General features: G+C 40.5%; 3 protein-coding genes across 8 annotated transcripts; all 3 read right to left on the bottom strand.

The window, feature by feature from the left end:
- Positions 1-33,390: 33,390 nt before the first annotated feature.
- phactr4a (phosphatase and actin regulator 4a) lies at positions 33,391-72,799 on the bottom strand. Of its 6 annotated transcripts, XM_083925538.1 has the most exons (16): positions 72,482-72,799; positions 67,981-68,104; positions 63,897-63,941; positions 55,648-55,818; positions 55,478-55,558; positions 54,288-55,370; positions 50,114-50,485; positions 44,466-44,597; positions 43,365-43,938; positions 41,352-41,587; positions 39,165-39,327; positions 38,219-38,274; positions 36,150-36,211; positions 35,905-36,042; positions 34,748-34,824; positions 33,391-34,569 (listed from the first exon to the last, which is right to left on the bottom strand). In XM_083925538.1, the coding sequence occupies exons 3-16, from the start codon at positions 63,907-63,909 to the stop codon at positions 34,554-34,556; spliced, it is 3,174 nt and encodes a 1,057-aa protein (XP_083781664.1). In that variant the 5' UTR covers positions 63,910-63,941; positions 67,981-68,104; positions 72,482-72,799; the 3' UTR covers positions 33,391-34,553. The 6 variants fall into 6 exon arrangements, with proteins under 6 accessions (XP_083781664.1, XP_083781663.1, XP_083781665.1 ...); XM_083925537.1 differs by lacking the exon at positions 67,981-68,104; XM_083925539.1 differs by lacking the exons at positions 67,981-68,104; positions 72,482-72,799 and adding an exon at positions 71,554-71,703.
- edn2 (endothelin 2) lies at positions 68,848-103,413 on the bottom strand (the record flags this gene model as incomplete). The annotated part of the gene is made up of 6 exons (XM_083925999.1): positions 68,848-68,941; positions 101,297-101,371; positions 101,482-101,562; positions 102,205-102,324; positions 102,502-102,655; positions 103,347-103,413. 6 exons carry the CDS (start codon positions 103,411-103,413, stop codon positions 68,848-68,850), a joined length of 591 nt encoding a protein of 196 aa, XP_083782125.1.
- A 12,017-nt stretch (positions 103,414-115,430) lies between these two features.
- Positions 115,431-130,357, bottom strand: hivep3a (HIVEP zinc finger 3a; the record flags this gene model as incomplete). The annotated part of the gene is made up of 6 exons (XM_083925998.1): positions 115,431-115,730; positions 117,331-117,953; positions 121,076-121,150; positions 121,247-121,410; positions 124,755-124,936; positions 126,509-130,357. 6 exons carry the CDS (start codon positions 130,355-130,357, stop codon positions 115,431-115,433), a joined length of 5,193 nt encoding a protein of 1,730 aa, XP_083782124.1.
- Between the last annotated feature and the right edge of the window lie 13,822 nt (positions 130,358-144,179).

Genomic DNA, 144,179 nt, shown 5'->3' with positions numbered 1-144,179 from the left:
TATAACTCACAAACCCGTGAATTAAAACAAATATCGCGAAAGTTGGAAAGTAAATGGCGCTCCACTAAACTGGAGGAATCTCACTTAGTTTGGCAAGAAAGTCTTAAAACCTATAGGAAGGACCTCCGTAATGCCAGAGCAGCCTATTACTCATCTTTAATAGAGGAGAATAAGAACAATCCTAGATTTCTTTTTAGCACTGTAGCCAGGCTGACAGAGAGCCACAGCTCTATTGAGCCATGTATTCCTATAACCCTCAGTAGTAACGACTTCATGACCTTCTTTAATGACAAAATTATAACTATTAGAGACAAAATCAACTCGCTTGGCACTATTTGTTCATCAAACCCAGGAACCTTACAAACTGTACGACCTGAAATATTCTTGGACTGCTTTTCTACAGTCGACCTTAACAAATTAAACTCTACTATTTCAGCATCAAAACCTTCTACTTGTCTTCTAGACTCTATTCCAACTAGGTTACTTAAAGAAGTGTTACCTTTAATTAGCACTCCTGTATTAGATATGATTAACATGTCTTTGTCAGCAGGTTATGTACCACAGTCTTTTAAAGTAGCTGTAATTAAACCTCTTCTTAAAAAGCCCAGTCTTGATCCTGAGGTACTAGCCAACTATAGACCTATATCTAACCTTCCTTTTCTCTCTAAGATCCTCGAGAAATTAGTTGCCAATCAGTTGTGCGACTTTTTACATAATAATGAGTTATTTGAGGATTTCCAGTCAGGATTTAGAGCAAATCATAGCACTGAGACAGCACTGGTGAAAATTACTAACGACCTTCTAATAGCTTCAGACAAAGGACTTGTCTCTGTACTTGTCTTACTAGATCTTAGTGCTGCCTTCGACACTATTGACCATCACATCCTGCTACACAGACTAGAGCATCTGATCGGCATTAAAGGAACCGCACTGAGCTGGTTTAAGTCATATCTATCAGATAGATCTCAGTTTGTACATGTTAATGACAAATCCTCCATGCACACTAAAGTTAGTCACGGAGTCCCACAGGGTTCTGTCCTTGGACCGATTCTTTTCACCTTATATATGCTTCCCTTAGGAATTATTATAAGGAAGCACTCCATACATTTTCATTGTTATGCTGATGATACACAATTATATTTGTCGATCAAACCAGAAGAAACCCATCAGTTAGATAAACTTCAAATGTGCATTAAGGAAATAAAAAGCTGGATGACCTGCAATTTCCTGATGTTAAACTCAGACAAAACTGAAATTATTGTACTTGGCCCCAAAGGCCTCCGAAACTCAATAGCTAAAGACATTGTTACTCTGGATGATGTTGTGTTGTCCTCCAGCACCACAGTAAGGAATCTGGGTGTTATTTTTGATCAGGATATGTCCTTCGATTCTCACATAAAACTAACAACAAGGACTGCATATTTTCACCTGCGTAATATTGCAAAAATTAGGAACATTGTGTCTCAGAAAGATGCAGAGAAACTTGTTCATGCATTTGTTACTTCTAGGCTGGACTATTGCAATTCCTTATTATCAGGCTGCTCCAATAAGTCTGTTAAGAGTCTCCAGTTAGTCCAAAATGCTGCAGCTCGTGTACTAACTAAAACAAATAGAAGAGAACATATTTCTCCTGTATTAGCTTCTCTGCACTGGCTACCTGTAAAATCTAGAATAGAATTTAAAATCCTTCTCCTTACGTACAAAGCTCTTATTGGTCAGGCTCCGTCGTATCTTAAAGAGCTCATAGTACCGTATTACCCGACTAGATCACTGCGCTCTGAGAATGCAGGGCTACTCGTCGTTCCTAGAGTCTCCAAAAGTAGAATGGGAGGCAGAGCCTTCAGCTACCAAGCTCCTCTCCTGTGGAACCAACTCCCAAATGTTATTCGGGAGGCAGACACTGTCCCCTTATTTAAGAGTAAACTTAAAACTTTCCTTTTTGATAAAGCTTACAGCTAGGGCTTACGATGAGACTTTATTCTGCTTAATTATGCTGCTATAGGCCTAGTCTGCCGGGGGATAATACTTTTCCTGATACTCTGAGCTTCTCTCCTCTCTGTCTGAATCATTCATGTCCCATCAATGCATGTTACTGATTCAGCTTCTTCCCCGGAGCTGTTTGTGCTTTGTCGTCTCGCAGGTCTCTGCTGATCGTGGTGGTGCTTGCTGCCGTGGTCCTACATGACGCTTCCTGCTGCTATTGTCACTGTTACTCATATATACTATCACTAGTTTAATAAACTATAAAATTTGTAGCTGTATTGTAGCTGCTATTGCCACTACTCATCATTGATCATGTTTGCCACCATAATTATTATCATTTTCATATTCTGTCACTTTAGCTGTGCTTGTTTCTACTATTCTGTTGTATTAACTGCCTTAACATATACGTCATACTCACATTACTATAAATATTATAGTTACTGTTAGGCTTTGCTTGCATCTCTGGAAGTGTGTCTGTCTGTCTCTCCCTGTCCATCTGTGTGTCTTTTCTCTCTTTCTCTCTCCTTTTCTTCCTCCCCAACCGGTCAAGACAGATGGCCGTCCTCCACAGAGCTGGGTCTGTCTGACGTTCCTGCCTGTTATAGGGAAGGTTTTCGTTGCCACTGTACTCTACAGAGGAATTGTTGGGTCTATGTAAATCATAAATAAGTCATTGAGTGTGGTCTTTACCTACTCTGTAAAGTGTCCTGAGATAACTTTTGTTATGATTTGACACTATAAATAAAATTGAATTGAATTGAATTGATGTAGCTGCTGAAGTATATCAGGGTTGGATATGTCATGTTGGGAGATAGTTTCCCTATTGCTTGGTCAGAGGAAACACTGTGATGATACCCTGTGGCAGACAGCTGTTATATCAAAGTGAAAAAACCTAATGATACACTTGCTCTATTAGTGTTTAGTGGTTAAGTCAAACTTTCACTTTGAGATTTTTTGAGCCTTGATGTTTGAAAGGGATTTGCAGGGTTTTGGAAACTGTGTGGATTTGTGTATTTATGTGTATAAATAAATAAATATATGTTTCAGTTGAGATTTGGGTAAAGTTACACCAATTAGCAGATATATCACATTGCACACAGAAACATTCTTGCTGGTCAGTCTTGATGGAAGTGAGGAGAGCCTGCATGTGCCGAGGGAAGCCTGCCTTTTAAACCACATGCTTGGAGGCTGGAAACAGTCAACACCCCCTATCATTCAGTCAGCCAAGCTCCCCTGCAGCCCATCACACAGGCACCACAGCAGAAAGAGGGGAGAGAGAAACATCCATAACACATGATTTGTGAAGGCTAGAGCGCACACAAATACACAGAGAAATGCTCATGCGATGTCATGGGCGTCATCTGCAGGCTCTCCTCTCTTCAAGCCAAACTGACCAGCAAGAATGTTTCTGTGTGCAATGTGAGCAGGCGTCTGTTATACAGAGGCTAAAAAAGTCCTTGATGCAGCAGCTGATCTGCCACCCTTTGCTGCATGTCTCCTCTCTCTCCCATTTTCTAAAGACCTCCTGCTATCCTATCAAAATAAATGCATGAAAAAGCCCCCAAAAAAGAAAACACACAAAAAAACATTGTGACTAAAATGCCTCGCGTAGTGAAAACTCTTCCACATACACAACAGCAGTCTTCCTTTTTGTGGGACAAAGTGGATTAAAGTGAACCAAGATGTGTGCTCACTCACAGCACTAGTGTCGGTGAATACACTACTGATTTAAAAAAAAAATTCAGTCACACAAAATTTTGCAGCCAAGATGACGATTGAGTCCAATTTGGTTTATGAAGACTCACCAAAGTAATCAACTTAATATGGGTTTAACTGCTTTGTTTGTGTTGCAGTCATTTATAAGTTGTACAGGCAATTTATACCCTGTTAATGTCTTACACTCCCTATTCTCTGCATAATAAACACTCATAGTAAATTGAGTTTTCTGACACTTGAACCATCATCATTTTGCATCATCATCTAAGCTGAAAAGCCTCACTGTGGGGTACTTGGTTTGTGGTAGTTTAATTAATTGTAACTATGTTTGGGAATATGGGAATAAGCACTACTAAAGCACAATATCAACCAACTTCACAAGAGCCATGAAGAGGATCCTTATATGTGAAATGTGGGCGTTGTAAACGCCATAAGTCTCAAACTTGTGTCATCAAGTGTGGAGCTGCTCAATAGACAATGAATGGGAGGCTTTTATTTTCTTTTTTGTACCAAGATCAGCTTTATTCTAGTGTTTCCCCATATACTCCAAACATTCCCCTGGGTGCTTACACACACAATTCCATGTCATCTTGAACATCTTTCCCAATTCATTGTTTATGGAGCGGTACCACACTTTGTACTATGGATATGGGAGAGAGCTGTTCGTGTTAACTAATATTTTTGGACTGTCTTATAACCAAAATACTACATGGACACCAAGACATTATATCTGTCCATTATATCAAATTGAAGCTGCTTACATGGGGTTTTACAGGGAAGCTGTGCACACCTGCTGCACAACTCTGTTTCTATTCAGCTTGTCTATTTTTTCCTCTCTGCACGTGGCCAGGCAGCTCTCCATCAGGTAAAAACTACATAGAACTATGTAACAAAAAGGAGTACAACCCCTTTCGAAATTAGAAAGATAAATACCTCATTGTACCAGAAGGCAATTTGAGGCAGCAGTTTTCAAACCTGCATAACTCAACATGCACACAGTAAACATAATCTGTGTAGCAGTTTAAAAAAAACAACCCTACTGCGCCCTAACTGCGGATGCTGTGCATCTGTTCCCCTTGCATTTTGGCTTAGACCACAGGAATAACATTTATGAATTTTGAAAATGGATGCATTTCCCTTTGTTGGGGTTTCCATTGTTCTTTTAGTGTCAATAAATTATACGAAAAGACAAAACTAACAATGTGTTAATCCATTTCTCAATACTTTCCTTTGAGGAAGAAATCAAAACAATAGAGTAAGAAACAATGAGCTCCATCGTACAGAGGATTTGCTTACACACACAATACTTGTTAGTAGATACATTCATTGTTTTTTACTGACAAAGAAAAAAATAATTTCATCAGACTTATCCTTTACATTAAGAGCTTACCACACCGAAAAAACCTGGCGTCATGTAATATTAATGTTATACATATTAGAGTGGGGGAACAGGGTTGTTAATAGGGCACCAGCTACTATTTTGGCCCCAAGGCATCTCAGCAGGTGAGGTTATTGCTGACTGGAGAGGTGTCATATAACTGTTATCTTCACATCCAGCATGCATGGCATTGTGGGATTTTCAGGAGAACGTCATGTACATGCTGCAGTAATGTGGGAATTTATGAGAGAAAATAGTGTCAAGTAAATACTGAAGAACAGTAAGAGGAATTAAACATGACAGTTTTTGCTAATATATACAGGTCTCCCAGAGAACATGCAAATCTGCAGGTTCACTGGGATTCATCATAAGAGCCCCATTTCTGAAATAAAGCCCCAAACACTGCTGCTCTGTACTGGGTCCAATCCTGTCCAGCATGCACATTAATGATCTGGCTTTTGCGCGCGGGAATTCTACTATCTTAATGTACACTGGAGATCAAAACTATAGAAAAAGTATTAATACTTAATTTATTCTGAAATCCCGTACTCTACGGGGGAATTGTTGGGTCTATGTTTATCATAGAGTGTTGTCTTTACTTAGTTTGTAAAGTGTCCCGAGATAACTTCTGTTATGATTTGGCACTATAAATAAAATAAAATTGAATTGAATTGAATTGAATTGAAATATTGTTATTTTTTACCGTTTACCAGTATTTGATGGAATATCCCCTGAGGCTATACCACTGCTGTAATAGCATGTTTCTTTAAATAACCAAGGCACTTCAACAAAAACCTTTATTTGGTGAAAATAAATAGTGATCAAAATTAGAGAACAGTAACCATTGTGTCAGAATGGTTACTGTTTTCTTCTCCAGGATTAAAAAATGAACAGGAAGTGTAGAGGCCACAGCTTTGAATGACTTCAGCACATCTGCGCCCACAGGACATCACTAGTTTCTTACACTGCTCTGATTTGATCTTGGTCCATTCTGACTCAGTCTCTTCCACAGTTCACTAACTGTAGTGGGTTTCTTACACATTACTTTGTTGCCAATGATTTTCCAGAGCTTCCTTATGAGGTTTAGATCTGGACTCCTGGCTGGTCATTTCATTGTTTTAATATTCTTTGCTTCAAGAGCTGCCACGGTACGCCTCATTAGGTGAATTTCATTAGATCTCCGATGTTCCGTTCCACAGGGACTTCTGCCATAAAAACGGACCAAACATGAATGAACACAGTGCTCACATCGCCATGACACAGACCTGGATTGAAACGGGTAAAGTATCTCTTTATATCCCTTGATCAGTGCAGGACTTTTTTTTATGTAGAAGAGTCATTCTACACTGTGGTATTACTAATTTTACTTCAGTAAAACATCAGAATACTTCTAAATCTGTAATATTGCATGCTGAAACTGTGTGCATATTATTTGTTAAGTACAAAAATTAGAAGTTTGTTGAGCTAAAATGTGTGATGTTACTTTTACATCTGATCAGAATCTGAACTCATACGCATACACTTTACACTACATATGTAAAGCTAATGATCGCAGAAAATTAATTTACTCTGTTGTGTTCTTCCTTGTTTATGCTCAATTAACATGATGTAATAGATGCGCTGCTAAAGACTTAATAGATACTGTCTACCTGAGAGCTTCTCATTTGCTCAAATCAATTCAGCCTCGGCTTCCCTGATTATTCTGTTATACTTCCAAAAATACAATTTTAATGGATCCCTTCAAAGAGAATCACAATTCACAAAAGGCTCAGTTAATTAAATGCATAGTCCAATTTGCATTATTGTGATTCTCTTTTGTGATTGCTCCTTTTTCAGCTACTTTATTCCCTCAGCAATTAAGAATGCTGTATTATAACATCAGTGGATTTCACTTTTCATGTGTGCTCGCTTCATGTGGGCTCGCGGATGAGAAAAAAAGATTTTCAATAGAACATGCACACTTCAACTCTTTAAATCCATGTCAAGAAAACAGCCATTCTGTCCATTATGTAACAGTCAGAATAGCATTAAAAAAAAGGTCAGAATACAAAAATCTAGAAAAAAAGAGAACAAAGTCTATAAAAAGTCTTTATAATTATTTCGGACAACCAGGTTTTTTTTTTCTGGTGCCTAGAAAGAGTTTGAAATGTATTAAAAAATACTTATTTGTTTTCTTGCAGAGAGTTACTCTACTCATACAGACATGGACTCTTATCTTCTTCTTTTTGTGCAATAACTTTATCCACCACTGAAGTGCAGTCATTTAATCTTACTGCTCATTTCTGTCATATACAGTCATACATATTTGATCTTATACATTTAACTTATCTGATTTCATTTTCCGTGAATTTTATTTGACCTGGATTCTTACATCTACTTCATATATATTTAAATAAGACTTTATTAATTACTGTTTGTTTTTTTTATATATACTTTCTGTATTTATTTAGAAAAGAGTTTATCGGTTAACCTTTTCTGTGTTTTTTCTACCTCCCTTGTGTTTTTGTAAGCTGCTCGAACCCTCTTCCTTGTGGGAGTCAAGTCTAAGTCTAGTTACCAACACTAACTAATCAAAGGAACAGTTTGACTTTCAGTTTAAAACACTTATTTGCTTTCCTGCAGAGACACAACAACAAACATCGAGGAACTAGTGATGTCAAAGGCCAACTGTCTTTAGCCATTTTAGTGTCAGAATGTTCTGGAATATGTGAACTGTGAAAAATGATTCCAATATTTACTTCAGTGAAGTCTAGGGATCGGAGCTAATGTGTTTACGTTCACTTCCCATTGGAATGAATAGATTCGGGACCTGCTGCTAGTCTCCTAAAGAGGCGGGGCAGGGGAGAAACAGGTAATTACTCAGGTCCACATCTACCTTTGCAGACATTAGCTAGCACACAACCCAATGTTGAAATAACAAATGATATTTAACACAAACAATAAGTACAAACCGTTTCTGCTAAAGAGGTCAGAAATAATCTTTCCTCATACAACAACAATTTCCGAGCCTCTTGACTTCAGCCTTTTGTTTACTTTCCTTACTTCTGTTTGTCTTCTTGTGCACTGAATTGGTAGAAGAAAAAGAAATGGCTGACGAGGGCCAACTAGTGCTAATTAGAGATGCACTGATTTATCAGCTGAAGCAAATGTTTATCTGCTTTTGAAAACCATTATTTCTTTTTAAAGAATCAACATTTTTACATGAAAGAAGGTTACATTAAAATCTATTTTTTATGCTTGAATGTGAGCTCCTTCAAATATAGTGTAATGATGAGCGGGATGCCCTTAAAACAGTTCAGTTACTGTATTTATAATGACAATTCAATTATTTCCCTAGCACAAAAGGGGCCATAAAAAACAACAAAAACAAAGTCAATCTCTTGGGAAAAAAAATGTTTTTTTGGCAGTTGTTATTTTAAAGCCCAGAATTTCACACTCTGTGCATTGGCCACACTGCAATAACTAGGGTGACAGACTAGGGTGACTGATGACTGGCGGGTGGGACCCTTGGGAAGATCAATAGCACTTTCATGCCTGCTTGTTTACCAGGAGAGGGTTATCTTTCCTTAGCAGGAAGACAAAGCAGAGGGAAACAAACAGCATAAATCTCTCCTTTGAGTTCCTTGTCGAATTTTGTTTTTGAGGTTGGAATGGGCTTGCTGTTTCAAGGATGGCTAGATGGATTTCAGAAGAGAGCTGGTGAAAGCTCAGGTTGAGTTAAGTATATAGTACTGAGGTCTCAGCAGCACACAGCTACAGTAAGCTTCCACTGTCTCAGTCACCACCAGCACTGCTTACAGTAAGCCAAACGTACTCAGTACTATTCAAAATTGTATATGCTATAATATTTTTATGGTTTGGTAAAAGCTGTTGTCATGTCAGGCTTCAGAGTGCCAGCATATGGCTATTTCCTGGTAACAGTACTGTATGTACCAGAGCAGACTTGAGGCAAATCGAACTCACCAAAGTACAGAGCATATCTGTCACATAAGCACACCAGCAAATCTAATGCTTGCCGATTGAAGGACATTGTGGGAACTGCTCATATTGGCTTTGTTGTATTTGAGTTTATATGGTAAGCTTCATACAACTCTCACGTCTGCACGTTCATGATACTCCAGTCAGGTAGCTTAGCTTAGCATAAAGACTGGAAAAAGAGGGAATCTGGCGCTGTCCAAAAGTAATAGAAAAATTTCAACTCTAAAGCTCTAAAGGAATGAAGATTTTTTTAAACTAACATTTAATAATAAACCCATTTCTTTAATGCGGGGGTAAAAACAAAGCTTGCTACAACTTATGTTTTTTAACATCTTAACTATTATTAGTGAGCTTTGAAGGGGCTGGTAGGTGTATTTTGTTACCTTTGGAGTAAACGAGAGAAGCTATTTCCTCGGTCTTTCAGTTCATGCTAAGCAACCCACTTTTTTTATAATCGTTTCATTCAACTCGCAGCAAGAACTCTAAAGGATAATTTACAAAATATCCAAAATGTTCCTTTGATATATATGGCAATACATATGTTCAAGTAGGTAGTAAATAAATCAGTTTGTCACTGTTCCCATGAATCTGATCTTCCATGCATTATCTGTGTGACAGCTCAAGGTTTGTCTATTGATAGAATTGTCGAGACCCACGAGTGAACTACTTCTTGGCTTATTCATGACCCAACACAGAGCAGCCCTGACAGTGAAGAGAAGAGAATATAACAGGGAGAATATTACAGGCATGTAAAAACTATGATGGTCAGCAACCTAATTTCAATCTATTTTGTCAGCAGACAGTTATCTCATAAATTAAACACATTCCCTTGTGTCCTCTAAGGCAGGCCTGTTGCACTGAAATATATTTTTGTACTCATATTAACCACACCTGTTATACGTATAAAGATGTTGTTACTAAGCACGAAATGCATTAATTTCAAGAATCAAATCAGATTTCCCTTCAGTTGTTGAACAGCTGCTGGCTGCATAGAACAAATTGTCTCTTGCCAAATCAATGCATCTCTATGAGCCACAGCTAAAAGATACTTACCTAAGCATGTTGAAGTGTGCTGATGGATAGTTCTGTGACAACAAAGATGAAGTGAAGGAGGTCACTTGCCAGGAGCCGTACTTAAATCCCAGCTGGTTGGCTGTTGTGCTTTGGAGAGGAGAGTGTACCTCACACATGCAGGTACTAATTGGGTTTGACAGATATTTGAATTATAAAGATATTTTTTATTTATATTCCCGCTCAGTTGGAGTAGAAGCTCAGTGTTTTATGTGTTTGTTTGTTGTTTGTTTTTCAAGGGTTATGAAGTTTAGCTTGACATTTTGGGGAAGATGATAGTTTGTTTTCTTGACGCAGGAAAACAAAAAGCGTAAATGAGTATATGAAAAGTTGTCTTCCCCATTAAACTTTAGGTGAATATGCTTATTTACTTTTATTATTTACTTTCTTGTCAAAAGTTAAAAGAGAAAGTACAGAGCAGGAACCAAGACATAGCTTACCCATACCCGTCAACAGTGGGATTTGAATATCCACCAGGCCATCCCACCACCCCTACCCCTGTCCACATAGCCACTATATTTAGACAGTGAATTCTTAAACCACCACGAGGCAACCACTTGCTTTAAAATATCAGTGAAACAAAGAATTGGGGGCCTGGGGGGTCGTCCATGCAGGCAGAGCCCCGTTCATTCCTGCAAAAGTGGCTTAGTGGCACATGAAGCCCGAAAAGTTCAACTACCAGGTCTTAAAATACCCTGATGATTTGCACTACTTTCGTCATACTTCCATAGAGCAAGTGGACTAGAGACTTCTCCCAGGCCAGCTACTTCCAGTTTTCACTTCGGCTAACTTGAATGGGAATTCAATTATTGAATCTCTCAACTTCTAGACTTTCAAAACATTATCGGACTGAAGAAATTCTTGCAGTGGATGAGATGATGAAAAAAAATGTAGCCGCGGATTTACAGACGTCTCTTTTACCACCTAAATCAACAGGAACGTTTTTTGGGCCCAATGGCATGATGTGACCGACACAGAAGTTAGAAATCCACCGTTTGGTTACTATGTCAAATTGGCTTTAGAGTTTGATGCACTTGACGTCCACACAAGAGGTGACAACAACAGCGGCTCTTAAAGAGGTTAGCTCAGAAGAAAAACAGGGATGGATTATCTCGCTAGACTCGGCACAACAGCAAAACACAGCCTTTAGCCACTTATAATTTCAGTTGATATTGTATTGTATGTGTGTATTATGTGTGTAGTACTAAAAAGTGAAGAGCTCTTGCACTGAAAGGCTCTATTAAAATGACTAAAGGTTTTTTGGAGGTGCAGACATCATGCTGGAGTTTTCTACTTTTGAGAAACAGTTATGTCCTCCTAATGTTATTAATACTAGCAGAGTATGTCCAACAGAATCAGCCATTTGTTCAAAGGACTAAGGCCATGATCAGACAGACATTAAAAAGTGATGCATTCATTCATTCAAAGAGACAACTCTGTTAGAACACAGCTGCCAATGAAATACATTCAGATCCATTACTTGGCCTGCTTGCCAACATGAGTCGCTGTGTCACACAGCTCATATGTCCTAGTAGGAAAAGCCCAGATGTATAAATTAAATTAATGATGGCTGCATTCCTGTTATTGTGCACCCTGGCTCACTGGAATAGCATACAGGAACGCTCAATAGAACTGTTCTGACTGGTCTTGGTCGTGTTGAAGCCGCAAGCATCACAGCCTGACAATACTAGAGCTAAACCAAAACGCTGAAAACATGATGAATAGTACCTTGAGTTGTTTTCACTTGGCTCCAATGACTCAAAGTCAGTTGTCTCAAATCTGGTCTCTAGATGTCTTTTTTGAAGTCTTGTACTTGTCTTAGTCTCATGCTTTATTGGATTCTGCATTCTCTTGGATTTGGCTATTGAGAACTGGTCATGTTGTCCCTGGCTGCTGATTCTGTATCAGTTGTACACAACATTTCCTAAATTCTAAGCACTGATTAGTTTGATTTTAGAAGACATGGCATCTTTATTTATATAGCGCATTTCATTTGAAAAACAGCATAAAAAAACACAGTTAAAGTTATTAAAAAGAGCTCAGCTCTAAGCATGTGAAAAGAGATATGTTTTTAATCTGGATTTAAAAGTGTTCACAGTTGAGGCTGACTTCAGATCTGATGGTAGTTTGTTCCGGTTGTGTGCGGCATAACAGCTAAATGCTGCTTCACCATGTCTAGATTTAACTCTGGGCTCCACTATCTGACCTATAGAAGATGAATCCAAGCCATTCTTACTCTTCAATCACTATTTTAGCTTTGGAAAGACACTATTCCTGATTATGGCATTGACCAGGAATCACTTTGCTCTGGACTCTGGATTTGGTCTTGACTCAGACTCAACTGGACCTGGTCTTGGACTTGACTTGGACTTGATTAAGTTGGTCTTGGTTTCAGCCCTGCTACGATAGCTTGTAAGTTGCATAACCTTGCAGTGTAACATTGATCAATGCTGCAATAATCTACAATATCAGATGTCCATTAGCAACATGGTGCCGTACTCCTTTAAATTCCAATTTTGGGAGAAACATTGATGACATCATGTAAACCCATAAAAGAGAGACCAGGGACAGCTTCCAAGACAGACTAGGGTCTAGGAGCTGATGAGTGCACAGCAGAGCAGTGACTGATGATCGGGCGCTGATGACACTCTTAGAGAAAAGTAGTAATAACAATCTCCTCTCTGCATCAGTCTCCTCTCCATTCCCACTCATGTCACGCTGCTTCATAATAGTCTGTCTCTGTCTGGATACTTAAGCTGCACAGGCTGCACACTTCAGACACAAGCAGTTGTTGAGGAATTCCCGGTGGAAATAAATGCTACATTAATGAGTAATTAAATAGGAGTTATTTGCTTCATTGCATTTGGTATAGAGAGAGTATATTCCTGGCATCTGTTTTCTATTGTATTTCATTGAGAGTAAATACAAGGATAGTGATTGGATCTAAACTATTGTGGGCAGCCTGATAAGTTATGCACACTGCTTTATAGACTCACTTCAGACTTAAAGTGAAATTCCGGCGCAAAATCATCCCATGGTCTTTTTCCGCAAATACATACATCAAATAAGCCATCCAGACATTTTTTTCGTGTAACAACAATTAACAGAGATATTCTGGGAAGACGGTAACAGTCGCTAGAAGCTGGAAGTCGCTAACACTGATAAGCTCGGGGCAGTACGGTGAAGGCATTAAAACGTCTTTTTTAACCACTAATACTGCTCAAAATAACACCAAACCTCTGCAGTAGCATAAGAAGCCCTACACAGAAAACGAAGCACCAACAACGTAGTTATTCCCAGAGTTTATTAAAAGAGTGTTTTAAAAGACTTACCAACTGGCCCTAGCAGCTCCTCTCGTAGTAAAGTCCATCCAAGTAGTCCATCCAGTTTTCATCTGTCTGTTTTGCTGACATGGTTACTGCTGTTGTATGTCGGTGAATAAATCCACATGGTTTAGTACACCGTACCACCCCCTTATCATTTTCTTTCTACTGTGTCATCCATCTGCTAAATAGGATACTGAACAGTTTCAGTTTACATGGGTTTCCTCTGGTTTACTCCAACAGTCCAAAGAAATTAGGTTAAAGGGGCATTCCTCCAATTTAGTATTGCATTTCCATAAAGTTGGTTGACTTGTGAGAGACAGATTAGGCAAAAAATAAATCCCATAAATCCTGTAAATCCTAATTTGTAGGCCCTGTCATGAGTCAAGTTCTAAAAATGCTCCATCCTACATTTCACATTATACAACTTGGTGAAATATTGCATTAAGCCTTCCACATCTAGTAAATTCAAGGTTCTTCAACCAACACAACAACAAATAAATATATATAAGACAATGACATAGACAAAATAACATCAATATGATCCCACCAAGGTCAAAGCATGTCTGCTTTTGACCCTTGTCACTGATTGTGTATGTCTGAGTTGCAAGCAGGCTGATAGTTAACTATTAGATATGAATTATTAACATAGTTTGTCAAGGCCTGGAAAGGTATATTTATCTTTTCACTTTTGAATAAAAGAGCAAAGATTTTAGAAACATTAGAGAAAATAAACATCATCACATGACCCCTCAGATTTGTCTTGTGACACATAGAACCCCCAGGTTGGGAACCACTGACCTATTATTAATTATGATATTAGGTTATCACAACTGTTGAGCCTTTCATTACTGTATTTTGCCCCTCTTTTATCCTCTTTTCTTCATATGAGGAAAATATTGAATCCTTGCCAGGTTTTAAAACTTCGCAGTTATACAATGACACTGAAAGTCCAAGTCCAGATATCAGATCTAAAATGTTTGACTTCACAGAATCGAAATTGAGTAACTTCTTATGACCTGATTATTTTATGTTGATGTAAACAATAATACTGCACTTTACTCAACCTTAATTATTTGCCTTGATCCAAATCATTTTTTCAAACATTTAAGTTATTGAACTAATCTAATAAATTGAATTGAACCAACCTAATATTTTCACTTTTAACTAAATTAACATGAATTAATGTTTTCATTGACACCCGTTAATTAATTTACATATATCCAAACAATCTTTCACATTTTATTTGACTTTAGTGTTTCCCACCTTATAAACTCCACAAAAAAGACACTTGGCCAACAGATTACGCTAAATGTATTTATTAATCTTTGACATATGAACCAATCATGCCAGCTATCGCCCCCATTGAGATGGCTAGCTCTCCACCACCAAAGCTAGCTAGCCACCGCCAAAGCTAGCTAAGCATTTCCAAAGCTAGCTAGCTAGCTTAAATTGGGCTATTCTTTGCAATTTTGACAACACAAAACATTAAAACTCTAAATATTAGCAACTGTTTTGCTACTCACATTTATTTTGGGGGGAAAAAATCTACCCAGGACACAAATGATATCCACAATGTCAAATGGTGAACTGTGCAGTGTGTAATGGGTATGCGCAATTAACATTTGACTCAAACTAAAACTACTACCTGCAGGTCATGAAGAAAAAAAAAACTGAGATAAATCTAAAACTTTGTGTTGGGTTCTTTGGGCGTATATTTAGTTCAGTTTGAATCCAAGTTGATGTCTCTAAATTCAAAAAGAAAGAGTTTCACAATCAAGTCAATAATTTGATCCTGTTTTAAAGGGCAGTTATTGGTCGGAATGAACTACTTTATGTTAAACTTTGTTCAGTGTACTTATGAAGTCATTGACTGTGTTTTTAATGTTCAAAAGTTTGATTTTGCATATTTCAATAAAGATTATTTAATTAAGTATATATTTAACTTTTACTTTACTTTACTTCCCAAAGGTGTTGGATGGGGTTGAGGTCAGAGCTCTATACACTTCCTGTCTCACAATTACTGTATATGGATTACAAACTAAGTAGTGCGTGACTTTCCTAGGTAGATGATGAAATGTGAATGAGAACAGCCTGGAGGTTCCGATGCTAATCAGAGCCGGAAACGATAAATAACTGTGACTACTGCAAAGTAATTTGCCCCTGAAAAGAATAATGATTTCCCACAAATGACAAAAAGGTTTGGGTCTTTTTTGCCCCGTAGGAAATTGGCTTAAGGGAGTTTGAATTGCAGTCCTGTGAACTGTAGATAGTACTTGAGAAAAATGTAAGACCCACTGTTTCACATATCTGAACACACATACCTAAGAGTCTGACTGTTAATGTATCTAATTTCTAACTGAGTAAAATTCAAGGAAATAGACCAGGACCAAAAGCATTAAAGAAGCAGCTACCAATCTTCTACAAAGAATTACACAAAATATCATAAATGTGGTGCTTTCAGGGCTTTCATATTTATGAGTTAGGTAAAATGACATTAATCAGTGTAGCAAGCCGTGGACATTATTCTTGGAAGTTAATTTTCTAAAAGGTAATTGGTAAATTTGCAAGCCTCTTTCTCTTAATGCCTGAGTGCTCCTAAATGGGGATTTTTTTTTTTTTACTTGTCACAGTTTTACATAAAACACTCATTGCTCACATTTAAGCAGGGAACAAATGCGGCACATGAGCCAAGTAAACACTCAGGATACATGAAGACACACAGAGTAGGTGCAGTTACATGTATTATAAATACAATAGGTTTATTTTCATATAATACTTAGTATGTAGTGTTTATAAGGCAAAGTCATGTCTAATCTAGATCAGTTATCACACAAACAACATGTTGCTTTGTGTTACATTGCGCCATGTCACATCACAGGCTGTCCTCATTCACTGTTCATATAACTACGAAAAGTAATGCACTGTAATATGTGTGTTTTCTATGTATTTATTTTGTATATAAGACCATTCATTTCCACTTAAGCTGGCAGGTTCGGGTGGTGGGCGGGTCCTAAAACACAGGACATTTACCCTGGGGACCAGTGTTCATGTCTCTTTGGTGTTCATGTCCCAGAAGTACTAAGTCATACCACATTTAACACATTTTTCTGATCCTCACCAAGTCGTTTTGATGCCCAACCATTACCGTGACATTTTGTTGCTTAAACTTACCTGGTCACGTAACCGTAGTTTTGCTACCTAAACCAAACCAACATCTTGTGTTTCTTGAACGTAACCACCACATCCACTTACGAAGTCCATTTCATGGCATAGAAATGGAATGTCATATAATGTTGATATGTTACACGTCTTGTTAGTTATTTTATTTTCATCAAATACCAATCCGGTGTTTGGTCCTCAGGCTCAAATATTATCCAGTCATGCTGAAGAGAGATTATGGGGTTTGGACAAGTGATGGTTGTAAAACTACACAGTTATTACCTTCTTCTATGCTCATTTTATGAAGGTCTATGCACCAAGATGTGAAAAAAAAATACACACAGGAATGATGAGATACTATTCAAAACGATAGTATAGACTGAATTGGAGGCATGTGTGGTATATTAAGCGGAGACAAACATGACTAAGGCTGTACTATATGCTTTGAGATGATGGGAATGTTATTCATTTTGCAGATCTTTGGTCATAAACCAAAGTATTGGACAAAGTAAATGTTTGACCTCATGGTGATGCTACAGTAGATGAAAAGTCAGGGGATTGCCGATGTAATTAAGAAACATCCTCTGGGAACCACAGTAGCCTGTAAAAAATATTATGCCAATCCATTAATGAGATTTTGAAATATTTACTTGAATTAGTGAAACATTTGACCTCCTGGAGGTGCTAGAGAAGAAGTCAGAGGATCACTTAAGTCAGTAGGATGCATCTTTTGTCTACTAGTAATATCCGTACCAAATTTTATGACAATCCATCAAATAGTTGTTGAGATATTTTAGACTAACTGACCGACATTGCTATCCCACAATGGCTAAATGCATGGCTAAATGCTCTATAGTACCAAGAGATGTGACAAAATTTACAGAACGTTACAGTATGTTATCATGCAACATCAATCAGTTCATGCATTGTCTTCTAAATGCAACAAGAAGAAAGTGTAAAATTGCCCTCTATTTTCTTCTATTGACTTCTTTGTAAAGGACTCGGACACATTCTCCAGGAAACGCTCACAGACAACAAACTGGCACAGTCCCCACATGCTGTTCTTCCACTATGCATCGCAGCGGCGACTCAAAGAACCTCAATGTTCTGAATGCCAAGTACAGTACCCTTTAAAGACAGTAATCGTCAAGTAATTCCCACAGTTAGGGGGGAGAGAGGGGGGGTTCAGACCCGGCCACCCCCTAGAGCCACCAATGGTATACACTAAGAGCAAATGCTGCAGAAATAGGAGCTACAAAGGAGGTCAAATAAACACAATTATCCCCCAGGAAGTCACAGGTCGTGTCCCGTGTCACTTTGTTTTTGTGTGTTACAAACACACATATTTCAGTCTTTTACAAAACCTATCCACGTAGACTTGTTTGAGTTATTTTGTTGCCTAACATCTGTGTTTTATGTCACATAGTGTTGCAGTGAATCTCCCTTTTGATGCACAGTTTCAGCATCTCTCTCCAGAGGAAACCTCAAGTCTCAGTTAAACGACAGATAGCGAATTAACAATATTTATACATCTGTTTACCCCTCAGTGACTTTAGCATATTTTTGTTTGCTTCATGTGGGGTCCTTGTGGATTGAAAACTCAGCAAAGCTTTGCTAATTAACAGAGATAGCTAGGCATGCAGTGCCTTTCCTCTAATTACACCACAGTTAGCATCCTGCTTGTTGGAGCAGAGCTCTGCTCCTTCCTGCAGCTCCCCTGGCATTTTAAAGTGGGGACGGGGGACGGGGACGGGGGGGGGGGGGGGGGGGGTGAGGCATACGATGCCGTTAACACACACAGGAGCTCATGGGTAAAGATTTTTTTTTAAAAAAGGTAATCAACAAAATATGAGCATAAAACTGGAGGCTGTTAGATGAAAAGCTTGGTTAGAATGAAGAGGATGGAATAAAATTGTTTTTTGTACCTCTGATATGTATTCACCTTGTGCAGCGGGGCAACAAACTGTTTGTGCCAAATAACTGAGCTGATGACAGCCCTGATAGAGAGAGGGTCTATATGAACACTCGATATTTCAGTGCTCCAGCCCACATTTCACTACTTCATTTCTGGCTTTCCCTTATTCCCTCTTTCTGACCCATATTGCTTTTCTCCTTCTCTGTGCAGCTCCTATTACTTTTCAAACATGGTCATTTTTCACAAGGGCTTTCAGTGCACAGAGCCTGATGCAGGGTGGAGGCAAGTTTCCAGCAGCCAGATGAAAGCTGAGGCAAATGGAAGCCTCACAATGGAGATGCAATGCATGATATACCTCTTTCAAATCAAGGACAAGGGTCACACCGGGGTTAGGTGACAATTACCACTTACCTCTGGTGCTAGAAATGGGCACGGGGTTAGGCCTCCTATAAAGTGGACAGCTGAGGTTGCCACTAACTGGTTTGGCCTGTGGTTTTCATTTCTTCAAATCAAACATAACACATCACAACCATCAGAAGGCTTGATTGGTGCGGAGGGTTTGATTCTTCATGCATTAGTCTCCTGAGACCATCCTGATCTCTACAGCTCCACTGTATTATACTTGCAGATCATGGCAGATTCCACGGATGAGATGAACACAGCTATCGAGCAAGCTGCTCGCTAACGCCTTTTCTCTGTGATCCTTCTGTTGGAATATGGACCGGGCACCTGACATTGTGCCTTTTATCTAAAAATTTTAAAAATCTAAAATTTGCGTTACACGAACTGAAAATATCCTTTACCCACATGTTGTTTACTTTCTGAGCTTTGCCTCGACACTGTTAGTACGTCATACACTTCGTTGATCTGATTGGTTGTTTTTGGCCTGTATGTTGGTGATAGACAGATTGTTTATCCAATCAGCAACCAGTATTTTCGCCCCTTCCCAAAAGATCTCCAAACGAGAGTTCCTAGATGGATATGCTGAGTAAATGTGAATCATGCAGATCAATCCATTTGGTGGAGTCAGGTTAGCATGTGTGGCATACAGATACAAACAATGTGCAATTTAAACCTACAAATTGAATGTGACAGTTCTAATGATTGGTGTAAAGTAGTTGACATGTTATTACCACCACATCACGTCCTTTTGTCCTTTCTGCTGGCGATGACGTTTCTTCACTTGTCTGTCTGCTGAAGGAGAGCAGAACATTGTATTATGTGAGCAGTGTGTCCGAGCTGCTGCACAGGTCGTACTGCCAGTCCTATTTGAAACCAATGATCTTTGTCCTGCCCTGGTTTTTAGCAACCCTGGTAGATTGCAATTTATATTTAAATCAATCCTAATCTGACCTGAGTCCAACCCACCTCATGACCCGGGTCGTGAAAGCGAGTCAATTAACCAGGGTTAATCCTTTCTAACTCACGTCCTGGTTCAGCCCTCTATGTGAAAGGGGTAATGGAAGTTTGGTTTCAGACTGGCTGCATAGAAAATAAAAAAAAGGTTTCAGCATTGACAGGCCTGATTTTGAGCCTCGGGTGATTTCATAGTTTATTAAAAGCAAAGGATATTTATTATTGATTGGATTAATGTCCCCAATAATTTGAGTTTAATGTGTAGTGTAAAATGAACCAGAGTCAATGATAGAGATAGAAATCCAAAGGGGAACTTCAATATTCCTGACACATATGACTCACTTGTGTAACTGTCACCACAATTTAGCTAACTGATATTAAGCAGATTCTATGTTTTGATCATGCTAGCAGTGTCACTTTACAGTAGGGTTGGCTGCATCGCTAATTTATCGATTACTACTCAAAACAGACTGCTGCAACAATTTAGTTATCTTCTCTTTTTACAGATATCTGGCACAAAATATTCCATGAGCACAAAAAGGTGCTGTGAACACATCAAGCACACTGGTTTCCCATGTAACAATAACAGAAATCTGTTTCCACTTGTTTCTTTTTTGCATTTTTCTTCTGCATGATCAGTAGTCCGCACTTGCCAGTGTTGTGTCACGTTGGCTGCACATAAGCACGTGAGATCTCCCCTTAAATATGTTTGACACCCCTGCATCAGCTGCTGAGCTTCACCAGCTCGTCTGTAATGTGTCCGTCTGCTGTTTGTCGCTGAGCAGGAAGTGTACAGTGGGACTTTAGAGATTTCCCTGGTAAAACAGCTGCCTGCTCCAGATGTAAATGACACTATGAACAAAAACAGTAAAGTTGTGGTCCTGACAGCTAAACAATGAGCTGGAACTCACTATGAATATTTTTATTTCATACTTACAACAAAACACTTAGCAATGACACTTGGAACAGAGAGGAAAAAGTAAATGGAGCCAAATGTGTGCAGTACAGTACATACAGCTCCCACCTGTCTGAAGTGTACTTTGCACACTAGAATTTTAAAGCCTTGTACTATCTCTACACCAATAGCTGTAGTGAGTGGACGCTATAGGCACTATATGTATGTGAAGGGAATACACACATCACAAAACGGTTGAGAATGTGCTGTATATGTGCATTAAGTCCAGAGAAAGCTGGATTAACCCCCACCCGTTATTCCAAAGAGGACAATTAGGTCAGAGTAATTTGCAGCTTGCTGGTATTGTGTTTCCTGATTTCTGGGTAATGAGGTTATTTGACCTTTCAAAAACACAAACAGAAAGCCTCAGCTGTCACATTACCCTCCAATGTTGATCTTTCCCTGCTGTGTCTCCTTGGTTTGCTCTTGAAGTCAAACATCTCAGCAGCTGATTGAGCGGTTAGGTAAAATAATTGTGGTGAAAACGGATCACCCCCCCCCCCACACACACACACACACACACACACACACACACATACACACACACACACACACACACACACACACACCTCCTGCCCCAGATCAGAGGCCCGTTCCATAAAGCAAGCTTACCAAAAAGGCCAGGTTTATTTCAGTTAGTTGGACTCATTTCCAGTTGATTCACTTCCATAAAGCAAATTAAACATTGTTCAAGTGCAGTTACTATGGCAACGTATCCTGGGAAACCAACCAACTTAACCCGAGTTCCTGTTACACTGACCCAACAGGAAAGAGATGATTTTACTTGACTTTCTGCCATATTATTGACTTTATTAACCACTGTTAATATTAAAAAATCAACTCAAATATATACAAAATTAAACATATGATGCATTAATAAATGATAAGATATGAAGAGCTCTTTTCCAAAACGAGATAAAAGCCAAATTTAAAAAAAATGAGTTTCTCATGCCACTTTGCTGTGTACAGAACCTATTCACATCTTCATCAGTGTTTCTGCCAAATCGCTATATTTCCTTGTTTAAAATGGTCTCAAGATGCAGTTCCTTTCCAAACCGCGACTAGCGCCAAACCTATTTTTAGCCTAAATGCGATACGTCCTCTCGACCAATCAGAATTCAGTGAGCGTTCTATGCGATCCATCATGGCGGCGCTCTGAAGCGGGAGAGTTTTTTGTTTTGTCCGTCCGTTCAACATGTTCAGACTGAGCCATAAACCATTTTGACAAGAGACATTGAATATTAACCAAATGTGTGGGTCTGGGTAAAAAATGTAATTTTCCTGAAAACTATTAAAATGGATTTATAGCGTTTTGGAAAAGAGCTCCTCATATAGACCTGCATATGTGTTACATTATATGGTATGTGATATATATAACGTCTAAGTTATCCTGTCAGAATGATAACACCTACGTTAATAGTTAGATTAAAAAACAGTTGCAAAAAATGTAAATTGAAATGAAGTGAGTTCATCCGGCGTGGAGTGAATGGCAGCAACCCTCGCAGCGGAATGCATGGATGCACGGACTGATGTAAATTAAATGAAAAATGAAGTAGCTGTTGAAAGAGTTACAATTTGCATAGTGATGCATACTTGATTTGATTTGTGTTCGACCTCTTGGCCTGCTTAAGAGCTCTGCGCGCGCAGTGATCTTGAGATGTGCCATCTCATTTTCGAGAGGGTCCTTACAAATAATGACAAATAATACAAACAAAATAAGAGTTAATACTAAATATAATACAAAACATATGAGCACAAGGACACACATACTTGTACATTCACACACACACACACACACACAAACACACACACACACACACACACACACACACACACTCCAACAATGCTCCCCAAAGCTACCGCCCCCCTTTCCCCACCAGCCCTCTGCAAAAATAGAGGTGGGCCTGTGTACACAAAAGCATACATTGACATACCTATATAAATACATTTGCTTGCATGCACAAGTATACAGATTTATACACAAATATACAGTACTGTATGTTAACAAAAGACTGAAGTAGAGTCCTAGAGAGAGAAAACAACAGAAACAAGAGCCGGATGTTTGAAAATGTGTAACTAAAGATGATTTGAAGATTGATGATTGATTTTGGACTTTCAGCCCCGGCATATGGGTCATCATTAATTGCCCTAAAATCTGTGTAGTTCTATCACAGAGGAAGTTGTAATTCTGCGACAAAGGCTTCAGTGTCTTGAGCTTTCTGTAAATTGCATTCCAGCTGTGGAAGATGTTAAGAGAGCTGTGCAGCCTGAATGGGAAACACTGAACCCCTGCTGGGGAAGGCATGTTTAAAACAAGTGTGGTTTAATGTTTTCTGAGTGGTCCATTCCCATTCCCTGTTGTGTCCTGGCATCTACCCTCACCGCAAAGTGCCTCGTCGTCTGTCAGAACACATTCTCCGGATCTGAGGACACACAGCATCCACATCCATGAGCATCACGGACCAGCAAGGCGTCCCCGGCATTGCGACGGAGAGTGGCAGCAGGCTTTGTTATACTGTATAATGTAATTACCGTCTCGCATCAGCAGCCTGCTTCTCCCCCAGCATTCTCCTGGGGAGCAGCTGTTTGGAGACTCCCAGGGCTCTCTAATGATTCAGCGATGACACTAAATCCCCCAGCCTCTTTTACAATCAATCTCATGCTCCTTCACAGCTTTCCTCTGGACTAGTCTTTAAAGCAATGTCTTCATTTGTGCCTTGTCAGCAGCAGAAGGAGGTCAGTGTGGGGCTTTTGGCTTTGCTGTAATAACCTGGAATTTGAATATTATTATAACCCTTAAACTGACGTGGCTATTACATGGAATATAATTAATCTCTTCCATGTTTGAAATCTCAAATTTTGCATTGCATCATGGCTGTCTGATAGTGATCTGATATTGTGGTTAAATTAGGAATTGTTCCTAATGGAGTTTTGTTATCTAAATGCCACCAAAAGTCAATACATTGATCTGTCCACAAAGACAAATTGGACATAAAATTTTCATTGGCCCGATGCAGTCATAAATATTCAACGCTCATACTCGAGATGAAGTCGTGTTCAGCTAACGATTTCTTTTTCTGCGAGAACATAATAACTTACCGATAAACACTCACACAACGTCACTGTCACTGTTTGAAATTCATAGCGTATCGTACATTCATGCAGGGCTGCTTTCCGAGAACACAAGTGTGCTCGGATTTAGTTTTTCTGGCTGTGTAATTACTGAGGATGTTTACTGATGCAGGTACAGTGAAGTAACAAGTCAAATTATTCAGATGTATTTTGTGTCACATTAACTTGATATTTTTGCAAAATGCTTTATAAAGTTGTAAAGTTGACTAGGAAGTACTTATAAACTAGGAAGGACTAATAAAACATATTCACTGTCAAATTGGTGTTAATTTGTGCTGCAAGAGAGAAAAATTCTAATTTTTCTGAGCAAACTTTGATTTTATTCATGTCTGCTTGTCTCATGTCCAAAAGGATTTTTCTACAAAGCCAAAAAGTAACAAAGCAACATAAATCTACAGGCATGCTAGCAGGTATCTGGGGCTATTCTTCTTCTCTATTATTTTCCATTAGCAAAATTTGTGAATTGCTGCAGTTGTTTTTGGCAAAAAAAAAAAAAACAAGGAGTTCTTGAATGTGTCAACACAAACTAATAAGACAAACTACAAATGAATAAGGGCCCCAGGATGCTGCTTAAACCAAAATAGGACTCCTAAACTAAGTTACTAAAAGCTAAAGAAACAAAATAAATATAAAATCTCACTAACGTAAAGAACAAAACCCAACACAGATACAACAGCACCCCTACACCTAGTGTACCTAAAGAGAAAATAACATAATAATAATGATGACTAACGTGTGAAAGGTGCAATGAGTTTATGAAACTATACTGTCCTCGGATAGTTTTCACAAGTACCTCAAAGTCTGACAGACTAGATATAAACAAGTGAGATTGATTGCTCCTCCCTGATTGGATCACAGGGTTGGGTGCCTCTCCGATCACCATCACAGGGCCAGGCCGGAACAATCCCTGGCTGCGAACCACATCCTACTTGGCATTTGCAAAACACAGTCATTCAAAGGGATAAACATGAGAGGGTGTCCGCTGCAGCTGTCACATGGATACTGATACTAGAAGGTGGAGATAAAACTCTTCAGCAGCACGAGTATCTGCACTAAAATTCATGGCATCCAGTTGCTCAACCGGCTGAAAGGAAAAGTCAGGGGATTACCAGAGTCATTCGGATCCATCTACTTGGGGACCATGAATATCCATACTGGCCAACTAATGGCCATGCCTAAAAACATTTCGGTTCTCCTTTCTGGCTGCGTGTAGGCTACTGGCCAGGATGTCAGCAGCTTTAATTAGATCCACATATGTTCCACTGGGCTAACAGTTTGACAGTGTGATAACAGGCTAACCAATTTAGAGAGACAATCTGATGATGAGGACCCACATGCTCAATTAATGTGATTATAGGATTCATTTAAGCCAGGATGTGAAGGGCCGGAGACACCTTATCACACCCACATGGTTTGCTGGTATGAAATGCTTTGAGTCCGGCACACAGAAACACCAAGTCATTAATGATCAAGAACGGATGACTCCATCTTGCCTGATTGCATCCATTATTCGAGCAGCAGCCTTGGAAAATCAAGCAGGGTGATTCAAATGGAGGATGGGTCAGGAATGGAGATGACAGCAGCAGATGGGAAAGAAAATGAAGGAAATGGGGCCTCGTGGATTTGCATTCTATCATCACTGCTGGTATGACATTATTACTAATGATTACTCAGTGAGATTCAATATGTGCTCCAAGATGACCTGATTTATTAAGTCGGCACCTCTCGCATAGTCACTAAAGCACTCAGTTTGTTAAATCAAGTTGGCAATTGCATGTGAAGAGAGCCCTTTAATATGATCGTTATAGACATTATAGTTTAAATACTACATTAAATAGACTGCCTCTTACATTGTGACATTATAGAAGAACGTGGAAATCATTACAGTTATTAGATCAGATCTGACATGATGAGTTCATCCATGACATGATGAAGATCATCAGTCACTCACTCACTCATCTTCACCCTCTTATCCTTTGTCGGGTCGCGGGGGCAGCAGCTTTAGCAGGGGACCCCAAACTTCCCTTTCCCGGGCCACATTAACCAGCTCTAACTGGGGGATCCCGAGGCGTTCCCAGGCCAGTGCGGAGATATATCTCCACTTAGTCCTGGGTCTTCCCCGAGGCCTCCTCCCAGCTGGACATGCCTGGAACACCTCCCTTGGGAGGTGTCCTTACTAGATGCCCGAAACACTTGCGAGACTTACTTCCTGACCTCCTATACCAAACTTAACCCTGCAAGATCAGTGACTTTCCTTAACCATCTAAACTTTACCTTTTGAGGTTAATACCTAAACTTAAAGTGAAAGTGTAAAATCATCCCAGGGTCTTTTTAGGCATATTCGGTCATCAAATAAGCCATCCTGTATGAACTATTAACGTAGATTTTCCAAAGAGAAAACACTGATTAGCTCGGGGCGGCAAGTTGAACGCATGAAAACGTCTTTTTTAACCACCAGTACTGCTCCAAATAACACCAAACCTATGCAGTAACATTATAAGAGTCCCTGCACATCACACATTTTAATACACATTCGAGTTCATTAAAAGAGTTTTAGAGAAGGAGCCCATTGATGTTTTTTTTCAGCAAAACAAGTAAATGTTTTGGTTTGTGGCAGTTTGGTGAAATATAAGTTAATATTAGACGGTAAAAGGTTTGCTCTCCCCGCAGCTGCGAGACATTACGCAGCTCTCAGGGGTCAGGGGGCGTGTTGTTGCCGGAAAACGCACAGCATTTGTGTGCAGGCACAGGTAAAGATGACTCGCCTACAACTTGAAGTGATAGAGACTGAGAATGGTTCGTGTTTGTATCTTTTCCCGGCTGCAAAACAAAAATGAAAGCTTACAACCCAGAAACTTTTCATAGGCTGCCATTGTGGTACGATGACCTTGCTCTGATAAACCAGCGGCTTATTATTTTGAATCTGAATTGAGACGCCGATCGAGTTTACCATCTAGACACCTGTTCCCACTTATTGCGGACTTTGCTGATTGTGTTTGATCATGTGAACACAGCGTCCCTCTTTCACCTTCTTGAAAAGGCAGGCTTTGTGATGTTTGCATATCCAAAAACCTGTTGATGTCCATGTCTTTCATAACGTGTAAAGTATCCTTGGCCTGCATATCTGCTGGCCACACTAAAAAGCCTGAAATATAATAAATTGTTGTCGGACAGATGGGTTCCAAGATTGGTAAAACCCCAACTGAAATGCATGTTTTGAATGTCCAAATAATGCTCCTAAAACCTGAATGATAGCAGCATATCCCACATGTCTTAATCTGAAAATATTTTTCTCTGAAAAAGGTCTAATTCATTTTTTTTTGTTTTGTTATTTTGCTGTCACTGTGACATGATGGGGTTCAGCAGGTTATATTTAGCTGCTGAAGATAACATTCGATTTCTGCGCTCAGTCAGATCTAACGCAGAGGACTACTGCGTACAGCGCACAGCCTGTTGCAGTCAACGCAAGACAGTGACTGATTTCTGATTTTATGTGCGAGAGGGAGGGAGAGATGGCTAACCAGAGAGGAGCGTGTATGTGGACACAGCTAAACAGGGAAGGTAATGAATGAAATGTACTTCCTCCTTCACTGTGAGAAGTACTCCTCAGCAAGAATGTTCCATTTTGGGGAAATAGCAAAGACAATAATAAATAGTGTTAACCCAAGAAGAGCAACTGGCAGTTTTTTTTAAATTGCGCTGATGAAAATGCAATTATGACGTAGTTTGAGAAGGACAGGAAAGACCAATGGCCATGTGTGCTACTTAGTAGGTTTATGTTTCTGTTAAGGAAAGGAAAGGTCCGCACAGACCCCAGCAGCCAGAATGAGACCTGAGAACAGCCTACAGCCTCAGAAACACTGAAATGCACCGACCCGATGTCAAGTGGACAGGCTTGAATCCACTGCAGGTCTGAAACTGTGCAGACTAGAAGACATCACTGCTCTGACGGACGTTTTCTCTCCCGATCGGTGTTTGGGTTTAACCAGTGACCCGTTAACTGGACACTTTCAGCTGAAATAGTCTGCGGTTGCCATAGTGACAGCAGATGCATAGCTGTCCCCGTTAATGCCTTAATGTCTAGTTTTTCATTACAATGTTAAACATAACGTCACCTACCTGTTCAGTCTTTATAGTTTTGTTGAGTAAATGTGTCGGTGGCGTTTTGTACTTTGCTTATTGTTAAGGTGGACATGAAGAGAGACAGTTCTTCCTAATAATGTCTGTCTCTAATTCATTTTCTAAATGAAACATTTGTCTTTGAAACCTGCTTGTGTAAACACCTGTGTGTAGAATTTTATAAACCATTTAAAAAAAATAAAAAACTCTTTTTGGAGATTCGTAGTCAGGCCGTTGTGGGAAAATAAATAAAAGTCAAGAGATTGACTCTGTGTTCCACCAGCCACCAACCTGTCTCCCTGGTGTAGTAAAACATATCTCCGAGTATCTCCTTTTTATACAGTTTATGAGTATCTCTCTAAAAAACATAATCCTGTTTTCATCATCTGCAGTCACTACGGCAACCACAGAGGCACTCAGCTGAAAGTCTCCAGTTAACAGGCTCACTCGTTAAACCGACACACCGACAAGTCAGTCTGCTTTAAGTTTGATTCTGAAGTTATCAAGTCAGTTTGCTTTAAGTTTGATTCTGAAGTTATCAAGTCAGTTTGCTTTAAGTTTGATTCTGAAGTTATCAAGTCAGTCTGATTTAAGTTTGATTCTGAAGTTATCAAGTCAGTCTGCTTTAAGTTTGATTCTGAAGTTATCAAGTCAGTTTGCTTTAAGTTTGATTCTGAAGTTATCAAGTCAGTCTGCTTTAAGTTTGATTCTGAAGTTATCAAGTCAGTCTGCTTTAAGTTTGATTCTGAACTTATCAAGTCTGTCTGCTTTAAGTTTGATTCTGAAGTTATCAAGTCTGTCTGCTTTAAGTTTGATTCTGAACTTATCAAGTCAGTCTGCTTTAAGTTTGATTCTGAAGTTATCAAGTCTGTCTGCTTTAAGTTTGATTCTGAACTTATCAAGTCAGTCTGCTTTATGTTTGATTCTGAAGTTATCAAGTCAGTCTGCTTTAAGTTTAAATATGAAGTTATCAAGTCAGTCTGCTTTAAGTGTGACTCTGAAGTTATCAAGTCAGTCTGCTTTATGTTTGATTCTGAAGTTATCAAGTCAGTCTGCTTTAAGTTTAAATATGAAGTTATCAAGTCAGTCTGCTTTATGTTTGATTCTGAAGTTATCAAGTCAGTCTGCTTTAAGTTTAAATATGAAGTTATCAAGTCAGTCTGCTTTAAGTTTGATTCTGAAGTTATCAAGTCAGTCTGCTTTAAGTTTGATTCTGAAGTTATCAAGTCAGTCTGCTTTAAGTTTGATTCTGAAGTTATCAAGTCAGTCTGCTTTAAGTTTAATTCTGAAGTTATCAAGTCTGTCTGCTTTAAGTTTAATTCTGAAGTTATCAAGTCTGTCTGCTTTAAGTTTAATTCTGAAGTTATCAAGTCAGTCTGCTTTAAGTTTGATTCTGAAGTTATCAAGTCAGTCTGCTTTAAGTTTGATTTTGAAGTTATCAAGTCTGTCTGCTTTAAGTTTGATTCTGAAGTTATCAAGTCAGTCTGCTTTAAGTTTGATTCTGAAGTTATCAAGTCAGTCTGCTCTAAGTTTGATTCTGAAGTTATCAAGTCTGTCTGCTTTAAGTTCGACTCTGAAGTTATCAAGTCAGTCTGCTTTAAGTTTAATTCTGAAGTTATCAAGTCAGTCTGCTTTAAGTTTGATTCTGAAGTTATCAAGTCATTCTGCTTTAAGTTTAATTCTGAAGTTATCAAGTCATTCTGCTTTAAGTTTAATTCTGAAGTTATCAAGTCATTCTGCTTTATGTTTGATTCTGAAGTTATCAAGTCAGTCTGCTTTAAGTTTGATTCTGAAGTTATCAAGTCAGTCTGCTTTAAGTTTGATTCTGAAGTTATCAAGTCAGTCTAAGTTTGATTCTGAAGTTATCAAGTACAATAAAGAATAAAGAACCTACAAATGTGTCACCTGTGTATTTAATACATGTGCTTCGTCTAAACTGCTTTGGCAACATGTTATTTGTTCATGCCAATAAAGCTATTTGAATTGAACTGAAATTGAGAGAAAGGCAGAGATAACATAAATTAGTCTATGTCTGACGATACCGTATAAATGAGTGTTGGTGGATTAATGTTAAGACCATCACCAGAAAAGTTGACAGTGAATGTTATTTTTATCTGTAGCTCAGACCGGCCTGCTTGAGTAATGGATCTCTATGGACTCGATGCATATCAGGGTTGAAAATGTTATAGTTATGTTTTTCTCTCTAGTGTTTGCTTGCATTGCTTTTCATATTTCATTCAAATGTTGTTGGCTTAAGGTGAAAGCATGTTTATTTCTTCTTGGTCATTAATAATGTACTTTTTGTGCCTAAGAAAGGGATTTTGTTTTAGTAGAATTTAGTCGTGTTCTTCCTTTCATCTGTGGATGCTAAACCAGTGCGTCAGACTGAAGGCGCATTCCTCTAATCAGCTCACTGTGGTAATGGTTTGACATTCAGCTGCTGTCTGAACACTAAGTGGAGGAGAGCTGTGTTCCTGTTGACTGACTCCATGTCTATTTACTGTTAATTAGCATCACGGGGGAAGTTAAAGGGACACATACAAATGGAAGTCAGTTGCATTCATCGCACAGGTAAGAGGGAAGAACTCGTTCTGATGAGGTTTCTTTGTCCTGTCGTACATTATTGGATTTTCGCACTGTGCCGGTGACTGGTCTGGGAATCAATGTGCACATTTTTATAGAACACTGCCCTCCTCTGGTCATTTTAAGAGGCCATATATTTACAGTCACTTACATTGAGATTATGGGCTAATTTGCTTCCTTAATGGGTCTTCTTTCAGGCTGGTGGGGGAAAATAAATACACATTCAGGTGTTTAATTTACTACACTTCACTAAAAATTAGCATTAGATAATACCTTAATTGCTTATTTAAACAAATATACAATTTAAGAAAACATGATATACAAAAAAAATATCTTAATGTAAGCAATCTACTAAATTGTAGAAATCTTTACCCCGTTTGAAAAAAGAATCTTTAAAGCTTTTTTTCCCCAGCTGTGACCAGACTCTCCTTCTCTTACCTTCATTCCCATTGATATGCTGAAGGTTCTTACAGAGGGGGTTGCTCATAAATCATTCACAGCCTGATTTCTAAAACATTTTATTTATAAGAATAGAGAGAATTTCTTTTTAAGGCTGTTCACAATATTCTCAGTTTTATGGCATTATAAAACTAGATATCCTCAGTCCCCTCAGTAAAAACCTTTGACTAATACTGTATGTCTCTAAAATGAAGCAGAATTTAGAACCCAGCTTTATCCCATGTTCACATTTCAGATCTGGAAATGTATGCAAATTAGCTCATATTTCATAAAACAATGCATAATTTGCATATTAAAACATACAATAAAAATAATTGCAATACAATACAAATTACACGATATATACTGTATATATACAGTGGGTACGGAAAGTATTCAGACCCCCTTAAATTTTTTACTCTTTGTTAAATTGCAGCCATGTGCTAAAATCATTTAAGTTCATTTTTTTCCTCATTAATGTACACACAGCACCCCATATTGACAGAAAAACACAGAATTGTAGACATTTTTACAGATTTATTAAAAAAGAAAAACTGAAATATCACATGGACATAAGTATTCAGACCCTTTGCTCAGTATTGAGTGGAAGCACCCTTTTGAGCTAATACAGCCGTGAGTCTTCTTGGGAATGATGCAACTAGTTTTTCACACCTGGATTTGGGGATCCTCTGCCATTCCTCCTTGCAGATCCTCTCCAGTTCTGTCAGGTTGGATGGTGAACGTTGGTGGACAGCCATTTTGAGGTCTCTCCAGAGATGCTCAATTGGGTTCAAGTCAGGACTCTGGCTGGGCCATTCAAGAACAGTCACAGAGTTGTTCCGAAGCCACTCTTTCGTCATTTTAGCTGTGTGCTTAGGGTCATTGTCTTGTTGGAAGGTGAACCGTCGGCCCAGTCTGAGGTCCATAGCACTCTGGAAAAGGTTTTCGTCCAGGATATCTCTGTACTTGGCCGCATTCATCTTTCCTTCAATTGCAACCAGTCGTCCTGTCCCTGCAACTGCAAAACACCCCCACAGCATGATGCTCCCACCACCACACTTGACTGTAGGGATGGTGTTGGGCAGGTGATGAGCGGTGCCTGGTTTTCTCCACACATACCGCTTAGAATTAAGGCCAAAAAGTTCTATCTTTGTCTCATCAGACCAGAGAATCTTATTTATCATAGTCTGGGAGTCCTTCATGTGTTTTTTGGCAAATTCTATGCGGGCTTTCATGTGTCTTACTCTGAGGAGAGGCTTCCGTCGGGCCACTCTGCCATAAAGCCCTGACTGGTGGAGGGCTGCAGTGATGGTTGACTTTCTTGAACTTTCTCCCATCTCCTCACTGCATCTCTAGAGTTCAGCCACTGTGATCTTTGGGTTCTTCTTTACCTCTCTCACCAAGGCTCTTCTCCCCCGATTGCTCAGTTTGGTTGGACGGCCAGCTCTTGGAAGAGTTCTTGTCATCCCATACGTCTTCCATTTAAGGATTATGGAGGCCACTGTGCTCTTGGGAACTTTAAGTGCAGCAGAAATTTTTTTGTATCCATGGCCAGATCTGTGCCTTGCCACAATTCTGTCTCTGAGCTCTTCAGGCAGTTCCTTCGACCTCATGATTCTCATCTGCTCTGACATGCACTGTGAGCTGTAAGGTCTTATATAGACAGGTGTGTGGCTTCCTTAATCAAGTCCAATCATTAGAATTAAACACAGCTGGACTCCAATGAAGGTGTAGAACCATCTCATGGATGATCAGAAGAAATGGACAGTACCTGAGGTAAATATACAAGTGTCACAGCAAAGGGTCTGAATACTTATGTCCATGTGATATTTCAGTTTTTCTTTTTTAATAAATCTGTAAAAATGTCTACAATTCTGTGTTTTTCTGTCAATATGGGGTGCTGTGTGTACATTAAAAGGAAAAAAAATGAACTTAAATGATTTTAGCACATGGCTGCAATTTAACAAAGAGTAAAAAATTTAAGGGGGTCTGAATACTTTCCGTACCCACTGTATATATAGATATATATATATATATCTATATATATATCTATAGATATATATATATATATATACATCTATAGATATATCTATCTATAGATATATATATATATATATATCTATAGATATATATCTATAGATATATATATATATCTATAGATAGATAGATAGATATATATCTATAGATATAGATATATAGATATATATAGATATATATATATATATATATATATATATAAGTTAACCATAGATTACAATGATGAGGAATAATCACACCATACTGAACATCACAGGTTATTTTAATTTCTGAGTGGATTGTTCATTTATACAGTGTGCTTTGCAAAAACATTAAAGATTTCTGTATCAAAAAAAGAAAAAAAAAAAGAAAAGAAACATGTACCATTGCTTTCTTGGAAATATCATTGGAGAAATACGTTACAATTAAAACATGTCAGCATTACTGTGCATGTACAAATATAAAGTCAATCACATCTACATAATTGATCTATACAATCGCAGCCAGCTATGGACTTGCATATATAGAGTACCATAAAACAGCCAGGAAAATAAAAATATGTACATTTTCCTGCTGGAATAATTCAATTATAAACATAGAATTATAGGCTCCAAACTTTTTAATTTTCTACACACCCAATTAAAGGACCATAAAGTGCCTTATTAGAAAATAATCTAGTGATATGTGCACCATGATAACTGTTTAAATGATCAACAAAATACAGTAAAATGCACACTTTCAGATATTAGGTTGGAATCAGCGCTCTGACGGTTTACACACAGAGCTCAAACTGTTGATTGAAATCGAGCTACAGCTGTTTTAAATAAGAAAATTGCTGCTGTACAGAGGTCGGGACCACCAAGACGTGAGTGTGAGATCATGTGAGGAATAAGGCTGGTGCTGTGTGGCACCTCATAGTAGACATTAGCAGTACCTAACACATACATATACACAAGAGTTTAAACAGTTTGGAGGTACCGTCGACTACAAAGATGTCATTGTGTGCATAGTCTTCCTGTGAACACAGAATATGAAGGCAGGTAAAGGCATGGGGAGAGTGGTTTCCCCAGAGGGAGACAGTGTGATGTGAGAACCCTCCAACAGATATCCTTTCAGGGGGTCTCTCACTCTTTCAGTGTTGGCACCGGGTACCTCCGTCACAGATGCACCAGCAAACTCCTCCTGTCCTGAATTCCGCAGTGGAAGAACTGGAGTACGTCTGAACCGTCTGTGGGTTCATCCGACTTGTGGCGTCTTTCACTTTGACTCCAGTTATCAGCGACAGTAGTGTTTTCAGCTGAAGCAGGTTAGCAGGCAGTCAGTAAAAACACACCAAATGGGCCACATGTTGGGTTCACAGTGAGGAGAGGGACTTGGAACTCCTCACTAACCCCCCAGTCTAAGTGCTCTACTGGTCAACATGGACAGCTAAGGCCGATGGAACCTGGTAGAAAAGAGAGTTCAAAGACAGAGAAAGAGTTTGAGTTATTCTAGACCCTTTATGGCTGCAAATGTCTTCAGATATCGTCAACAGAGAAAACAGAACTAAAAAGGTATTAATGATATTAAAGATAAACTTGAAGAGTTGAAAAGTTGCGGTGAATTATAGATAAGAGCCTGACCGGGTATAGATCCTGCTTTCTTCGTGAACCTCCATCTCGGAGCTCTTGAATTCATTCAGCTCCTTGCGGATGGCAGCCTGTGGAGACGTGAAAGAAACAGCACTTCAGGGGAGAAGCTTTCATCCATTTAAGGCAAGGCACAGCAGAAGAAAGGACGAGTGTGATCAAAGCTACTTACGTACATTTGGATTATACATGTCTGCTGAAGGAATACTCTACCCTCGAAACCTTTTGTATAGCAAATACTCAAATTTTGCCTCAAATTGGTGAAGAAAACGCATGGCGAGTCTTGATGTATGCATTAAAGTAATAGCGGGCCGCATTTACAGCAAAACCTCATCGAAAAATGACACTCACACAACCTGTACAGTATGATCCAAATCCCATTTATCCAGTCGCATGCTTAGTACTTCTCAAACATGGCTCTGGCACACGGCCCGTTTCTTTTCAGAACATCCAGACAATCAAGTTCTAGCTTATCATTGTCAATTACATGGTTCACGGCAAAAAGAGTCAGTGAATGGTGTTGTGACAGTCATACTGACATCAAAGCAGCAGTTTCACAAAGTGGCCATCAAGCATTTCTCATACGGCGTTGTGGTGTCTCCCACTTGGACTTGCGCGGACGAGTAGTGCTACTGAGCTAGCTTCTTGAATGTTTAGCGGAGTAGCTAAGGTTTTAGCAAAAACCTTGTGTTGGAGAGTATATGACCAGATACATCAGACTTGGATCATTTGGATTCTCCATTTACTGTGGGGGCAATGAGTAACTGATATACAAGTGGTCAATTTCTTCTAGTCCCGGACAAACCAAAATATTTCTACAAATAAACATGCACTTAAAATGATGTCACTTCCAACATACATATAAATCCTGTTCATACATATTTTTGAGCTTCACCAGACCAGGTTATTCACCTGGTACAGCTCAGCCCAGCCATTAAGCAGGGCCTGTAGTGTGTTCCTGGGATTCCTCCTCAATACTGGATCTGCTTGGAATGCAAATCCTCTCGGAGTGGACTTCAGTGAAATACATTTCTGTTCAAAAAAGGCACAGGGCTTAGGCTCTGTCTTGCTAGGATGCTCTAAGCCACAAGAGCCTGTTAGTGTGAAGAGAGGTGTTGAGTGCATGTCGGAGAGGAGGTATAGAGCCTCACCTTGTCAGCAGGAGTGAGCTTGGTCCACGGTTTATCGGCTCGCCGGTCGTAGTCGTGTGCGTGGGTGCTCTCTACGTACTCGTGGAAACGTAGGATCTTCCTTGCCTGGAGCTCAGCCACTGTGGGTCTCTGGGACAGCTGATGGCGGAGTCAACAGAGGCATGTTCATGGCAATCTGTTTTTAGTTTCTAGTTCATAGCAATAACTGGCAAGTGAATGATACAGTTAATTCTCTGCATCCTGACCTTTCTCGTGAGCCTCCGTTTGATCTCGCATCTCTCTAATCGCCGATCATCTTCATTTTTGGCTGCAGGGAGAAAAGACATTCCATGAGAGAGGGAAACACTGCAGCCAGTCAGGTAGATTTCACCCGAGCTGCCGCCAGCACTGCACGGAAACAGGAATCTTTAATCACCGCTGTGCTCTGCACAAGGCCTTGCATTGTTTTAGCGCGTGTTCGAAGCAGCGTCTTGGCCGAGTCATTTGAGGACAAGCGGGCCACAGTGTGGTGGTATGAGTCCTGGATCAAAACGTGTTGACAGATTCAGAGAGGCATTTTGTTAATACTTGCTTCTGGGATCCAACTTGGCATCACAGTGATGCTGTATTGATTTTTCAACACAAACTGAATTTTACTGTAGTCTGCTGGTGCACTCTGCTCAGTATGTGATTACCTTGTTTTAACGATTCATTTTGTACACCTGGAGCCAGGTGCCTAAAACAGTGTGTGGATTCAGACTAGAACTGATGAAAAAAGGGCATTTATCAATATTTCTGCAAGTGCGTGCTGTTTTTTAAAGCCAAGCATAAACCTGTAATGCCTGACTTCCATTTCCACAATTTTTCACAGATGAAAGAAGATGCTCTCTTATCCAGCTGTTTGCATATGAATTAAGCTGCAGCAATCTGATTTTGTAAGTACCTTTGCAGAGTCATAATGGTCAATTTCCATTCCAGCTCAGAAATTCACTATCAGTAATCAGTGATTTTTTCCCCTGTAAGTTAAAGCTGCAGTCGGCAAGTCTGGCAGATCGAGTCGACTGGGTCAAATTTTGAATATTTACAACTCTCGCGCCCCTCCCCCTCTACCACCAAGCTCCTCAGCCCCCTCGAATTGAGCTCTCATCAGTGCGCGTGCACCAGATTCCTGTGAACATGTCTTCTCTCAGCAATAAACGGCATAGAGTACACACTACACAGAGGTAGGCTGGCTGTGTCTGACAGTCAGCTCTGCGCTGGTGCACAAAACAAACAACAAGCACTAGGTGCCCATTAACTAAATTTGACCAGTAAAGGCTTTCTACTGTCTTCACGTTAAAAAGCAAGCATCTGTGTATCGTTAGCTCACCATAGCAAATGAAGGGAGCCCAACAGAAAAAAAAACTACACTTAATGTGAATCTGTCACATCACATGGCTGCTAACCTGCTTTATTGGATCATTATCAGTGCTAATGAACAGGCACACTGATGCACTGTCTACAGCGCACGCAGTTAGTCTCATAAATCTTTCATCATCATTGTTGGTACTTTATCTCAACCTTCATCATGAAATGTCAGGACTGTAACCAGTAATTATTTAGTTTACAACATCAATATCAAACAGACTTTACAAAGGGCTTCACAATAAAGGATCAAATAAAAAAAGATCACAAACACAGGGAAGTGATGCAATGAGGGAAACACAACAATACAAGAGTCATTACAATGTGTAACCATAATCTTAAGGCCTCTGTGTGTAGAGTGTTTACACACTGACTGAGTTTCTCGCGTTATTTTTCCCTCTCTGTATCACCATATCACATTAAGAAACAGGTTTAAGTGTGGTCTGAAGTATGCATGAGAAAATCCATTTCGTAGATTTTTATAAAGGGGTTTTTATTCACTCATAATTTGTCTAAAATCTTGTTTTGTAAAAGAAAAAAATTGTGAGAAAATCAGATTGTGAACCCATGTCTGTGTATCGTTACATCCCTACCCCACCGTCTTTTTTCACACATGCCCCTTGATGTATGCGGGTTTCGGTGCGTTTGCATGATTTATACGTTTGGTCCCTGGAGCACTATTATCCAAACCAGAGACAATATCCTAATGAAGTGAAATCACCACCAATAGTGTACAAACTGCTGTGTGCTTAGTGACCATCTTTATGCCTGAGGCAGGAAGGAGAAGGCAAGAGCCAGAGGACGAAAGACTAATGAGGACTGTTGATTTCAGCAAAGAAAGAGAAAAACGAAACGTGTGCATTTCAGCTGAGAGGAGTGAATGCAAAGAGCAATCTGAATTAAGTACTGCGGGATGAAGGGAGAGTCTTACCTTGAAGGATGTTCCTCTGCTCCAGCTCATCTGCTGAGGGTCTCTGACTCAGCCGCCTGAAGACACAAAACACTGTTGTCTAACTTGTTTTTAAAGGCTGATACGGATGGTGATGTTGTGAAATCTCTAAGTACCGCCTGTTTATTTAGTGTTAGTGACTGTGTTACGTCAGTTATTTGCTTAGCGTAGTAGCTTACGTAACTAGCGTAAATGTCCGGACCACCAGTTCTGCTCATTCTCCGGTGATGTTGGAAGTCATTGACTATGTGAGTTATTAATCCGATGTTTATCTCTTAATATGCACTACTTTGGATAGCTGTATGTTAAAACTGACTTGTTGGTTTGTTATGTTGTTGTGTGTGTTAACTGTGATAAGCTAATTGAATCAGCATGATGTTTATGAGGCTAATGTATACTGTGTGTAACTAGCTAACTGTGTTCATGTGGTAACACTAGCAACTATGTTTGCTTGCTTAGTGTGTTAATACCTGCATGTGTATTTTATTTGCATGTGGAGAGTCATGTACCTCTTTTCCCTTTCTTTATTTAATTACAGAAACGTCCACCATTGTACACTACAACTTGTGTTCAATGCAATACAGTCCGATTGAATGAGTAAAATCAGTCAACTCTCACTGGTGACTCTGTCCTTCCTGACCAAAGCCCTGAAGCGGCGTAAATATTACTCTGCCAGCTCATCTCAATCAAAGTCATTCTTAACAGAGAGGAGCAGATTTTGTCTGGAGAAAGGAGTTCCATGACAAACTACTGTCACGAGTGTGCAGAGCCTCAAACAATATTAATTACACGATAAATAATGCATGAAAGCTGTCACCAGACATAATATCGAAGATGGATGACATTCACTTGCCACATCTAATTTTACAATAGGGATATACATCATCCTCAAGTGCATCAGTTAGCTGCTATGATGGGAGTTCTTTACCGTGTCAGTGCCGTGCCAATCTTGTTCCTCACTGCCATCCACTGCTCCCTGTTTTGCCAACTCAGGCTGTCGGGGTTCTCCTGAGCGTCCCTTTCCTCTCTCTCTTGTCTCTCCAGCCTCAGGGCTAAGGTGTCCTTCCTCTTCACACGACTCGCCAGCCCACCTGTTATGTTGCATACATACATGTGTTCTAATTAAAACATTATCTTTCATTTTGAATCAAACCTCACATCTCAAAGAACGTCAGTGTACATGATAAAAAAATTAAGACTTCAGATTAAACAAAAAGACATTAAATAAATTAAAAACTTAAAACCGTTTTTGGTTCCTTCAGCAGGTTCTGGAGCTTTAAAGTAGTTCTTGGACTCTGACAATTGTAAAAGAGGCCCTCATCAATCTACCATCATTTCTAAGTGTTGCTTTTGGACACAATGACTAGTATGATTGGGAAGATGGATTCAATGATTTTATCGACTATAAGCACATAAACACGGGGTTGATTCCCAATAAAAAGGATGAATAATTATATTTATTTACATTTTACAACATGAGTGGAGAGGAGTGTGCTGTGGCTGGAGCCAGAGAGCAGCTCACTGCTGCCTCTCTCTTCGCTTTCCCCCAGTAGCTGCCTGGGAGGCAAGGAGCTGCAGTGTTTATTCACTCACAAACTAACCTACACAGTACATTTACTGACTGTATCACTGTGTCATTGTCTGCCCTGCAGCTGGAGACTTTGAAATTCACGGACCAGTCGGAACCGGTCTTGACAGACGCTTCAGGGCGTACTCACACTGTCCTTCCGCACCGCGACCCGGGCTTTGGGGTACTTGTCCCCCCTCCCTCTCCCCCCGCGCCCCAGCCCCGTTTGTACTCACACTGCCAGGGCCGGCCAATGCTTCTTGCTGTCCATACGCCATCACGCCGTAACACGTTACACGCATTGATCGCGTGTGTGTGGCTTTGTTTACAAATCTTTCCATAGACCTCGGAGTTTTTGTGCGTCTTGTCGACTGTTTTTGAATATTTTAATCCGACCAAATCTGCAGTAAACACTCCACCTCCGCATCACATCAACGTGAACCTTTCACCGCCATTGTTGTTGTTGTTAAATGTCCGCACATGGTCCGTCCTTCTATTTTCTATGTCCGAACAGGCGGACATAACGCTACTGCCGTAGGGCTCGTGCTCGTGCTCATGCTCGTACATGTGCAAACGGCTCCGCTAAAGCCCACCTCTTTCAAGCGGGCCGTGGACGGCCCGCTGGCCGCGGACGGCCCGCTGGCCGCAGTTATGCGCGGAACGGGTGCACTCACACTGCTTAAAGGTACTAGGCTTTAGCTGAAAAAACGGTTTTGGTCCCGGCCAGAAGGACAGTGTGAGTGCGCCCTCAGTGTCAGACATAAACTGTCAGCTGCAATGGGACGCTGACGTGATGTCCCAGTCAAGACACAGATTTATCCTTAAGGGTGTTTTCACAAATTTAGTTCAGTCGACTTGTGTAGAATCAATGTTGCATTTTTCATTGGCTTTGTTGGCATTTACACTTTGTCAAGCACACAAAACATTGTAAACAATTGTCATGCAGTAGAAACTCGCCGACACATTCTGGTTTCAGTAATAATGGAGCAACACCAGATTTATCCTAAAGTCTAGTGCTGTTGGAAGCAAACTGAGAACATTTTCAGGGGGACCAGAGTTCGGATGAGCTTTCACACTATCCCAAAGCACCCGGACTATCTGATGAAATGCTCCAGGATTCAGTTAAAACGGACCAAACAGTTCAGGTGCGAAAGTAATCTAAGATGCTTAGGGAAATTGGGCCCAGAGCAGTTTGATAGGTCTTCTATTATAAATTTCTAAAACAAGAGTCCAATAGCTTATTTTGTCTGATCAGCAGTCCAAAACCTCAAATACTTCATGTGCTGTCAAAATGACGAAGAACATAAAAGGAGGATTTATGACCATGTTACGTAGAAAAGAAAGTGTACAATGATTATTCCTGTTCCACAGCTCCACAGAACATTTATTTTCTTACATAACATACTCGTAGAAAACAAAAAGACACTCAAGCAGTCTGTAAATATTCTGTATCTTTTATCTCCTGTTAACTGCTTGAATTACTTTCAAAACACTCACACTGCAAAGTTAAGTGCATTTTTAACCAGGGCACATGAAAGAAACACTTACTTGGAGGGCCTTCCTCCTCCTCGTCATCATCGTCATCGTCGTCTCTGTACAGGATGGGGCCGTCAGAGTCAGACTCCTCCTCACTGTCCCCGTCGCCTCCACCCTCAGGGATAACACTCACTCTGAGGTCAACCAAACCCCTCCTGCTGCGTGGCTCAAGCTCAGGCTGGCGAGGAAGCCTGTGAGGATGAAGCTTCCGCATCTCCTCCTCCATGTCAAAGTCGTCATCTTCTGGCCTGTAAACAAGTACAGCTGTGAGAGAGCTCAAGAGGCTGAGGCGCTCACATTCAGTCATTTTTTCTGTTATGTAGCTCTTTTAGGCTTCTTGTAACCACAAAGTTCTCACTGTTCTAATCTTGTAAGCGGTCGAGTAACATTGGGTACAGCGGCTCAACCCTTTCACCAAGTGAGGGGAATAAAGTAATCAATTGTTCGCTAAAGAGATTAACGAGGCAAAGTTCTTCATGATTCCTCCTTGGCTGTCTGAGGAGTGTTGCTCTCCCGCTGGTAGCTTTGGAGCAACAGATTACCTTCAGGTAAATAGCTAAAGAAAACGTATGTCTTTTTTAATTAGGAATATTCACTTGAAATGGGGCGAAGTAAATCTAAGTGTATAACAAATCCAACAGAGATATTCAATGTCAAATGGTATCTTTGACTCTTGCAAATTAAATTCAAATAATTTATTGAACATCTAATGCATGATTTAAAGAGAGCAATCCAAATGCAGCTGCCGCTGGGGTCAGCCAATTTTCATGTAATAACTCCTGCCTGAGTTGATTTGAGTTTCCATTGAGGGCCCATGTTACTTAGGGAGTACAAGGGCCTCACTAAGTAAGTTGTTTGAAGAGAAAACTCAATGATGTATCATCTTTGCATGATATAATTTATATTTAAGTACACTTTCAAGTGAACTGCAATAAAGTTCAATAGGTGTGAGAATGTAGTGCAAATAACAGGAACGAAGTAGTAGTACAGGCAAAAGTGAAATCATGAAAAAACAAATTAATAGGAACCATATTACTCACTCAGACGAAACCAAAGTGCTTGGTTGAGCGGCTACAACTAACAATCTTTGAATTTTCTATAAATGTATGTATTTGTTTCTTATGTAGTCCAAAACACAAAAAAACATTGTCAAAATGTCCTCTATGTCAAACGGCGCTTATTATATTCAGTTTACTATTATAGGAAGCAAACAAAACCGTGAACTAATGTTTTTGTCAGTTTTGCTTTAAGGAATGACTTCAGTTGAGTAAGTGACTAATTCAGTTTCAAGGACGAGAGTATAGATCTGTTTCCACTTTCACATCCTGAGAAAAAAAGACAAGGTTGAAACCGGTCAAGTCTCGCAAGATGGTTAAGAGTAGACAGTTAAGGAAATGCAATGAACTCCAATTGTGGTCGGTGGGCAAGTCTCGCAAGAGTGTTTGCGAGTTATGGCAAATCTAGGATTACCATCTATGCCAAGACCATTGAAAGTATATGGCTGGACCGTGTCTTAAATAAAATATTAAGTAAAGAAAAGTAATATTCTGCATGACATTGTTAAGCCACTTTTGAGACAAATAATTCAGGAATGTTTTAATTTTCTAAATGTAACGGTATAAGGCTGATGCTATTTTCAACAATTTGTCCGGTATAATTCATCCGAGTACTCTGCCCGTGCTGCTAAAAGCCTGCGCATCACAGTCAAAACGGTGCTGGCAACAACAAACATGTTTTAAGAAAATGAATCAGTTCACTATCACACCAATTTTCAAAGAGCAACGGCCTATGAGGAAGCTCCTACTCCACAGATGAATGGACATCATCACTCAGTTCCACCAATGGTGTAACTATCACTCATTCATTCACATTTATACGGCTGGTTAAGACAAATGTGTGTGAATTGAACCAATTAACATACAAAGTGAACTTTTCGGCGATGGATTCAACTAAAGCTCATCCTCAGCTTTCAAAGCAATAACATTTTGTTATACAAGAATGTAATGTACAGTATGGGACACTTACAGCCTGAGAGGTTCAATGGTGACAGGGAGAGAGTGCCGTGAGTTACCCTCCATCTCAGTGAGGAAATCTGGAGGAGACTCAAACAGTAGTGAGTGGGCCCTGTGGGAGCCGTCTGGGTTTGGCTGAGCTGGTCCGGGGCTGGCCAGGGCTCTCTGGATGAGGATGTGTAGGGGGATGGCTGGAAGCTGGCTGGGAGGCTCAGTGGTGGGACTGGGTGGATCCGTTTGCACAACAGGCACAGGTCCAGAGGAGGAGGTGCCGGGTTGCTGGATTGACTGAACTCTGGGAGGAGATGGAGGTATGTGTGATGGTGGTGCAGGCAGAGGCTCAGTGGAGGTCGGAGGAGCTGCTGCATTCGTCCTGTCCTCGTTATCTCCTTTAAGGACAGCAGGGGGCGTCGGTGCAGGGGCAGAACCAGGGTCAGTAGTGGGAGACTCTGGGTCCTGACTGGGAGGAGAGGGGTCCGCAGAATGGCGCTTGGTGACAGGGGTCATCCTCTTTGGCGGGGTAGGAGGCGAGCGCTTAGCTGGTGCTGGCACTATGACGACACCACTGCCTGGCTGCGAAAGCTCAGCTGTTAAAAAAAAAAAAAAACAGTCAACAGCAGAAGTCAATAAAAGCTCAAATAACGATACTCAAAAATCTGCAGTCAAAATATGAAGATGCACATTTAGTCTGTCGCAGGGTGAAATTAGTTTTAATAACAAAAACAAGCAAAAAGCAAACATGTCAACTGCTTTAGTTGGGGAGAAAAGATGTTTCCTGTTACTGCTGAGATGTTGCTGAGTCAGCGGAGGGTAGTACACACACACACACACACACACATATTAACACACAAATGCATCAACAGTCTGCAATGAACATCCAGCGGGATCAACAAACACATTCGATGCGCTCCAGCACACTAGATGTCCATCTAATATCCATGCAGCATTTAGAGTTAAGTTAGTTGAGCTGAAAACAGCTCCAATGGTACACATGCAATGCAGTACTGGTGTTAAAACTGAGGTGAAGTATTCCACGTGCTATGAGGGGCGAATTGATGTGACCAGTCTGCAGGCTCTGTTAAGTTGGACTGAGATCTGGCACCCTGCTGGTTACCTGGGCAGGTCTGGACAGCTCTGTGTCGAACGTAAACAGGGAGAGAAAGGTACAGGCCAAGCTCACTCTGGCGTCTCCAGCTGGTCCAGTAACAGGGCTGCCTGACTTTAGAGCCCCTGTTCAACGAGGAAGCTGGCAAAAATGAGGGACAGGGCTGGGTTTACATTCCAAGCTGGGAGAGAAATACAAGAGGGTGGTTTCGGATCATGTTTGTCTTGGTTTGACACGGTCCAGAAGCAGAGGTTACACAACCTCTGTGGAGGAATAACTCAGTTTCTGAGCACAAGATAAGAAAAACTAATGTTGATTACCCTGGTTACATAGAGAAACACTGCAGGGTGATATTTCCCACTGACACAGAGTTTTGTTTTAATGGTTTTCTGACATTCCTGCTCATTTTTTTTAGTAAAGCTGTTTCATGACACCCATGGAAACCCCATTTTCCCTTGTTTGAGCTTCTTTCTCCCTATTACAGATGGACAGGTAACTCGGCCAATATCGACTTTTTGCAGACATTCGTAGGTGTGGTCTGATCCATCGGAATCATATGCCTCCGAGCTTATCAATTCTTTTAATCAATGGAGATATCTTTTTCTGACAGTTGGGCATTGCAAAAAATGACATTGAACTCGTGTCTACACTGCTGGAAACTTGAAACAATAAGAAACTGTGGCTTCATTTCACAAAGGAAGATGACAAAAGTGCAGGTTGTAATCTCTTTAAAATGAACATTTCCAATACGGGTGGGGAAATTTTTCTACGTGACGTGCTTTAATTCCAGGAATGCCATATATGTGCCACTGCTTCCCAACTGAGCAGCACGTCTGTTACCCAGTATAATATCATGTTATATCATTAGCGACGCCACGCAGGCAGGCTGAGCAGATTTTTGTACTTTGACTAAGTATGTAAACAAATGCTGTACAACTATTCTCTAGTTATATATTATTATTATTATTGTAAATAATAAAATCATAATAAAAAGCTTGTGCTGAAGCTGTACACTGTGAGTTTCCTTTTTTTTCCATGCAGAAAATTGACGAGATTGTAATAAACAATCGGACCCATAAGCAGAATTGATAATGTCATTAGCATCAAGAAAACTGCATCAATTCCCATGCCTGGATATTTGTATATTTGTTTTTTCAAAAACATTGCCATTCTAACGTCACTTCTCCACCAGTAAGCATTGACAAGTAGATTTTTCAACTGCAAATTGTCCTGCTCAGTCTGTCAGTAACAAACCCAAGGGATCCATATTAAGACCGTTACTATTAGAAGAAATATAATCATTGGAGATGTCAAACTCCGAAATATCAATATCAGCATCGGCTTCAGAAATCAAGTATCACTCAGTCTATAATCCTATAATGTATTCAACATGAAAACCTTTCTTGTTAAAACACAAACCTGACAATATGCGATATAAAGATTGTATTTAACACACATAGAAAGTAAGGGGATTAAAAGTCGCTCCGGAGTTTAGGTCTCACCAGCCGAAAATGCATAATAAAGAAGGAAAAAAACATATATAAGTCGCACTAGAGTATAAGTCGCATTTTTTTGTGAAATGTGTTTGATAAAATCCAACACCAAGAATAGACATTTCATCTTGAAAGGCAATTTAAAATAAAAATAGAATAGAGAACAACAGGCTGAATAAGTGTACGTTATATGACGCATAAACAATGAACTGAGAACGTGCCTGGTATGTTAACGTAACATATTACGGTAAGAGTCATTCAAATAACTATAACATATAGAACATGCTCTACGTTTACCAAACACTCCGTCACTCCTAATCACTAAATCCACTGAACTCTTCTTCCTCGCTGTCACTTCTGAACAACTCCGCCAACTCCAAAGGTAGACAATGCGCCGCTTAGCTCAAGCATTAGCAGGTAGCATCTTTTATTTCACAATGCACTTCTGCCATGACCCGTGTGCCATGTGTGTGTGACGATTGCTGATATACGCCTAGTCTCTTACGTGACTGAGATAAATAATAGCCCGGCCTATTATTTGATATTTTACGGTAATGTGTTAATAATGCCACACATAAGTCGCTCCAGAGTATAAGTTGCACCCCCGGCCAAACTATGAAAAAAACTGCGACTTATAATCCGAAAAATACGGTAGATGTATTCTACAGGGATAGCCTGCATGAGGCACACAGTCCAACACACTGAAAACACTCTCCAATGACAAATTCTATAACTATGCAATCTCACACAGCCAATAAAGCAAGCTACACTGTACCAACTGTGAATGGAAGAGTGCGGTATGAAATGTGGTAGCATATGTATAGAGACCTCGCCTTCCACTACAAATGGTAGTGGAATGTGTCACTGCCACAGATACTGTTTCAAAGAGACAGTAGTGGGATGGGCTGTAAACAAGAGCAGCTGTGGCATGCTGGTACAAAGGCTATGAGACACTAAAAGCCAATCCGTTTCTATCCAACCTCCAGGGAAGTGCTGGCGCTGCATAAACGGTGCAAAGACAAGCCGCTGCGTGTCCTCTTGTCAGAGACTGGTGGACGTACACACACACACGCACACAGAAACTGCACACTGGCAACACATTGGAAAAACAGCTCGACAGCAACAAGTCAAACCACAACTCCAAGACAAAAATATAGCGGTCAATAACACTCTGTAGGTGTTTGTGCCCAAGGTTTAACTGTCGCAGCTAGTTAAATAGCCAATGCAGAAAATATTCAATGTCTTCCTCCCTTTTTTAATTCACAAAGATGATAGATCTATGAAAAAACAGCCACAACACAACACACAAAAAGGAACATCTGCACCTTTGAAACAGGTGTGGACACAAACCTTGCAAACCCAACATACCACGTCAATCCCAACTTTGACTGACTCGGTTATTATATTCGAACGAAAGAACCTTTGATCAAGAACAAGAATACGTCAGGCTGAAAAAGTGACTTCCCTAATCAGAAGTGAGGTCAGTAATGCGCTGCTGTTAGGCACCTGCAAATGTTTGATCTTATGTTGTGTGAAGTCAAGGCTACGTTGTAACAAGTTAGTTTCAAATTGAATTAATCACTTTGTTCAGTTGCACCATCTCTACTAAAAACATTATGGGAGATAATGTTATTAAAAAGAAGCAAGAAAACCGAGAGATTAAAAAAAAATATGAGAAAAACTAACACAAGAAGGGAACTAACTTTATTTAATAATATGATGAATTCATGAATATTTATTGAATTAATTAATTAATTAAATAAATAATTATTAGTTTAAAAAAAGGAATGAATAACAGATGTGGACTAATAGTGTGGGTAATTGGAATGTAATCTTGGTACATAACAACAAAACTGGAGAATATACAGTGGGTACGGAAAGTATTCAGACCCCCTTACATTTTTTACTCTTTGTTAAATTGCAGCCATGTGCTAAAATCATTTAAGTTCATTTTTTTCCTCATTAATGTACACACAGCACCCCATATTGACAGAAAAACACAGAATTGTAGACATTTTTACAGATTTATTAAAAAAGAAAAACTGAAATATCACATGGACATAAGTATTCAGACCCTTTGCTCAGTATTGAGTGGAAGCACCCTTTTGAGCTAATACAGCCGTGAGTCTTCTTGGGAATGATGCAACTAGTTTTTCACACCTGGATTTGGGGATCCTCTGCCATTCCTCCTTGCAGATCCTCTCCAGTTCTGTCAGGTTGGATGGTGAACGTTGGTGGACAGCCATTTTGAGGTCTCTCCAGAGATGCTCAATTGGGTTCAAGTCAGGGCTCTGGCTGGGCCATTCAAGAACAGTCACAGAGTTGTTCCGAAGCCACTCCTTCGTCATTTTAGCTGTGTGCTTAGGGTCATTGTCTTGTTGGAAGGTGAACCGTCGGCCCAGTCTGAGGTCCATAGCACTCTGGAAAAGGTTTTCGTCCAGGATATCTCTGTACTTGGCCGCATTCATCTTTCCTTCAATTGCAACCAGTCGTCCTGTCCCTGCAGCTGCAAAACACCCCCACAGCATGATGCTCCCACCACCACACTTGACTGTAGGGATGGTGTTGGGCAGGTGATGAGCGGTGCCTGGTTTTCTCCACACATACCGCTTAGAATTAAGGCCAAAAAGTTCTATCTTTGTCTCATCAGACCAGAGAATCTTATTTATCATAGTCTGGGAGTCCTTCATGTGTTTTTTGGCAAATTCTATGCGGGCTTTCATGTGTCTTACTCTGAGGAGAGGCTTCCGTCGGGCCACTCTGCCATAAAGCCCTGACTGGTGGAGGGCTGCAGTGATGGTTGACTTTCTTGAACTTTCTCCCATCTCCTCACTGCATCTCTGGAGTTCAGCCACTGTGATCTTTGGGTTCTTCTTTACCTCTCTCACCAAGGCTCTTCTCCCCCGATTGCTCAGTTTGGTTGGACGGCCAGCTCTTGGAAGAGTTCTTGTCATCCCATACGTCTTCCATTTAAGGATTATGGAGGCCACTGTGCTCTTGGGAACTTTAAGTGCAGCAGAATTTTTTTTGTATCCATGGCCAGATCTGTGCCTTGCCACAATTCTGTCTCTGAGCTCTTCAGGCAGTTCCTTCGACCTCATGATTCTCATCTGCTCTGACATGCACTGTGAGCTGTAAGGTCTTACTGTATATAGACAGGTGTGTGGCTTCCTTAATCAAGTCCAATCATTAGAATTAAACACAGCTGGACTCCAATGAAGGTGTAGAACCATCTCATGGATGATCAGAAGAAATGGACAGTACCTGAGGTAAATATACAAGTGTCACAGCAAAGGGTCTGAATACTTATGTCCATGTGATATTTCAGTTTTTCTTTTTTAATAAATCTGTAAAAATGTCTACAATTCTGTGTTTTTCTGTCAATATGGGGTGCTGTGTGTACATTAAAAGGAAAAAAAATGAACTTAAATGATTTTAGCACATGGCTGCAATTTAACAAAGAGTAAAAAATTTAAGGGGGTCTGAATACTTTCCGTACCCACTGTATATCGATGCACAATGCTTATGTTTTTCAAGAAAGAACATAATGAAATGTTATTGCTTATTTTTCAGGAATAGCTTGATCTGTCTAACTTCACATGGGCGTCATTTTATGTAAGAATGCATGTCAGTGTCATCATGTTATGTTAAGAGATATATCCAAATTATTTCGCAGGAAAAAAAATAAAAAATTTAGACCGACAAACTGATAGCCTAACAAAGTGAGCTAGCGAAAACCTGAGACCAAATGGAAACATTTAGGTTAATTTCGACCTCCTGGGTGGCCTATGGAGGAGTGGATTGAGCAGTGCTATCTCCTAAAAAAAGTGTTCACAATAGTTATTAGGTATTCATCGCTTTACTAGCCGTCAGACAGCTGAAATAACTCTTTGCCTTTAAGCTAAAGAAATAGGAGTGAGGGTTGGTGTTAGAATACTTAAGTGGTCTTTGGGCCCTCTCTGGAGGAGATTTAGTTTGCCACCATTGTTTCTCGAAGACTGAAAGCACAGTTTCCCTGGGACTTATTGATATCCCATACATTTTGCAGGTTGCTTGACTTAACCAATAAAGACAGGTACATGAAGACCATCTGTGTAAAGACATAGGCTAATTGTTTGTGCCCTATGAAAAATGCAAGAAGCAGATGCCAAAAAAAAAACTCACCAAAGAGTGCAGGGTTGCTGTTGCGATTGGTGGGTTTGGGTGGAGGGACAGGAGGCTGCTTGGCGTGGGGCGGGACGGGCGGCGGCGTGGCAGAGTCAGCTGACGAGGGAGCAGTGAGGGAGGGTCGAGGGTGGTCGTCAGCTATTAGGGAGACAGTCCTCGGCGGCCTGGCCACGGCTATTGGAGCGGAGGAGGAGGATGACGAGGATGAAGAAGAAGAAGAGGAGGAGGAGGGGGGTGGACTCCTGCCAGACTCAATGGACGAGGCAGTGAGAAATTTCGGGGGAAGCAGAGCCTGTTTATGTGCTGGAGGTTCCTGCTGAGAGTCTTGTGCTGGTCGTGGATCAGGGGCGAAGCGGACACCGGCGGAATCTACAGAGGGAGGTATACACAAACACAGACATTAAAGGGAAGATCAAAGCAACAAGGTTTCTGATGGTAAATAAACACAATTGAAACACAAAAGGGTCATCGACAAGTAAAACACTGAATGAAGAGCTGAGGTGTTGGAACATTGTAAAATAAGATGTTTCAGGGCTCACCCAGAGGAAAACTCTGATCAAAGTTCTACAGTTGTTAGAGTTGTCAGATGATCTAAAATCTCACACACAGCGGACGTGGAGGGAGATCAAAGACGCACACACACACACAACTAAATCCATGCATCAAAGCTGAAAGGCCTACGCGATGTTAGAAAATGATGAAAAAAATCTATGGAAAACAAATACAAAAAAGCCTTGAGGAATTAGGAATACTTTGAGAGAAAATAAGGGGCTAGATTTATGTAGAGCGTTGTGCTCTTGTTAGCGATTGAGGTGCAATTATCCATGATGGACATATCTGTATAAGAGAAAGGATTCAAAACACTGTTTGACTATTATACTTTATGTTTGTCTTGTTCTCATCTTGTTTCACTTTTATTTATCACTCAGTTCCTTTTTCTCCTTTGCATTTTTGAATCTTGAGCTGCTGCAACAAGTGTATTTCCCTGGCTTGGGATCAATACACTTCTTATATCATAAGAATGGTGATGATGAGATGGCAAAAGTCACACGGGCAAAGAATGTTAAAAGAGATGGGGTCTGTGGATCAAGACCGGCTGGGTGGGTTGCCAACATCAATGCGGACCCGTGACGCACTGGGGGCAGTTTTCCCTGGTCGACAGTCACTCCACGCAGGGAGAGTGATTGCGCAGACCGGAGAAGAGGCGGGGGGTGCTCTCGGCCGGATTCGCGAGCCATGGAGGATATTCGTCAGGTGAGGAGACGAGGGTATTATCCCACAGCAAGCAGCCATGAGTCAAGTTTCCCTGGCAGATTGCGCAGAGTACACACACATGTTGAGAAGTGTACAAATAATACAAAACCTAACTAGACTGTAGGTAAATAATGGGAAGCGCTGGATTAGTTGTGGAAAATGAGAACTGTTTGAGTTTTTCTCTTGTATCAAGCAGCAAAAAAGTCACATAGCATGGCGTGTTTGAGTTAATTTGCCTTACATGACATTGCATGTCCTGCGCATTGAACATGCAATGCCAATGCTGAAACAATAAATGGAGCAGCCCTACTTAACAGCAGGGCTCAACACTTACCTTAAAGAGTGGTTGACAGACAGTTTTTGGTTGTAGGAAGTGAAAATATGACTGCTTAAGATACTTACACGGCAGCTTAATAATAATAATAATAATAATAATAATAATAATACAAACGAGTAAAAGCTATATTACAGTAACTTGCACAAAATTTAAAATTATTTCCACAGTCAAACATCTTAATTTCACCTGTAAAACAGATGCCTGTGTGCATGCTAGTAAACACACAATGCATGTGTTGCGCTGTGTGGTTTCAGTTTGGACTATAACAGCAGTATTTAAAATATGGTTCATTTGGGGCTGCATGTTTTGCAGTTTGCTGTCCCTTTTTTTATATGTTAAAAAGTGGTTGCCACTGATCGCAACGTAAAGCAAAGAATTAGTTTCCAGTTTCTCAAAATGGTTGCCAATGGCAACCTGGCAACTGTTACTGTCAAGCCCTGGATAGTTACTGTTTGACTTTGTCGAGGCTTTCAGATTGAGCTTGTTGCTTCATAAACCCTGTGAGAATAACAATTCAATCATTTACCCAAAATGCCTTTACAGAACCATGAGTCTTTGGTTCATGCACGTTGGTATTTCATCATAGCAAAACATCCACTACCCAAGCAGTACCCTACAAACAGGACGTAACTTGACATAATAAAAACAAGCTCAAACATGTTTCATCTACTAATACTGGTTTTATAATGCAGCGTACAATAAAAGACAAGGAAATCTCAACCTCCAGGCTGAAGGTATTTTATTTTAACAAGTACGGAGTAAAGTTGGTGGAGCCGCTGCTTATCATCTTGATAAAACTACACTACTCACTGCCACAGTGAGAAAGGATTTGCATGTACACAGTTCACATGTGATTCACTTTGAGACTGAGATTGCCTCGGCACAATCGCTACAATAAATGTTTGACTGACACTAGTATGCCAGGTTGTACATTTATTATATAACTGAAATCACTATTAAATTATGAGTTTCAGTTTTTAAGTCTTAAAACAATCCTCACATGTATTACAACATGAATCCCTCCTCCTGTTTATACAGAGGAAATACATTCCAAAGAAGGAATTTTGAAGCAAGACATTAACATTGGAAGATAGCAACTGGATTTGATTCACTTTAACAGCTGGAGTCTCACATAAGCATCAGATAAACTTCCTGTTATAATTTTGCACAGAGCAAGAGTATGATGGGAAGGTTTGCACGAGAAATGTCTTTGCTACCTCAATTACCACCCACCGGTCTACCTCCTGGAAAGATAACCATTGCTATGCAATTAACATTGACAAATTGATTATTTTATTAGAGAGAGAGAGCAGGTCACTAAATATAAATTTTTGTAAAGTCACCGTAAAACAAAGAGGATTACAGAGCCTTTCCTCATCTTAGTCTAAGCTGTTTTCACCATCAACAACCTCTACTGTCATCGGAAACGTGAGAGAAAACACATTCATACTTCTTGTAGTCTCTTATTGATTTCTCTAACCAACACGTATAAATATGTTGATTAGATGCTCCAGCTACAGAGCTCAATCTTACCAACCAAATAGGGATGTCGGAATTAACACATATTGCCAGACATCATAACATCACAAAGCTACGATAGCTATGGGGTCCTCATTCCTAAATTGTTGCCCTGTGAGATTTCTTCTCACAAGTCATGTAATAAGTGTCTGAGGGAACTGACATTCTAGCCTTATAGCCCTCAAAAAAGCACCTTGAATTGTCAGCGTGGGAGCAGTTACGTTATCTACAAAATTATAGGTGTTGCACAAAGTGAGCGTCTAAAAGTGACTGCAAAGGGTCCAACACTTCTAATGTGCTCCAACATCTTTAGGATAGTCATCAACCCCTTTATGCTCAAGTCAAGGTAAAAATAAATAAATAAAAAACCTAACTACTGAATTAGTAAGCTGGATCAAAACAGTTTAAACCATGCTGGGAGGAGTTCACAACATGCTCTGCTTTCTTTAGGACTCTTGCAGGGTTATGTAGTAGTTACCTGGATGTAACTACAGTTCTACGAGTATGTGCTAAATCCTCTATTTTCTTAACCTAGGCGGACATGTTTTATGTGCAGGACCAAAAGATTGCTGTTGTGTCTTTTTCATTCTCTAGTGTCAAATAATTAATTCCCTGGTTAAAAATTTTGCCAAATTGGGGGATTTACTCTCAATAAACGTGATATCAAAAACTTAGAGACATCCCTATAACCAAGAAGTCCTATATGGTCCAATTTTGAAATAGTAACTATAACCTCTGAAAAGTATATTTCACACATCTTAAAACTACGTATAGATTTAAAAACACTTCAGACATTACCAACGCAGACAGATATTTCGGAGAGCAAGAAAAAAGCAGAGTTCCATCTGCATGATAAGAAGAGGGTCAAGTTTGTGTGCTTGATGTTTATCGACTTCCTTTGGTAACACAATGACTGAGGGGTTCTGAGAAATGACATCAGAACAATCAACATTCTTACTAGTATTTTCTTTATGGTCATTGTGCCGTAAGGAATTTCAAAAACGGGCAGGTTGAAAACTAGAAAAGCAAAGACAAGGTTAGCTAATATGATTCGGGTCTTACCGCAGCGTTCTCTGAACTCTGTAGCTGGGCTGTATCTGGGCAGGGTAGTCCTCCTGTCGGCCTCTGAGGCTGAGCGAGGCTTCTTGCTGTCCTCAGAGGAGCTCTTCTGTAGAAGAGGTCGCAAGTCCATGTCAGAGACGGGCCTGACGACAGGCCGCGGGTCGTCCCTCTTTTCCCGCTCATCTCGTCGCTCTCTTTCATTCTTCTTGACCCAGTCATCCCGTCTGTCCCTATCCTCTCTCCTCTCTCTGTCCTCTCGCCTGTCTCGGTCATCTCTCCTATCCCTATCGTCTCTTTCTCCTCGCACGTCTTTCCTCTCCTTGTCTTCTCGTTCTCTGTCATCTTTTCGGTCTTCTCTGTTCTCCCTCCTTTCCCTCTCGAGCCGCCGATCCCTATCTTTGTCCCTGTCGTCCTTTTTTTCTCTGTCATCGCGCTCCCTGCGTTCCTTCTCGTCCCTGTCTCTCCTCTCTCTGTCATCCTGAGCTCGTCGTTCTTTCTCGTCGCGATCCCTGCGCTCCCTCTCATCGCGATCTCTGCGCTCCCTCTCATCCCGGTCCTTCTTTTCCCACTCCTCACGATCTCTCCTTTCCCTGTTGTCTCTCTCTGATCTTTCATCTTTCCTCTCTCTGTCATCTCTCCATTCTCGCCTATCCCTCCGGTCGCCTCCCCCGTCCTTTTCCTTGTCCCTTCTTTCTACGTCTTCCCTGTTTTTCCTTCCTCTATCATCCCTGTCATCTTTGCCATCTCTTCTGTCTTCTCTGCGGTATCTATCATCTTGCGGAGGTCCTCTGGGTAATGATCCTCTCTTATCAACATCTGATGGCAGACGGTTTCGTTTGTCTATGTCCACTGAAAGCCGTGCGTGAGAGTCCACATCCAGAGGTGCCCGGTTACTTCGGGAGGCATCAGATGGCGCTCTGCTTCGACGTTCATCTACTGGGGGCAGCCTGAGGGCATTCACCTTGATGTCAGATTCCCCTCGAGACACTCGCACCCCTGGTTCCGACATCCTGTCCACGTCCATTGGCACAGGGTGCCCATTTTTCACTGGTGGAGCTTTGGAGTGGTTAACATCATTGCTCTCTGTCCAATGAAGACACAAGCAGTAAAATACAGTTAATGTCATCAAAAATGGAGCCATTTCATCCATAGAATATTCTTTAACAAAAACAACTTAAAGCTCAACCTACCATTCTCTGGGATATCCTTTAAAACCCCTCTGGCAATCAGCTCCTGGCGACTTTTTCTAACAGAAATCCTTCTTTCCAAGACTGAGAAAAGAAACAAAATATATGAAGAAAACAGCACCAAGTAATTTCACACAACAGGTGAAAATAATAAGGTTTTGCACCCAGCATACCTATTGATGTTTCAGTGAACTTATCACTTGGCTTCTTCTTTCTCCATTTCCAGGGTTTGAAGATCCTTCCCATTTTGGAGAACTTGCCTTTGCGTTTGGTTTGAGGTGATCCCCCAGCCGAGTTTCCTTCTTCACCCCCTGTTGTGCTGTGTTGCAGGTCGACCTCATCATCTGCATGAACATGACAGTGGCAAATAACAGATAAGTTTGACTCACTGATATTTTTGATGGATTTTACTCATTGTAAGCCTTAGGATATTAGTCTGTGTTCCCAGAAGGCCAAAGCAAACAATGTTGCATGTCAGTAACACATTTAAAATGTGGCTGAACAACATTTGAATAATAATGCATTTCAGTATTTATTGCTGATTACACATTTGATATACGCATATTTTCTTTTACAGAACAGAACAGTTTGTGTTCATGTAAACCTAACTGTGAATTCCCCACTGTGTTGTATTGACAATCCCAGATATTATTTTGGCTCATCAGTGGCCTGTGATTATAGCCAACACTTATGCTCAGAAATCTTCTCTTTAAGTGCAGAGTGAGTGACAGATTAGTTACTACAGGATATAAACGGACATCAGTATATCCATCAACAGTCAGATATGATGCCATCATGACTGGCTGATATAAAGGAAAACCTGGTGTAATAGAAATTGTAAAAGAAAGAAGGTGTCATCCCTAATGTTGTGCATCCATAGACAATCTAAAATATATAGAAAAAATCCTTCTCTGGCATCAACAGACCAAGCCTCAATACCAGGCTATTCCAGTTTCCAATCTCTCTGCCTGCCTCAGCTGTCATGAGAGCCAGACAGTAAAATATGGGCAAAGCTTCTTCTGGTATGAATTGCGGGGTGGTGTGAATTAATTTGATTTTTGCCATAGTAGTGATGGGTATAGGATCAAAGAACATCCTCTGCATTTGTCTGGTTCACCGTCAATATCAAAAGTGTTGAGATTTTTTTGTATAAATGTATAAAAAGTAATTACGATGCAAATGAGCACACAGCTGTGACAGAAACCATGACTCAAAGTTCCCAAGTTGGTGTTCTGCTACTCAAAATCCTAAGACAGACAGCAATAAATGGGTGTGAAACTCACTGTTAGAATTCTTAGGTGATGAGTTGCATGGCAGCCGTTACACAACACTGTGCAGCATGGCAGCAAGCATAGAGCCATGAAGCAGGCAGGCTGTTTAAATGCGCACAAGGGAAAGGGGGACTCTACTAGGGCTGGACTTGACCCAGAATGATCTAATGAGTCCATCCTTGAGTCTAAGTGGACATTAGTGAGAAAATCCATCGAGGGGTTTCTAAGATATCACGTTCACAAGAATGGGACGGACAACATGAAAACATAATGCAAAATAACCAGCAAAATTTAAAAAAAAAAAGACTACTTTGACCTGAAGAATCTCAGTCGACCAAGGGGTCTATGACATATGATTCAAATCTTCCACTTTCAGGGGGCAGGCCTAGACTTGACCACACTTCACAATTTGTACCGGAAGACAGCAAGTTAATTTTCTCGTTATATGACAGTGTGAAGGTGGCATAACACTTGTTGTAAGGTCTGTATGTGTTTGCAGCTCAAATAAACATCTCTTTTAATTTATCTTCTAATTGGCACAGTCATTTAAAAGACTGAATATAGCTTTTCAACTTGCAGCCCTTTCCCTGGTAGATCTGTCAACCAAACTATTCTTGGTGGTAAACACTATAAAAAGGACACAGACCCAGCAAACACTTTTTAGAAACACTGCACTATCACCACTGTAGTTTTAGTTGAAGTGGAAATGCAAGCTGCCGTTAATTAAGGTACATCTAAATTGCTTCTTTTAGAATACAAACAATATAAATTCATTATTAAATATCAGCTATTTGCACTTTTACGCAACAAAATTAAAGCATCAAACCAGTCATCCGTCAATTCATTATTCTTGCATTACTACATGGATCACAGTCAGGCAGTGCGTTGCAATGACTAGGATCCTAAAAAAAAATAATAAATGGAATGAAATGAATGGGGACAACCAGAGACAGTGGAGGCAAAATGGGCTGGGGGAGGCAAGACATGAGAAACGATGTAAAACCAGGTGAAATGATGGCACCCCGGATTTCTTTCAAGCAACACCATAACTGACTGATATTGTATGCTACAGGTTTGTCCCACACATGTTACATTGAGGGATTAAAAGTGGATTGTTACTATAAAACCCATACCTTAAGGATGAGTTTTTCAATCTCGGAGATAGGAAGGGGAAAGGAAAGGGAAGCTCTGGACATCAGGCTCCTTTGGATACTGAATGGGGGTGTTAATGATTAACGCACGAATCATGAATCCCTTACTAGAATTTCATCAATAAGGAATATAAGAGCTGACAGTGCTGATCTCCAAAAATTCTATTTTCAGTAGCTGTCAGTTTCCATACTGTTAAGATAAACAAGTTGAATATTCAGTGGGCCACCACCATGTTCAGGTGCTGCCACCAGTTGAATGCACTCGCATTTGACCAGTGGTGGATAATAATTTCCAAAATTGCAGTCTTAACTCTCGTTTTCATTATAAATTAAACAAAAGCGGTTGTGGTGTTTTTTTTCCATTCCCTGCAGTTGGCTTGTATTGCAATATTGTGGCTTATTTTGACCACCACAACAGGAAAGCATGGATTTATCCTGCCTTGTATCAACAGTTCAGATTAGTGGTGGTGTTGCAGTTGGTACCAACTGAGCATCGTTTAAACACTACAGCCTACTTGATATTGTTGCTGACCATGTCCATCCCTTTATGACTACTGTGTAACCCCCTATTAATTGCTACTTCCATCAGGATAACACACATTGTTACAACGCTCAAATCATCTTAAACTGGTTTCTTGAACATGGAAATGTGTACAGCATAGTCAAATGGCCTCCAGTCACCAGATCTCAATCCAATAGAGCACCTTTGGGATGTGGTGGAACGGGAGATTCCCATTGTGGATGTGCAGCCGGCAAATCTGTAGCAACTGATGCAAGATGCTATCATATCAATATATGCCACAAAGAAGCAGAAGGCAGTGCTGAAGGAAAGAAGGGGTTCATCCCGGTGCCTAATAAAGTGGCTAGTGAGTGTAAACACTTTAGTGCTCTCTAATGGCCACATCATTTCCAAAATACCTCAAACCTACAGCAGTTTGGCAGGTCTGTGCTGCAATATTTTGTTACTTATTGGCTGACATAAAGACCAATACCAAATGATCTTCAATAAACTAACATGGGCCATGAATCCACCAGTGGATTAGTTACAACCTGATGTACAAATTTGACTACTGCAATGCTACACTGTCATGTATCACACGGCAGGCCAGAAAAAAGTGCACTCTTCAGCCTTGACCTCTTTTTAATTTGCCTTTTGTCTTCACACAGTTGGGAACCGATAAAAATGTCAAAGCTTCAGAAAGGCAGGTCAGATTAGGTTGTATATCAAGAAGCTATATTTTTTGACAACTCTTTGAACATCCCTCTTCATTATCCTGCAGCTTATCTGACCGATGCACCCACAGTATAGTCACAGATAATTGGCCAAAACAGATTTAAGTGATGGTTAACTGGCATTCAATCCAATGCCTCATTTCAACTGCATGGTTTGACTTGACTCAATTCACTTTTGGAACCAGGTCCTTTCTCTATTTTGTTTTCCTCCGCAAATAGTACCTCTCAGGTGATCGCCATAGCAACACCATGTGAAACTGTCATGACATCATCTTAAACGCAACACTTGCTGAATCCTTTCATCAGAAACCAAACAGAGGAATACCTGCACTTTGTCAATTATATTTACGTAGTGTATGGCGTAGTTTTTGGGGCTGCCAGGTTTTAAAATCTAGAACGAGTGAATAAAAAAAAATTGTCCCTTTGCTATTTAAGAACAGCAGGTTTGTGCAGGATGTCCCATGTCGCAAGAGTGACAGTTTTCTCTGGCCAATCGGTGGTCTGCAGGGTTTTACTTCCACCTTCTAGTATCGGCTCAGCACTCTAGAACATAACAGAGTTGGTGCCAAACAAAAGTACCAAGTACGAGGGACTATGCACAAGTTTTGCCAATGGAAAACCCAACAAAGAGCAAGCCAAGTTGAACAGAGCCTTGCTGTACCATGCAGCATGAGATGACCCAGTGGTGTTCAATGTTTCATGAAAAACTCATTATTTTGTATCTACCCACTGTATAAATTACAGCAGGCTGTTGAACATGTGTGTGTGCAATGCACGCTGAAAAGCAGGCATACAGAGGTCAGTGAACGCTGTGCCGTGCACTGGCCCTCACAGCTATTCCTGACACATAACCAAGACACCAGTGGGTGTTAAAATGGGAAGGGTGGGGTAGCAACAAACTGGGAGAACGCTTGTGTGCTTGGCTGCAACAGAAGCACACTCTGCTGTGGTGACCTTGTACAGTAGAGCATGACAATCTGAGAAGGCTGCTTTTCACAGAACCACCAGAGAATTAAAAGGCACCGACCCCTAACAGATGAGGTGAAAGATAGTCAAGAGGAGAAAACTTTTACAATGCTCAGACCAGATACCAGGCCTCAGGTATGCATTTTAAGTTACTCGACGCAGAGCTTGTTCATACAAAACGGTAGTAAGAACATAGGCTTCTGTAAATGTTCAGCCATTCAAACAAGACTAATAAAAGCATGAAACCTGCACTATACCCTGCGGTCCTCTGGTCGAGCTGTCCATATGATGCATGCCAATCACATGATATTTTGACACCAACTACACAGAATAGCTCACCAGAGGCAAAAATAAATTTTGCATAGAGAGCCAATATGTAACAAAGAGGATGTTTCATTTAGGAAACAGTGTTGAGACACGTTTGAACAGAAGCCCTGCAGTAAGATAAAAAGCAAATATTGATCTAAGAAATTATAAAGGCAATTATAAGGGTTCCTTTTAACGAACAGCAGGGCATGACAAACAGCTTGAGGGTCAGTAAATTAAAGACTGATATTATGCAGAGGGATCGTAGAGGATACTCCTTTTGACAGCATAAACAGCTTCTGAAGGTTTGAACTGTTATTGGCAGAGACAGCAGCTTCAGTTACTGAAGCCCAGACGACTAGGACTTGAGAATCTAAGGAGGCCAAGAAAAAAAAAAAAAAGAAGATCCACACGGGATGAGCTGGTGTCAGTTGGTGCCTTGTACCACCAAATCTTGTTTTTCAGAAAAGCCTCCACAGGGGGATAGAGCGCTGAGTGCAGACACAGAGAAGTTTGTGTGTTTTTTTTTACATTTCATAATCACCACATTCCATCTGCGTGCATTCTTCTACACCTGTCTGTGCCTGCTGCCTTCCAGTTTCTCTCTGCTTCAACAACACCTGCATACAGTATCCTCTTGTTGGCTTTCCATTCTGGACAAATGCAAACATGTCAGCCAGGTTGTTTGCCCATGTTAAACCAGTCAGCAGCAAACCATTTAGAGCTGAGCCTCTGTTTTCGGACTCACCCGTAGTCTGTTGGGCTGGTTGCTGGGCCACTGTCTCACTGCTAGCATTTTGTCCCATGCTACGGCTCCTGTCCCCGCCGGCCTGCAGGGCCCTGCCTCGCCCGAGGCCTGCGGCGGCAGAGGAAAACCTTAAGCCACCTCGCTCTTATCCAACCAGGCATAGAGCTCCTGTAACTCAAGACTTGTCTTGACTGCTCACTTGCGTCGTTTAGTCTCTCTTGTCTCTATAGTCCTGTACTCCCCCTCCCTTCAGCCTGAGTGATTTGGTATCTGCCTCCCTTCCTCCCTCCTTCTTTTGCTTTAAAACACAAAACACACACACGCTAAGTTCCTAGGTCCCTCCCTTCTTGGAGCTCTGACTTCATAAATAAGGTACGCCAATAAGGTAATTCAGCAGATGCCTTTCTTTCCCCAGAGCACATTTTTCAGGGGCAAAGTTCACAGCAGGCAAGCTTTGAGGTTTACTCATCCAGCCATCAAGCCTTGAGGCATTTGCGATGCAGTGGGCCCCCCGCTAGCACCATTTTACAGACTGACAAAACAGTACTCCCTAAAGGGAGAGGGGCGGCTCTGCAGGGTGAGGTAACTCAAGAAGTGGAAGGTGAGACGAGCCAAGGCGGAGCTCAAAGCCAGAGAAGAGGAAGTGACACACCGGCGGTGTCCAATGACTCTTCAGGGTTTGTTCTTTTAAACTATGAAATGCATGTGCAAAATGATGACACTTTTTATTGGATATTAGCAATTCATTAATAGCAATTGGTTTTAGAACAACAAATGTGTAATTATCCTCAGTCAAATTTAGAAAAATGTTACTGGAAACATCTGCTCTTTACTTTCTCTCCAAATCTCTTTGTAACAGTAAGAATATGTGCCAAACACATAACACCTGAGGCACAAAGCCAAAACTTGTGTCAAGGCCTTAATCTCACATATATCCATCCCCCATCCAGGACAGAAACAGGGCAGCCAGGCAGTCTGTGTCTGAACATTTCTATCAGAGCACTGTGTGATTAGATTATATGTAATCAGTGTAGGAGGAGGTTCTCCATGTCATGTTTGAGATACAACGCAGAGTAGTTCTACGATCATCAGACAAAACTTGGTTAATAGAAAGGGATCCAGGTCTACTCAAAGGACAGGCCAGTGCAGTGTAATAACCTGTTCATGACATTGTGACAGGTTCCATAAAATGTAGCCTTGTCAAAAAGTATGAAGTAAGATGGAAAGTTTTCAGTTTAAAAAGGTCATAAAAAAGAGGTTTGGTAAGTACAGAGTAAGCTATGACTGTGTTTTCAGGACATTCAATTCACCATATGAAGCTGACTTCATAACATTCTGCATAACTGTTGCTCCCTCTGCAGCCCAATTAAAGCGACGCCATGAGAGCACAGCTCTGACACACAGGAATGTGTGGAATGCAGGACCACAAGCCAGCCTTTTAGTAACAGGATGGTAATTAGGACAATAATCCAGGAAATCATTGGTAAACAGAGGGGGATAACAACCTATGAATTTTTCCAACTTATGACTCATCATGGCATTGAAATTCTTGTTCACTCTCTCTAAAGAGCAGCAGCAGATGGAGACAAACACATTTTTTTCCAGGCTTGTCAACAATCCACTCCTAACAAGAGAACATGAAGCCCAGCTGAACAAAAAGATGACTCACACAAATTCTACCATACTGTGTCATGTTGACAACTCCAAAACACTCAAACACTAATATGATGCAAACACGACCCAACATGCTAGATTGTCAAAGGGTTCTAGTTGCCCAGCAGCCATGTCTTTTTGTCCGAAACGCATCACTTTAAAAAAAAAAAAAAAAAAAAAAAAAAAAAGGCCAATGAGGAAGTCCGGTTTATTTTTACTGCTTGGCGACAGGGCCAGGCAGGGATGAGTAGATCAAGCTTCCTTAATCTGTTCCTGCCATGGCCCAGTTGCCTATAAGGTGATCTTGGGGCTGTGCCCTGTGCTGTCTTAGCATTTCAATACTGTCTCAATCACTGTATAACTATTTTGGTCAGTAAAAAAAAAGAACACTGTAATTTAATATTACTGAAATATAAATCCTCAACATTTAACATCCGAAAAAAAGCAGGTTTACTCACGAATGTATTCAGACTGAACAGCCATTTCTGGTATTTTCCCACAGATGTCGCAAATACACTACAACAGTTGAACCTAGGAACAAAGATTCTCTGAGCTAAAGGAGTGTATGTGCGGTATGTCGAGGTCTGTCAACGATCGAGGACAGTGGTGAAATAGACACGAGGCCACGAGTGACAGAGAGAGAAACTGGCAGCTCTGCTCACCTACAGGTGTGTCCTCTGGGTTAGCGCCAATCAGACAGCTGCAGTGTCAACAGCACAATGCGTCACAGGGCCAGCCCCTTCATGGACAGCTTCATAACCCTACACTGGTTTGTTGACTCACCACTTTCTGTCATCATGATACTATGACTTAGATACACACACATACACATACACTAAATTATAACCCTTAAAATCAGGTGGTATCCACCTCAAATAATATAGAGTTTTCTCGTTAGTTTTATACTTTTTATGCAAAGGTCGAAAAAAAAACAAAAAAAAAACGATACAAGTGGGTTTCAGATTTATTATATTTGGGTGATTTTTCTAAAATTTGCTGACATATATCGAGCACATTGGAATCGAAAAAGTACCGTATGACAAACTTTAAGTATCAAAACTACAAATTGACATATTGATGGGAGTTTTTCTTACCATTATTTTCCATTACAGTGTCCAAGACTCAGCAGTCGGCAGCTCCTGAAACAAATCAACAAATGGGATCATTAATAAAATGAGAAAATACTCCAGCATATTTCATACAGGGTATACGCAGGAATCCTGAAGTTAAATTGAATAATCTTTAAGACCTTTTTAAAGTTGTACTCGGTAAGAATTCAGATACGTTGTTTCCAGGGGCCTCTTTGCAGGCCAGCCTGTTCTTTCAGAGCCCTCCATGTTGTCACGTTCACGGTCGCTACGTTTTGTTTTATGTGCTCTTTTGTAAACTTTATTGACACACATTCACCTCTCTACTTCCAGTCCACCCCCTACATGTTACACACACTCTCAGTTGGAAGTTCCCGATTTCAGATTCCAAGTGAACGCAGCATAACTGGCGGTGACGAGCTGGGCCGCCAGACCAACCGCTGTCAGCAGCGTCACTAACATGGCGGCTTATTTGCATCTAGCCCGGGGAATGTCTCCACAGACACGGATATTGGAACACTTGGTTAAAAGTGCTTGGCAACAAGTGCTTTCATTAGTGAGCTTTTGATCAATCACCGTCGTTTTAACTCAATCTTTAATAGATAGGAATTTAAAAGACGATTAAATAGATAAAAATCTTGAGTACAACTTTAAGACTCTCTCCAACATTTTAAGCATAGTCCCTTCTAGTTCTAACTGGTTACATCAACTTACATTTACTTTACATTTAATATATAGCACAAGTGAATCGTCTTCGTTTGTCAGAACTCATTGTACCGGTGTATCAATGCAACATGATTGAGATAAGACTGGGTGGGAACTAAGCACAAAAGAATAGTTGATAGTGACTCAACTGTTTATTAAAAATATTGTTATTATGGTCCTCATACTATTTGTCAGACAACCTGAATTTGAGTTTAATATAGGAGCGTAAAGGGACCTTTGCTTAGCACCATCAAGCAGTAGCCAGTCAGTGAACAGTTGTCCTTTTCACATGACGTCAAATCTGGCAAGATTCCATAAATAAACTACACAGACTCATATGTTCCTGTGAATGATTAACTTCGTGGAAACTTTAGCCTACAACCTCTTGCAATATACTGTATATTAAAGAAACAAAATTGAACTCGCTAAATGGATTTTAAGACTTTTTATTACTTTTAAGGGCTTTATTTGTGTGTATATATATATATATATATATATAACTCAAAATAATAGATAATTTAATTAAACCTAAAGGTTGAGTGGCTAAGAGACTATGACATTCCAGGGCAGCCAATAAAAAGTTTGACATTTGCAAATGTTATTCCAATCATTGAAGTCTCATTCAAAACTGTCAATGTCCTATAGTTTTAGTAGACTGTTCCTATTCATCTCAAGCAGCAATGCAGCAATCAAATAGTCTTTGCACAGGTAATTGTCCATGTTGTACAGGAAGCTCGGCCTTAAATCATGTTTTGGGTATATTAGTGATTCACTGTGAACTAGGGCACCTAAAATAGCAGGAAACATCAAATAACTTCTGAAATACAAAATCTGAATTTTCTTAATGACATCCAGATGCTTGGAACGCCGTGTAAATAATGCATATGACCTCTGGATGTCACACAATAGCGGAATACAGCAGTGAATGTACAGAGGAATCCCTTTATGCATCTGTTTGAATGCAGCAGAGAAGACTCCTGTAGCAACTTTCGACCCAAGTCTGCTGCCCGCCTCCTCACCCACAAAGCCCTCCATAACCAGGCCCCTTCCTACCTCACCGACCTGCTCCACCACCACACTCCCCCAAGTAACCTGCGCTCCTCTGACCAAGCACCGTACCTGGGGTGACACAGCCTTTTCCATTGCTGCCCCCTCCCTCTGGAACTCACTACCCACACACATCCGTGACCAGCAGACCTTCAAATCGCTCATCAAAACCCACCTCTTGAGAATCGCCTTCAACCTCCAATAATACACCATTTAATTTAATTTTAACGCTTCACTTGTTTTTAAATGGGCCTGCTTTTTAGCTGTTTTATTGCTTTGAATTGTTTTACCGTAGCTTACTTGTTTTTTAATGCACTTGTTTTTAATCTATTGGTTTTTATTGCATTATTCAATTCAATTCAAAAAACTTTATTTGTCCCCAAGGGGCAATTAGGGGCATGTGAGTAAAAACATGACAAACAATACAACCATTTAAACAGACACATTCTTCCGCACATCACATAACTAACTTTAAAAGCAAGAACATTGTAGATCTGCAGTGAGTGTTATTAAAATAGATATATAAATAGAAATAGTAAATGCCCTGGTGGCTGTGGGCCGAGTTAAGGATCAGTTTATGTGAGTTTTTTTGTTCTTGTTTTAATTTTGGTCTTCACCCGGTGAGTAGCGGTTCAGAGAGGGATAAAGGTTGCTCTTCTCCTCTGCGTCCTGAACAGCGAAGCCGACGGCCCCAGGGGGAGCCACGGCATGCGAGGGGTCATTTGGAGTCCTGCTAGCAGATCTGAGCATCTGCTGTTCAAAGAGAGAGGAGAGGGTTCTGAGGGGCAGTCCAATCATTTTGGAGCAGATTTTGACAGTGCTTTGCAGGCGGTTCCTGTTTTGCTGGCTGAGGAACCAGCAAGTGAAAGAGAATGTAATGACACCCTCGATGAAGGAGTAGTATGTAAAGTATCTTTGAGTACCTTGAAAAGAACTATACAGAACAATTGCAGAGTATTATTATAATTAACGTGCTGAACCCTGAGGAACTATCAACTAAGGGTGTCACAATTCTCCAAATCCAGATTTTAAATTCCCGATTCGTTACTATGTTCAATACAAACATTTTTTCCTTAGCACTGATGATTATAACATTGTTAGAATATCGAGTCTTGATTCATAAAGATCAAGAGATTGTTGGTTTTATGTCCTTACGTCTACAGACTTCTTTAAGAGGTTAAGCTACGTGGCATCAAGTATGGCTACTGTTGAAATGTACCACACTGAAATTGAATAAGTTATTTGAACCGCCTGCTAAAACCGCCTGATAAAAAAAACCTGAAAGCTCATTTCGATCAATTTTTGATTTAATATTGACATTTTGACAACCTTACTATCAACATATCTGAGACATGACACATCTGTCCAGGGCTAAGGAGCAATGCTAATCTCAATGAATTTGGTTAAACACCTGAGTGGTTTTTAATCAGTTATGTAAGGTTAACTCCAGTAAATCAGGCTTATTTTCAGGAATGTCAGTTTCAAAAAGTTGGTTTAAATAGGTATTTTATATGTTACCATGGAAACATATCTGTGCTTAATGTATCCGGTACGTTTTTCAGTCCAGAAAAAAACAACCCACAGGTTGCTTTATGAAACAGCTATAGCCTGGCTTAGTTTATTAAACATAAACATTAATTATATTAATATGTTTGATTCTGTTTTTTTCCCCTTTAAAAAAAAAAATTAACTAGCTGATTAATGGCCTGTCAATCACACATCAAAGCTGAGCACTGAAGAGAGGTTTTGTTAAAACTCATGTCTTTGATGAAATGTTTCACCGCAGTTCAGAACCATGTACTTTCAAATGGGAAACAAAGATGAATGGCAGGCAAGCAATTCAATTACTTTCAAGGAAGTGATGGCAAAGACACTGTTTAGCTTACAAATTCACACTTTCAAATATCCTGTAGCTTTAAGACTAGAGCGTTCAACAACTGACACTCTCCTAGCGAGCTTCAAAGCAACTTTTAAAATGATGGCCCTGGCTGTAATTGGTCAGAATCAGTAGGTGCGGCGACATCATGACGCTGGCAGGGGAAGGTCCAAACAGCAGTATCAGACTGCACTTTGGAATGTCAAAAGACCCTTAGACAACAAACGGGTAAAGCCCAGCCTGTGTGGCTGAATAGGCTGCACAATGTGTACACTCCAGCATAAAAAGAGAGTGTATCCTGGCAGGCACATATTTGACCTTCTTATCAGGTGCACTAGGCCAAGTTCTTACGCACTGATAAGGCACAATTTCTCTGTGAATTCAGCTATAAAATGTAGTCATGATGAAAGAAAAATACAATAAGCCAATTTTAATTACGACAAAATGTTGTCTTCGACTCACTTCTACTGAAGATCATTGATCGTCAATACAACCTTCCCCAGAAACGCAGTTGTAGCAGATTGCCTGGGACTTCTGGTTCCAGTGGGGAAACTGAGCAGCAAAGTGATTACAGCAATCCTGCACACTACACAAACAGACGAGACCATAAAACAAGAGGACACAAAGTCAGCTTCCATCTCGATGCTGGGCTTCTTTTTGATTCCGCTCCAGCCTGAAAACATGCCGTTTTAAGCTCAGTGTATTAGTTAAGGTTTTACTGGGTGCCATTTTCTTGGATTGGAGCTCAGATCCTTGTCGGTCATTAATGAGTTTGTCACCTCGCATGCAAACTGAAGAAGCAACTCTGCCTCGAACATTTAAATCAGCTACTTTTAGCTGTCTAATAACAGACAATCCTCTGCGTGGTCAGCTTTGGTTTAGTCCAACTGGTTTGACAAGTGTTCGGCTATAATGTACACACAGCGCATTCGCAACAGCTGCAGGCAGGACTGCATGTCTGTACTGTTCACCACTTCAAATGATCCATATAAAAGACTAATGTCCACTTCTCTAGTGTGTATGTCCCTGCTACATATCACCCTCAGGATGTCCACCAAATTGAATTACTTAATAACTATTTTTACTTAATTACTTAAATTAAAATGCTTTTACATCTGTAAAATTACTTTAATGTACTAGAACACTAAGCTCATGGCACATTAAAAACGCTTAAATACTATTTTTTATTCACTGGGAACTAATTCGGCCGTTATTCAAAGACATAACGATTTCTTATTTTGCACGGGGCACTCGAAAGCCAACCTGCCCATAACAGAGAAGCTGATACGCACTTGAAGCCACAAATAATTCACTAGATAAAGTTCAGCATCACTGCAACCCAATTCTGTTCTCAAATATCCTCCCGGTGCTCTGGGCCCAGGCAAGCTCCAGCTCTCGAAGGCAACTAGCTGGTGCACGCTGGCTGCAAAACAAACACAGAGGTGAGTTAATGCTCACAGCTTTGTGAGCACACAAGCCAGTAAACTAGAGCAGCTGACACCAGGAGACTCAGTTCACGGCCCTGTACTGCTGAAACCCTCAAGACGCCACGTGAACGTGTACAGACACATAGGTTCACACACAGTCCTGTCATTATTTTACACAGCATCCAAAGGTTAATGAGGAGAGGCCCGCAAGTTACTTTACGTCTGGTTTAAGTCATTGCTTCCATGTTGTCTTTGTGAACCAAGCCCACATACGTATATCTGTCTCAGCATTATACAACACAGAGGACAAATTAAAGAGCAGTAGGCAAAATGGCAGCAAGATTTTCTGGTTTGGTAACAGGATCCAACAGCGGTATTTCAGTATTTTCACACGAGTGCAATTGGACACCTTTTTATAACTTTAATGGAGGTGAGGCCTCGTACCTTTTTACACAATTAGACTGCAATACCTTGACTCACAATACTGCAATACTTTTTGATTGACATAGTGTGAATAAATTCTGCAAAAATGTCAATACAATGCAGTATATGAAATAGGGCTGCACAACAAATCGTTTATCATCATTACACAACTTGTGCAATAAACACGTCGTGAAAGACAAGTTCAATGTTCAATTTGTTCACTAAAAATAATGTCGGAAACAATTATACTTCCTTTCTGAGTATTTTTATTAAACATGCAACTTGTTATCTGTATACTGGAAGCAGTAGAAGGACAGAACTGCATACATTTAAATATCCATTTTATTTATCATAAGTAATATTGTAGATATTAAACATTGTAAGGCTATAGTATATTATTCTCACACCATGCAGCCTTAATGACAAATATACACTCACGGGCAACTCTATTAGGTACACCTGTCCAACTGCTCGTTAACACAAATTTCTAATCAGCCAATCACATGGCAGCAACTCAATGCATTTAGGCATGTAGACATGGTCAAGAGGATGTTCAAAGCAGAATCAGAACGGGGAAGAAAGGTGATTGAAGTGACTTTGAATGTGGCATGGTTGTTGGTGCCAGACGGGCTGCTCTGAGTGTTTCACAAACTGCTGATCTACTGGGATTTTCACACACAACCATCTCTAGGGTTTACAGAGAATGGTCCCCAAAAGATCCAGTGAGCGGCAGTTCTTTGGGCGCAAATGCCTTGTTTTAGCCAGAGGTCAGAGGAGAACGGCCAGACTGGTTGGAGCTGATAGAAAGGCAACAGGAACTCAAATATCCACTGGTTCCAACAGAGGAATGCAGGAGAGCATCTGTGAACGCACACCACCACCTACTTTCTAGGGGATAGGGAACAGCAGCAGAAGACCACACTGACACTTTATTAAGCACCAGGTATGCCTAATAAAGTGGCCGGTGAGTGTACATGTATGGCAGAACAAGTTTACTAAATCAGTTTGATCTTGAACAAACACTGTTTTATGAATGAAACTTTTTTTTATACATCAAAAATGAGTACATATTTCTTCAAACGATGCTTTGCTGATCAAATTATGAAACTAACTAAGCCATAGGTCACCAGGGTGCAGGCTAATTCACTCATAAATCAAAGCGCAGTCAGGAAAGCCACAGCAAGGTTTGCAAACTACCAATGTTAACTGGCGTCGTGCTAACTGGAGAACTGCCAGGCTTGCTGCTTTTCATCAAAATAAAAACACACAAATAATGCACCTAATATAAGACCGCAACAGCTCACCACAGCATCTGAATGTACAGTGCTTATTCACATGAATATAAAACCAAGTCCAAGACACTTGCCTTTGTAATAATATTAAGAATCCTGTTGGTTTCCCTCACTTCTAATGGAAACAAATGGCACACAACTAATTATGTTAGTAATAATAACTCCTGAATGATGAATGATACACTTTAAGAAACGTCAGAGGTATTTCATACTCTAGCTGACATGCTTAATAGATACGTTGAGAAATCAATGTTAAAATCAAATGTGCTCCATTTCCACTGCACTGGTAGTTCAGACATTTTACAGAGTCCTGTTTGTTCCCTGTAAGCTCCCAATTAGCTCATTAAGAACTCCTAATTCATCGGATAAAAGGATGCAGCTCTGCAGAGCTGAGGGGAGTACAATCAGTCACAGGGCCAAGTTCATTCTGCAGACTTGGCAATCACTGAATAAAGAACCAAGCTTGAGCTTGTTTGGGAGCGAGCTGCTTGGATCTCAATGAGCTACTGTCAACAGCTAGCTAAGAATGGCCCACACATCTGATTATGCAAGTCCCACACAGAACCACAATATTCAAATGCTCAGACAACTTCACCTGAACATCTACTGATTTCTATTCGACGTACAAACCACAGTTTTAGAGACACTCCTCACAATCGGACAATATGGCTCCAAAGCATTTCTCCTTAGACTAATAGACAATTACCTCCAGCAGAAAATAGTTGGATAGCTGCCACAGAAGGTGTTATCGTAAACAAGATTCCAGTTGCGAGCCATGGTAGATGCCCGTTTCCAACTATTTGAATCCTTTGGAAAAAAACAAAATAAATAATGACAATCCCCTGTAACACACCGCCCTCAATCTCCCAACCTCATTCCAAAATGCTACCCACCTCTACGTAACCAGATGGAGATGACCAACACCTCTTTTGCCCGATGAGCGAGGTGTAATCCCTGTCGGATGCAACAATCCGCTATCTGGATACAAAGCACAATAACATGACTGACCTGATTACAGTGCTGCCTATCTAGAACAGATACAATAAGCTGCAGCTCCCTTTGTCTCCCCTCTTTTTAAGAGTCTGTGATGTCCTATAGGGCGTATTACCGCTCTCAGTACTAAGAGCAGTGTGTGTGCTTGTTAGAACATGTAGACGGGCCTGTGAATGGAATGCAGTGGAATGCTTCACAGAGGAGCGAGTTGCTGCCCAGTTCATACCTGAAGCCTCATTATGAGCCCTACAGCCAAACTGTATATAATGCTACAGCTGCGATGCAAAGGTCTGAGGGCTTCGGTGAAGCCTCAAATGCAAAGAATAATAATGATTTAAAAAAAGTTAAAGTTAAGTTAAGTTAACATTTAAACAGTGGTGAAGTTTCTGGAAAACAACAGCCAGATAACGAACAGCCCTGATAAGTGGTTTGTAAGAATAGGTAAGGTATGAGAGAAAGGGTGGCTAACGTTACCTGTACACCAACCAGCTAACATCAGACAGGTATAGGTAGCGGATAACGGATGCTAATTGGAGATAGTTAAGACATACTGTAAAACAGTGTAAACACCGTGACTTACACTTATTTTCAGTCCCCCTCATTTCCAGTGTGCCAAAACAAAACTAGGTTCGTGAGCTAAACATAGAAGCGCATTACAGAGAGCACTGCCATAATGCTAATCCCTGACTGCTGCTACAGAGAGTTGGAGCAACAGGTAGCTCCTGTCGCTGAACTTTAGCATTAGCTTTGCTAGCTCACGTTAATTAGCACACACTTGTCGTTGTAGTTCAAAAGACCAGTGTTTTACGGTGCACGGAGGATACTCACCGTTTCCTGAAACCGGTTAACTTGTGTTGGATTGAATCCAAAATGCAGGAGACGTGTTTTTGTTGTGTCTCGTTGTGTCTCGTCCCTGATTACTTGTGACACTTGTCGCTGCTGTCCGTCACAGGGAGAGAGTGAGGCGGAACTAGCTTCCTTAACTACGTTTTGACCCACATAAAGTCACAAAAGTTACGTTCTGGAGCTGGAGGGAACGGAAAGTATGAACGCACCGCCCGAACAGTACGCCAAATACCGAGAAAGCCGTTACATGTTGTATTTAAGTGTTTGTTAACACTTTGCTGTCAAAAGGTGTTGCACATAACTCGGTAGAGCGATTAAATACTGTTGCGCATGCGCAATTTTCTCTCAGGAAGGCTGCTCCCCCACCTACAGAGTAAAGCACGTGACCACCCGAGCTCTCCTAGTGCTGTGGCAAATTTGGCAGTGACTGTTGCCTCAGCCAAAATATTATAGTTTAGGTATGGCAGCTAAAACACTTTGGTTAGATGCAGGGAAAACCACTTATAATGATTACAGTCAGGCAAGCTAGGTCCCCTTTGACATCATTCAATTCAATTCAATTTAAGGAGCTTTATTGGCATGAAAAGGCAGTGCTTATTGCCAGAGCAAACAAATATTAAGAATAATTAAAACAATAACCATATAAGCTAATAATCACCAAAAAAAGCATACATAAAAATATATAATAAAAGAACAGCCAGAATTAAACCATGTTCATATTGTCATTGTCATGTGGTGTTGTTTCACCGGATGTCCGTCAGGCTGTGGCAGAACAACAGATATTTAGCTGACAATATGCAGCAATTTTTTTTTCATTCTGTCACTATCTGAAACTTTAAAACAAAGATGTTTGGTTAGACTTGAAGAAAACGTATGGTCTTGAATAGAGGTTTGAACCGTTGATATGTTTTTATGAAGTTCATTTGGCTTAATCAACCCAATAAAATAAAAATAATGCGAAATAATATAAAGTAGACTAACAATTTAAAGTTGTATGTATACATACACTGGATATCAGAATTAAGGGAGACCAATTATAAATACTTGATTTATTGATTGGTTGATTTGCTACTATCAAATGCACTTCGTTTGAACCCAAGAACTTTTTTGAAATTGTATCTCACCCTGGGATAACTGGAAAGTATAGAAAAAGACTTACGTATTTGTAATGTTCATAAAAATGTAGTTCTGTAATAATATTCATGTACAAGGATTCAAGGGTTTTATTTGACACATCTACACACGAAAGCATTATGTTCCTGAAATGCAGTGTGGCATACTCTTACGGCTGTGCTAGTTAAAAAGCTAGCTAAAAAAATTATATATGCAGTGGAGATCAAAATTAGTATTATTATTAATATTAGTATTAGTATTAATTCTTGATTTATTCTGAAATACTGTTTTTTTTTACAATTAAGAATTTGATAGAATATCAGTTGTGGTTATACCACTGCTGCACTAGCATGTTTTTTTTTAATATCCAAGGCACTTGAACAAAAACCTTTGTTTCGTGAAAAAAAAAACAGTAGAGAAACTAGTGATGTCCTGTGGCCCAGATGTATTGAAGAATGACTTCAGCACATCTGCGCCCACAGGACATCAATTTTCATGCAAAACAAAGCCCATAATTGCAGTGAAGTTATTGCATGTTGCCAAAGGAGGTTCACATAAACATTTGCATTCGCTCTGCCATGTAGCTGAACAAGAGGCCCAACTCCTGCTGCAGAAAACATTCCCCAAACCATGACATCCATCCATCCATCCATCCATCTTCAACCTCTTGTCCCTGTCGGGGTCGCAGGGGGCTGGAGCCGATCCAGGCCGACATCAGGCGTGAGGCGGCGTACACCCTGGACAGGACGCCAGACTATCGCGCATAGAGAGACAGACAACCAGCCACACCTACGGGTAATTTAAAGTCATCAATTACCCAAACACATGCATGTCTTTGGACTGCGGGAGGAAGCCGGAGATCCCGGAAAAAACCCACACAGACACGGGGAGAACATGCAAACTCCACACAGAAGGGCCCCAGCTGGGATTCAAACCAGGAACCCTTTTGCTGCGAGGCGACAGTGCTACCCCACCATCTTGACATGACACAGCTAAAGTTCAATATATTTGGGTCCGATGGGAAACATTATGTGCTGCATCGGACTGGGGACGACTGAACCCAAAGTGTGTGAAGAAGTGGAGAAGGAAGTTTCAGAGTCCAGATCTAAACCCCATAGAGAATCTCTGGAAAATCCTGGGCAACAAAGTAATGTCTAAGAAACCCACTACAGTTAGTGAACTGTGGAAGACACAGAGTCAGAATGGACCAAGATCAAACCAGAGCAGTGTGAGAAACTAGTGATGTCCTGTGGGCGCAGATGTGCTGAAGTCATTTAAAGCTGTGGCCTCTACACTTCCTGTTCATTTTTGAATCCTAGAGAAGAAAACATGGTGGAAATCTTCTCTTCTTACACAGTGGTTACTGTTCACTAATTTTCCTCACTGCTTTTTTCACATAATTATGTTTTTTTGTCGAAGTGTCTTGGTTATTTAAAAAAAAACATGGTAGTACAGCAGTGGTATAGCCACAGTGGATATTCTATCAAATTCTGAACAATTAAAACATAACAGTATATCAAAATAAATCAAGTATCAATAATTAGTTTTTTAATTTTGATCTCTGGTGTATATATACAGTATATATATATATATATATATATATTTATACAGTATATATACATATAAATCTCATTTTTTGCACTAGCACAGCCATAAGAGTATGCCATACTGCATTTCACGAACATAATGCCTATTTGCGTATACTGTATGTGACAAATTTAACCCTTTAATCCTTGTACATGAATATTAATACAGATTCAATTTGATGAACATTACATAGAAGCCTGTTTCTATACTTGCCAGTTGACCCAGAGAGCGATACAGTTTCCAAAAAGTTAATGGGTTCAAATGAAGTGCATTTCATAGTAGCAAATCATCAGGCAATGCTGATATTATTAAGGAAAAAAGGTCAGATGTATTTCAAATATCATTGTAACTAAGATTTTGACTGATTAGTAAGAAATATTTAGTGGCAGACAATGACTTAGATTTTATCATGTTGATATTGTCATGTTTGGTGTTCAAATGCACACTGCACAGTGTTAGGGAGGCGTGGAACTATAGTTGAACTACATTTTGCAGTAGTTTGCTGGTGACGACATTCATATTTGCATTATGATTCTAGTCAATTACTTTTTTGTCATTTGTGTAGTTAAACTATAAACAATTTTGAGCCATTAAGGAAAGGAATGATGTTGGGGTGGCTGTGGCTCAGTTGTAGAGTGGGTCATCCTCCATTCTGGAGAATGTCAGTTCGATCCCCAGCTCCCCCGGTCTGCATGTTGAAGTGTCCTTGGGCAAGATGCTAAACGCTAAATTGGTGAATGGGGTGTGAATGGTTAGATTAGATAGTATGTAGATGTCCACTGCCATCAGTGTGAATGGGTAAATATGACAAATAGTGTGAAAGTGCCTTGAGTAGTCAGAAGACTAGAAAGGTGCTATTGAAGTCCATTTACAATGTTGTTTATTCTGCTCTAATTGAACCTTTGACCAGCTCCACCTCTTTGTTTCACCCTGACCACCTGGAGGGCACGCTCATGTTTTGAATCCGTATTTAGTAAAATTAAACTTGAATATTCGGGGAGCCAATTGTTCAGAGAAAGTGCTGCATGTTGTTTAGAAGTTACCTGCTGAGTAATCCTGTTTGGTACTCCCACATGGACTCTAGTTCTGTCTGAATGGTGTACATTAAACTAAAAATTAATTTCTTTATCTAAACAGTGGGCACTTTTTACAGTAAACTCAATTGAGTGGCATTTTTTGCTGACTATTTTGTTTCAAATTTAATTTGGTTTATTTAACTATCAATTTGATCTTTTGTTTTGACAAAGCCATTTTAAAAGGAGCTTTAGTTAGCCAAGCTGGATTTCTCCCATGTTGCTGTAGTCTATATTCCAGTGTGAAGTAATTGGTAGCTTGCAGAGCTTTCAAAGTACACTGCAAATTTTGAGCAGCATTCAACTGAAATTTGTCTCATTCAACTCTGCTGTCTTGAAGTGAGTAGTCATATACTGTATCTTTGTTTGGTTTTCTGCAGAAGGTACAGCAATTAAACGTATGCACACTGTGATCTCTTCTGGTCATTTGTTGAACTACATGGTGTGAGCACAGAGCATGTTTTTGTAGGCTGTGCACCATAGATCAGAGGCAGAGATTTGTCTGCCATCTACTGGGCTGGTAAAGACTCTGCCACTGAGTGGAGACTTGCCGGATGAATCTGAGACACAACCACACTTATGGGTATTTTTTATTTACTGTTAAATTAATCTACCTTCCTTCATATTCAAAAAAAGAAGAAACAAAGAAAAAAAATCACATTTTCCAGACACTCCTCTAACATTTATTATCAAGAACAAGGCGTCAATGTCAGGGCTGATAATGAAGCAGTCCAATTTATGTAACTTGAAGATGTATGTGCCCTTTGTTTGCCTGGTATTAGGTAATAAACACAGCATTCAGCGCTGCCTGCTGTGAGAATAGCTGCCACAGCCATTCCCAGTCGAGATTTGTTTTTTCTGCAGAATATTTTGCTGAACAGCTCTCCATGAAGGAAAAGTCGGACAAAAGCATGCCTGCCACTGACCTTTAGATGGACCCAGTCTTGTCTTATTGCCCCAGACAGGGTTTCCCACCCTTTTACTGTACTTAATTATAGTCACCCTTTTATGACTTGATCCCATGTGTTTTTGCTGGGTCACTGGTCAAGACTTATTGTTAAAGTGCTGGGATATTAACAGTCAAGGGAAAGAGGAGGTTATATAGGTTGTATCCACCCACTGTTGGGTCTGTGTAAATCATAAATAAGTCATAGAGTGTGGTCTTTACCTATTCTGTAAGAGGCCTGAGATAACTTTTGTTATGATTTGGCGCTATAAATAAAATTGAATTGAATTGAATTGATTTATAGTCCTGACAACAACATACTAAACATGTGTATTGGTAGGTTTATACATTGGCAGATGTAATACATTTATCATGCCCCCAATCAGAATCTGAATGAGAATCAGAAATACTTTAACCCCCTGGATGGAGACAGGGGTCACAGGTGTTTTCACCCTCCAAGCAGTGCATTTTGTATCAAATATCACATAATCTTTCTCGCATACTCTGTGCACCTGTTTACAAATGAATGTTACATGTTGTTAATGTCATGTAACTTTCCGTTCAACTATATTTAAATGTACACCTCTTATCCACCCTAAACATCCACTTACAGGTACAGATCATGAACTTCTCAATAAATTCCCTAAGCAGAACACATGCTGTCTACATGCTGAGATGTCTCTGTGGTCTGGTTTGCATTAGACAAACAAAAAGTTTTGAATTGTACACAAAACATGGATTATGATGTAAAAACATGCACATTCTAACCATGGCTCTGCAGCATCATTAAGGTCTGGGGAATTATCTGAGATAACATAATCCACCCACCGCTCTGCAGAGAGGCACGTTCATAGCTGAGCCTTTGTGATGTTTCTTCTACTTGATTGATGCAGCATTTTTACTTTTTGTAGGTTATCTTTTGAACTTATAATAGAATCGGCTATATAAAATGTATCATTGTTCTTATGTTTCTGATGTGATGATGGGCTGGGGCACATGGCTGTAGGAACTCCCACCCTTGGATTCATTGTCCAATTGATTGGAATTTCTGTTCAACAAATTATCTAATGACAATTGTACATCTGTTCTAGGTTGAAGCAAATGTGTTTGCCTCATGTCTTTGTCCATTTTGACTGTGATGAAGACACAGATTTGGTTGAAACATTAGTCTGTTTGCTCTATACAAGGCCTCGGTTTTTTCCTTTTTGGAATGTTTAATCTGGAGATTCCTCATCAATCCTCATCAACAATTAACTCCTTCGTTTAACAAACACTCTAAGTTGACTCTGGTTCACTGAATCCACTCATGCACATTTAAAACAGTCCGGACTGGACCCGGGCTTTAAAGACACACAGATATAATAGTATTTATTCACAGCCCCAATACCTCCTAGTGACTCAGCTTACAATTCCCTGTAGATATGGTAGTCACAAAAACATGTTCTTGAACATGTTGTACATGTCCTCCTCTTTCTTGTAATTTTCCACAAGATCATGGTTATGTTTTCCAATGTTGCCAATCAGTGTAGTGATCTGGGTATTAAACTTAGAAACAGGGAACAAACAGAGGAAACCTGCGTCACTGAACCCTGAAAAGGCTAACTATAAATATGCTAGATAGTCCGACCATTTCATGAATAGAATCAGCACAATACATGTTCTGTTTGATTAGCTACGCCCACGTCTCCAGATCTATAATTAGCAAGCAGAATTATATTTCAGCTTTTGTTGTGTCTCCTTTTTGGCCACTTATTTCCGGTGACAAATCCGATCTGACCATAAATTCTATGGCCAGAAAGTCACAAATCAGACATCATTTCTGTGATCAGCACAGAAAACATTTACTGAGTTTGGGTTTTCTTTTGCCAAGAGGAAAAATAGTCCCCATTCAAAAGCAAACTTTAATGTTCAAAGCCTGTATGTACTGTATGGCTGCATGTGTTTCTACAGTTCAGGTGAGCGTTAATGTGCTGAAATGTGTTAGCCCTGTCATGAATGTATGTAACATATATATTCATATATACTGCAGTGTGGACTGATCATGGCATGTAGAAAACACAGAGCTAAAAACCTAATTTCCTTACTCGCCATTTTGTTTTGAAGGGTTATTACCAGGCCCTCACCACAGCGACATTCTGGTTGATCCAATCAGGAACTGCCAAAAACTGCAGTGTCCACTAGGGGCAGGTTTCATCATAGAGCAGTTTCTCGTTGACCCCCATGTTAAACAGGCCGTTTTCACAGCATCATTAAACCTGTTTAAGGTCTGGTACAAAAAAACATTCTAGTCTGTATGTTTAGGTCATATCTCCACGACAACACTTAGGGGGGTGAATTTTTTTTGTACCAGATTAGTTTTTATTTTATTGGAGGTTAAAGTTTATGAATAATTAGGGGCGTGGTCTCTTGAGTGACAGCTAGCCTCTGGCCCTCACTTCTCCTCGGAGGTAAACGTCAGCCAGTTGGAAGTATCTCTGTAGGCGAGGACGATTAGATCAAGTTGAGAGAACGGACCCCAACAGAGAGGCTACTTCTATTTCTTTTATGAAGTCTATGGTCATTACACATTTATGACTTCACTGACCTGCTGGACTGCAGAATGTTGTGGAGCAAAAAATATGATCCAATGGGAGCACTTTACATTACAGCTCAGCAATAGTGGGGTTATAGTTTGATTATAGAGTAAACAATTAAATAATATCCTATTAATAACCGGGTAATAGCTTAGTATTAACAATAGTTCTATCTGGAAAATATAAGACCCTGGATCCCAAAACAAAGGGTAATAAGATAGTTAAGCATTATTATATGGCCATAACCAAATTTCTCTCCCAAGAATTTCCATGTGATTTTGAAGGTGTTACACTGATAGCAGCCTATAATATTGTGAACACATCATTCTATATTATCTCATTATAATGGGGTTATTAACCCAATAAAGTCACCACATAACCATTTTGAATCCAAATATTGCACTGATATAATAATTTTATGTTAGCGGATTACCATATTGTTACCAAATATAATTATATCATTACTAAATAGTTTGGTCTCGTTGCTGTCTTTAAATGTTTTTTCTTGTAATTAATATTCTTGTTTTTTGGCTCTTTCGGTTTAATACTGTATTACCCAGATATATCCACTGTTAATACAAATTACCTGGTTATTACTTTGGTAATGCTATTAGTGAGCTGTAATGTAAAGTACTGCCAACGGTTCAGTCATGGGAGTATTACCATCCATCCTGCAGAATGATAACAGATGCATACATGCCATAAAAAAAACGAATTCATCATCATATCTGTGTATAATATAATGGATTAGGGTGGAGTTAATTACAGCCCAAATGATGATGATGTGTAATTTACAATCTTGTGTATAATAGTAGAGTGAGGCCGGACATCCTGTCAGTGGCATTCCTAATGGACCTGAGTCGCTTTCTCCACAATAACAACTAATCACTCATAAGCCTATTATGACAGTGGAAAAGGTGAAACAGCAAAAACACAAATGTGGGTTATATTTGGTAGCAAGGGTGAAGCCACTGTCCTGATAATAGAGCCGCCTACACTTTCCCTTTGTCACCCTGCAGGAAACAGACAGGAAAACAATAAGCTCATCACTGTGGACACAGAGGCTGATTACACGCGGCCATATCACGGTTTCACTCAAACAGTAGATAAGCCAATGCCAAACAATCCGGAAAAACACATTTTGGGTGACTCATGATTATAACCCTCATTACTGACGTTTAGAAACATGCACAATATCCATCCATGACAGGCCCTTTCAATCCCCACAGAGGTTCATTACAAGTTGTACCAAATGAACTAATTATGTCATTGTCCAATATAGCAATTTACAAATCTCTTGATTATTTCAGGGCAAGTAAGGTCACAATATACCTCTAATGTCACTGCTTCAATGGGATGTTTGGTGAAATACCTATACCTATAAGTATGTTGTGGCAAGTGAAGTGTAAAATAATATGATCAGAGAAAGCTTGAATTGATCCTACAGCATAATTGGGTTGTTAAACAGAAATACATGTATGATGATGTTAGAAAATACGATACATATCATGGATGACTGTACTGACCGACGATCAACTATAATATTAAAACTCCTCTGTGGGTTCAACACTACGAATCACACCTTTCACATATAGTTATTTGATCCACTGTTGAGATGTAAATGTTGATTATAAGGGCCTGAAGTTACATTTTCAATGTAAGACGTAATGACATGTTTTTAGAAAAATCTGGAATTACCCGCATTTATGCATAAAATATTAATAAAATGTGGTCTTGTCTATAATTGACAAATACACTCTATGTAAACTTATAATACTCAGATAATTTGTGTCTAAATCAGCATATTTATTAAATAAACTCAATATTAAAAATCCAAGTTTGTAAACTTTTAAATAAAAGCTAATATTACATCTCAAACCTTTTATTTGCACGGGTATAGTATAGCACTACCATTTTAAAGAAGTCAGTTCATTTTTACATTTTTTCACAACAACATCAAAAGATCCATCCAATCACTACGTTAACAAAACTTTATGACACTTAAGGCAAATCTGATCTACAGAGGTGGAGCCGTCTACCACCTTCTTTAGCCTGAAGGGTACAGACCATTCAAATAAACCTTTTTACCTAAGTACTTTTTAACAGCATTATAACTTTGTTCATCTGGGCTAATGTTAGAATTGCTCGAACTTTGCTACAGAGGAGCAGGTCAGTGTGGGCTTAGTCTACCCAACCTCCTTGGTTACTACTGGACCACTAACACACATAAGCTTTGATTCACTTCACCTCAGAGTAGTTTGTATCAGATTTAGGTTGATTCATGCTCTGCATCCTCACTTCAGAGGCTCGGGGTCATACACATATAGAAGCAGGTCATTGGCGTATAGTGAGACTATAGTGTTCTGTACCACATCTCTTGATACCCCTAAACCCTCTTTCTGCCTTCAAAACAATTGACAGCAGCACAATGGCAATTGCAAACAGCGGCGACGGTGGGCATCCCTGCCGTATCCCTACCCTTCTTGGACATCATACAGAGAGAAGCCTGCATAAGTGTGGGCAGTGGCAAGCCCCGTTAATTAGACTGATTAAACATATCGAGTGACATTTTATTCAATTCAGCAGGGTACCTGTCAGGGCCTAAAGACTTGCTACTATGCATGTTTTTAATAATTATTGATCTCCAGTAGCGATCTGGGGCATGTCAGGCATTACAATCTTTGAGGGTTCAAAAAAAATATGCAATCTCACCCAAACTGTGACTTCTCATGCAATTTCTTTTTTGTCAGATTTATCGATTGTCTTATTAGAAGGGCGCCGCAGATGTAATATACTGTTTCTTTACATCAAGTGGTAATGTGTTAATTAACAGGATCATTTGAAATCAAAGTGAATGTATGATGGAGCGCTGATATAGTACCACAGAGAATGAACATCATGTTGAGTTCTGGAAAAGTCCAATTTCCAGTCAGTTGAAAAGCTTTTCACAGTCCAATTACAGCAACTGTAAAGCCTTGAACCAGGTTTTTTATTACCTGTCAGCTCAAACAGGAGACACCAAGGAAAGTTACAAGTTACTTTTGAGAAAAGATTCCATAGCGTTTTAAAAGGGATCAGGAAAAGTACAAAAGCCTTATCTGAACAAGTTTAACAGAAAGGTCACATCTCACGGACGACATTCAAACAAGGTCTGTCTGTCTGCGATGACACATCGTCTGTTCATCGACTCACAGACACAAGAGGCAGCAATGTGACTGTTAAGAACAAACAGTTTATTGATGGGTAGACAGGTGCATTACGGCATCACTCACAGAGAGAATTACAGGGACACACTGTCTAGCCATAACATTTATGCTTTGTCCCTCTGTAGATCATGTGGGTGTTATTGTTATGATGCCAAAAAGGTGTACAAGAGACCCCATAACCAATATACTGTAGGTAACACACTGGTGAGAGCAGGCCTCCAACTCCATCACCCTCACATTTCCTTAGCTCTGTCTATACGTATGTACTGTATATTCCCATGTAGTCAATGCTAACAATGCCATTTCATGCATAAAACTGACTCATTCAACCAACCGCACACAGGATGGAAATACAATATTAAAGGTGTAATTTCATGTTCTACCATACATGCTCAAATGATGACCACCAGATCCTTTCCACAGCAAAACACAACAAAAACTGTCGGATAGGTAATAAAACATGCACACAGAGGGGAAAATAAACTCCATAACCGTAAAACACAAACTCTTCTAGATACATGAACATTGGCCTTAATGAGTTTGACATTAGACCCTTTTTGTGATTTAATATTTTTTGTCATGTGTCTTTATGTGTTTGTTGTATGTTTTGTTCTTTATTTCTTTTTTAGGGTTAAAAAGGTTATTCTTGTTTTTTGTTACATTGTTCCCTATAACAATTTATAATAAAACAAGTTACATACATATACAATTTTTGTTAATTCCCATTGTATATTTCTTTTCATTTAGTTTCTTTGTATATATGTAGCCTAAATGTGTGTACATGCTTAACATTGAAATGTTTGGGGTATTTTAACATATAGGGGGTAAATGGTTTGTATATATACAGTACTAGTATTTTCCTTTTTGTACACCATAATCCTCTTTATGCATTTTGTATATACGTAGCCTTGATAAATTATTAGTTCATATGCTTAATATATTATATAGAATTCCTACTATTTAATGTTGACTATCTGCAACAGGTTTGGTATGTCATGTATGCTCAAATCTGCATTATGGGAATTAAAGATTGTGACCCTCTGAGAAAGAGTCTGCTGTTTGAAACCTTACAGAGCATTAAAATCATTCAGGAGCCACAGATCCTTGTTTCAGGGCAATTAAGATGTAGAGAAGCCAGTAACCATATTAAAGCAAAATAACACCAATTAAAAATGGAACATCAAGGGCAGAAAACCCAGATTTATGTCTTTATCACTTTGAAAAAAACAGACAACACACAGCAGGTTGGTATAACCACCATGTGTATTGATGGATTGCTTGATTGATGTCCTTTCTTCTCCTTGTCCCTGTCTAGGTTTATGAGAGGGATAGGGGTCAGGGAGAACTTGTTTCAAGTCCAGCACAAAGCTGACTACAAATTCCTATGAATAATATAACTGTCAAAAAGATTTAGAGCACTGTAAAGGGGAAATAAAAAACTGAATTAAGTTTCATTTTCTGTCCATTACATTTCTGGTTGTCACCTTCATTGCATCCCTAACCCATTCAGAGAGCTCTCAGCTGTCATGTCTGTGGCAGAGAAAACCTCACCTTAAAGCATGGCTTCTGTGGGTATAGCTGAGAATCTGCCAGTGCTGGACTAACCCATCAAATCCAAGAAAAACATTATTTTGTCATTAATTATTTTCTCTGCATGCTACATTGACCTCTGTAATACTGTGGCTTCCTTTTGCCAACAACGTGGCAAAACGAGATGGATTACATCATTGTAATAATGAAGCTTTTAAGACAACCTCTGCAAGTAAAACCCAGTCAGCCAATAGGCTTAAAATATTAAGGGCCTAAATATCCCCAGACATTATTGCATCCCGCTTTTCAGTGCTGTGTTCTGGTTGGGTTGGAAAAGCTTCTAATATCTGATTGAAGGCCAAATTTTGCTTTAAATAGTGTCGGTCTAAAGGTTAACAAGCAGTAGGTGTTGAAATTTTACAACGACCTCAATTTATTCAAATTGAATTGATGCAATTAGTGGATACTTTTGCAGGGACAGTAAATCTGCAAGAACATTTCATGTCAAGTTCAACTTGGTGAGTCTGCTGAGCTGTGAGGTGTCTATCACAGCCTGTTAGCTGCTTTGTCTAACCCTACTCTGTCAGAGTAACTGATCCACAAAAGAGGAACAGTCTGCAGACAGCTATGAGACAGAAGTCGACGGTACAAGTTAGCGACCGAGCTGTATTTCCATATTTCCTGTGGGAGTCACTGTGATAAACCAGCGCTAGCCTGGTCAGCTAGCAAGTTAGCTTTTAGCTCACCAGCTACAGCAGTTCACCAACGAGCCCTGCAAGTACAGTGGATATTATTATAGACTGTATAACAAATGGACGTAGCCTCTCCGTCAAGGTCTTTTCTCTAAACTTGATCCAATCGTACTTACCTCTGGTAGTCGCCATTTTGTAAGATTTTGACTCCGCTTCATTTCCTCTTACCAAAAAAGGGCATTGATGTGTCGTTAGGGGGAGGGAGATACGTCAATGTAAGTGGTGCAAGTTCGACTATTTAATTAGCATAACAGAGCTAACATGGTGTGTTCCCAAACCATCTGTTGGTACAGTTGATTGAAAAGCAAACCATCTTGTCATCGTGATGAAGCATTAGCATGCTAGTCCTGACAGCCAGCCTCCGAGGTGAAGTGAGGGCCAGGGGCTAGCTGTCACTCAAGAGACCACGCCCCTGATTATTCATAAACTTTAACCTCCAATAAAATAATAACTAGCATGTTACAAAAATATTCACCCTTCAGAATCAGAATCAGAATCAGCTTTATTTGCCATGTATGTGGGAAAGAAATTTGACTGGATTTTTTCTCCTCTGTGTACACAATACACAAAAATACAAAAAACACAGTATTTAACACTTACCCCTAAGTGTTGTCATTGAGATATGACCTAAACATACAGACTAGAATGATATTTTGTACCAGGCCGTGCTATGAAAACGGCCTGTTTAACATAGGGGTCAATAAGAAACTGCTCCATTATGCAAACTGCTCCTAGTGGACACTCAGAGAACTAGAGTTTTTTTCACTTCAGTATTGGATCAACCAGGAAGTTGCTGTGGTAGGGGCTTGGATATTATCGCTACACCAAATAATCTGCACAGGATTATTTAACTGTACCACATTTGTTTAACCACAATGTCTGTTGTATTCTGTCACAATTAGTTAATTGTTTGATTTATTTATGCTAGCTTTATTTTTATTTGATTGATGTTAGCTTATGGTTACTCTGACTCTTTCCCATCTTTGTATTGAAACTGTTGCACAATAATTTCCCTTGGGATAAATAAAGCTTCTTGAATTTTGAATCTTTAATGAATCTTGAATTCTTCTGTAAACAGGCACAGTGATTGTTATACACAGCTGGATCCACTGCCACCCCGTCTCCTGTCATCAAAAATAAAGACCATCATCAAAGGCCACCCTCCTGGGCGTCCCTGCTCGATAAAACTAAGGATGGGAGTATACCCAGAATTGTTGGAGCATCACGGAAACTTGATAAAATAGCCTCTGGGGAAAGGGTCTTTGTTTTGAAGGGAGATTCCTCAGACTATAATTAGTTTCCAAAAGATCTGCAGAGTGTCAGATATATTTAGGCTAGAAAATAAAACAAAGGTGTGTCTGAAGTTATGGAATTTGTGAGTACGTAGATTGATAAGATAGAGGTTCGAGACAGTCTCTGTGATGTTTATAAGGGGATAAACATTCCTAGCAGGGCATTAGATCAGTTTTTCCCCCAGATTTACAATAATGACATGTTAGTGTCTAGGGCTGAGATGGAATTTATCCATTGGAATTTACATTCCTTTGTGAACAAGATCATTGTAATGGTTTTACCTCCCACATTGTTGGATCAACATGTTAAAAAAAAATCCACCCAGGAAGGATGCTGAGAATGAAGGTATAATCTTGGACATAATAGTGTAATAGTAATAGTAATGTGTTGAGGATAGTCCTGTTTATGTTTGAATATTAGCTGCCGCATTGTGTTTACTGTGGTTTGAGTAGGCGGTACAAATGAAGGTGTCAATGCTGTGCATATCACACCCATCCTCTGATCTCCAATGCGCCTTAACACGTTGGCTTTTAGGCCTGAGGCTTGGGTAATAGTTTTTGTTAGATGAGTTGCTAAGGGTCAGGTTGTTCTGTGTTCTGCGAAGAAACATAGGTGTGATGACCATACTTAACCTCAGTTGTACAGAGACAGTGTCCATCAAACCCAGACTAAAAATCACTCTTTTCTCTCTTTAGTCTCCACTATAAATGTATCAGGCTATAATGGTTAACATTAAAGAGGAACCGCATATGTGAAAAAAGCCTTTTGTGTGTCCGGAGGAGGTGCATGTGAAGTCTCTCCTCAAGGGAGGTCACTTGAGGTAGCGTTGGCTGAGGTTGAAGATTACACATTTTTGAAAGTGGAAAACATGTAGAGCAAGACATGAAGTTAGCTTCCCATTAATGCGGTACCTCTATAGCAGCGTTCACACACACACTGCAAACCATAAATTATCTAGAAATTACCTGGTGGGGTTGTATGTGAGAATGCAAATGTCACATACAACCAGTTGGACCAGGCATCAAACAGAGTTTATCCTGTCAGCTCCCTTGTAGAGAAAGACATTTTAATCACCAAGTGAGCCCATGTGTTAATACAGACGCTCATTCTCTGGTGTATTCACAGAGAGAGAATGGGCAAACTGTGTGAAAACGTGCAAAGGAGAAACTCCAGACCATGTGACCTGATTCTCTTGACATTCATATGTGAAAACAACTTTAGTTCAAAGGTTGAATATGGAGCATGAGCAGAACACCACCATCTAGTGTCTCAAGATCGTAGTCGCAACAACAAAACATAATTCCACCAGTCTTGTTTCCACGTCTGGAGACAGAGCCGGCCCAGTGGCCTACAGGAGGCGGGGTCTGTTTGAGTCTGTATTGTATTGCAGAGGAGTTTGACTGAAAGTTAGCGTCAGCTGTTACAGCTAAGTTAACATGAAAGTTAGCTTACCCAGCAAGAAGCCATTTGGGCGTGTGTTTTAATGCTGTTGAACCCCTTTATCTCTTTTAATAAAGATCCCACATATTCAACCATTAACAGTTGACTTGACAGTACTGAAAGTAAAACTAGAAACGTGTGTTGAAATTTTCCCATGCCTTGTTGTTTTGTCTCAGCTCTTGTCGCCTTCACAGATGAGTGCCTGACAATGAAACTGTGACAAGAAGTTCCTTGGAAAATTTAAAGTGTATACAGTATTTCATTTATAGTAACAAATGAAGAAGTTATGCTGAGCTTTAGCAAAAAAAACAAACGTAAAATGTTTAGCTGTTGTAATGATCATGAACAAATATAGAGAATATACGCTAGATATCCAAATTAGAGAACAAGTTATTAGTACTTTTATTCTGAAATTGTTATTGTTAATTGTCCATCATTTAATAGAATATCAGCTGTGGCTATACATCTGGTGTCCTAGCTGTTATTTTTTTAAATAACCAAGACACTTCAACAAAAATCTTTATTTTTTGGAAGAAAGAAGTGGGCAAAATTAGAGAACACTTTCAGATCCTTCCCAGTTATTGGTGTTAATCTGGCCCCTGGTGACAATTTACTTCATTGTTGGACACACCCTATTTATCTGCAGCTCTCCTGGTTACTTTGTAAGAGGTTGTCCAGATGAAGTATTTAAAATTTGCTCTCTAATTTTAATCTCCAGTGTATAACAACGAAAAGTAATCTGCACTAATTTGTGTGTATTCCACGTATTTATTGTGTGTATTCAACACATTGAAAGCATGAGATGTACACATGTAGACTTTTTTCTAATCCTATCCAAGTGGTTTTCATGCCTCACCCAGATCCTCACTGTTTGTAGTCTAAAATCGATCATAAAACAATATTTTTGGTGCCTTGTTGTCGCGTTCCACTTCCAGTCCGCCACTGTCTCCCGGCCGACTTTTGTTCACCATTTTGTAAGATATCATACAAATTTGTTTGCAAAACTTTCTGTATGATATCCTATGAACCTGTTCATTGGAATACGTTGAGTTTAGACAACAAAAGATGAAGCTTAAGAGTTTAAAAAAGGTTGTGGTTTGGCTTGGTACTTGGACACAGTTCACCCTGGGGAAAGTCCTGAGCTGACCCTCCTCCCCACAAGGATTTTGGCACTGTTATACAACATCAACTGATTGCCTTCTTTGCTCCAGGTGTAATTTATACAGCTGCAGTACTTTTTGTAGGTATAGGTACTAGGTAGTACGAACAGTGAATGAGGACAGCCTGCTGGGTAACATCCATCCATCTATCAGGGGCTGGAACCGATCCCAGCTGACATTGGGCCTGAGACGGGTTACACCCTGGAAAGGACGCCGGTCTATTGCAGGGCACATAGAGACAACAGAGACACACAACAACTACTCATACCTACGGGCAATTTAGAGTCATCAGTTATGTCATGCATGTCTTTGGACCATAGAAAACCCACACAGACAGGAGGAGATCATGAACTCCACACAGAAGGGCCCCAGCCGGGATTCAAACCAGCAACCCTCTTGCTGTGAGGCGACAGTGCTAAACACCACACCGCCGTGCTGACCAAGGAGAACTATATAGTGTAGCAATAGTGCTAGCCTTTAAATTTTGCTTTTATGAATTCAAGTCAAATGACATAAAACTCCACAGAACCTGCAGTGGCTCACTTTTACCTACATGTCCTAAGCCAGTAGTAAATCATCATGATTAGGATATACTGTAGGACATTCATCTTTAGAGAATGACATCACCCTGACATCCAGGTTCTTCACCCTGTAACCATCATTCCTCACAAATAGTGGTAAAGCTGGTTAAAAAAAAGTTGCTCTGCTGGAATGATGTGAGCTGATATGCAAAACAGTTTACCTGAAGTAAAAACAATTCCCATCAAACCATCCATGACCGTCACTGCTATTTTTGTTCTCTCTGTTTGACCTTCTGAAAAGATGACGCTTTGTACTTTAGTATCAGATGACAAAGAGCGAATCTTCCGGGAAATGGTGAGACGGTTAATCTCTTCCGTGGGCAAACAAACACTGCTTTGTTAGATGAGGTGTGGGGCGAGGTCTATGGAGGTTTAGGTCTACAGGAGTGCAAGCTATTCCAGAAAATCAAACAAGCACTGCACGCCCGTTACCTGTTTCCGTATGATTAATGAACAGAAACAGAGCATTACATCGATCCACAGCTCATTTCCTCACTCTCTCTCTCCCCACTAGGTAAAGGGTGATCTATAGCCCTCATACTTTGTTCAAATAGGTGAGGAAGCAGTTAATTAACAACTGAGTGGATACCCCACGCGGAGAGGAATGAGGGTAGAAATTCTTATCGCATGACTTCCGCGTGTTTGTCTGCATGTGCAGGTGGAAGTGCAACATTTCCTTTTTTGGAGATTGTCTGTTTAGATGACATTACTTATTCATGAGTCAAGCCATGTTCTATTGTTATGAATACTGAACACAGATTGCATGATGTCACTGGTTTGGAGTATTAATTATTAATCCACCCTCTGCAATTTTTAATGTGGCCTCTCCAGTTCTGGTCCCTTCGTAACAGGAAGACGGTGAATAACGCCAAACTCGACTCACCTTTGGTCTATCTAAAAGTGTAAAACAACTTGCAAACAGTCCTGGCCTTGGGTGACTGTGAAAAAATCAATGTCCTCAGAAATCTTCCGAAGAAAGCAGTCACTGTTTCAGAGTTTGTTTCTGGCTGACATGATCATAAAGGCCGTGGAAGCTGCAAATCAGTGTGTGCTGTCACAGCTTTCCAAAGCTAAAACGTCCAGTCATGCTCGAATGAGTTTTCAGCATAGGCGATTGATAGTCATAACACTCAGTCAATTCGGTGTGCTGTTATTCCACCATGGCTGACAATTGTACGCCTTTTTGATATTGCTTTCTGTAATCTTCTACTGTGAACTGCGTGAGAAAAGTAGAAAGGGACTTGTAAAACTTTTTTTTAACAGCTCTGACTTTGCTTAACCTCAGTTGTACAGACAGTGTCCATCAAATCCACACTAAAAATTAATGTGCAATCTAATTCGCTCTTTTCACATCTCCACTACAAATGTATTAGGCTATAATGGTTAACATTAAAGAGGAACCGCATATGTGAAAAAAAGCCTTTTGTGTGTCCAGAGGAGGTGCATGTGAAGCCTCTCCTCAAGGGAGGTCACTTGAGGTAGCGTTGGCTGAGGCTGAAGATAACACAATTTTGAAAGTGGAAAACATGTAGAGCGAGATGTGAAGTTAGAAAGAAGTGAACTCCAGACCAAACAGCCAATCATCTCTGCTGCAGAACGTTCTCAGTACCAGGTCATCAAATTCCAATGCTTTGTCCGAGCCCTTGGTACCTGATATCAACAACAATCGATCCAACGACAATCCAACAGTGTACTCTTTTAAACACTTCTTATATTTTGTGTATCATTTGGGCCAAACAAATGTCTTGAATGCATTTGCCTGTCTACAATCATGTTAGCTAGCAGTCTTCTTCTAACATTTTGCTATAGCAATGCTAAGATTTCCCCCACCTGTAAGAATAGCAGGATACAAATGGATACACCATGTCTGTATATCGCCCTTTTCATGGAGACAAGGGCAATATTTGGTGTACATAGTGTAAATAGCAGCACTTACGATCACATCTGTCATGTTGACGTACGGGCCTAGCTTGTAGCGGGAGCGTACCTATGTTCCATGGGTCCTATGTTGCCCGCTGTGTATGTGACCGGGGAACGTAGTACTGTTTTATTAAAAAAGTGTCTGATGTTCCCTGCTTTTCACAGAATTATCTTCTTTTCATGCAAGGTGTTTAACTGTTTATCAATTTATTGATTTACTTTTTAAATTCAAGTATTTCAATGAATATTATAATTCATTGTATGAACCTTAATAATATAATTTGGAATACATTATCAACTTTAACTTTATCTGTATAAAGTCTCCAAAAAGAAGAGGTAACATATTAATCAACTGTACACCAACTCAGAGATGAGTGCAGAGTGCGCCTGTTCACATCAGGGTCCTGCATCCCCCTGTTGAGGCTTTGTTCAACGTGCACAGACCTTTTGAAGGGCAGGGGCGAAAAGGGAAACAAAGGGCACATATGGCGCATCCTCGCCACTGAAGAGGACACTTTAGTCCACGTTTTGGCCCCCATGAGGGCACTTTAGAACACACTTTGGCTTCCAAGAGGGCACCTTAGTACAAGTTTTGGCCCCCATGAGGGCACTTTAGAACACATTTTGGCTTCCAAGAGGACACTTTAGTACACGTTTTGGCCCCCATGAGGGCACTTTAGCACGCGTTTTGGCCCCCATGAGGGCACTTTAGCACACATTTTGGCTTCCAAGAGGACACTTTAGTACATGTTTTGGCCCCCATGAGGGCACTTTAGCGTGCGTTTTGGCTTCCAAGAGGACACTTTAGTCCACATTTTGGCCCCCATGAGGGCACTTTAGAACACACTTTGGCTTCCAAGAGGGCACTTTAGTACACGTTTTGGCCCCCATGAGGGAACTTTAGCCCGCGTTTTGGCTTCCAAGAGGACACTTTAGTCCACGTTTTGGCCCCCATGAGGGCACTTTAGGATGCGTTTTGGCCCCCATGAGGACACTTTAGCACACATTTTGGCTTCCAAGAGGACACTTTAGTACACGTTTTGGCCCCCATGAGGGCACTTTAGAACACACTTTGGCTTCCAAGAGGGCACTTTAGTACACGTTTTGGCCCCCATGAGGGCACTTTAGGATGCGTTTTGGCCACCATGAGGACACTTTAGCAAACATTTTGGCTTTCAAGAGGGTACTTTAGCATGCGTTTTTCAACAATTGCCCCCGCCCTCCCTCCCCAGAGTCCGCCACTGCACAAATCACAAATTGGTTTCAATAGTAAGCTTGTGTTTGTTTGCCGAGGCTGATGTTAAATTTGCTTCTTTTGATTTGTGGACCTGTCCTCCAGATCAGAGTGTTATCAACAGACAGTGCTCTGTACACAGCTATGATTGCACATACTACAATCAGAATTCATGTACCTCATGAGTATTTTATCAATCTGGTCAAAGTGAACGTGCATATTAACACTGTTCCTTTGCCCTCGTTGACGCCGATCTGCCCGAGCTCATCACGTATTCACCTGCTATATATTTACCTGTCTGATTGCAGATTGACATCACCAGGTGTCTGAATGGCAAATTAAGATGTGGATCTGTAGTGTCACACAGAGGACAGTGGCTGTTTACAGAGTTGTTTATACTGTTGCAATGTGAGCGGCTATCACTACATCTGGTGTACGTGTGCCCGCACACAGAAGAAGATGAAAATCTAGACCACAAAGGGAAGAATGCCCTCCAGTACAGGCATGTCACTGACTTGCATTAAGAAATACAGATGTCTGTTTAAAGCAGGAGAAGGAATGTCTGGCAGTCTGGAGCCATTTCTGCAAGAAAAATGACTGACAGCCCATTTCCTCATACTGTATACCGTTAAACACTTTGAATGATTAGACTGCTGCAGCTTAATGAGGCTCACCGTTGAGCTTGGCGAGGAAGCATCCAGGAATGCCTGCTATTCAAAACAGCTATGTCACTGTTTATTCACCGGACTGTGACTGTGAGGGAGTTCTTTGAAGTTGTGACACTTGCTCTGAAAAGTTACCCATTTATGCAGCGAAACACTGTCTCCTTCGCTGCCTGACCGAGCCTGCTTCCTTCCTGCTGGCCCCGGCTGTTTGTGCATGACTAGACTTCATGTTTTGGTCTCAGCAGGCATGTTCGGACCAGCCGTGTTTATGGGCCAGTCTGTCCCCAAGTCTGTCCCCAAGCCGCTCTGGTCCCTGCGAACAAAACCAGGAAGAGGAAGAATGTGAAGCAATGCCGGCTTTTACTGTAATCGCAGCCAGTTTGGACTGGAAGTGCACAACAGCAAGTGAAAATCCAAATTATTGTGTACAGACAATGTCATGACCAATATCTTAATATACTTTTTGTTTTATTTGCAGTAGCACAAGTTCTAACAATTCATCCAGATGCCAGTGATCTGACCCCCCTTTACTAGTTTTGAATGTCTCACATTCATATTTCAGCATTTCCCTGAAGAATTTAATTAAAAAAATATTTTAAAAAAGTTATTTGGCATTCAAAGTTGGCCTTTATTATAATTCAAGCTCAGCTTTTTGTTTTTCTTTTGTCTGGTGAGCCAGATTTATGATGCTAAGGACAGTGCTTTGCAATTTCCATAATGTTGTATGCAGTGCTGCTCTCCGTCACAAAGTTGGATGTACTTCCTTAAATGAAATAACTTTTAATCCACACAATCCACAAGGTTGGCAGTTGAAATGTATCTTTCGCAAATTTGTCTTTATACACACAGCACATACATGCACTTCAGCGGGGTTGCACAGGGGTCAACCATGTTGAGCACCTCTCCACCTACCAGTCCACACTCCATATTGGGATTTGAGCCAGCAACTCAAAATCAATAAAGCTTAAAGCTGTCAAACTACCTCAAATCTCTGCTCTCATTCAACTTTAGAAATTCACAGAAATGAATGAAAATGAAGAATTAAATGGAATGGACTACAAACTGCACTTTACATAACAGCTTCATTATCTGATGGGTTTAAAAAAAAAAATCATGTTCAATGATTTTACAATTGTTTTTGAGACTACCTGATCAAATATAATTTATAAAATATAAGATTAAACCCCCTCCCCAGTTCAGTATACGCCGCACAAGTAAAGTTATTTCATTGCTTTGCCCTGACCCTAAATGTATACGCAAAAACAGCTAGCAGGAGCCCAGTCAAACTTTCACAAACAATTACAATCATACGATCATGATTTACTATCAGCCGGCATGTCGGGGAGAACAAAAATGTGGTTAACAACGTGGAGTAATGACTAAAACAAAGCAAAACAATGCAACTAGTGTTATGACAACAGCGTGATTAAGGTTGCAATCTCAATCCCCCATCCAGCCCATATCAGTTCCCTGCGCAAACAGCAGACATGCTCCGGTTTTTCCTTTGTTTCTCTTCCTTTCCCCGTTCTCTCCTGTGCTCAAGGAATTCATGAGGAATGCAGAAAAAGCATCCTGTTTTCATTAGTCAGCTATTCACTCTGTAGTGCACACTAGGGGGTCTGAGAGTTCTTAATGACGTCAGGGTAAATAACTAGGATGTCACTACATTAAGTAATGGAGACACAGGTGCATATTATCACCGCATGGACTAGTTGGTTTTGCATCCAATATTTCCACTTCTTGTCCCACACAAAACACAGTTTCACTGCACATGAAATACAAAATCATCGTATTGACCTGTGGTTGACTTTGAATGGTCCTAATGCCCCACTTGTTGTTATCTGTCATTCCTTAAACACTTGAACTGTAACCCGGGATGTCCTGTAGATAATTGGAAGTCTCCAACATCCTCTATAATAAACACTCTGAGCTCACGTCCCTCTTGCAGAACGGCCTATCTAAAGTAAACATCAGTGTATGGAGCGACGAGGGGACAGACTCAACACCGTGGAGAGATAACCAGCGTACGTTACATTACGGACAAAGAAATGCTGTGTGTAGTAACAACACACTTCAATTCAGCAGGTTCACAGTGTGCCTGTTCTGTTCGAGGTAGACACCTGTTAATTTGAGTGTCATGTGTTTTATAGAGAGCAACATGCAAGAGGTGGTTATGACCATTCAATCTTTTTGTATTCAATTTTAATCTAATTCATTTATATTGTCTTATACCTACAACCCCTTGGTTTTGAAGGGGTCATACTCTGCTATTTTGAGATTCATATTTGTATTTTGGTTTGCTACTAGAACATGTTTACATGCTTTTATGTTAAAAAACACATTATTTTCCTTTTACAGTCTGTCTGAATATTCCTGTATTCACCTTTTGTCTGAAACGCTCCGTTTTACCGCCTGTCTCTTTAAGACCCCCTCCTGAAAAAGCCCAGTCTGCTCTGATTGGTCAGTGTTTCCAGGTCTTCAGCAATTGTGCTCTCTGCATCTCTGCACTGTCAGTGCAGCCAGGGAATGACTGTAACATAGCTGTAGCAGCACTTTCTTTTGGCAAGATGCTTTTCATATTTAACCACATGAAAATCCATAAATGTGTCTTTCAACACATTTTATATTTCATACTCTGGTCTTTTCAGCTGCAACATGCATCAGCAATGAGCAATTATAATGTCAACATTAATGTGTTATTGGCAGTTTTGTCTTATAAAGTTTGACCAGTGGCAAGCGAGGCCAAAAGGAGTGGAATAGCAAATGTTTTTGAAAGAAAGGCATTTCGATTTGTAAATGATTTGTCATGTCTATTACTTTGTTATAGCTAACTGTTTACAATAGCTGTGCACCTGCAGTTACTTGAGAATCAAGGAAGAAGTAGGACTGCTTTAATTTGACACATTCAACATTATAATGGTTGGGCTATTTTCAACAATTTATTGTTCTGGATTACCCATCTAAAGAGTTATTGTGTAATTAATGTTATTTTGTTAAACAGACCTGACCTAAGTTTCACCCCATGACATAAACATGCCCACAGCCACAGTTGGTCTTGAGGAACTGCAGCATATTCATGGACAAACTGAAACCTGCACAATACATTTACCACCAAACTATAAAACTGTACTGTTTACTTCTTTTTGCTCCCATCGCTAAATCTTAGACTTAGGTTCTACTGGCATCGTTTGTTTCCACTACTTTCAGATGAATCATCCACTTTAAGATGATTTTTTCCTTTCTACCAGCTGACTGTGGGAGTCGATTCATTTTGAAAGAGCAACCGCCAACGAGGAAGCTGCAACTCCACCACCGTCGTCACTCACTACAACCAACAACTGTAACTCGATCAATCAGTCATTCTCTCAGAGACAGACTTTTGCATTCATAAAACAAGGTTGCACCCTTTGTTGACACACCAGATAAATAGCCTTTAAGGGCACTGTTAAGTCACTTTAAAGGTGTGTTGAGACAGAAAGCAAAGGAAGTTTGAATCTGAACATTTGGGAGGATTTGACCACTGGATCATTTCATTATTTGTCATGATGAGAGACCAGGAGAGCTGACTCATCCGCATAAAGGGGCCTTCACATGATCAGCTTTTTGCGCTGGGCTCTATTCACAAACCTGGTGTGACTGCTTATAAACCTCCAAGCATTATGTTTTCTTCCCAGATCGTGATACGACTTTAATTAAACGTTAAATAGTTTGAGAAACTTGTACACACAAACAATACATTTTTCCTCCATCTTTCTAGCCGGCTTGATGTCGCTCTCTGGTTGCCTAGGACAATGGTTTTCACAGTGGGGGCCGCAGACCTCTTCAGACGTAAAGAAGAGAATTTGGTCAGACGATCTGCTGCATTCACACAGCAAGCTACTGTTCCCCAGCGAGCCCTGAAGGCATCATTTTTTAGCTTCCTACCACATTGCTTGTGTTAAAAAACTTCACACAAACAGAGAGGATTTGCTTTTACCAACAAACAAAAACGTTCTTAAAGTTGATGTGTGATTTATTTTGTAGCATTGTCGGTGGATTTGCAAAGGGGGTCCCCGGCCAGGAGCTAATGCTGTTTGGGGGGCCTTGGCATGGAAAAGTTTGGGAACCCCATAGGAAACGTAGACGTCACTCTCAAAGCTTCTATCTCACTGGTTGCGCTTTTGAAAGGTCAGCAGCAACTTGGTCAAGGTTGAACTGTTTTGAACTTCTACCTCTACCTTGGGTGCTGTCGCTACATTGGGCGTTACCGCCTCCTCCATAGGGAATGAATGGAACGCCCGGCGCATATGTAGGGGCCTTAAAGGAACTGATTGCAATCACAGGCTGACTTCATGTCGTTGTCATAGCAAGAAGAAGAGTGAATCTAAAATGCTCCCCTGTGAGAACCCAAGCTTTGGTGGGTATGATATAGATATATGTCTGATTACATCCACCTCTTGTTCCCTGCCCCCCAGGTAAGACCTGGCTCCCTGTAAAAATGAATTCTTAAAGCCAAGGAGTCTTAGCTTGATCAAAAGAATGCCTTGATTTACAGTGTCAAACGCCTTTTGGAGATCATAACAATGCTGCGATATTCTTCCCCATCCACTTATTTCCTTTAGGAAGTGTTAGACAGAGCAGACTGTGATCTCTCTCTTATTTTCCTCCATTCGCGCCTTCTCCCTCTGCAAAGCAGTTTTCCAAAGCCTCGGGATACACAAACATTTTTCACTCAAGTTGAAACATTTTCAATCACATACAGTAGACATGTCTTTGCGACCATTCACATTCCCCTGGGCTCCCAAAGAAATAACTGATTATTAGTATTATCAGACAAACAAGTAGAGACAGGAGGGGAAAGAGCCGTGTTGTACAGCAGTATTGCAAAGGGATCACAATGGCACGCTCTCTCTAATGGACTGTAACTGCCAAACTACATGGAGTAGGATATTTAAGCTCACAGCAGGCCGTGGTATGTTATGATTATATCACAGCTTATGGTCATCAAGCATGGCAATATAAACATTTTATACATATTGTAATTTTAATAGATTGTTATTAATAATTAATTGATAACAATCAAACAGGGATATTTGACCAAAGCAATACAAATATTCTTAATATAGCATACATTTAAACTGATATTGCTTTTTTCAGTAGATGGGCACTGCTCAATCCACTCCAGTTAAACTGATCATTAGGTGGATGTTAACCTTAATTTCCATTTTGTCTCTGGTTTTAGATCATTCTGATCATTTTTGATAGGCAGTTCGTTAGTCTGACATTTGTTTCTCAGACGTAAAGGAATACTGTTGTACAGAGAAATAGGATGTACATCTATTGTATTTGGTTATTATACCACATGTACAAACTCATCAGATTACTTGAGCAACCCATTTTAAAAAAGTACAACACATTGATCACTTCACATTCTCATTGATCAGCTTTCCTGCGTTTAGGAATAACCAAATGATTTACGTGAATACAGGCTACATCACTTGTACAGATTTATTTTTGGAAAATTGTTTCCTGAACAGTTCACAATCAGCAGATGGGTTTAAAAGCAGTTTAGCTCTAAATTCATGTTAAAATCCCATTCCTACTTTTACAGAACACAAACAAACGGCACCAGAGTCCAAGGTGGACCACGGTCCTACATTTATCCAGGGTTTGTTTTTCACTTGACCAAACAGCTGTGAATCTAATATAGTGGAGGACTTTGTTTTTTTCCACAATATCATATAGATGCATTTAGACTCGCAAAAGTAATCAAACCAGGGAATTAAATGAAACCTAACAACATTTTAAAGAATTTTACGCACAAGCTCCTGAGAAGACAGAAAATAACTTTATTTTTTACATCGCTAGATTATAATAGAAGAGAGGAAGATAATAGAAGACTTAAGATAATATAACAAAATATTTGATTTCAGTATGGTATTCTTGAAACAACTGGTCTCCAATAGACTGTTCAAGAAGCTCCTATCCTTCATTTTCAGTTTCATACAAGATGAAAGAAGAAAAAAGGTTTGGCTATCACAATACATTGACAAAAAAGTTTTGGGCCTTGTAAAGAAATTTGAATCTGTTTTTTCTTTTTTTTGGCAGTTTTTAAGCCTTTTATTACATAGGACAGACAGGAAATGGGGTGAGAGAGAGGGGGGAGCTGATTTCACTGTTAGTATTTACGTCCATAGAAAGTTCAGTAAATCCTCCAAAAAAAAAGAAAAAGAAAAGTGAACCATCTAACACTCATGATGTTAGTGCAAACTGTCATTTCAGTGTTGAATAAGTGTTTTCAAAGTGTTTGCTGGAACATGCAATTTGTAGCTGTTGATCCAGTGAGCAACACAGCAGCTAAATATCAGTCAAATAATGAAATCATCATTCTGCCACAGAATCATTTCTTGCATGTTTATTTTCTCATCCGCAATTCAGTGCATCATTCATACAAATATAAATACATCTCTGAATAAGTTATAGAATAAATAATTGTTCTATATACAATTCATCATTCAACAGTAAACTTCTAAGCTGGTAAACCATCCATTTTATACAGCATTGAGATATTGGAGGATGAACATTTTCTGAGTTACAGTAAAGGTTTATATTTCAATGTGTCTGTGAGTTGACTACAATCAAACAGGACAAATGGAGTAAATGGATTCATGTCACAGAAAAAGTGCAGGCCACATATAAACAGCTTCTGAATTGCATAACACAAGTCGAAAGTCATCTTTTCCTAGTGACTAATTACAGAGGAATTAAGTGAACAGTTGTCGGGGGGAGAAAAACAGTTGTTGCATTTTTTGGCAAGCTCCACGTCATTGAAGCCTTCTGGCTTATCTTCAATCAAAACATTAAACAGGAGCTATGCAATAAACACTTGAACCAATACAATAGACCTTTGTTATGCTAGCAAAAAGTTGACTGTGTGTAGAGGAGCTTACAATGGACCTTGTTTAATGCCAATTGTTTGCGTGATCAATCAAAAAGAGATGACCTTCATTTGGCCATGTGTGCCAAGATCGAACAAGCTGCCATCTTCAAGTACTGCCTGATCATTAGAAAGTAATTTGCTTATTTGCCCGAAATAATAGGCAGGAGAACAGATCCAAGCTCTGATACAGAGGAATATTAAACTGAACCAAAGGTCAGCAATGACAGTATAGTTTGGAGGACTTTAGAGTAAACATTGACAAACAATTCCCAACTAAATACAGAGTTAATATGACTCTGGAATATATATGATCCTATAATCCTCAGCAAAGGTGAATTGTGAATTTAAAACTGTCCATTCAGATGTGTATTCAGAATGCTTGGTCCATATCAAGAACCACTGATCAGTGACCGATTAGCCATTGTAAACTTTCTTGAAGTGGTTTCACAAAAGGCCGGGCACCAGTTTCTACGGTCTTGGCTTTAATGGATCCTTCCTTGGCATCTGTAGAAATTACTCTTAACGTCTCCATCCAGCATAGTTCCTGCTGTAGGCTTCTGTCCCGGGGAGCTGCCAGTCCTCAGACCAAGTTTTGTTGATCACATGCTTGATCCACTGTCTCTTTTGCCTTCCATCCTTCCACCTCCACACCCCCAGAGTTGATAAGACTTGACATGTTTTAAAACCCTGGCGCTGACATTGAAGGTAGCTTGAAGAGCCTCTGGTCCATGGAGGTTGAATCCATGGAGGTAGAACTGCTTCTGGTGTTCGTTCAATCCTCTATCTACTTGTTCTGCTCATCAACCTGTTTACTCCACCGGGGTTCTCGTTTGACGACAGAATCCCATTTGCGATCGCAATGTTGGACTTGACCACAGATCTGCACGAAGAACAAAAGAAAACAGGTAAGCTTTGTATGTCTTTAAAATGACCATCAAACACAGAACCATATGGACACAAAGGTTGATCTCTAAATCTGTATTCATGTACCTGAAAGATGCCAGAAATTTGTTGCTGTTTGTGCTTGCAGATTCTACCACCGGGTCCACATGAGTCCTTGGATTCTCTGAACTGTGGACGGATAAAACAAAAGCATTAAAATAAGGACATAACCCTCGAAATTGCCCCACGGATTAAAACCTCAACAAACTGAGGATTTTGTCTTGCATTGTTACGTTTATTGAATCAAAAGTAGTTCAGGGTCGACTAAGCAATTTCCTTGAAATTCCCAGCTTATATATATTTATATGCCTTATGGGCAGGAATGGAGGGCATGCCTTCCAAAACATCCACTAGGATAACATCTAGAGACGGTGACTCATCCCTACTGGTGGTTTCATGACTGCAATAACTCAAAGATGCAACACAGTTCCTTTAGCAAAAGCAGAAATCTAAACATTCCAAAAATAGTGTCACTGCAAATTAACCCTCAGGAATTCTTTCAAGGCCTACAAGGAAATGCCAGCCATTCTCTGTACTATGACTACAACCCCTGTACTGTAGTAACATTATCAAACACTGAATCATCTTTGCCTTCGCTCCTAATCGTCCTCTACATCAACATACTTCTAGCTTGTCACACATGGCCGACACTGGAAGAGGCTACAGAAGCGTCTTTGATACTATCTAGCATCCAGCGCTGGGTACGTGGTGGGATGGTCTTGCTTTGCTGTAGGTCTAGGTAGATAGAAGGAGGGAGGGAAGGGCGTTTACCTTTTATGGCAGAAGCTGGAGCAGGTTTTATCGGTTGGGTTGATGCATTCGCAACGCCCAGCTGAACGGCGGCGGCGGCGGCGAGACAGGGGATTTCCTAGGCCATAAGGAAGGAGTTTACTGAAAAGAAAAACAAAACATTTTAGGACCGTGTTGGTGAGAGGATGAAGGATCTGGGATTAGTTTTGAAATAGTACTTAAGTGCTATTGTTATATACAGTATTTGAGGTTAAAAGTTGGGGTCTAGTAACAAACGCAGTTCTCTGAATGTATGACTTAAGTGCTCTGCAGCCTCACCTTGGCGTGTTGACCCAGATTATATCTAGGTGGCAGAAGTAGATGCATTCTTTATCATCCCAGCTGTTGCAGGAGCAGCGCTTGGTCCTGACACGGTGTGGATGAGGCGCATGAGCTGGCAACTCTGCCTGGTCAGATAAAGGGAGTCCACAACCTAGAAAAACAAAGAGAATTCCGAGATTAAAAAGTGCCAACTAATCCTTTCCAGTATGACTTTGCACTTCATGACTATCACTTGTAAACACAAAGAAATCCACTTGGCGGGTTAACACCCACTTGTGCGGTTAAACAAATGAGATTGTGATTAATGCTTGAACATATTTATTATATTATAAATCAAGGAACTTAATCCAAGTCAAACAATTCGGCAAGAAGTGGCTGTATCAATGATGCTGCGGTAGCAAAGATTACTTTTCAATAAAAGCTGGGTTACTTATCAAAGTAAAATACTCTCTGGAAGGTTGAACCCAGCTCGTGTTGTACTTTCTGTGGTGACTGGCAGAGAGTCAAAGGCTGCAGTTTTTGTCATAATAGCATCTTTGTCTTTTGCACAACTTGTTCGAATTGTTTGAACTTGTTTGAATTGAATTGAATTGAATTGTTCGTGCTGTTTTAAATATTTTGGGAAAGCTTTTATTTGTAAAACTCTAACTCTACCCCTAAAACCTTTATCTAAACAGTCAAAAAAAGAACTGATAATTCAATGCATGAACAGCCAAAGGGAAGATATTGTGAAATAAAATTATTGTGTTTTTTGTTATTTTTACTGATTTCACCTACACAAATCTACAAAAGTATTTAAAAGACATATGACATATATAAGAATACAAAGTAAGGTTACTCACCCTCTTGCAGAGCCATGCAGATGATGAATAAAGTCAGTGCCTTGCACTTGAAGGAAGCCATCATCATCATCATCCTGTGTCTGATGTTCTGATGTGTAAAAGCAGCAACAGTCAGTTGACACACTCCGGGAGTTGTAGAAAGTCTTTACACTTGTGTGTGTTAAGGCTGGAGAGCAGCAACAGGTGCTTTGTGTTCACGCTCTTGCCAGGACATCTACTTTATACCCCCCTGCGGGTGATATCATGAAGGCCCCTCCTACCTCTGTGTATTCCTCAGAATAGTGTTACACAACACACACATACTCCACCTGCCCTCCTCGCATTCCAGCAGTGACCTTAACATCCAGTACTTTCAGCGCCCCCAACAGGCCGAGAAGGGGTCGACTAATAACATACCATACTTAGTGACTCAGACACCTTTATTATCTACTGGCATTCAGTGTATTTCAGTTGGATTAGAATAAGATTTAGTACTGAGTGATTTTGGCCTTAGAGTTACACTTAGATTATCACAAGACATTAATCCTTTACTAAGAATGTCCTTTACTAAGGGTGACATACCAAACTTGAAGTAATGTGTCAATAAGTCACATTATAAGTAATTTGGACAATTTAGGACTTATTTTCGTGTAAAAATTCTACATAGTGTGTTGTCTGTATGTTTTTAAATTCTACCTGACTATGGATGAAATTATGCAACTATGCAAACTTCCAGCATATTTACATTGATGCCCTTTGATATGTAAATTGATGTGCTGATCAAATAAATACCAATTAAATAAATACAAAAAAATCTAATAAATACAAAGAAAGAAAAGTTGTGGAAGAAGTACTCAGATATTTCTCTTCTGTAGTAGTACCATGCTGTAAAAATACAGTTTCAGAATAGTATATATAATATCACTGAATTATAATCAGTAATCCATTCATGGTTAAGCATCAGTAAAGTTGCAGCTTGTAAAGGTGGATCTAATTTACACTACTTGATATACTGATGGGTGATGGAATCAGTTTGGAAATCATTCATTGTTAGTTGATTTACATTTTGTTTAGTTTTAATAATCTGGTGCAGAATACGGGGAGTAAAAAGTGCAAAACTGGCTTCCAAAATGCAATGAAGTATAAGTATACAGTAGCATAAAACGGAAATCCTCAATACAAGTAAAGAACAAATACCTCAGAATTGTGCAGTACTAGTAGTCAATGTACTAAGTTGCATTCCACCACTGATTTAGACGTACAGGATAAGATGAACAAAACCAATGATCTGAGACAATTAACAGTTGGATCTGCGCGTAGTATCAACAGTGGTTATGTAAGTATGATGTCAAAGTTGTGTTGAATGTGAGCATGTGATTCAATCTTCCAGTGTGTGGATATGTGTGAGGATGAAAAGGGAAAAGAAAAAAGAATGTGAGACAAAATGTACCAAAGAAAACTAACAAATGAGGTGATAGAAAAAAGAGAAACAATAATAAGAAAGACAAAGACTATAGTCCTAGTTACACCAGATGAACAGTTACGGTGATACCCACTACTGTAATTAGTCACTAAATCACCACGCTTCTATCACCACTTATAAAACAACAACAATAACAACAACAACAAACAGTTTTAGTTTCAGGTGATTACACACTAATGTCAATATTTTATAACATTTCCACCAATAGACCTCCACTAAATCCACGCACTGGCCCTTTAAGACTTGGCTAAGACTGCTAATGAGTAATATTCCAACACATAGCAAAGAAATCTCTAACGAAAACAAAACACAAAAGTTGAAATTCCACACCTGTCCGGCAACAAGTCTGTAATGACCAGAGTTATGTATTGCTGTAAAAACTAATTATTAAACACCAGTTAAGACAAATCACTCATAAGCAGTTTAAAAACTGTTCACAAACGTGTTGAGCTTGAATGTTTCTTTCTTGAGTTTTCCGTTGCCTTTCATGGTCTTCATCATCTTTCAATTGCTGTTTGTTCCTTTGTCATAAAAAGTGTTTATTATGAATACACATTATACACTGATATTTCCTATTCTACATGGATAGAAACTATGAAAACAGTGTATATGATTAGAACTGTGCTGTAGTGAATCGTCCATAGTCAATAACTGTTTATAAACCATGTATGGAACCTTAAAGAAATGAATATTGACAAATACATTAGTACATTAACACAGAGGGAGGGGGGGGCAAGTACCCTAAAGGACGGGGCACGGTATGGACGGACATTGTGAGTGCGCCCTAACTGGTGTGAAGATCCAGGTATTTAACCTCTCACAAGGCTGATGATGTCACAGGAACCCTTTGTGCTCCAAGTGCCAATGACCATCGTTAGAATGACAGTCGTTGGTGGAAAGTTTGGTTCGACTTCGTTAGTGCTCTATTGAGTCTGAATGACAGTCGTTGGAGTCACACGGGGCCATTTGTGAACAGTTGTTCTTTGAGGTTAGATTGTTGAATCTCCTGAAGGGATGAAAGGGCAGCATTGTAAATTGGAGATAAGTGGTGTCTCAGACCTCCTCTTCTGTTTAGCGATGGTTTCTCTACTTTTGCATAGATGGCTTCTTTTACTCCTCTTTCAAACCATCTGTCCTCTCTGTCCAGGATGCTCTTATATAACATCATTTGAGTGCCTTCCCTGCTCCGGACGTAATATCTACAGTAATAAATATGTGATTTACATACAAATTATCATGCATTTCTTTAAGTACATGTTGTCACAGTGAATGAGGACAGCCTGAACAGTTTAATCCCAATGCAACACCATTAGATCCAGTATTAGTAATACAGATTCATCAACTGTTCAACAATTTGCTCTCTTGACTTGTACAATTATATATTAAAGCAGCAGGCTGTCATGCAGAATGAGAACAACTCAAATGATAAGCAGTCAGTTGTGACAAAGACACAAGGTTATGTGAGGCCATGGCATGCCTTGTGTGTCTCTCTCTCTTCTCCAGGGGCGTTTGGTGGCATGCAGGATGAGGCTGGAGGCGGCAGAGGAAGAGATGAGCGGTTGTAGAAGAAACAGACGGAGGGCTTGCATGGGCAACGTGGCTGATGTGAGGATGGTGAAGTCGAGGAGAGCTGTCAGCATCTCCCCGCAGGAAGGTGAGGTCAGGGCACGGGCGTTCCACACAACCCTATACTGTCACACAAACAATATCTCACTGTGTAACATGATCTGACCTCTGTAAAGAGATATGCAGCCGCCTGCCACATCAGCTTTCTGTAAACCCCCCCCCCCCCCCCCCACACACACACACACACACACACAAACACAAACACAATCCCACACACCTATGCCGTCTGTCAGTGTTCACTGCATATCTCTTACCAGTGACAATAACAGACAACATGGATTCGACCACAGTCACATTATGTTATGCAGACACTCTTAGGTATGTCACGTCAGAAGAAACTACACTGGAGGTCAAAACAACAAATTATAAATACTTGATTTATTCTGAAATACTGTTATTTTTTATTGTTCATAATTTGATAGAATATCCGCTGTGCCTATACCTCTGCTGTCCTAGCATGTTTTTTTTTTTTTAAATAACCAAGACACTTCGACAAAAACTTTTATTTGGTGAAAAAAACTGTGAGCAAAATGAGAGAACGGTAACCATTGTGTCAGAAGAGAAGGTTTCAACAAAGTTTTCTTCTCTAGGATTCAAAAATGAACAGGAAGTGTAGAGACCACAGCTTTGAATGACTTCTGCACATCTGCTCTGGTTTGATCTTGGTCCATTCTGACTCAGTCAGCTGAACAAGAGGCCCAACTCCTGCTGCAGAAAACATCCCCCAAACCATGACACTCCCTCCTCCAAATATATCTGACTTCTTCACACACTTTGGGTTCAGACTTTCCCCAGTCCTACGCCCAACATAAGGTTTCTATCAGACCCAAATAAACTGAATGTCCTGTCGTCACTGAAGTCACTCTGGAACAGTTCTCCTCTGTCCACACAACATACTCCTCAGCAAAGGCAAGTCTAGCTTTTTGATTCTTTCTGCTGATTTGAGGTTTGGTCACTGCAGAGTAGGTTTACAGTCCAAAAAGTCTTAAATGATGAGACACTGTGTACAGAGACAGATCCTTACCCTGTTAAGCACTGAACTGGCGAGTGTCTCCAGCTGCAGTGTTGAACTGATTCCCCATTGAGAGTCTTCACATAATCCTGTCCTCTCGTGCACTTGTTTTACGTGGACGACCGGCCGTTTTGAGGGACTTAAATAAATCTGTGTCCTTTTAAAGTATCAACATTCTTGAAATCACAGACTGTGAACGCTCAACCTCTCTCTGATGGTTGAGAGGGTCATCCCTTTGGCCTTGATCTAGGCAACCTGCTCTTTCAGGGTTTCAGTCACCTTAGAGCAGCTCGCCATTTTGCCAAGTAACCAGGAGAGCTGCCAGATAAATAGGGTGTGTCCAATAATTCATTAAATTGTCACCAGGTGCCAGATAATCAACATTCAGAATAAATCAAGTATTAATAACCTGTTCTCTAATTTTGATCTCCAGTGTGATGAAATGTGTGCATCTGATAACAGGACAAGATGGAATAGGATGCACTCGGACAAAGACAGCCGATGCAAAGAACACATCTGACATGTTATTTCAAAATACAGACAATTATTTTATTTGTATTCTAAAACCTCAGCCAGGACATTATAGTTACCAAATGAGACTGTTTTAGGAAATGTATATTTCTATTTTAGCTATGCTGCATATGCACGCTACTTCGTTTTAATATAATGACTTATTACCAACGTTTATCTTGTCGTTTAATCATCTCTATCAGTGTTCCAAGTACAATGTGACAATCAGGGACCCCACCTACCTAGTGCTCCAGTGTTAATACAGGATTTGAATGGATGCAAGCCAAGGCAATCTAGGCTATACACACTTTGCACACACATCACCAAGGCTAAAATCATTGATAACAAGGCCACTCACACAACAACACAACCACTTTAGCATTGTAAGAGGAAACTCCATGACAATATTTTTCTGTATCCCTATTAGTTAATATATATCTTATAGACATATTTTATATATTATATTATTTTACTTTATTTTTAAATTGATTTGGATTGATATTTCTTGAGACCCCCCCAAAATGTTGCTGTTGGCTTTCAGGGGCTCTCAAGTGTCAATCAAGGGGTCTCAGACCTCCTGTATTTTTGCACCCCGATCTTCATATTAATATACTATATCAGTCATTATCTGATATTATTATGAATTGTTAAATGATTGATTATATTTGCAGAATTAAATTATAAATTATATTTTTATGAAATGCACTTTCCAAAGAGGACCCATTCTTAAAACTTCCATTTGAATAAAAGTAAAACATACACGCTACAAGTTAAATAGAGCAAACCTCCCTGTAAACATATATATTCATTGAATACTTACTTATCAATCTAAACACTGCCAGAATCTAAATCTTTTAATATGATTACTTAGTTTCTAAGTTAATGTTACTGTGTTTTTTCATCTAGCCGTCTGCTAAAATGACCCACACCATTTATCAGGCAGACTTTGCTTCTCATTTGTTCTCCTGTATACATACTGTATGAATGTATGAGGACAATAAGCAAGAACAACGTGTTCCATGCAGGAAAAAAGTCCCTTCATTAATCTATTTTGTCTGGAAGTTTCTGTGAATTCTCTGTGGGTCATATTTTCAGGTATGTTAAAGAATTAATAATTTCACACTCTTTACCATGGAAGTCCAACTGAAGTAGCAGCCGGAACAAAACCAAACAAGGCAATTCAAAACAGGAAGGAGGAGGATTGTTTCGTCCGTTCGACTCAAATCTGGAAAATGTTGATGGAATTTGACATCAGAGCTCCAGCAGGAATGCAGGAGACCGAAAGAGACACCTACAGAAACAGGAAAAAACACTGCTGAAACATGTGCATCTGTGCCGTCATAGGGGTTAAGTGATGGGGGAAATGCCAAAAGGATGTCACAATGCAGACACCGGCATTTGACCAACTACTTGTTACAGTATTGGAAAAAAAACAAACTCATCTAGAGAAAATGACTGTCCAGCAGTGCAGATTTGAGGAATGCTCTGCTTTCCCCAGACAAGGCAGCAAAGGGACACGGTGAGTCTGCAGTCACAGTGTAAAAAAACGTGCCCTTATCTAGTTTCCAACTTCTGGTTGCTGCTTAGGGCGACGGAGGAATGTGACGCGGCGCGATGATAAACAAATAGCGGAACCATGATTGCTGAATCCTTTGGAAATTCCTCTGGGATGAGGTAAAATGTACTGGCTGCCTGCAACACAATAACACACAAACAGGTCCTCGCACTCGGGACAGTGGAAAAGTTTCACACGTGTGTGAACCATTCATATTCAATACCACTGTCTGTCTATAAGGATGTTCAACGTAGCTCCACTTCCTCCCACAAAAGAGAAGCCAAAATATCCTGGTAACAAGCGCCGCCCTGTTGTAATTAAAGAACAAGAGTCTGTGCAGTAGTGAGCAGCGTAGTCCCGTCCATACACCTACCTGACCAATCATGAGTCCATCTCAGCAAATAAATAATTTAAACGCAACATGGTCAGAAAAATGAACACTTGGACAAACATCAGTGTGATCAGAATACCTAAACTGACAGAGTCTTTGGGTTTTTAGTTTGGCACATCACATCCATAGTCTGTATAAAAAATGGACATAGCATACTTGTCGGGGTCAATTCTCTCGCCTCTGGGAGTTGCCATCCTGTCAGACTTTCACTCCGCCTCATTTCCTCTTACCAAAAAAGGACATTGATGTGACCTCCATCTGGCTGACGTATACCTCCGAGTAGAAGTGAGGGCCAGAGGCTAGCTGTCACTCAAGAGGCCGCGCCCCTAATTATTCATAAACTTTAACCTCTAAGAAAATAAAAACTAGCCTGGTACAAAAAAATTAAACCCTCTTCAGTGTTGTCATGGAGATATGACCTAAACATACAGACTAAAATATTTATTTTGTCCCAGGCCTTAAACAGGTTTAATTATGCTGTGAAAACGGCCTGTTTAACATGGGGGTCAATGAGAAACTGCTCTATTGTGCAAACTACACTAGTGGACACTTGGAGAACTGCAGTTTTTGGCACTTCCTGATGGGATCAACCAGGAAGTCGCTGTGGAGGGGGCGGGACTTAAGAGCTTTACTGCAGCCAGCCACCAGAGGGCGTTATATACAGTTTATGTATCTATATTCAGATTAAATTAAACAGTGTACATGAACACATTCTTGACCTTGGGAACAAATATTTATCAAATAATAATAAATAAAATGAGTCAATGAATGACACCTGACACCCCCAGAGAGAGTATTTTATCACCGAATACATAACATACAGTGTGGTATGGTACTGGTACCTGCCTCATCTTCCTCTCATTGCTCACCAGACATGACAGAAATCTCTCTCAGAGGTTAAAATAAGCTGTTAAATAACATTTAAGAATGAAAACAATTCAATACTTTTCATGGCGTCCAGCGTTGTGTCCTTGGGTCAGTACTTTTGCAGTTTTACAGGAGGAAACGTTAAAGCAAAAAGCCTTAAAACTTTATGTCTCTACAAAGTCTTTTCAGATTTCCTCATATTTGCAGACCTCTGATGCTTTATTTGTTTTTGAGTTGCCATAGTAACAAACATCTTTCACCCTATCATAATAGAGGATACATGGCCCAATGCTAAACTGTGTGTCAGATTAAAACAGATAATAGAAAAACCAAACATTGATTTAATTTAAAAGAAAAAATGTCAGTAAAATAAAAACACACAGAACGTCGCCCCTCTCCGTTTACCCTCACTTTGAAGGCTTTAATATTCCCTTGAACTTAGGCTGACTCACATCTTGTTCAAATGGCCACTTGAGTTTCAGTATCATGATCATAAATGCAACATTTGGGAGAAAATGAAAATGACTCATCATTTAGTCAGCTTGTGTTTTCTTTTCTTCAAGAAACTAAAACTTAATTACATTTGTTTCTCGCACGTTATTAAGTTCTGGTTACAGAAATTATGTTTAAGTCTGTCCTCTTCATTTTTTTGTGTTTGTGTGTGTGTACGAAGTTGCCCTGTTGTTGTGTTACCATGACACTGATGGGTTAAATCCCCTGTTCCCCATCAGTGAATAGGAGGTCCACTACATGTTCCCCTCAATATTATCCTATTGTTTGGCTCTCCTCTTCTAGGGAACCTTATCACGGCACTCCTTTCTAAATGTGTCACACTATTCTGTTAATAATCAGTGCAATCACATATTATATTATCGTTGTGTCACTCTTTGGCTCTTATTCCTGTTGCTGTGGAAGCCCTGGCATACAACACAGGAATAATCATAGAATGATAAATGTATCATAAATACATATCTCTCTTTCTCTCTCTCTCTCTCTCTATATATATATATATATACATATATATATATCCTTTCTCACACACCTATTGTCTGTGGTTTCTATCACAGTGGACTATAAAAATAAAAATGTGACTGTACCCTCTATCTTATTATGTGTGTCTGTGTGTGTGTGTGTGTGAGATGATTTATTACAGGAGATGCTTTCCAGTACCTTCAGTGTGTGATGTCATCCCTTTCACAGCCACCGTGAGCCAAGGTGGACTTAAAGTGGCTTTCTGCTGCCACCCAGTGGTTACACGAGGCCGCTGCAGGTCTGGGGAACAAAGCGGAGCTGCCTTTGTGACCATCAGCACAGAGGGGGAGAGGAAAACACAACCCAAGGAAGATACAGAAACAACTAAATCAAGGCAGGCCGTAAAACAGATTGTTAGACAATCTGGTGTTTCCCTTCTAAGAGGTGGAATTTATAACACCCAGTAAGGTCTTACTGGAGCCACAGGGGGGTGCCACATCCATCAGTATCTGCGGGCAAGCATGAGGCTCTTCTATTCTCTTATATCAAGCTGGAATTGAATTGTAAAAAAATCAAATAAAATGACACTATGAAAGAAAACACTGTACAGTAAGAAAAAGATAAAACAACAGTTGTGTGAACGAGTCACACAGAAGCATTGGCGGTGTTGTTAAACTACACACATGCGTGTTGTTGCATTTGAAACTATTCAAAGAATCAGTTCCAGTGGAAAGTAACTAGATACATTTACTCAAGTACTGTACTTAAGTACAATTTTAAGACACTTGTACTTACTTGAGTATTTCCATTTCATGCTACTTTAAATTTTTACTCCACTCCATCTCAGAGGGAAATATTACACATTTTGCTCCATTGTCTGATAACTTAAGTGACTTTTCAGATTCACAATATTAATGCAAAATATAAATCAACTAATAAATGATAATGTATTATGAAAGAATAGATCTCCACCTCCACCTTTACAAACTGCATTAAAGTGATGAACACATATCCAGTAATACTATAAACAGTTCATGATTCTGAAATGCACCATTCTGCGTAATGAATACCTTTATATGCTAATACGTTTGTACTTAAATCAGATTTCAAATGCAGGACCTTTCCTTGTAATAAAGTACTTTTACAATGTGGCATTAGGATTGTTTTAAAGGATTACTTCTTTCACCACGGCTTAATTCAACCCCAAAACATGGTATTTAAATATGCATTAGGTTTTGATGATATTTGCACATTTACTGTAATTTTGTGGCGCTCACATCATTGAAAATAACTTCAGAAAAAGTTCAACAGCAACATCCCAGTATCCCCATTTGTCTGGATAATCCCCAGGCAACATCAGAATCAATGACTGCAGCTGGAGCTGTGCTCAATGAAAACTGCCCTTACAACAGACATGTACATGTTTATGTTTGCTCGCAGGATTGTTAATAGTTCTTTGACTTTCTAAAAGGAACCGTGTTTAATTATTGTGCATAACTGTGAATAAACATTTTTAAAAAACCTAACTCAAACTGTGTTTCTCTATTGATTGAGCATACTAAAGAAGACATGTCTCTTTAGAAAAGCTATTCATTTTGACCAAAAAACATCCATAAAATAAACAAATTCTAAAATCACAACATTTTTTAAAGCTTGCAAGAAGTGGTGCCGATCTGGAACCAGGTATCCGGCCCGAGAGCCGGTTCTTCGTCTGTCGAAAAAAGGAAGATCGGGTTCAAGATTGGGCACAGGCTCTAAACCGGCCCTCAAAATGTCTTGGTTGAAAAGGGGCATTAGTGACTTAAAGTAGGAAACCTGCTTTTAGCCCTAAAATGCTTTGTGAATTACACTTATCTTAAAAAGTAAGGAGTCCTCATATTAGGACTGAAAAGCCCCACATTTTTTAGAGTTACTCCTAAATAAACAAGTTAGGACATAATCTTAGCCTTGAGATTATTTTGAGAATATGACCCCTTGGCTTATGTTAACAAAAATGGGTAAGCCAGTCCTTATTTTAGGAGTATTTCACAAAGTGTTTTACCACTAAAAGCAGCTCCTAAATCTGTGAAGGGTTGTCAAGAGGACTCCTAAGAACTAATCACAAACAAGCCTAAAATGGCTGCTGACGGCAATCCACCTCATAATGGCCGTAACATTGTGGAAGCCTTTAATGACAGTGAAACAGTGAAAGCTGTTGTTGTCCTCTGACCATCATCATGGTAATTGTAGTGTGATAATTACAGAGCTTCTTACATGGATACCTAATACCTAATAATTGCTAACAAATTCTCATGAAATACCTTCAATCACCTCAACTTTAAACCTCGTACAGCTTCTCTGTAATGTATCTTGTGGCCCCATGTTTCCCCTCTCTAAAGGTTCAACTCAGCCCTCATTGGAAAGTCAGAAATCAGTTTATTTTGGATCCACCAGATAGCACCACATACATATGACATACTGCATATGAAGATATATTAGTTGTAGACATTAATCTCAGGCCCTCACTTAATCTCAGGCACCTTGAGTAAAAAACTGGCTCAACTGACCCCGCTCTCCCCTATTTCAATTAACATCAGAAACCTTGTGTTCCACTGGAAAAGAAGAGCAACAGCTAACTAAAAAAGAACCACACACACGAAACACAGTTTTTAATATAAATCTGTAAAAATGAGAAGTTTAATGTGAAACATGAAAATGACAGTGATTGTATCATTTAGAAAAGCAACAACACAAAAATACATGTATCTGTTTATGAAAAAAACTGTACCGTAGCTACCATGTACGTGAAACAGGTTTCCTCTGAATATCAAATGATTTTGTCAGTGCACTCCGAATGTCTTGATCTGAAACTTCTCTTCCTGAAGACATTGGAAAAGGAGACGATCGTAAACCCTGCTTCTTTGAACACAAACGAGACGACGACAACAAAAAAAACAACAAAAAACTGACAAATAATAAAAATCACAGCCTTTAAGAATGACATTTCAAACCACAATCTTGACATAAAATTGCACTTCAAAATACTGGTCAGGGTGAATAAATATTTGTAGTACCTTTCTATATCCATTTTGGTAATACAGTACATTAACACAGCAATAGTATATTAGAGCTGTAAAGGGGTTAAGAGGGAAACTGATTAAAACTTTGTCTATTTTCATTCCAGCTGCTTTTGCATATAGTACAGAATTTGCATAAGAGCACGTAAATAAATTAACACCGATGACATCGAACGAGAGGGTAAAAAAAGATTTACAAAACGTACTGCATATCTAACATAGTGTCTATATATATTATTCATATAATTACATAATAGCGTCATTCAGAAGCGGTGCTGAAGTGCTCTTGCCTTTTGTCCTCGGCCTCCAAACTCGAGCTGTGTTTTACATCAGACTCTGGTTTTCAGTCTTTTGCACTGTCCCTTCAGACTCTTCCTCCTACCACAGTTGTGTCTGGGAGGGTGGAGCCTTTTTTTGGCCTTGGGTGGTCTCGGGGTAAAGACACCTCTCTGTAACATGTGCGTCTGCGTCGGCCTCCGGGTGCCTCGTCTCTCTCCCGGGACTCTGCGGTTGCTGGACGTTGAGGCATCCTTGAGTGTTTCTGTGTAATAAGGTGTCCGATCGGCTGCTCCTAGACATTCCCCCTATTGCCTTGGGGTGATGCGGGCTGGCTGGGCTGGCTGGGCTGCTGGGCTACGTCTCTTTGAGAGTATCCTGGCGCTGCAGCAGAGGAAACTTCCCCTTTGGCGCGTGACTTAGTCTCCAGGATGTCCCTGCGGGGCTAGCTGTGGCTGCTATGGGGCTGCTCACCAGGCTGTACACGGGGAGGGTGGACCTGGGCTGAATCATGTGAATCCCCCCTATGGGAATCAGGAGGTTCAGAGCCCGGCCCGGGTGCTGGGAGTGCAGAGGGAGGTGACTCAGGAGGTTGTGGGATCCCCGAGGTCGCGTGGGATGTGGGCTGAAGTGGGTCAGACCAACCTCGTCCGCAGGCTACAACAGAAACAAGGTCAAAGGAGCGTTCAAGGGTTGTGCTGGGGAAAGTCGGTCACTACACCAGCAACACACAGGTAAGAAAAGACAGAATGGGAATGATGCGGATTTAAAAAGGGCAATGAGAAGAATTTTTAAAGTGCTGTAGCAAACAATGACCATAACAGTTTATGATTACTTGGCCCAGATGCTGACAACTTCTAAAAACTGAGTTCTGCAAACAGTGTCCCGGATCATGGGCGGTGAAGTCTTTCTTGCCAATGAAAATGAATGAGTTAATGTTTTTAAGTTCTATTCATGTTATGTAACGTTTCGTAAAGTTGATTCCCTTTATGTCATTTCGTTCTAATGAAGTAGCCGCAGTGTTTTCTCTTTGTGGTGCTAACCAGTGAAGTAAGCATGGGGGAATTAGCAAGACAGCTAACATTAGTTAAACTTAAAACTTCATCCACACAGAAGAGCCAACTTTGTTCCGCTCATTTAAGTCACTTCACCCAGACATAAACCAACGATTAATTCGGCGATATTATATTTTAGCATAAATTCATGACATTTTTACTAGAAATAACATTCGGTTATTAAAGGGATGTGATGAAGATATGCTGTGGGCAGGACATTTTCCAGTTGAAGTCAATTAGTCAGTGCTCTCTGGAGGAGAAACTATCCAATACTGCCACTGTCTTAATGACCTCAAGTGTTTCTTTGGCCTTTTTGTTCTGCAATACCTTGTTAGTAACTGGAGTACATATACGATGATAAGCTGATGTCAAAAAATAACATTTGTTTCATTGTTTTGTTCAGTAAATCTATATGAATACGATTATAAAGGAGGGTTTTCCAGACTTATATGCAACCATGAAATATTTAAGTGTATGTAAAAATGACCCCTTACCAAATACACCCGGCAGGTGCAGAAATGTGTGCGTGCAGATCTGAAAAACAACCCTGCAGAGAATGTGAATTAGTATCTACTCCTATGAGACCTATATTAGTGTGAGGAGGAAGTGGTGAGGTTACACCATAACATAACCACAAGTTTGGAGTAGATGTGTTTTTTTTATTTTATTTCTGAGCTATTCACCCGTGTTGTTTTCGCCGTTGACATGTGGTTCAGATCTTTGGTGTTTAACGATTGGCCTGCTTCTCATTTTATCAGCGGCTGCCCAGGGAAAACATATTGCGTCTATTTGGGAGCTCTCCCGCATTATTTTAAGGGCTCAAAGCTGCAGGCTTGGTTTGAGAGTGATATAAAACAAGAGAGATGCCTTTCCTTCCTTTTTCAATAAATGTGCCACTTTAAAATAACCCCATATGTACCAGCCTATCTATATTTGTTCAAGATGTTGACTTACTGGGATTTAACTGAGCCACACAAGATTAGCTTTGTGAGCCGAAAGCTGATTTATTTAAAACTGTCGGCTAAACTTACAGAGATGGAATCAAGTCACAGGTGAGAAGACTGCGGTTTGGACGAAAGCCACGGTTTGACCGGCGTTAATTATACACACGACAAAAACAGAGCATCGTGGCAGATTCAGATTGAGAACAAAACAATGGCCGAGTTAGGTTACATGTAGAAAAAACGATTGGAAACGCTCACCAGTCTCGCTGCACATGGCCGCTCTCTTGGGTGAAGACCGGCTTGACACTGAGCAGAGATGTCTGCCAGGGAGCATGGAGGCCCAGAGGACTCCGATCCATGGGGCTGAACTATTATAGGAGAAAGACCTCTAACAGGGGAGGCTGGTCTCAGGGTAGAGGTGGAGACATGACAACTGGACGGGGAGGGGGAGGAAGGGGGAGCAGGGGACTGTTGAGGCCTGGGTGACGGGCTACGAGGTGGAGACGGCTCCCTCTGTGGTACTGGGGGTTGAGTGCCTGGAGAATGGGAGCCTCCGAAGGACACCGATGCTGAAGTGTCAAAGCGCCTGCGGGCGAACAGGGCTCTCCTGGCGCTGGCTGAGCTCTTCTGAGTAGAATGTTTGGGGGAAAGCGGGACGGACTGACTGGGTTCAGGCTCCATCCGCTGACTTCCTGGATGAGGTTCCCCGCTGTCAGAAGATGCAGTGTGAGGGCTTTCAATCCCTTTGCACCTGGTGTCTTCATCATGTCCGCCATCTTTGTCCTTTAAACTGTCATCCATATCAAGTCGACTTTTCTCTTGATCAGAGTACTGAGGATTTTTTTGTTTATCTGAGGGAAGGGAACAGTCTTCGCAGACTCCTAGAACAGAAGAAAAGTCTCTTATCAACACAGTTTTTGTTTAACTTTCTCTCCATTTTCTTACGCTAACAACCAACTCTACTCTTTAGTGCTGATATTGGCCAGTCATCTACTGTAGCTACACATATGATATCTGAATTAAAATGAGTTCTATGTGTACCCATCAAACCCCCACCACAGCGACTTCCTGGTTAATCAAATACAGTCAGTGTCCACTAGGAGCAGTTTGCACAATAGAGCAGTTTCTCATTGACCCCCATGTTAAACAGGCTGTTTTCAAAGCATAATTAAGCCCGTTAAAGAGCCGGGACAAAAAAACATTATAGTCTGAATGTTTAGGTCATATCTCCATGAGAACACTGAGGGGGGTGAATTTGTTTGTAGCAGGCTAGTTTTTTTTTATTGGAGGTTAAAGTTTATGAATAACTAGGGGCGTGGTCTCTTGAGTGACAGCTAGCCTCTGGCCCTTACTTCTCCTCGAAGCTAGTTGTCCGGATTAGCACGCTAACTATTCATGTGGGGGTGTTTCCATAAGTTACGGGTGTAACAAGATGGTTTTCTCTTCGGTCAACTGTACAAACAGATGGTTTAGGAACACACCGTGTTAACGTTACCTCTGTTATGCTAATTAAATAGCCGCACTTGCACCATGACTTGCAGTACAGCCTGCTATCTATGACACATGCACTAGATGCTAATCTGGAGCAGCGGGAGGATTCGGGCTGGTGTTTTACAGTCTATGGGCGTGGGACTGTGTTGAATATCAGTTTAATTCATAGATCATAAATGCTGGAGACCGACACAGGAGTGCCTTCACTTAACTATGCTAGAGACTGACTTTCTGTGTCATTTAACTAGTAACGTGTTGTGTTAGCCTAGCTCCCGGGCGGTGGTGCTAATGTGACTAATTCAATATATGGCAACCAGGTGGACATATCTCCCTCCCCCCAACGTCATATCAATGCCCTTTTTTTGGTAAGAGGAAATGAGGCGGAGTCAAAGTCTGACAAAATGGCAACTCACATAGGCGAGTACGATTGAGAGAAGGGGCCTCAACGGAGACGCTACATCAATTCCGTCAATTTTTTATACAGTCTATGGTACCTATGAGTCTTTCTCATGCAGTAGAAATGTATTTTTTTTTATTAGTATTTTTCAAAAATGGAGTATTTGAATAATTCTGCATACTGGGCTCCATAAACAGTCTTGAATGTCACAAACTGGATCTACCTGTAAAGACTCTTGTGGATTCAATGAGCTCAGCTGTATTCATGTGTGATGATGCTTGATCCCAAATAAGCCATTTGCAGTGAGAGCATATTTTTTTTAACTTGAGCTCACTGTATAAAATGAGCTGCTGTGACCTCTAGGATAATCACAGCCTTGTGAAACTTTACAACCACAAACTACAGACCTCGAGCATTCAGAGGGTGGATGGCTTAGCTAGCTGGATTAACAATAAGAGGGTTTGTGAGCAGTTTACGCAACACAAGTGCTGAATTAATAAATCTCAAAAGTGTTTGACCCCAAATCCCAGCATTGACTTTTCTGTGGTGTTCCTCAAGGTCCGGGTGTCTTATTGTGGTATTTTGGACCATTTTTATGAATTCTCAGGTGGTAAAAAAAAATTGTCAATTGTCAAATCAATTGTGCACAACCCAAAAATTGCTGCAGTAACTTATGGGTGCATCATACAGTTTTTAGCTCTTATACACTCCTAAACAAATCACAATATTTATAACAGATTTATGGATAGAAAATCTTGTCACAGTGCTGAATCAATCTTCAGGTTCTTAGCTTTCAGATGATGTATACCACTTTTATGTGGCATATTTTGTTGACCTGCTATCTCTCCCTAAAGATCCCCCGTCCCCTCCTCCCAAAAAACATAAAGTCAGTTAAAGTTAAAGTCGTTTCTTACTGCACCATGTGTACAGATGTCCATGAAACGATATGGAAGTGTACAGGTGAAAGTGTGCTGTGTGGTTACATTCTTTCCCTGGGTGTAACGTATAAGAGCCTCTCCCATGTTTCTCGTGACAAGCCGTCTCCCACATATCTCCATCTTGTACGCCCACGATCTTGATATGCTGACCAATGTTTACATTTCTCTTTAAACAAATGTGAAACGTTGAAGCAGAATCAAATGGAATCAGTGCACTTTTTGAGGCTATTAATCCCAGCAGCGGGTCACAGCAATGGACAGAATTGTGGGTAGTCACCAATAAAAGGAGTGCTTGGGATCTTCTAACCAGTGCATTAAATAAAGCCAATAACTTCATGTTTTATATCTTCTCTGTAGAGGGCTTTAAGAGTCAAACTTATATGTGCACACTTTTTAAAACTGCCACACTCAGACGGTCTCTGTTATGATATCAAATTGTTATAAACACAATAAATCAACACTGTCACTGGGAACATAACAGTAACATGACTGATCTATGTAAATAGTGGTCTATGTTCTTCATGCTGTTTGTTGTATTATAAAACTGCTCTGATACTTGATCAAATGCAGGTGCAAGGTGATGACAATGTGACACATTTCCATTTGCAATGTAGACTGAAAGTTAAAGATATGATCTAGGATATGGATGTCAATTTATATAGTATATAGGTTTATACCTTCAACCCATCAGTTTGAATGTCCCATATTATGCTCATTTTCAGATAATATCTGTATTATATTGTGTATTTTGGGTTTCTACTACATGTTTACATGCTTTAATGTTCAAAAAACACATTCTTTTGTCTGTCTGTTGGAAAATTTCTGTATTCTCTTTGAGCGCCTGTCTCTGTCTGCCCTGGCTGGTCAGTGTTTCCGGGTCTTTAACATCTGCGCTCTCTGTGTGAAATGATTGTAACAGCACTGTAGCAGCACATTCAGGCACATTTCAGGCTCATTTAAAGTCACAGTTCCTGAATATGGGCTGTGGGCATTTCTCTGTGGAATGAGTGTATTGATACTTTCATAGTATTTTTATGGCACCTTCACTTGCTTTATAATAAAAAAAGACATGGAAACCTCACTTTTTTCAACATGAGGCCTTTAACTATCCAGTGACTATGTTTTGATAAAGTTGTAAGTATTAAAGGAGCAGTCACAGAGAAGGTATATCAGTTACCTTCATCTGTGCCAACTGGGTGAGAACAGGTTTCTTTTCCAAGTTCCTCAGATCTCAGGTGTTCGAAGAGGCTTCCTGTAAAATACAGAAGACAGGCTGAGCTTGTAAAGGATGCACAGTGAACACAGACATAGCAAATGTACAAAAAAAACAAAGAAATAATTTCCTCACCTCTGGCTTTGAGAGTAATGTTACAGTGTTTGCAGCTATATGATGGGGATTTTGTGATGCAGTGGCTGCACTTTTGCAGCACACTCTTAAGGTGGAAGCCACAGTCCTCACTCTGGCACTTTCCCCCACCTCCACCATGCATGGTAGCATACTTCTCATTTAATCTGTGGGTGTAAAGAGAGCAAAAGGGTTCAGTTTCGTCCTCAGAGCTTTTCCCTGTCAGTTGTCCATTGACGCTGCTCCACTCAGGATGATAGTCCCAATCAATATGAGTGTAACTGGAGCTGACAGACAGGCTGCAGGCCCTTTAGCACCTGTAAGTAGCTTCTTAGTGCCTGTATTTATCCAGCGTGAGTATGCTATCTGTTTGGCCTTTACTACACAGTGAGCTCACACTGTGGCAGCTGGGCCAAGGGTCCACCCTTCCATATGCACCAAGGGTCCCTCAGCGAGGCACCCACTTCAGCTTCAACAGAGAAGCTCTCATAAGCCAAAACCAGATCCCCGGCCCCCCCTTCCCTCAGACTGCCTTATAACCCCATCACAGCTCACACCACCACTGAGTCCAAACAAGGGGGAGTCTACGATGTAGCCCAAAGTCCGGGGTTTGCTGCAGCCAGCCAATAAAAACAGGCCGGAGAGGGAGGGAAACCCTGGCCCAGACCAGCTGCTGCTCCAAATAAGCATGAAAAAATACAGAAAATGAAAACACATTCATACGACAAACAATCATTCTGATTATAATCGGCTGGGTTTTGATTCTATCTTTACTTCAGGCTCTGCGTCTGGATAAACTCGGCAGGTATCATAAACTGTGGCTTTTGGAGTCTTGAAGAACATTTAAGTTCATGAAAGAGAAACACCTTGCTGTGTACTGTACCCCCACACTATAAAGCAGCTATATTTGTCGGCTTTTCATGCAACACATATTCACACCCAAGATTTAGGTCTAGGTTCTAGGTGCCCCTGCCTTCCCACTTTCCTTCAGCCAACAGAAAATGGCAATGTTGGACTACCTTGCTGCCTCAGTTTGGTCTTTATGTCCCTCAGACAGTCTGAACAGACAGAGAAGGGGAAAGCGAGCAGGCGTGAGGATGACTCACTCTTTTAGGGAGGCTGTGAGGAGCGTCAACATGAATCACAACAGGGATTTGTTCACAGACACACTTCCAAACCAAAAAGAGAGACGCAGATGGCACCTCCCTCTACTCCCCTGCATCACAGAAGTGTTTATTTCTGATGGCTATCAGAGGTACTGAGTGTGTCTGGTTTAACCTCCCTGCAAATTTAATTTAAGAGGTGTGTGTGCGTCAGGCAAATAAATAACAGAACTGTGTCCAAATAAATTCACACCTTACGTGTTTGCATTTGCATTTTACTTTATTTTAGAGTAAGTCATTGCTGTTGATGTTATCTCTTTAACATGGATTCAATTACTCCTTTCTGATCTATGACTATTGTTTTATCTTTAACAATTTACTAAGATAAAATAACAGACAGGCCGGGGACAGTATACACCAAGGTGTCCTGAACTATGAGCCTGGGATAAAAACACAAAGATTACATTAGTTTCTGAGTCAGGACACCTCAGGCTGTTTTGTTCATAGGTAGTTTTAACACATCTTTGGTCCATTTCAGTGAGTTATTATCTGGCAATACAGCATTGAGCAGAAAAATGGTTGCTATGGTTACTCACATTTTAAGATACCATTTAACATGCAAACAGATTTAGAACAGAACAGTTTGTTCGCATGTGTCCTATTATACATTTTTAATAAACACCTGACAGCCAATCAGAAACAAGAAGTTGACGAGAAAAAATGCTTTCTGCCCTTTTACGGTAAGATACATTTCTGCCAGACTGCTAATAAACCTCTGTGACACCTTACAGGACGAAGTCAGGGCCACAAAATCCCAAAATCAAATCAAATCTTCATCAACTTTGACCACTGCAATGCTGTCAGGTTGCATTCCTTCCAGCCCACTTAGCCTTTAATAATTAAAAAAAAGAAAAGAAATGGCATTGTGCAAACTGTATTAAATGATATGTTGAGAATTTTTCAAGACTGTCTTAAAGGTGTCATATTGAGAAAAGCGAGATTTCCATGTCTTTTTTTTATGACAAAGCAGCTCGATGTGCTATATAAATACTGAGAAAGTATTAAAATGCTCAATCCACAGAAAAATGCTACATGAGAAATGACTTACCACTTTGGTAACATTGTCTTCCTTACACTCATGCCAATAAAGCATACTGAATTGGAAAATCGGAATGCTCACAGCCCGTACTCAGAAACGAGCCGCGTGCACGTCTGCACCTTGTGATGTCGCGTTATTGATTTTTCCTGACCGAACAAATTAGTGAAGCCTTTCAAATCACTGTGGTAGTCTTCATACTTGAAATCTCAGATGTTATAAAATAGTACCTGAATAAACATTTCAAATGGATTTATTCATGTAGTAGTGTTTTCTGAATAGCATATATAGTAATGGTAGTTGATAGAGCGAGTCGGCCAATATCCAAAGGGTCGGCGGTTTGATCCCCGCTCTGCTACTTGTGACATGGTCGCTGTGTCCTTGGGCAAGACACTTCACCCACTTTTCCTCGTGTGAATGTGTATGACTGCTGTATGTTTGAGGAGGTGGTCGGAGGGGCCGTAGGTGCTGATTAGCAGCCACGCTTCCGTCAGTCTGCACCAGGGCAGCTGTGACTACTATGGTAGTTTACCACCACCATGTATGTCCGTGTGAATGAATGGAACCTGGACTCTGTAAAGCACCTTGAGTACTGAGAAAGGCGCTATATAAATCCAATCCATTATTTTTATATAGTCTAAATGTCGAAGAGGGACCGAGCGCGAACGGGCAGGAGCATTTGGGATGATTTGAAAACCCCAAATAAAAGTATGAACCTAAAAAAATGAGCGTTATACATGTCATTTAAAACATATCTAATTAATTTGACCTAGTCAGACTGGATCCTCAGTGTGAACAGGAGGAATGACTGTAACGGGCAAAACTTGTTTCAATGTTCATATGGGCAAATACTGATGGAAAGAGGATTTGTACTGTCCTTTATTTTCAATGTATTCATATCATATCAACATCATTTTGTTTGTCTGTTTTTCTGCCCGGTCCCATTCAGTATAGCAGGCTCCCTTTAATGACTAATGCTAATACACAGCTGCCGCCCCATGTGAATGGCTGTGATGTTTGGTGTAAATTAATCTATGCAGGCGCAAAGGAAGCTAAGTAGTTTCCTGGCTTCGGACCCTCAACAGACGGGCTCTGTTGGTGCAGACAGCCAACACTTGGCCTCTCCAACATGGTGGACAGACAACGGTTTCCACAACATACCCCAATATGTGACGCAAGCCTTCAATACTGTTAATAATGAGGGATTTAATGCTGTAAATACAGACAGTATGTCACCAGTAAACCTGATATTATTAGCTAATGTTTTTTATGCATTTACACAGTGCCCACTGTCACTCAAGTTCATACTCACACTCTCTCAGAGGTCCAAACTTCAGGAGGTTGTTTATTTCTGGAGTGTGGCTGCACTTCCTCCTCCTCATTCTTCTTCTCTTCCTCCTTCTCCTCTTTTCTGTGTGACCTGCTGTCATCTGCTGACTGCTGTCCCTCCCTCGCTCCCCCATGGTCTCTGCAGGACGACTGGCTGCTGTTGACCTACACCCGAAAGAGACATGGGCAAATTCACCAACTCTGCTCCAGCATGCCCAGGGAGACAGAAATTGGGAAGTCTCATTGAACATTATGGTTAATAGCATTTGTTAAAGCATATATTTTTGTCCTTTGGGTGTATTCATTGTAAAGGTTTTATAGTCATGTCAACGACGTAAATTTAGTGCTTGCATAGTTGGCACAGACTTAGCAACGTGTATTTCCTGCCTTTTTGGTGATTGAGGCTCCCATAAGAAATTGCAAGGATACAATCTTGAAATGCTAACCCACACTTTGCTGAACCTTCTATACACCAAATGAAAAAGCAAAGAGGCTTGCTATGCTAACCTAACAAGTATATATAACATGCCGGGGAGATGCCTGGATCAATTTAACCTGAATTTTGGGTCAATGGGATTCCTTAACTTTTTGGCACCAACCATTTAAATGTTTGTATCTTGGTTTCAAATGTGACTCACACCTTTTATTGCATGTCATTTTAAGTTGTCAAAAGTACTGATACTTCAATACTTTCTTAATACTGCAATCTCTGTTAATAATGTATAACTATATGTATAATTTTGATAGTATCAAAACACAGAAGCTATAAAAAAAAGGCTGCACAGATGAAACAACAGAGAACTGTGAAAAACTACCCTATTTTATGTGCCTATGGTTTGTTTTGTATTTTTTTGCTGAGGTTTTAAAAGAAGTATGGGGTGTCATCATCTAATATTATAGTATAGTATAGCATAGTATCAAAGTTTGAAATTCCGGTATCATGACATCCATAAAATGTAATTTATGCGCAGAATCAGCACATCACATCAGCAAATATATACATCAAATAAGCCATCAAGACAGTTTAAAAAAAAAAACTATTAACGGAGAAATCCCAGAGTGTCGCTAACAGCCGGACGTAGCTAGAACTGATGAGCTTGGGGCAGTACAGTGAAGGCATTCAAACGTCTTTTTAAACCACTAATACTGCTCAAAATAACACCAAACCTCTGCAGTAGCATGAGAAGAGTCCCTACACAGAAAAAAACCAACGTAGTTAGTGAACCCAGAGTTTATTAAAAGAGTGTTTTGAAAGACTTACCAAGTGGCCCCTGTACCAGCTCCTCTCATAGTAAAGTCCATTACCAAATGCAATCCAAAAGGAAGGAGCCCGTTGGTGCTTTGTTTTATGTGTAGGGACTCTTGTCATGCTACTGCAGAGGTTTGGTGTTATTTTGAGCAGCATTAGTGGTTTTAATGCCATCAACATACTTCCCCCGAGCTAATCAGTGTTAGCCATGTCCAGCTGTTAATGACGCTCACAGATTTCTCCGTTAATAGTTGTTACATGAAAAAAAACTGTCTCGATGGCTTATTTGATTTAAGTGTCCAAAAAGACCATGGGATGACTTTGTGCCGGAATTACGATTTAATGTCATCTACTTCTTCAGTGTCCTACATTCTGATCAGTCTGATGAATGGGAAATTTCTGAAAATTCTCTTGTGGTGATAATTTTTTACACACAATACTATACACATTAACAGACAATTGTAATCAGTTATTGGGGCTGTACTTACCTCAGTGGAGCATGGTCTTTTGTTGTCCTCTTGCTCCATTGACTCAGTTAACCCGATTGACATGGGGGACATAGTGTAGATTGAAGGACTGAGCCTTTGTTTGCAGTGCAGCAGAGAGAGAGCTGTCTTGCTAGAGAGGCCCGGTGGGTTGGGGTCATAGCCACTAGTGGACCACGATGAATACACTGAGGGCTTCTGTTCATCCAGAGGAGAAGGGTTTGGTTTAATGTAGTTCAAATAGCACCAGCTATTACAGGTGCTGGACAGCAGACTGGGGTATGATGGTCCAACTTGTGTGATGGGAGAACAAACACCGGGTAGACAAGTCTGATTATCCCTTTTGAGTTCTTGATTGCATGTGTCCACTGATGCCTTGTCGACACATCCCACCACCCCCTCCTCTTCTTCTTTTACTCGTTTCTGCTGCTGCTGTGACTCAGGAGGGAGCTCTATACTGTTTGAAGGGGAAAGCATGCGCTTGTTGCCCCCTGAGCCTGATATCCTTGGGCTATCACCGGACAACAATTGAACGTCTGGACTTTTGTTCCTATGGTTTCTGTATTCAGCTGTTGGGATGCCTATATTGTGTGAAAGAGAATCAACCGCCTCCTGAGGCGTAGGGGAGGTGGACTGAGAAAATGTGGTGTATATGGCACATGCTAGGGTGAGGGTGTCTGTTTGGAGACGCACTGCTACTGCTGGAGATGTGACCGGCCTCAGTAATTCCAGACTGGAAATTATGTGAGGCACAGAGTGCTGGATGTGGGGGGGACTTATTCGAACCTCTGAATAATCATCATGCAGTAAGGGAATCTCTAGCTTCAGCCCTGTAGACATGGGGAGATAGTGAGCTCTGGCTGCCCCTGATGGTCCATGTGTAGGATAGGGCTGTGGCACTTGAGTAGGGGGCTGCTCAGTATGGATATGTGAGGTCTCATCTTTTACAGGTTCTCCAGATGTGAGTTCTGTGCTGCCTGTTAACTGAATATTCTGACTGAGTTTCCACTGAGAGAAGATCTCTTTGCTTTGTAATTTTACTGGATTACGTAAGCTTGTGTCACCCGATGAAGGAGAAGTAGGGGACTTGCTGCAGTACACAGCAGCTAGGCTTTCTTGAGAAGATGTGATGGAGCTGACATGCTCGGGACTATGTCTCTGTATGATACACTGCTCCTCCTCCTCATCTCGATCTCTGATAGCAGTGTGTCTCATAAGGAGACATTTTCTTCTTTCCCTCCAGCCAACTGCAGAGCGTTCCGGGGACAGACAACTGTAGTCAAAAGACTTACTGCGGGTCTCAGCCATTAGGACACTTGGTTGTGGGTCATGAGGCGCCTGCTCAGATGCTGAGCGCCTCATCTCTCTGTGCTGATGCACCCCAGGCACAGTCAGCATATGCGGAGCTCTAGATCTCCTCAGTGGTGTCGATCCTGCCATCTCCATGTCTGGTCTATTTGACTCTTCAAAGGATGTGGAACGACTGGATGCAAAAGATGCACTACTGTCCTGACTAGGGCTGCGGGGCAGGGATATGGATTCAAAACTGGATTCCCCGGAGGATTGGGCAGCCTCAGCTAGACGTAAGCGCTTCTTCTTTGGAGGAAGCTTTTCGATGGGGACCTGAGCCAGAGAGGTGCTTCTCTGTGGCCACTGAAATTCATCAGGTTTCTCTGAATGTTTTGCCGTGGAGGTTAGCTCTATTGAGGCTGCTGTGTTCATGTTGGAATCCTCTGTGACCAGTATTTCTGGAACCTGCACATTTTGTTGGCGGACCAGCTTTCGAGTATTTAGTTTTGTTGACTGTTGGGATCGTTTCTGAGGCACCCGTTGATATTCTTCATGAGATGGTGAGTTTTCTGTTGCCTCAGTGCCTTGATTCTCATTCAAAGATTCTTGTTTTTCAAATGAACTAGTATGTTGAATTACTGAACAGGTTTGTAGTGTAGGTCTTCTGGGGCCTTCAAAAGCTGCATTGCTTTCATCTTTACAATGTTCTGACAAGAGGGCAGAAGAGGGTAATGAAGAAGAAGCGGGATCATCAAGTTCAAAACTCTCTTCTTTCCTTCTCTTGCGCATTGCTGAAGCTCCTGCTCTGGCTGCATGGCTAATTAGCTGTGAGCACCCCATTTGACTAATTACCACCTCATTTCTGGGATGATGTCCTAAGCATAGGCTTTGCTTGTGTTTCTTATAGCCTTCCCAATCTTTGCACCCAGTGCCACAGCGCTCACACTCATATGGCTGCGGTTGGCTTTGCATGTGGTCAGGCACATTGGCAACGCTGTCAGGGCAAAGTGTATGAGAACTGTCATGTTCCTCTTTTGTAAATTCGGCACCAAGTGGGATTTCAATAGCTGGCTGCCGTCTTAGCATCCCATAACGACGGGGCGCATGCGTTTCTGAAGGCTGTCGTTCATCAAAGGATTGACTTAGGCGGAACTTCCTGAGGCCACCACTGGAGGCGTCAAAGGAACTAGCTGCAGATGGCATTGAGTGACTTCTCACCAAAGGGGCGGTGGATGTTTGGCCGGCTGGCTGCTCCACATTTAGGGCTGGATGATGAAATTTTTCACATGGAACTCCCATGGTGATGGAGCCACTGTTTTTATATCCCATATCTCCAGCTTTAGGGCTGTGAATTGATGTTTCTTTCACACATGAACTCTTTTGAGACTCTGAACTATTCTTTCTGGAGAGCGAGAATCTCCTTGGTTTTACACTGTCAATTTTACTGGTGTCAACCACTGCCTCATTGATAGTGATCAGTTTTGTTATATGGTCAATGACCTGCTTCTTGGGGACTGTAAATGGGATGCTTTTGTCCTCCTGACCAGAGGGCTGCTGGTTATGATGTCGAGACATCCTCTCTAAGTGTCCAAGACGTCCATATTTGCCGAGGATGATCTCTGCATAGCTTTTGGCACTTGTGTTCGGGGGGCTATCCTGTGACTGCTCAGTACTTTCAGAGCGAGAAAAGTAGCCTGATTCTGTACTGCCTTTACTCCCTAAAATTAGAGATGAGGTTTTTTCATCCGATGAGTCTCTGGGACCACATTTTCCTCTACTTAGACGCAGGGCCAGTCTCTTTTTCACTGCGTAGGAGTCCTCATTTCCTACAGTGCAATCTTTGGCCCTGTCTGTTTCATGACTCTTGATTGAGGCTACACTGCCTCGTCTTTCTGTAAGGGAAGCTGCTGATGATAGTTGTCTGGTTTCATCCTCTGACTCAGTGACTTGCTCTTCTAAAGATCTTGGCTCCCCAAGTGCCAGACCTGCCTTCACCCTGTGGGTGTGTGATTTCCGATGTTTGTACAAGTTACTCTTGGTCTTAAAAGAGAAGCCGCATGGGGCACAAGGATAGGGTCTTTCACCTGTGTGGGAGCGAATATGTTTTTGAAGGACACTAGGCTTTGCACATGCACGTCCGCAGTAAGTGCAGACATATTTGCCTGGTCTCTGAGGCTTCCGCTCACGTTTCTGTTTTGGGGTGCCCTCCTGGGTTTCTGTTTTAGGCTGGGAGGGTGCACCTGCTGAGGAAGGTTGGACTCCTGATGACAAAGTAGAAACTGTGGTTGCTGTTGTTTCCTCATGTTTGTGTTCAAGTGCTGTATCTGACTCGATGCTCTGCCGCTGGTGCCTGAGACGTTTACGTTCAGGGTGCTGTCTTCTGGACTGTTTGGGTTGCTGTATTGGTTCCTGGGGCTTCAGGGAGCCAGTTTGCTGTTGTCGACGGGGCTGGGAGGGAGCCTTAGGCAGTGGTCCTAAGGAGACTTTAGGAGACTCTGGTTGACAATGTTCTTGGCCTCCAGGCTGCTCCCCAGTTGTCAGGCGACTATGCAAGGCCTCCATAAAATGAAAGGACAGCCTCAGGTAGACACGTCAGAGGCGTCTGCCTGTGCTGGGCTACCAAGTTCAAGCCAAATCATTTACTGGATAATGGGTTGGATTTGAGTGAATGCTCAAATTATATTGACTTTGGTTTTCTTCACAATTATCAGTTTTAAACTTTATTGCTTGACAGCAGAATGATGACATCAGATGCAGAACGGAGGCATTAAAGAATGCAGCCCTGATATGTGATGTGCTGTGGAGGAAGTCCTCTGTCGCGCTGACCTAAAGTATCTCATCATGAAGCACTCAGCCAGCCTTGCTTCCATACAGTCTGATGCTCAGTTGACTCAGCTGAATTGTGGCTTTGTGATTCTTCTGCCTTCTCAACATGAAATTCTGTGAAGACAGACAACCCATTATATAAAATAGTGCATACAATTCAACTCTGAGACAGAGATAACCCTCTCGCCCTCCACTTGATAAATATAGATATTTATGTTTCATATGTTACATAATCACTGTATGTGTCGGAACATTCAGCTTTCGCTTTCCTGCGGCTGCTGAATACTTTTAAATTAGAATGGTTTATGTAATATTTTTGTATAAAAATATATATCAGCATGCAGTAAATAAAAACGATGATTCTGCTAACATACCTGGAGAAAGGCACTATGTCCAATCCGTGTGACAGGAACATTTCAATAACTGCGTAATCTAAAATTGTCAGGGTCTTCAATGATTTTTAATCAACCATGCATAACTTATTTCAGAACCGTGGACCACTATATTTTTGGACGGACACCGACTCAAATAAAATGAGTGAATGCTGCAAGACGGAGCAAATACAATTATTATTATTATTTTCAGAAGGAAAGGCAATGAGGGAGAGAGTTACTCATATTAAAATGCATTGTCATAAAAGCACCTTTTTCCTTTTTTGGTCAATAAAAACTGCTTTGCATGTTTTTGTTGCATAATTAATTACACTGGAATTAACTAAGGGACAGTGGCATGTGAATCTCAACATGCTCTAATAAATTTTGTCCAAAATCAGACCATGTTTTCTTCAAAATGATGATCATCGGACATTTTTACAGTACAGTGTCACATTAGAGAACATATGGATGACTACTTCATTACTTTGTGTATGGATAATTTTATCTGTGATTTTAAGTACTTAGAAAAGTCAAGCCAAATAAAGGTGAGGGAATGCTGTTAGCTGACTGCATACACAAGGTAACTCAGTGGAGATACTGAAGAGAACAGTTTTTTTTGTGCCAACATACTGAAACAGTAAACAAGGCATCCCACACGCTGACCAGCTGGTTTCTACACCCCCGTTCTTGTGGACGATAAAGCTGCTGGATTATATCCAAATGACTGATAACAGTTTGATAACCATATTTGGTTTAACTTGTTGGTATACAGTAGATGCCAATATTGGATGAATTTTAAACCAACATGAGTTTTCTTTACAACTAAAACATATGGGTATAATTAGCATTTTAGCGTTAAAGATGCGTTTACAGGGTGGCCGGTGGCTGAGTGGTTAGAGCAGTCGCCCCATGTAAAGAGGCTAAACGTCCTCGAGGCAGCAGCCACGCGTTCGACTCCGACCTGTGGCCCTTTGCTGCATGTCTTCCCCTCTCTCTCTCTCACCCCATTTCTTATAAAATAAAGACTTGGAAAAATGAATGAAAAAAAAGAAGATGCGACTACATACATGCAGTCTCCACTCCTATCCACTCTGGTAAACGGTAAAAGGTCAATGCTAGAATCGCGATAATAACACGTTATTCTGAAAGACAAATGTATGTCTTCCATTTTCTTCCCGTGCTATAATGTAAAGTAACAAAAATATTTAGGTTTGGATTCATTGGTCTTTTAAGAAATGTATCTATATGAAAGTAAGCAGCAGTGTCATTTTTATAGCATTAGCTTATTTTAATTAATTATGGAAAAGGGATGTCTTCAGCAAACAAATGTTGAGAACTGTATCAGATTGCATCATACTGATTGAACTGCACCGATTCAAACCACATCTTTAAAATTAGATTAGATAGTAAAAATCGGATCTGATCGTCTTATAAAAGAAAGATGCACACCCTTGGGTATAATATATATGTACTTTGCAGAAGACCTAAATATCGTGCTGTGAGACTAATAAGAGCTACAGTAAATGTAGGTCAGTCAGGTAGTGTAACTGGACTAAGAGCATTTGGAAGAGTCAGAGACTCCGTCGTCTAACTGAAGATAATGCCTCAGAGTTCACACTATGAGAAATTCAGAGCCACCACACACTCTGCAAGAGGGTGACAATGACTGAAGTGAAATCAATTTCGGACGGAGGGCGTGCACTGCAGAACTGGCACCTTAAACCAAGTGACATTTTTAAATCATGCGATGGATCTGATCATTTACACTTGATAACTAAAGACTGTTCATTTGCACCATGAGGTGCAAATGAACCTAGCAGGCAGTTTTTTTCTGCAACCCTTTTCACCACACGGCTCCTGTTTTTTTTTTAGTGTTGAGTACTTCATATGTGAAATCTGATAGCTTGCCTCAAGTTACTTCATATGTCCAGCAGGGGGCAACTCCACTGATTGCAAAGAAGTCGGATTGTATATAAGTCAATGAGATAATGTCCCTACTTCTTCTTGTTCTTTCGACTTCTCACTTGATTTACTATCTCAGTAAACATTGACCTACTGGGTCAATGGTTTCAATTGCTAGTCTTCCTCAATATAGCACTGTTCATTTAGCAAACTACGGTCCTATTTAGAATAAAATATATACGATAGGGCAGAGTATGCTTTAGGGCAGGGGTGGGCAATTCCGGTCCTGGAGAGCCACTGTCCTGCATGTTTTAAGTTTCTCTCTGCTCTAACACACCTGAGTCTAATGCTCTGCTCGTTATCAAGCAGCTGATGCTTGTCACAGTTTGATTATTGTTAGACTCAGGTGTGTTAGGGCAGGGAGAAACCTAAAACATGCAGGACAGTGGCCCTCCAGGACCGGATTTGCCCACCCCTACTTTAGGGCTTTTATACCTTGTAATTGACAGGTCATTGTGACAGCAACATGACATTGCCTGATAGCAGCTATAAATACGTATCCACAGCATTGTGTACATAAAAAAAGCAGTGCACTTTTTTTTGGGTGTTGTCTGTGTTTTAATCTCACAAGGTTGACCCTTTGATGCTGTGTTTTCAGTTCATTAAAGTTAGTTGTAACATTTTGGTCGCCTAAAAGTATCTCATTAAGCATTTGGTTGCACCTTGCTAACCAAACTAGCTAGTGCTAACATTAGCTGGAAACTGTCTCGGTGCCACTGCAGCTTGGGCAGTATGCAGATGTACAGCACCAGCGCCTTGAGCCCCCCACTCACCCGCTGGCCAAAGTCTGCTGGATTACCCCCTGCGTCAGGTTTAAAAAAACAAGATGGCGATGGCCCTAAATTCCAAACTCAAGGCTTCGAAACGGGAGTCCACAAACCATGTCTCTAATGTCTCTGTGACTACGTCCACTTCTTTAATACAGTCTATGTTATGTGAGCAGACATTCTGACAATTCATGGAATTTGTTCTATTTATGGTGAGCCATACCAGTGAGTCAGGGTGAACAATCCCAGGCTCATGGAACTGGCACACACAATACGGTGAAGTCATCATTAATGTTACTAATCACACCTGAGCCGCTATCTGTCATGAACATTAGCCTATCATCCGCCTATAGAGCCTATTGTGAGAAAATAAGTTGCTTGGTTCCCATACATTATGCAGTGATATGAGCACAATGTGTACAATATTAATATACTGTATATGGTGTTTAGTGCACATCTCAAAAACCTGTATAGACACCCAGATACCCCATGTATCTGTTTGTACAACAGTATATAATAATATATTTTCTGTATTTGCAGTACAGTTACAGTGAGTGAGCTCAAAATCTGCGTCACTGAAACACATCACCTGGAATTGAGTTAAAAAAAAAACTCATATAAATTTGTGAAATAGTGCATCCATTGACACACCACGCAGAAAGAGAATATTGTATAAATGGCTTTTTAAAAATCTTGTCAATTTCCTCCTCTCACACTAATGGGCACCCAGCGGTGGTTCCTATGGTAACGGCCCTAAACCATGTGGTAGCAGATGGAAGGAGAGCTGGAGGGCTAAATTTATCTTCCAGCATCCTCACCGACTACAGAGAGAGGGAGAGAGCAAGGCAGGCGAAGGTGCCTCCCTCCTCGAAGCTACGTTTTTTTGGAAAGAAAATCAATACTTTGGGAGTCTTGAATTTGTAGTACACTGATACTCCTCCATTCTTTCATGAAGAACCAGAAAGGGAAATGCATACATGGGGATAACAAAGAACACTGGACAGGTCTCTGTGAAAAACTAAGCTACCTTATCCTTTACTATTTTAATTTTTTTGATTTTTGCTATTAAGCCTGACCTAAAAATGCAAAATTTAAAATGAATAAAGTGAAAATTGTGAAGTATTTCAAAAGACGAATACAACAGATATATGTGTAAAAATATTGGCTTGAATATAAGCAACTTAATAAGTTATTTCAAAAATTAGGGTCCAACTAAAACAATGACTGATGATTAAAAGCACCCGGATGTTGAGGCAAAAAGTAAGAACTTCATTGACAATTTCATGGTGAAATATGATGAAAGCAGCATGCTAATTTGAACGGGTTTCACCGTCTTCCTAAATCTTCATCTCGCAGACTGAACCAAGCAACATATGCCCTCATCTGTTGTTGTGCTTCCACCACAATGTCATCTGAGCTCTGGAAATGCCGTAGAGTCAGGGAGCGCAGCTTCATCAGCAGCCTGACAGTGGCGCTCTCCAGGGACAGAGGAGAGCCCTCAGGGAGTCAGTGCATACACAGCCATTCCTGTTTGTGTGTGTGTGTGTGTGTGTGTGTGTGTGTGTGTGTGTGTGTGTGTGTGTGCTCCCCAGTCCACAGGGGGACATGCCAAGCATAGGAGGTTGGATGCACAACACAGGGAGCTCATTCACTCCCGGTCCGAGCAGTGAGCTTTAATACATACACAGCCCACGGACCACTCGCTATATACACTCTCCCTCTCCTTCATTCACACACAGGCAGGCAGACAGACAGACGCACACACAAACACCCTCACTGCAGAAGCTGCACTGTCTGCATATGTTTAAAACGGCAACAAATATCCTGCCCATTTCAAATGTCTGTGCTTGTTCTGAGTAGGATTCCACAAATGAGTCTTGTTTTTTTCCACCACTCACTGATGTAGCAGCCTTTTGCAATAACAAAGACCAGAATGGAGAAAATTCCACAATCCTTACATCATGTCACTCACATCACCTCACACGTCAAAATCACTGCCGATGACAGAAAGGGTATCAATGGCTTTTTTTTTTACCTGGTAGCAGGTGGTGTTGTCCTCCAATTGTGAATGACTGGAATCGGGGCGAGCAGAGAGAGCCAGAGGGAGGTTAAGAGAAGGAGAGAGAGAGAAAGGATGAATGAGAGTGACGATGAAGAGAGAGGGGTAACCGAGTCTCCGTTCTACGTGCACTGGGCTGACAAACAGGTAGCTGAGTATATTATGCGTATGAATGAGGAGGAGGGGACACTCTCTCCGTCTATCTCCACCTCTTTCATATCCCCCAGCCCCCCCACCCTTAGTGTCTCTCTTTCAGGTCAAAGTGAAGTAGCAGCTCCTTATTTGGAAGTTGACGTAAGCTTGTGTTTCTTTTGGCAGCGGTCTCAGGCTGCACAGCTGGCAAAGCGGTGAAAGGTAGAAAGGCAGGGTGAGTGGTTGGTGTTTCAATTTGACTGGGAAAGTGGGTGGAGGGGGTTACTTCATATTTTTAAAACACAGTTTCCCCATTCAGGTCTCACTTTCCAGCATAGGTGGAGTGCTATTGCTGCCGCATTCTGAGAAACCCCTGGAAAATTTGGAAACATAGAAGGACCCGCATGAAAAAAAAAAGGCACAGGGATCCAGTTTTTAAGAGCAGCTCTGGAGAATGTCCACACACCACAGCACGCCGTTCATGCTCTTGCCAGGGGTCCATCTGAAACGAGTCCAGGCAGCTCTGACATCACTCTCCGATAGTTTATGCCGTGGGCCCCCCCTCCCCCTCCCCAATTCACCAACGGACTTTTTTCAGCAGGCTGAAAGCTTGCAGACATGTAGAGCATTGAGGGAATACCAGCCGGTGGGATGAAGGGAGGCGGTAAGTCGCTCATCTGGAAGAGGGGAAGCTGAGAGGGGAATGGAAGAGAGCCCAGGGTGTCCATCCTGCACCGGGCAACAGAGAGTCCTTGTGAGTAGGGCTCCAAATTTAAAAATGGTATGTGAAGTGTGACATTTCGGGACTAAGGTTGCTGATAGGCAATTTTATTTTTAAAAATTGAGAGTGAGCCCCTCCGCTGAGAACAAATAAACATCTGCACCCCCCCCCCCCAATCATTTTTAAAATCTTTGTGTTTTAAAAGATCTTTTAATTTAATTTACACATGTTAAACATCTTTTTCAAACATTTCAAACAAATCTGTTTTTAAAGTTTTTTTTATGCTTTTACGCATTTTAAGCAACCACACTCACACGGGTATGTGGACTTAAAGGGGATGAGTACCTGTATGGTCTTTTTGGAGAGGTGGGGGAACGCAGTCTCCACAGACAGCCAAAAGTGTGCAAGTGACACTCATCCTTTGCTTAAGGTCGATATTAGAGTTTGGGGCCTCTTCCTCTTGCATGGTCAGCCTATCACGGGGTGACACTGGGAAAGAGAATGGATTTCTCACCCACTGATTTGCAAAGGTCTCTTCTCCAAAATACTCTCAAAAAAGTGCTCACAAAGCCCCTCCAAATGTGCAATGACCCCCTGTTGTACAGTGTCGAGTTGGAGCCCTGCCGTCTCTGCGACATCTTCCAAGGTCGGGAACATTTCCACAAGCCCCGTTAAACATGAACACACCACAGGTCAAACATTTTTCCTGAATGCAGAGACTTGATCATGTGCCCAAAGACATTTGCCCTGCAGAGAGGTGTTCAGTCCCTTTAACCGGTCAAAAATATCAGAAAGATATGCTGACATTGCAACCCAGTTCATGTCCTCCATATGCTTCAGTAGTGGAGAGCTGATTTCTACGAGAAATAGGAGCACTTCCTTGTGAAAATCACGCAAGGAAGGACCTTGATCTGGGACAGCCACCGGATCTCGGAGTGCAGCAGCAGCTGTTGGAAGTGAGCGCCCATCTCATTGCAGAGAAGGGAGAAGAGATGAGCATTCTTGACTCTAGTTAAATGAGGTTTCCAATTTTTACTGCCTCATCCAGGACTGCACGCAGCTCTTTTGGCATCTTCTTAGTCGCCAAGGCCTGCCGATGGATGATGCAGTGCTTCCAAACAGCGGCCGGGGTAACCGCTTGCAACCTTCTTCATCAGACTGCTGTGGCGGCCTGTCACTGCCCTTGCATCAGTCCATATTCCACAACAGCGGCTTCAATCAATACAACTCTCCTGCATGAAATCATTCAAAGCCTTGAATATTTCTTCTGCTGTGGTGTGAGTTCGCAGAGGATGACAAAACAAAAAACGGCTCCTGGACACTGAGCTCTTTAATATAGAACACATACACCAATAATGGAGCACAGTTAGCGACGTCGGCAGCTGAATGGAGAGGAAAGGGCTCTCACAAACAGCATCTAGCTTCTTTCATGTCATGTTTGAGATGTGGCACTGGACTGTCTTAGCAGACATAGGGATGGTATTTAGCTTGGCGGAACACATATCTTGAGCAGCAGGTAACAACGTTTCGTCAATGTTGTGGGATTTACCTGCCTTAGCTATGCTTAACGCTACGTGATATGAGACTTTGGTTGCCTTGTCATTTACAGTGCTTCTTTCTTCTGTGACCGCAGTTCCTTAAGCTTCCTGTCAAAAAACGTCCGGGACCTTGTCACCAAACTTGGGTGCTTGGTCTCAATATGATGCCGACATGGTCTCATACTGTCATTAGCTAGCACCTCATTGCAAACAACAAATTGTGGCAGTGGAGCATCTTCAGGACCAGTCCATGAAAATCCAAAATTTAAATAATCATGCCCATACTTACTTTTTTTTTCTGCTTGCCCCAGACTCTGTCTCCATATTCACTGGAGCTTTAGGTACTCAAAAGTAATTTTTAATTTTCATTTTGCACTTGACATAGCTGAAGCTAGCTAAAAAAAAATGTTTCTTTTCTTTTCTTTTTTACATCGTGCCCCCCATGAAGAACTCTAGCACCCCCGCCTCAGTTTGAAAAACCCTGATTTAGACCATTACCTGACCCTAATAGCAATCTCAATATCCGCTCCTTTAAACTTTAAACATCAGTTTGGATATAATTTTATCATAATGTACAAACACATCCAATACTAAACATGTTTCCATCCGTCCATTTTCACATAACAAAGATACACTGACAACTGACTGGGGAAAAGGGGCTGGTATATGAACGGCAGGGCTGATGAGGGAAAGTGGTGAGCAAGTGGGCAGTGAAGGTCAGGTGATGGGAATGGCGGGAAAGGGGTTACTGCAGGGCAGGAGGGAGTGGCTGAATGTGAGAGTCTGAGGGCATCTGCTGGACAGGTGGAGAATGGCAATGAAAGGGCCTGGAGAAGTGGGAATGTGGCTGGAGGGAGGGACGGACAGGCAGAATGTGACACATCCTCTGCAATGGTTTAACGGCACCCGACCTTACAATTAGCCAAATATTTATCTCAACGAACCAATTCCTAGAACAGTAGTGGATGGAAACACGCATTAATTTGCACATTCTTTTGCCAATTTTCTGGAATTTTGTTCAAAATTTGGATGGAAACCTCCAGACTGGCATCACTGAACTAATTTGCAAATGACTATTGTCCAAATTCCAAGGGGAATTATCAACGGCACAGACCAAAATATCTCTGGACTTAATTGGATGACATACAACCAATCAGAACGTAGTGCTGATTGACACATGCAAGTTGAGGCAGTGCTTGTTCCATTTTGAAGCAGGAAGCAGGTGGCCAGGTCACTAACTTTCTCAAATTACAGCTAACTAATACACTATAATGTGTTTCTGAAAACATTTTAGACAACAAATAGGCAACACAGTTAAATAATTTTGACTCATATTTGATCAGCAACATCTAATTGATAGTTCATCCCTGACTTTTGTGAGCCTGTGTGTTGCAATGGACAGAGAATACCAATTACGTTCAATAACTACGTTTAGGCATGACCCTCTTTCAGTCACTGTCTTATAGCTGCCCCACATGAGATAATCGCTTGTGATTGGTTCGATGAGGGCCAGGTCTGGTGGAAATCTGTGTTAATGGGAGTTGGGCCAGAAGTTTCTGCCAAGGCAAATGAAACATGAGCACCGGAAATTTGTCTGGTTTCCAGGCATCTATTGATATGTGTACATGAAGTTCTGGTTTTAACTTCTCCTACAATAATATACAACAATAATATAATAGTGTTCACTGTTAAAGGGCATGTATGGTCCAATTTAAAAGTTAAATTATTCAGATTTATTTTAGTTAAGTACTAGGAATTCATGTTGAAAATGGTTTCCTCTTGTGAAAAAGGTGGTAGTGTCACTTGCTGATTGTGCCCCAAATAAATTAAAATTGCTAAAATCAGAAAGTGCAAGATTTTGCATTAGAAAGCACAGGCACATCTTGTCTGGCTACCAAATTATTTTGTTTGCTTTTGTATTAAAACTATACACTTTTAATATTTGTTTATATGTTGCGAATCCTGTCACCATCGCAATAGTCAACAAAAATATTGCATACAGCAAGTTTATACAGCCCTAAATGTCATACGACCACAATTCCAATGAAGTTGGGACGTTGTGTAAAATGTTAATAAAAACAGAATGCAATGATTTGCAAACCCTTTTCAACCTATATTCAACTGAATACACTACAAGACAAGATATTTAATGGTAAACCTAATAAACTTTACTGTTCTTTTGCAAATATTCACTCATTTTGAATTTGATGCACACGTTCCAAAAAAAAGCTGGTACAGGAGCATGTTTACCACTGTGTTACATCACATTTCCTTTTAACATCACTTAATAAGCATTTGGGAACTGAGGACACTAACTTTTGAAGACATTTAGCAGTTGGATCTCTATGCATCACAACGTTACTAGTCCACTGCTCGTTTGGCCATTACTGCAAACCTCACCTTGCGGTAAGCCATACAAAAGTTTATACAGACGTTAGCCTGTTGCAGCGGAAATGGTGCACATAAAAATGGCTGCTGCACAGACCATTCTCCTACGTTGTTTTTTAATGAGAATGTCCTTTCTAGGGCTGTGGGATATGATAAGATGTATTAAACATCGATCTTTTAATATTTTGCTCCATCGTTTACCTTGCGGTGTCATGAATCATGCACTTTACAGGCTGAAGGATGTGTGAAGATGAAGTGAGCCGAAGCCTGACCTGAAAGGAGTCGTTCCATGCGTTATTAGCGCGGCCATAGACTGTGTTTATCTCTTCAATAAATAGCCATAAAACAACTGTTACAGACACAGTCTCACAGAGATGTCTCTTTGTGCCTTGGACAATAAAAGTTATTTCAAAAATTAATTTCACGCGCTGCCACAGTGATGTTTTCAAAAGTTTTGTCCAACCAGCAGTTCAAAACTCAAAGATAGTCGTTTTACTATCACATAAAACAGAGACGACAGCAAATCCTCAAAAATCAGAAGCTGAACCTGACGGATATCATCGGTAGTACATACATTAAATTGCATGTATATTAACGTCTGCATGGCGAGATAGATATAGAAATAGATCATTATTTTAAGTTGTTTTACAAATAGCATCCTTCACACCTTGCCATTTATGATAAATTACTGTTTATAGAAGCCTAAATCTGCTGAAAATAAAGGTGTTTTTTGCTTTCAACATATTTCGGTTTGTTGTCATATCGTTTGAGTATGACATGAAGACTAATATTGGCTCAGTAAATCGGTCTGACTCCCCTTGTCAGCCTTCCTGGTGGTGACAGAGCTGCCAGTGTTGAGCTCTTTCACAGGGTAGGTCTGCCTCTGTGCAGCTGGGGCTTGTCTGGATGGCCTTGTCACAGTGTGAACATCATGCTACCAAACACATTTCCTCAACAGGAATATTTTTCTCTTGTTAGGAATGTAGGACAAGGAGGGGATGGAAACAAAAAGATAAGGTCTCATAATACTGTCCTCTTTTTGCTCAACATTGTGAATTCATTTTGTACCTCAAGCTATACAATACATTAACATTTAGCAGTGGGCTATTTTTAAATATGCAGATGTAGAGAGCAAATCTGCCTAATTTAAGTTTAGCCACCACTTTATTTGCAGAATAACATGTATCCTGCTTCTAAAGCTAACATAAACCTGTGGTGGAGAAGAAAGGGTATTATAAAAGGAAAATCACACAATAATGCCTTGCTGAAATTGAAAAGGCTTTGTACTACTGTAAAACTGCAACATGAATAATGTGTGTATGCAACTGGATGGTCATGCTTAAAGCAGGTCAACCACTTTACCTCCCACCACAATGCTTTAAAGTAAAGCCTTCTGTCTTCATCTTGTATAAACCATCTCAACAATCACAATCTCTAACAGGGATCTACATTTGAACAGACTTAAGCAGGACAAGGTAACCTTCAGCCTAACAGAGTGCAGGATTCAAGTAAAAGCCTGCAGGTCAGTCAGCCTGTGAATGCCGCTGGCTGGATGAAGAAACACTAAATACATCTCGTGTACTACTCGTTCTACTCACATGCTGCTATGTGCTCAAGAAGGGCATCAAGGCTATCACATGGTGGTAGGGATGGGATCGAGTAAGTATTGAGCGGTTAACTCGTCACCCGGCTCCCTAAAATGACTCAGGAATCATGGATCTTTACTTTTACCTTTATTGACACTCGAGTCAGTTGAGTCCTCACAAATTTTCCGCTATTAAATGAGAAATTGCATCAAACACGGTCTTGTCACGATACCAAAATTATGACTTCGGTACGATACCTGCCTAAAATATCTCTATACCAATACTCAAACGATACCACGGCGTAAAACTAAAATATCATCAAAAGTAATGTAAAAAGATATTAGAAGACAGAATGTGGAACTTAAAATTCTTTCTTTCTTTTTATTTATCAAATATATATATTTGTTAAAGCTGCTGAGCTTTATAGCTTCTTAACTTGTTATAACAACAATAAAATGATTATGCAGCGGTTTAAAAATTTTTATATTTATGGTTCTTGGCTTTGTTGTGTTGTTGATCAGCATACATACTTGTGAAGACCAGTGCATGTTCTGGTAATGTTAATTCTACCAGTGTGAACTGTTTGCATACAGAGCTGTGTGAACCACATCGGGCAGTTAACAGTCAGCTTTACCCTTGACTGTCTCGTGAAACTCGCTTGACTAATCGTTACATCGGGGAATATTTGTGTCATCTATCGCTAACCTGCAGCTCTCTGAACTCTTTGAACAAGTCTGCATGCCTGTCAACTCAATGTTTCTCCAAGTTGGTCGTTAGACGGGCTTTGTGGTGTCCATGGGCTTGCCCTTACTGTCGGCAACGTAAGCGAAATACTTGCGTTTGCTTTTTCAACAAAAAAATCTAGCCGCTGTCAGCCATGTCTGTCTCGCTCTGTAAGTGGCATGTCACTACGAAACCACGCCCACTCTGGCTGCAGGCAGTGATGAAGCAGAGAGAAGCTGCACACAGACACGCACAAAGTTCACAAAGTATCGATACTAATAAAATGTAACATTTTTAACGGCTGGGTACCGCGGTACCTTTCTAGTATCAGTATACTGTGCAACACTAAAACACATATATCTTGAAACGTTTACAACCCAACAACATCATAGAACTCTATATATTCTGCCAAATGTTAAATAACTTGTAAAGTTAATTTTTATCATCAAATGACAACCGTTGGACTGAGTGAGCCAAAGTCAGTCTGAGCTGCAGATCAGGATAAATCCGGGTCCATCCGTGAATCATGAGAGAGACTCAGACTGTGGAGAGACTGTGAATCGGCTGATTGACAGAGTCACGGATCAGGATAGATCTGGGTACATGGCAAATCATCCAAAATACGGTGAATCAGCTGATCAAGATCAGTATCAAGATACTGATTCATAGCAATATTTGACTGTGCTTCATTCAGAAGGCTATTACAAATAAAAATGTTTAAAATCCATTTTGTAATCCTCAAAAGACTCGGCAGCTGTCACTGTGTGAGTGGATCAGTAAGACTCACTCAATCACAAACTCTATGTTCTTGCGCGGTCGAAGATAATATTCCCCTACTAGCGATCGGGTGAATTTGACTCAAGTGACTCAACTGACTCAAATGAGTCGCACAACCCGGTTCATATTGGTGAGTAACCCGAATCCTTAAAATGATCCTAGTTGACCATCATTACCACGAGTAGGTATACCCAAGATCGAGGGATCGCGTCAATTCCTTGATGGCCAATTGAGTAGTAGAACGCAATGCATCTTCCTGCAGGAATACTGATGCACAGCCTGACCAACGCCTAATGCTTCTTCTCAGTCAAAACAGTCACAGTTACCCTTTAAGGATTAATTTTTTCACAACCACAACTTCAAAACACCGTTTGCTTTCGAAAACATAATTAAATTCACATTCACATTCTGTTAATGATCAGTCCAACTGTGGAGAACACCATTTGTGGGCCATAAAACCAAAACAATGAGCTGACATAATGCTAAAAATCTCTGTAGAGTTCAGAGGAACTGCAGAGTCGGGTGATAATT

Source organism: Echiichthys vipera (assembly GCF_963691815.1).
Source record: "Echiichthys vipera genome assembly, chromosome: 13".
Lineage (NCBI taxonomy): Eukaryota > Metazoa > Chordata > Actinopteri > Perciformes > Trachinidae > Echiichthys > Echiichthys vipera.
The sequence above is the reverse complement of the archived record's forward strand: the minus strand, read 5'-3'. Positions and strand labels throughout refer to the sequence as shown.

Coding starts and splice junctions, on each gene's coding strand:
- phactr4a (XM_083925536.1), bottom strand. CDS start 61,207: ATGGGACAAAATGCTAGCAGTGAGACAGTGGCCCAGCAACCAGCCCAA. Junction 43,939..44,465: donor AGCTGTCCAGACCTGCCCAG/GTAACCAGCAGG, acceptor TTTTTTTAACAG/CTGAGCTTTCGCAGCCAGGC. Junction 36,212..38,218: donor GCAGAGGAACATCCTTCAAG/GTAAGACTCTCC, acceptor TTCTCCCTGCAG/CCAAAAATGAAGATGATCGG.